We start from the raw sequence: 141,548 nt of genomic DNA on the forward strand, positions 1-141,548 counted from the left end.
TGTGTGTGTTCAGCAGGGATTCGGCAGCAGCGTCTTTGTCCTGTTGCAGCCCTCCAGCAACGCTCCGGCAATACAGTTGAAAATATAATAAGTCTCCGCAGCTAAGAAAAGAAACCGAGGCAAAGCTCCCTCGCAACAGCGGGTCTTTTGAATAACAGTGTTATTTCTTTTATAATCAAATCAAAGACAAATATAGAGTGAAGGTTTTGTGCCTTACTTTTTCCACAGCTCCAAGGTTCAAGTAGAGCTGATATGAGTGAGGCTGAAATGATTCGCTTCATTAAGCAACCGAGGGAAAAAAGTTCAGTCATTTATCAATTTTGTTTGTTTTTTGCTAATCGAATATGACTCTGGGCTTTGGTGAGGGATATTCTATACGAGCTGCACTGACAGTGACCATGAGCGTATGTGCCTCCTTCCTCTCCGTGTATGTGTGCGTGTTTTCTATCTTTATAAACCGAGTTTTCAGCTGTCATTCGAACAAATCAATAAATAATAAATTCTACAGAAAATTATTTGTTGAGTGTAAAATTACCTACACTAGATCCTACTATCGCTGCAAGTTTAAAAAAAAAAAAAAGGGGTAGCTGAGTGATGCTGTTTCATTTATACCAAACTAACAAATGAGCTGCAATACATAATACAGGATAAGAACCTCTCCAGCTGAGTCTGGCATATTTCACTAATCAAAACCCTGTCCCCATGCAACAGGACACAAAGATTTATTTGCTGCTTGTAAATAACGCTCCCACCATTTATGATTTTACATGAAAGCAGCGCTCGCATCTTTTGGGGAAACAACAATGAGCAAATTCTGCGCTCAAAAGACTGTTTGAAAGGCATTCTACTGATCTGACTGTACATGCTGTACAATAGATTTTTCAGTGTACACACAGGCGGGCATGTCAGCATTGTGTTAAAAGGGAAAACGTGAAGGAACTCTTTATGTAAAAGCCTTTCAGTGGTAATGGTTTAAAGAAGTGAATCGGCGCCATTCATGTGTCAGCTTGAAAAGATTTGCATAAAGTCTGTGCAAGTAAACAAAGGAGTTGAGAAAATGGTGATTATATATCCGTGTGGAAAATTACATTTTTCAGACAGTGATTGTTATGAAATAGAAGCCGAGCTGACAGTTGATGAAACAAGCGTGCTAATGCAAAAGATATGACCTCATAAATGTGGCCTTATAGGACAAAAAAAACATAACACCTGGAACCCCTTCGGGTGTAATTATAATAGATTTGCATTTGCATCCCCCACACTGAATCACTCGTCTCATTTCCATCATCAATACAGGTCTTGTCAGTCTCTCGCTACTCAAGCCCTCAAGTTCAACTTTACCAACTCTGTTTTTCTGACAGCGAGCTGAGCGACTCCATCGGGACCCACTATGAGAATCCCAACAATGCAAGTGGTTGCTAATGGCCTGTAATGGGAGGGGTGCGTGGGCGGTTTATTGTTGCTTTGATAAGCTGTCGATGACGTGCGTGGTGTGAGGACAGTCAGAATGCAAAACAACAGAATGCTGAGAAAAAATGACTGATGATGATGGCGATAAGGGGAGGGGGGAAAAATCTGTGGGAAAATGAAAGAGAGATGAGGCCATCTGTCGTCCTCCATCGCACATTTAAACACTTTCAAGGAGGACAGGGTAAAAGGTGAAGGTGCTGTTATCTGAAGGTGAGCTAAACGTACACTCCCTCTCTTGTTTGCGTCACTGCTGTAATAAGTCATCCGAGCCCTTCTCAGTGACCTCTACAGTAGGGCTTTCCCCATCAGTAAGCCTCCAGAGGGGGATTTACATGACGTGGTTTACAGTGGTCACGAGATGTTTATGGTTTCGTAAGATACAGTTAACTGGCTTTTCTCTTGAACAACAGTCATTAAATTGGTGTCGCTGGGTTTCATGTCCAGGCTTTTTAATAGTGATAACTATGACAGACCAGCGACCTGCCCAGAGTGAACCCCACCCCTCGCCCTGTGACACCTTTTGCAAGCCCCTTTCTTGCAAAACGAGGGATGGATAGACCCTACAGATAGTGTTCCATGATTTTTCTGTACCTTCCAAGACATAAAGAAATGTTTTAATTCTTTACAAGTCCGCAGCAATGGTTCAATATGTTTAGATGCAAAATCATCTTTTTATTGTGGGTTCAATACCTGACAATATAAAACCTCTTGAGGTTACTCAAGTTGTTGTGATTTTCTGCCATATAAATAAAACTGAATTGAACTGAACTGATATGAACTGAAGTGAAAAAACAGTAAGAGAGTATGTGTATTCTTAGTGTTTTGAAGGGTACGCCCCTAATAGAGTGCTGTAGGCCAACTCACAAGTTAGCATTGCCCTGAGATCCCTCAACAAAAACCTGATGTGATATTTCAAAAATGCTTTTTTCATTAAGTCTGCAAAAAATAAGTCTACAGCATACATGTTAATCTTTAGAAACTGATGTATTTTTGAATTCTGAAGTGTAAATGCAACTGCCAAAGCTAAATTAATGTTGTGCCATAAACAAACAACACCATGGTCATAGTTTTTTAGCGTCACCACCACAAAACTTTGGACCATGGTTTTTAGCAAATGCCTTGTCTGAGACATGGAAAAACATCAAAATTTAGAAGTGAAGTATTTATCGATATTTTTATACGCTGTAAATGAATGAATATCTTTATTCGAGCAACCAAATAATAATAAAGTTATTGTAATGTACAATTGTGATATACAATTACACACACAATAAAAAAACAAACAAAAAAAAAACAAGTTTAGCTCGAAAAGGAGTGGGATGAAGACAAGCTTTTTAACTCCCACCCCTACAATCTTATCTGAGTTTTAAATTTTGTAGTTACGCAGTACATTTAAATATTTGTGACATACAATTACAATTATAAAATTATCACATTGTCATAATTACAACATACAGTAGTGTAAATATTAAGCATCAGTAATACAGTCTTTGTTACCACCGTTGAGTGTCACAGTCATCACCATCATGGTCATTACATCCTCTCCATATATTATTTATATTTTAGCTATGAAAATATCAATGAAGTTTGCTTCCATTGTATAGTAGTAACTTTATCAATTTTACTTTTGAGAATTAATTCTGGTCTACTGTTTCCTAATAATGGAGATAGCAGTAATAACAACAGCATAAGACAATATCAACAGTGTCCATTTCAACTCTACAAGATAATTGTTTATATAAGTATTTGTTGTTAACATTCTATATATAAACAAGGAAGAAAGAAAGAGAAAGAAAAAAAAAATCATACAAGGAATATATTGTTATTTACTATCCTGGATAAACAATCACACACTCGATTCCTCTTTGTACCTTGACAATATACATTTTTTGTACCTCAATTTAAACAGATGAATATTTGGACATTGCTTGAGCTCTACATCCAATCTGTTCCAAAGTTTCACTCCACACACAGACACACACAAACTTTTCCTGGTGGTTCTAACTATCTGCCTTTTAAAGTTACTACATCCCCTCAAATTATAACCTCCTTCTTTATGTGTAAAGAGCTTTTGGATATTTTCTGGCAGTATACCCTTATTTGCCTTATATAGTAGTTGAGCAGTCGAGAATTCAACTAAATCAATCAATTTTAATAGTTTTGACTGCAAAAACAAAATATTAGTGTGACTATAATATCCTACCTTATACATTATTCTTATAGCACATTTTTGTAGTATAACCAGGTGATGCAGAGAACTTTTGTAATTATTGCCCCACACCTCTACACAATAAGTCAAGTATGGTAGGACTAGTACACAGTATAGCAAAAACATTGCATGGCAATTTAAGAAGAACTTGGCTCTATTTATGATTGAGATACTTTTGGACACTTTATTTTTGTATATGTCTGATGTGTGATTTCCAGCATAATTTGCTATCAATCATTACTCCCAAGAATTTTATTTCTGATACTACATCTATGACTACACCATCTATTTTAATTGCAGTATCTACATTTACATTGTAATTCCCAAAGAACATTACCTTGGTTTTGCTCAAATTTATAGATAATTTGTTAACATCCATCCATATTTTTAATTTCCTTAACTCATTGTTAATGTTAAGTACTAGGTCACTATGGTCGTCGTTAGAATAAAAAATATTGGTGTCGTCAGCAAATATGACTAATTTTAATAACTTTGATACATTAAATATGTCGTTTATATAAAGGTTAAATAGAGTTGGTCCCAGAACTGATCCTTGTGGCACTCCACAGCTAATGCCCAAATACCCCGATTCAAACTCGCCCATCTTCACATACTGCTGTCTCTCAGTCAAATAACTTTGGATCCATTTCAAAGCCACTCCCCTAATACCATATCTGTCTAATTTTTTAAATAATCTGCTATGATTAATCGTATCAAATGCTGTAGAAAAGAAAGCAAACATGCTTAAAACTTGTGCTAATCACAGACCTTATTGCAGACATCTAATGAACACCCATTCAAAAAAAGAAACACTGAGACAAGTGAACTGGTGGTGCAAAATGCTACATCATTTCTGGGTTTTAGGACTCATTGCTGCAGCATTCTAGATAAAACAACAGTCAATAAGAAGAGTCTCGATTGGTTGGTTTGTACCAGGAAAGTCAGTCAGTTATGGACAGACGTTATCACTTACAAATGTCCCTGCAGCCAATAGATAGTAATAACATATGTTATGAAGAACAGTCCAAGTTCATTTTAGGGTTTCAAAGGAGCTTCTTATTACAAAAATGTACTCCTTAATGGTTATTGTGTAACAGTTATGGGATCTTCACTAACAAAAAGTTTGTATCTAATGTGTGGTAACCCATCTTACCACCTGACCTTCTGTACTGTTGTTTTGTTGAGTGGACACCATGTCACAGTGGCACACTTTGGTTCTTTGTTATGTACAATGAATGAAACACCTGTTGACATTGTGCATGTGAGTTTCACTTCAATTAAAAAAAAACAGTGGCCTAAAGAGAGGTGAAGTGAAAATAAAACTTCTGGATTCTGTTCCAGAAGTGAGAAAACTTCATTCAAAATGCCACTGACAGGTTTAACAATGCAAATGGAACAGAGCCTTTCTGAGCACTACGTCACGAAACTCACTGTATGTGTTTGAAAAATTATCTTATATTGTTTAGTAACCAAGCATCATTTTCTATAAGCCACAGACATTCACAGAGTTGATTTTGAGGTTTGACAAAGAAGAGTCTGTAGTTAATTCAGACTAACTGGGAAAACAGGGGTCTGAACACTCTTACCAGAGATTATCCGGTTATGAGTTTAAAGAATATAAATGAATTTAAGCTGAAATGAACTAAGTTCTTAAAGGAGGTCTTGTTTTTTTCTTTTTTCTACTCACAAAGATATTGTTTTATTTAAGATGACAAAGGTTTCATTACCTTAGAGAGAAAGCCTTTTAGTGGATGTGAATATGTACAGTACATGATTTATTTATTTTTCCAGAAAGACTGATGACAGAAATTCAGAAGCTCGTGGAATAGGGCTTACCCGGGAATTGGCAGCTAGTAGCTGGAAATGGGGTTCACATTCAAAAGTTTATTTTGTTATTTGTGATCAAGGTGAATGGCTATGATCCAGGAAACTGGAAAGATAAGAGGAAGCAGAAGAAGAACTAAAGCAAATTGTTCTATAAGTGGATTTTTGTCAGATAGAGGTGACAGTTTGAGATATAAACTCATAACCTCATGCACATCCCTGGAAAAGCGCTGTCCCTGCACTGAACTTTAGAGACGGAGGTAATTCTAGAAACACTTCTCGTATATTTAAGAGGTCAATTTCCTTCGAACATGCATTCCAGCAAAGTCATTTCCAGTGCCGCAGAGTCAACACTCCACTTGAACTGTGTCACAGTGGCTGGCAGAGGTAGGACCCAAACGCAGGACGCGCAAAAACGAGGATTAAACTGAAAGCTGGTTTAATAAAGCTAAACAGGGAACAGAGGGAAACTGAGGAGATAAATACACACAAGGGGTAATGAGAGAACAGATGACACTAATCTAGGCAATTGAGATAAAGGAAGCAAAAGTGAATATGTTACACACGAGGCAGGAAACTATCAAAGTAAAACAGGAAGTAAGATAACTGCGGAGACAAAGACTAAAACACACAGGCTTTGCACTAGGGAGAAACAGACATGGGGACAAGACAGACTGGGGAGACAAAGAAATGAAACCGAGAGAACAGAGAAACTAGGAATAAAGAACACAAACAAATGACTGACACTCAATCACAAAACTCATGGTAACCTAGAAAATAGCATTCAGCAACCAGACATTATTATCTCCTCCTTTCAAGTCCAGACAAAAACTCAAAACCACGATAGAGCTGAATTTTTGTAAATGTTACAGGATCAGGAGGCACTTCAGTTCACCACCTCTCAGTAGAACAGAGTTACTTCTTTGTATGTCTGGTAGAGGGTCTGTAAAATTGCTTATTATCCAATTATCCAATTGGTTTTATAAAGATATTCAATAAAAATACAGAAAAACATGTAGAAAAATTAACATTTTGCATTCCATTTGAGCAGTTATAGGACACAGAGCTTCTGGACTTTTACTCAAGCTTTCCTGACTTAAGTAAAATATTAAATGACAGCCTTAATGAAGAATGAAGAAATGAATGCCTTAATGAAGAAACACGAAAAATGACCACATAATCAAAGTAAGTGGCTATGTCCTCATTGCCAGTTAAAGTTGCTAGTTAATCAGATTCAGATTCAGAAGAACCTAAACTGGCTCCTTAACATATAGCTGCAGTGTTCATACACTGAGCTCTCACAGAGGTCCTCACCCAGTATTCAAGGGTCTGTCCAGCCACCAAATAATTAGTAAATAATTAATTGGAGCAATTCATCTCTGTTTGTGCCCTAAAACAAGCAACAAATTTTGCTTGTTTCAGGGAACAAACAAGCAACAAAGCGCACATATTTCTAAAATTATTCATAAAACATGCGTCTGTGAAAGAGGTTATTATAAAAGAATTTGCAAACACAGAAAAGGCATGTGAACAAGGACAGGAATCTCATTATCCTTCACAGCTATTCAAGAAAAAAAATTCTCTGCTTGTTTCAGTCGATGGTTGATTAACAACAAAAGGGAAAAATACACCAAAATACACAGGAAACATAAACTAGTTATAAATGATGGACTGCCACTTCTGAAAAAGTGAAGCTAGGTATCAGGACATTTGATCTGTGACCCAATTAAACACCTTTCTGATGAGTTCATGATCTCGATCATTAGATTCAGTCATATGGAAGACGCGTGTATTCATTTTGTAATTTATGGTTCCCATCGGAACCAAAAAGATGATGAAACAGAGTGTGCTTTTCACCATCATTTGTGCAAATGAATTGTATATAAATAACATGAATTTGAAATAACATGTGCTTTTTGAGAGGGTTATAGTAATTGGCAGCCTTGGAGTCATATGGATGAGTTCAGTAAAGGTAACAGTTTATGTGATATAATCCTGAACACCACAAAAAAAAAATAACAAATGTGACAAGAAAATAGCTTGATGTACAGACAGAAATGGAGGCTTAAAGTCAAATATGAAAATAACTCATGGTCTGCCACATCTGCATCTAAATACCTATCTTACATACACTTAGACAACCACTACAACAGGTCAGTGTCTTTGATTGTGTTTCCTAATGACGCACACTGAATCATGACATTTACGTAAAACCTTAACCAAACCTGTGACTAACCATCACTTGCAACATGATAGTCCAGGTCATGGGCTGACGAGACCAGTAATTACAGCAGCGTAATGTAGGCTTTACATAATGTGCCATTCGCTACGTTGGTTTGACCACAGCTCACCAGAATTTCAAAAGGTGGGTGAGTAAGGCAAACAACTACATGTTCACCGCTCTGTTATCAAATATCAAACTTGGTGAGTCAGGCTGATGAGAATCCTACCACTGAGTCTGGCGTGAAAGCATCTCAGCAGACTTAACCCAGACACAGGACACAGAACAGCCGCATCTTCACACACAAAAAATCTGCACACAAAATCATACAAGTAGCTGTTGTGTTGCTGCTGTCTTGTTATCCCTAATAGAAGATCTTATGTTTGCACTTCTTTAGATTAAAGACCATCAAGAAGCTTGATGAATGATATTTTCTTCTGTTCTGACTACATATTTTTTGAAAGGGCATAAAGCTGGAAAGTTATGTGAAGAATCATCCACTTTGATTTGTGTGCCAATGTGAATGCTAGAGAAAAGAATCTGGAAATCCTGTGTTTATGACATTATTACGACTTTGCAGTGTGTATAAAAAATATCCACATCACTTGCAGTTTTACAAAGCAATTATAAAATAGAAACATACTGTAGTCAGTCAGCAACATATAGGATTTCAGGGCTGTCATCTCTCCTGTACATTATGGGATCCTCCAGAAATAAAGTAAAAAAAAATTACTCAATGAATACACTACATTAATTATTTCAGTTTGTTCTGCTAGTACTGCACGATGATGGTATCTTCCAAACTAAGCCTAAATGTGCTTTTGATCAACGAGGAAGACAAATGAGGCTGATTTTTATACTCTTAGCATATCATAGTTTGCACAGTAAAACTCCAACTTTTGATTGTGACTCTTGGAATGGTTGAAAATTTAATTTAGTTGCAGTTTTGAAACAGGTGTCACAGTCTTCCCCAGACTGCGTGGGAGTGAGAAGGAGGACCCAAATGCAGAACGCAAGAGAAGAAGGAACTACGTTTAAACAAAAAGTGAGTCGTTTGTTGTTCGAAAAACATGAATACAAAGAAAAGGCCAAAAGGCGAAAACAGACGTCCTGACGAAGACTGAATGAAACACACAGCCTAAATACACATGGGAGGTGTGGAAACTCAGGGGAAGTGGAAACACATGGAGAAACAGCTGACACAAATGAGCATAACGATGTCACAGGGGAAGAGTAAACTAAACACGCCGAACAAAGAAGCACGAGACTTTCAAAATAAAACAGGCTTGACAACAAGAAAAACGCAGACAAGATATAATGACAGGTAACACAGAACACCTAGGTGATACATAGACTAAACTAAAATTCAAAGCCAACTAATTATAATCCAAGAATTGTACATTATCTTAAAAATATAACAAAAGAGATCAAAACCAACTGAAAGTGCTGGGTCACAGATCCAGCCCCTGACAACAGCTTTCATTTCATGTCCAAATCTCTCTATTTAAGAAGTTATGAGGGCTCAACAATGCTTCTAAAATAAGGTGACTTAAAAAGCATCAAATTTAAACCCACTTCTATGTACTTTCATGAGCTGTAACTGTAATTTATTGCTTTACTTTTTTCTTAAAATAGTTTAAAATGGTACATTTTCATTTTCTCTGTTTAAAGATTTGGTATGTTTTCTGTGTTGTATTGTGAATAAAATATGGATTTCTAAGATTTGCATATTGTTGCATTCTGATTTTATTTACATTTTGCACTGTGTTCCAGCTTTTTCGGAATTGGGGTTGTATATCATATTTCATAGAAAACGCCACACTTTTGAAGAGAAAAAGCCTCGACAGAACCAAAGACAGAAAATCTGGAAACTTTATAGGATTTTATATTGTACAGTTTTCCTCTTCCAGGGCAACTGTGTATATAGAAATGTGGAATGAGTGTGTTTTGTATATAAAACAACAGAATATAGAATTTTTCTTCACTTGAAATTAAAATAGCACCAGGGAAAAAGTTACTTACTCGCGGCTCTGGTTCTACTGTACCTCTGATTCACACGTCGTGCCTCAAACCAACCAATCATCATTTCTCATGACTCATATGTCAACCTAATCCCCTAAAGACAACTCAGTTGGAGTTACTGCAGGGAAGGACATAACTTCGTAGAATTCCTGTTTAGTCTTTTCAAAGTAAAAGCCTCCTAGAGCATCACACATGTAGTCATGTCATTTTACTATCTTGTCTGTGGTTCAGACCTCTGTGCCCTCATAGCTGGTTACTACTATACAAAGAGCCATTGGTAAAAGAGAAAATATGCAGTGAGTGGCAGTTTTCTGGCTAAAAATCCCTTGTTGATGGCAGCGGTCAGAGAAGAATGGCCAGACTCCTTCAGGCTGATAGGAAGGCAACAGTAACTCAAATTATTTGCTACAAGTAAGGTACGCAGAAGGCCATCTCTGAATGCACAACACACTGAACTTTGAAGCAGATGGGCTACAGTAGCTGGATACCACAGGTAAAGGCTAATGCCACTACAGGGCAAGAATAGGAAACTGAGGCTAAGTCAGTCATGTGTTTAGTTATTGCATTAGCTGTGGTTCACTGAAGTCTTCTTAAAGATTGGAGTCCCTTCATCAGTCTTCATCATGCAGGTGACACAACGGCAAACACAGTAGCCTCAGTAGGTGACCTTTAGGTGTTTGTGGGTGTGACAAGTCACAGGTGGAGAGTCAGTGAATAACATTCTGTCAGAAGCCTTTATATCTCTCGCATCAAATCCCTAAGGAAATGTGTGATAGCATTCTGGTTAGTTTTCATCTTGCGGGAAACCCTGACCTTGCAAATCATGTGGCACACTCCCTGTCATGTCAGACAGATGGACAGGCAGGCAGCTGACCTCGCACCATCACAGTATGTGACGTTATGGGCTAGAGGATCAGCTAGTGTCAGGGGGAGACCTGACAGCAAGGGGACAGCATTGTCAAATAAGGGTGTGAATTCTCCAACGATCAATCTTTTGGCTAAAGGTCTGCTTTTCACAGCACGAGAGACAAGTAAAGATCAGGCAGCTGAGAATATGCAAACACTAAAGGGGGAGTGAGTAGAGCAGAGCAGCTGAAATGGTATGATAGACATTGAAAGTGTCTTTCTCTCTCATTGTGTGTATGTGTGTGCAAGCTGACATGCAGAAGTTGTTGTTCAGGTAATGACATTGTAAGTATGGACAGCCACTATGATTGACACATAGTAACAGATTTTAGTGCTGAGAGGGTTCAAGGTGCTGTTGTTTACTATCCTTTTTTTTTAACTCCTTAATTGCATTCCAGTTAATACTTTACAAGCTTTTACGCTGCATACTTTCAGTCATCCTAGCAGTTTGCAGGCCTAGACTTATCACTGGAGGTGTCGGGAGAACCTTTCTGAAGGGTTAAATATCAAAAATAAGAAATGTTAATAATCAAAAGAGAGAACTCAGACTGTTGACCCTTACCTACTTTTAATTGAAATATACAGCTTTCAGTCAGTGCCCACCTGATCTAATGTGATCTATGTGAAATAGAAACAAAAAAGTCAAAAATCTGTTTCTACACAGACATGACCGTCCTGTCTTGTTTTGTTTTCATTACAGTCGACGTGACTTTAAATCTGTTGCATTTCAAATGGAAATTTTTTTGTGCATGCACTATGTTGTCGAGACTTCTTTGGAGCTTTAACCTAACCAAACAAAGAATGGCAACAAAAATAGCTAAACACACACATATCAGGAGTCAAAGAAAGAAAAATCACTAGATCATAGGTACACAGCAAAATCTCCAGTGTTAAATTAACACTAGAGAGTGTCTATATGGGTCCACTCCTCTGAGTGTTAAATACAACACTGTTGAGTGTTAAATTAACACTTTTGACAGTGTTATATGTTTAAAAGTAACCTAGTCAGTTTTGAAGATTAACAAAGACTAACACTGAGCAGTGCTGATTTTCTAACACTGGAAAATAACTCAAAATGTTAGAAATATTCCAGTGGTCCTGAATTCAATTCCACCATCAGGCTGGGGTCTTTCTGTGTGAAGTTTGCATGTTTTCCCCATATCTGGCTTCCTCTTACAGTCCAAAGACATGCAGTTAGTGGGTATAGGTTAATTGGAAACTCTAAATTGCCCATAGGTGGCAGAAAGGTTCAGGAAATCTATCACTGTCATCATACAGAAGTGAGCTTCACTGACTCATCACATCCTGCAGTTAGAAAGCCTTGCAATGAAGGGATTTAAAAAAAAAACTTGCAACTGATGGAGCAGTTGCTGCAGCCACACTCCATTGTAAAAAGACCAACCCGAAGCAGATTCTTATTCAATGCATGATTCACACACTAGTCATGGTCCATGATGCATAAAACACATCAGACATATTCATTTACTCTCAAAAGTCTGCTGCCAGTCTCAGTAAATGCAATAGCAGAAATTTGCATACTGGAGAGTTATTGTAATTTTGTGTTTTCTAATTGTTTTTTATTCTAATTTCATTTTGACTTTTAGATTTCAATTCATTTTAATTTTGGTTAGTTTTGGTAGATTTAGTTTTACGTTTAGTTTTAGTTTAGTTTTATAAGTTTCAGTGTTAGTGTAACTCTTTTGCAAAATTTGGGAAAAATCAGTACAGGTATTAAAAAAACTGAACTTTTGGAAAGCAACAACTCAGAGTCTCAATAAACATGTCAATCAGTGTTTCAAGTCAAACTAATAAATACTAAAACTAAAAATATTGCCTCTATTTTTTATTTAATTTTTAACATTTATCTTAGTTTTACAAGTTCACAAAATCTTTTCAGTTAGCTTTAGGTTGGTTTTTTTTTTTTTTTAGAAGTGTTGTTTTTATTTTTATTTTAACTAAAATGTTTTTTAGAATCTAGTTTTAGTTTTTACTTTAGTTTTATTTACCTATAATAATCCTACTGGGAATGACACTGCAGGAAAGCAGGAAAAGTCAGTCCAAGCAAACTGTTTCATACAGAATTTGTGGTAATGGAATATTTACTTTTTCTTTTTTAAATATGACAACATTTTGTGCTGCTGCTTTGCAGCACAGCTGGACAAGTAGCGCTAAATGGAAGAGGGATTTCTCCCTGACACATTAAAATAGCATAATTTACTGTTCGCAGTAGTAGTTATGTTTGATTGGATCATCTGCATGAAGAAAAATATCCATGCTCCCTTGTTTATGTGTCGTTTTCTGTTTCCTTGTCCTCTATGTATGATTTTTAGTTATGTCTGTGCCTTGTTCCCCTTATCTGTTTCCATGTTCCTCCCCTTGCGTATCATTCAGTCTCCCCAGTCTGTTATGTGTTTCATGTCTGCGTTTTCCATGTCGTATTGCCACAGTCTTCTTCTCATTGTTTCCTGTTTTATTTTGATAGTCTCGTGTTTCCTTGTTCAGTGTGTTTGGTTTTACTTGCCCTGTGGCCAGGGCTGGACTGGGACAAAAAATCAGCCCGGGCATTTTGACTAGAGACTGGCCCACAGGTATTATAGGAAAAGCCATAAAGCCTTTGAATGAAAACAAACGCTGTTATGACAGTGATGTACACTGTCTTGTTGCCATATGTATGATTTCTATACATTTTACATCAGATAAAAAATTTGGTTGTAAGATTCAGATAATTATTTAATAAAAGATAGATATTTTAAATGAGAAGAACAAAGAAAAGTATTTCTTTGTGCCCCCCTTTCCCTGTTAATGCCCTACCTGCCCCCCTGGCAAAACTTTGCTAGATCTGCCCCTGCACAGTTACCAGCTGTCAGCTACATAAAAAAAGGATCCTGGTGTTATTTGTCTCTCAGAAACAGTTCATAACTTCCCTTCAACTCATTCATGTCACCTAAAAGGTAAACCTGTTTCTCCATCACCTGTTCAGCTCTGATGATTCAGTAAGGACATCTCCTGGTTTCATCTTCATGTTTCCCTCTCACCACATATCCAAACCGATATCATGACCAGCAGCTTTTACAGCTGTGGCTCCAGCAAACATCAGCTGATACTAGAAATTAATATTAAATAAATTCTAACAACAGCTGATCAAGCTTAAACGTGCTGCTGTTGTTTAGCGCGACATCCGCTGGTTTCCTCTTTCTGGCGCAAAGTGGGCAATAAACAAACAAGAGAGAAAAGCCGATCAGCTGATCATTGATCAGTTTCATGATTGAAGTAGCAACAGGAGAGGGAGGGGGAGAGAATGACAGAAGAAGCAGCAGCTGTGTGGCATAAACACAGAATAACTCCAGCTTTGTGTCTTTTTCCATTCTAGCTGAAGTACGAGACAAACTGTGCTCCTTTTCAGCTCAATACGAAACGCGTAATATTTTCTCTGAATGCGGGACGATTCCGTTTTATACGGGACGGTTGGCAACTCTACTAACTAACCTTATGAATAAAATAAAGTTCACTCTCAGTAACATCATAGCACCCACCCAGCTGTATAGAAACTCCGTCATGCATAGTTATTGCAACTGACGGTAAAAAGTCACCACAACGAAAATAAACTCCACCTAAACTTGGTTTATATCTGACCCAGATAGACTGCAGGTCATAACTTCTTACCTGAAGTTCAGTTCACCTGACGCTCGGACCGGCGGCCGCCTCGGGTCTCTCCTCCTCCTGCCTCCCATTTCCCTCATCTATCTGCTGGCCTCTGTTGAAGCTCCGCCAAGGCCACCACCAAACAACTGAGTTATTTTTACACATCGACCAGCATCTGGCCAATCCACCACCTTTCATTGTTTATGCCGTTACAAAATAAAAAAAAATAATAATAATCGGCCCATAAAAACGAAAAATCACCATCGGCCCACCAGGCAACTGCCCGATGGCCAGTCCAGCTATGCCTTTGGCATCATGTTCATTTGTGTTAGCTGTGTTCCCCTTGTGTTCTCAATTCCCTCATAACCCTTCTGTGTATTTAAGTTCTCTGTCTTCCTTTATTCACTGTCTGGTCATCTATTGTTTAATGCCATGTTTCCAGGTTTGTTCATGTCCATGTCAGGGTTTTTCATGTTCTATTTTAGTTTCCCCAGTTTAGGTTAATGTTTAGTTTTGCATCAGTTTGCCTTGCCCTTTGTTTGTGCATTTTCATCGGCTTTATTAAACTGCTCGCCTTTTGTTAATTCAAGTTACGTTCCAGGTTCCATTGTGTCTGCATTTGGGTCCACTATTCACACCCCACACAATCTGCTTCAGAAAATATGAGAATGAGGATACTCCACATATGGATTTTATTTCTTAAAATAACATTCTTTAAAAAAATATTCTTGTATTTATGCTTGTATTTTAAGCTAAGCAAAAAAAATTGTTTCACCCAGGAACATGAATGAATATCTGGCATTTATACAGTTTTGAAATTATGGCTTTTTCCTCTCAACCAGTATATGAACCTTAGTAAAGCTATAGCCATTTCAAACGGATGGTGGGATTTAATACAATGGTTTAGGTTTGAGTTCTATCCTGAGACATGGATTTCAAAATACAACAGACCCCAATTACATTTTCTTCTATGAATCCTAAAAGTCTTTTTGGTCGCAGCTGTCACTCTCATGTTCCTCCTTAGAAATAGTTTCATTTTGAAAAGGTGAAGAATAGTACTGCAGAGCCATTTTGCACCAACGATACTGTGGATGCGTATCGCCATTCCCTGTAGGATCTTTTGAGAAGCGGAGTTGATGTCAAAGCAAGAGACTGATGAGTCTGTGGACTTCTTCCTGCTGAGAGCGAAAGCTTTTGTGCGTGGGAGACTTGCTTTCTTGTCTCTTAGAGCCCCCATTCTTCATCCCCATCCCTCTTTGCCCCTTTCCTTCACTCTCCCTTTTCTCTCCCGACATACCGGCTTAGAAATGAGGAGTAAGTCCCTCTGTTTCAAGAGGTTTGGAATTTGTCTCCTAGCAACAACCCGTACAATACAACATGGTTTTGTGTGAGACAGAGACACAGTGTGAGAGTAATGTGTGTGTGTATGTGTTTGTAAGAAGTGTGAGAGAGTTTGGGAACCATCTGAGCTGTGTGTGTGTGTGTGTGTGTGTGTGTGTGTGTGTGTGTGTGTGTGTGTGTGTGTGTGTGTGTCTGTGCACTAATCAGCTGAGCACACTTTTTCCACTGTCATACATGTTTGGAGGCTTTTTCTGTCATGTGGAAACTCGTTCCACTCCACGCGTCGTCTTGCTCTTTCAGCACAAACACACACACGGATACATTCTTCATTCACAGCGGACAGCACTTCCTCCCTGGGTTGACGTTACATAAGGACTGAGAAGCTGAATGGAAACTGGTGATAAGCTAGCGTTTTATCACGAGGACGGGGGCAGTGACCATGAGAGTCTGGGTGGGACAGACTGTCCATGGGTGTATAAATGGGGGAAGACATCCTATAAACAACTACCTCTTTCCCCTTCACCACCACCGCCACCCACATGGCCACCATGATATCATCAACCTTGGCTTTGAACTGAAATATAGGTCACAACCTGGAAAACCTCAGCTGAGTGACACCAAAGTTCGAACTCGATTGGAACAAACGTAGACTGACGTATTAGTGGCACAATTAAGCAAGCTTTCAGCCTTTCTCTGTGCCAGACCTTCACTTCCTCCTTCTGAGTGACTTACAGCACTTGGATGTAGCTGAAACTGAAGGCTTTTTTTTACTGGAACAGAAGGAGTTAAATTGCTATAGCGGGAACTGTGAAATCTGAGAAGTGATGGGAGAGGGAAGGGGAGATTTCTGGGGAGCAAAGAAAAAGAGGAAGACCCAGAGCGCTACCCTTTGCCCTCCTCTTCTCTGACAGCTCTTTGCCGCTCTCCCTGTTGATACAGTCTTTCTTCTCCTTTCTGTTGTCTGTGTTAAATCTATTTTGAGTGGCAGCCACCTCCTTCGAACTTGTAAGCAATGAGTCAGTCATTTCCGTGCACAAAATATTACGCGTGTGTGTTCTCAATTTTTTTCCTTTTTTTTTTTTTTTTACTGGGGACAATTTTTACAGTTACACCGCTCCAGACGAGGTTCTTTCCCTCCTGGTGTTAAAGCCCAGCAGTAAGCATTTCCCACTTCCTGTACAGCGCTGAATCAGCCTTGAAGAATGTACAACAACTGACTCACACTTCCTCCTGGATATGACAGAGCTTCCTCTCCTCGGCCAACTGATTTAGCCTTTCTGTCGTCCCTCCCTCCACCCGTCTTCCTTTCACTCCCCCACAACCCCCGCCATCCCATACCACCAACCTCCTTCCTCTAACACTTGAAGGTTTGAGAGGTGACCCGGAGTGGAATAAGTGACTCCGGGCTTGCATGTTTGCTCAAAGGCAGGCACTGCACTGACTGACTGAAGCAGGGCACTGAGGAGGAATAAGTCACTCGTCTCAGTCATCAAGCATCTGAGTCATTTGAATTTAATTTGGCCCTTCTATATTTAGATGCTTCAGCCTGGCCTTATGATCATTCAGGAGCAGAACAGATGGGCCTCTGTTGCATCGTCCAGGCTAACAACAGGTCCACCATTAGGGTCTCCTGGGCAAGTCAACTGCAGTTCAACTCTTATTAAAACAATTAACTGCTGGAGTGTGGAGGATTATTATCAACAGGATAAGGGGAATTCAATTTGATGTCACTGTCTCAACTGAACAGTTTAGGTTTTATTTTCTAAGATTGTGAGACTGTCATTGCCTAGAATTTTATTTTGTTATTTACACCATTTAAATATATGATCCACTAGACCAGTAGTTTTGACTTTTTTGTGGCAAATCTCATCAAAGGAAAGAGCATTTCATGCCATACCTGGGTTTTTATCTGCACAGAGTAGCTTCATTGTCAGTGTTTTTTCAAGGGGTTACCAAGCCCAAGCAGGACAACTGGAATATGTTTTTAAGCTAGCATCACCACTCATCTAGCATGAAACGTGGCACTTTGGCCAACATGGTCTTGCTGGCTCTGGTTTAGATCCAGTGCTCTTTCGAAATAGGCAAAGTTTCTTTAAGAAAAGACATTTGGTTTTTTAGTTCCTCCTTAGCTTGTGGCACCATGTTAGTCAGCTTCTCCTGACAGATGACGCCCTCAGATTGAGGATTGAGGACTGTTGATGTGTCTAATGAAGGCGAAGCCAAAAGACAAGTACCTTTTGCAACACATTTGCTCTTTTCGTTTGGTCGCTAGTGATGGGTAGTTGTGGTCGAAAAGTGGTCCATTTCCCCCCTTTTTAGCCTCCTTACTGTTATAAATGATAGTTTTTTGATTACCACCAGCAAGTGCATTCATAGACTGGGCTTACCTTTGACTACATTTTTTAAAGAATTTATTTATTTACTTATTTTAGAAGAAAGGAGTTCGTACAAAGTATTGATATAGTTGGTTGAAAGTTCATACAGAACGTTTTTTAATTTTTAGGGACACTTTTACTTGTCTCAAAGGACACCATTGAGCCTCAGCACACTGTCTGAAAACCACACCCAGCAATCATGGTTGAAACATTAGACTACTATTGCCACAATCAGATGCAGATATGCTACAATGGCAAAAAAGTGCACCACGCATGGCACATGCGTACATACATAGATATAGGAACAGTTGGTAGTGCTCCTGTCAGAGTCCTTTCATATTACTGCAATTGGGAAAACACATTCCGAGATAAAAGTCATATATTCAATTCTCACTCTGAAGAAAGCTTTTCATTCATTTCATAGTCTTCTTTTCCACAAATGTTTTGCTTATGCCATTTATTTCTAACTGAAAAAATGATCATATTTCTTGTACACAAACTTCCCCTTGCTAGAAAGTCAAGGATGGATATCAAATATGATGACCAAGCTATGTTCAAGAGGAATATCCAGGCTATTCGACATCATGTGACAGCACTAGACACTGAAAACAGATGGGTCAGCATTTCTTCGGTGTTGATACTTTTTAAGAGCAAATACTTTTCAGGTCTTTTCAATACAACAAGCAAAATCCCATTGAGAAAGCAGCAGAACTTACAAAGGAGGATTTATCAAAACCTCTTCAAGTAAAACCAAAAAAAATCTCCTTAGGATGATACCACTTTGCATGAAATGACCATTAAGTTAAAAGAGGCTTTATGAAAAGGGGTTTGACAAGAGCTCTCATTTGCCATCATTAGAATTTAAAGTGTATATCCTTGACTTCAGGATATTAGAAATAAATCATCCCTTCAGTTTCATTTTAGCACATTAAGGTCAGAGCCAGCAATTTCTGTCAGAACATTAGCAATGTTTTGCGAAAGCACCACCCAACAGTGCCACTCACAGGGTAACACGATAGCTGGCATCCAAAGTTTTTAAAAATTCTCATTGAGAAAATTAGCATTTGGCAAACAGAATAGTTTAATTTTAAACTTCATGCTCATTTTGCAGCTAGCACTTAAAAAAATCACATTATTAGAGCTTCAGTAATTCTTTTTTAAATAGTCGGTTAAAAAAAAGTTCCTTGAGTTTATTATTTATTTATAAATATACTTATTTATTCTTTGTTTTTATTTTCTAATTGAACATTCATTTATAGCTCAAGAAAGTAAAGCCAAAGTCAAACCCAAGTAAGTCATACAGAAATAGAAAAAAGCATGATTTGCAGTATTTGCAAAGGAAATCATGTGTATTCATGTAAAGTGTGTTGATTTCTATTTCCTGTCTCAAGTTTACTTTACTTGACTCACTATAAATACTAGCTAAAAAGAGTCCAGATCACAGCTGGTGCGGCATCCAGGAATCATTTCAACATTAACATGCCCGGCCAATACGTCACTGTTCTATGATTTGTTTGACGTTCAAAGAAAAATCCTTAAAGCAATTTGTATTGTGTGTCTGTAGTTTGATATTTAGCTGCCACAAACAGATTCTTGGGCAGGACCACTTGGCGTTACATTTTAATGTGCTGGCTACCCTTTCACAAGTCCTACAGTCTAAAATAGACACCATGACACCATGTTGACGTGGCACTTGGAATGGACTGCTCATTGTGGCAAGCAGAGGGGAGCTTGTTGTTGGTGGGTAAAGTTTGCTTTCTATCATGTGGTTAACACTGTGAAACATCCCATTCTCTATCTCAGGACATCAAACGCTCATTTGGCCAAAAATGCTGACATCTTCCAGTTGTACACAAGGCATCCGAAGGTGTTGGTTATGGCACTTGTCAGACAGGTCTTACTCAAAACTTGTCATATATGGATGCATGTTCCAGACTTCCTCACATCAGATTTAAATGTAGTTTCTATTTTCAAGCAGGACAATTAGCTGGCAGTATTCAGTAATCACATAGTCAGTGTGTCAAGGCAGCGCAAGCATAAAATACTTTACGTGTAACTCTGCTACCTTGGCTTCTCACAAAATTACCCATAATATCCTGAGAGGAGATGAGATTTTTCTAAATCTAACCAAGTAGTTTTGTTGCATAATTCTAGCTAAACAGCAACTGAAAATGAACACACACACAAAAAAATTCAAAAATTAACATGATTTCATGAGAGGTGAACTGCAAATGTTTTATGCAATCACCGCCTCTGTGTTCCTCCTAATACAGACTTTTGGCTTTATAGTTAATTCTTTCATATTGAAATTATTTTAAATGTAATTACTTTGAAGGTTAATCGTGGGTATGAAAAGGTGATGGGAAGTAATAGGATCCTAACCAAGCATGAAATGTTCCACTTTATGTTTCTGTCCTTAAAGTATGGCTGCAACCAAATATTACGATTTGTAGCTTAGCACAAGTACTAAAAACAGAGAGAAAACAGTTGATAAGTTTACTTTACTTGTGTCAATTAGTACATAATTAAAGTTCTTTCCATCTATTTTCTTCAGTTCATGGTCTTTGGGGCACTGGAGCCTATGCTAGCAGTCACTAGGTAAGTTGGTTCCATAGACAAAAGCTATGCTAACTACATGTTTCTATAGACTTCATCTAAATCTCAGCAAGAAAGAAAATACATGTATTTCCTTGATGAAATTTTTATTACAAACAACTAACTTGTAGATTTTCAACATGAAATGATGGATTTATCTGGTTTTAGGCTTAGTATCGAATGGGACTCACTCAAATATTAGCCAGCTAATAAGCCAAGCTAAGTAGTGGGATCAGTTTGCTACATCCTAAGAGAGGGCAGTGATTCCATGATCCCAGCTTACTGTAATGCATCACAACCATGTCAGAGCATTGGTCCAAATATACGGTGGAAAGAATTATGGACACAATATTACTGGTCTATTGATATAAATGGTTCCCAGCACATTGGTGCAGTGGTTAGCACTGCATCAAAGTGAGAAAATCCACCAGCTGGCTAGTGTCTTTATGTATGGAGTTTGCATGTCTGTCCAGGTACTCTGCTTCCAATGATCCAAAGACATGAATGTTAGTTTGCTAAATTGGCCATAGGTGTAAATGTGAGTGTGAATATTTGCCTGTCCCTCTATATTAGCCCAGCAATAGATCAGTCTCCCTGCCTTTCGCCCTATGATACTCCAGCTGGAGAGTCCCAGTTTAAGAACTACTGCTGTAATACAGTGAAAAAGTACTCTTAAAGTTCTCTTAAAGTAACAATAAGTCCTTTACTCACTGCATATACAAAGAGCATGTACAGTCAGACCCTCCCAGCTCTCTTTGTGACCTTTTACCTCCTTTTTACCTCCTTTCTCTGAAAGTAGGCCATTCCCGGACTACTCAAGTGTGAAAAAGTGTCTTTTTTTCTGACACAGTGGAAAGTTTACCTTGTGACCAAGGTGTGCTGCTGTGCTGATTATGCAAACATCCCACAGCCAGTAGGAGCCTGTACTCACACCCATATGCATGCATGGATGCATTCACCTGACTCACACGTGACGTCATGTACGACAGGTGCCTCTGTAGATACAGCAGGACCTGAGGCAGCGAAGGTCTATGTGTGTATGCATGCGCTCTTTGAGTTGTTTGTGGTGTTTACACATAACAGTGCAATCGTTTGAGTGTGTGTCACACGTCAGGGCAACTGGGAAAGTGAGGATTAATAGGAGCTGGTGATGTCACACAGTCATAACCAAGGAAAATGTTGTGCAATACCTGCGTCATTCTGCACCAGGACAACAGCAGGTCATAGCTGGGAGCCGGCTGGCCAACTTCTAAACAACATCTGTCATGTGGAGCCTGCAGGCGGCACAGAGGCATCGCTGTAGTGCTTCTGGTTAGTCAAGGGCCAGTGACTTATACTGCATTAGTAGGTGGAAAGCACCGTACTATCTGGCAAAGCCAGATAATCTGATGACTTTTGGAGGCACTTCAGATGACCAAACATTGTGGTCTGTTTTTACAGGAAGTAACTCAATCCCAACTTCAGCTGTTTCTCCTGTTTCTGGTTGTTACACACAAGCATGTGGACTATTTCACATACACACGTATTTGTCATACATTAAAAAAAACACAATGACTTCTCTCTAAATTAAAAATAAAAGCCGTTCTGTTCGAAGCAGTGCCAGAATTTTGACAAGACAGAAGAACTGGATTAAGTTATGTCAACATAGCAGATAAAGAGGAGTCTCTTATTCCCATCCGTTGGAACTGTGGAGTTTCCCTTGCTGCCCAGGTAGCGGAGCACCTGTCTACGAGAGCGTTGCTTTATGATTTAAACAAACAGAACACTGATGCTTTTCTTCCTGCCGTTAACAAAATATTTTTTATACATTTTATTATTGCATCTGCTTTACAATCAAGTCATCATTACTCATCGCCGTTATCACTCATATTCAGGCTGCTGATCTTTCCCTCGGTTTATTTTGTTTAATGTTCCAGATATTCTTGGCAACAAAATGCAATAAAAAATGACTAAAAGCCACCGCTGTGGGAGGATTTAACCACTGTTTCGAATTAGCAATGTGAACCATTAAATAGCTGTTCAAGTGACCTCTCTGCTGATTGATGATTGTCAGAAGAGTCACGGTGACTCAAGCATAACAGCGGAAGGAATTTCAAAATTTCTGGAAAACTGGCCAGGTGCCAGTTGGGTTGCCATCTGTATTTTGCAGAGATCGCTCCTGTTTTAAATTTTGTCACAGCGGACATGGCTTGTTAGCTGGAGGTGCAATCACCTTGTAAACAGGAAAGCCACAAGCAAGAGTTGTTTTCATGTGGACACTGGAGACAAGCTGACAGCATTTGTGGACACTGCCACCATGTGGCTCCTTCCATTCTACTGAGGTTCATCACAGCAAAGGATCAAACTCAAATATCGGCAACATATAGTGCAAATAATGAGTAAATAGTAGCAATATTAGCAGGTGAAAAAAAAATACAGGTTTCAATTCAGATAAGTAGCATTGAGTGCTGGTATTCAATTCAAACACTAACTGTGCACACACAAATGATTTTTATTATAGATCCAGTTATATTTGCCACAGCTGAGATTAAATGGACAGTGCATATTCTTGTAATTCCTTTTGACATAGTTGAAATATCAGTTCATTCACATTTATTTACGGACAGGCAGTATTGACACAGTCAAACTGCTGTGAAAACAGATCAGGTTTTTCATGTCATGCATCAAACCCACGACAATTTACTGGCATTAATATTAAGACTAATTGATTAATTACTATTCAAGAATGCCAGTTTTAGTTTTGTAATTGCTCTCCATTTCAATCCTAAAATCAACCTATTAATGAATTAATATTGAGATTAGCCTGTGCAGCTAACACAGTTTAATGAGAAAATCACCTCCAACCAGCAGTGTTACTGAATGAGCAGATAAATATTTTTCCCCTGCACATTTTAAAAGTATGAATCAGTCCCGAGGTCAACACCCACTGATTCATGTTATAATGGTTAATAATTTACAACAGGAAAAAGCATTCCACAAAAATGTGCCGTGTACTTTTGCAGTAGCTTGATGAGTGACAGCAGTAATATATTGTCTGCCACATCGCTGGATGACAAATCTAAGAACTATCTTTGCAGTTCCTGGTGATGAGCTTCTGGAAGTGAAAACACAGGACTGCTTTCATAACAAATATATCAAGATGGTCAAACTGTGCTTATACCTCTGCACAGCGTAAAAGTGCTGGAAGTTAATAAAAAGTACAACTGCAAATACCTTTTAAAAAAAGTGTGATACATTCTGCAGAATACAGTGCGGCAGGAAATAGTACTGAAAACCAGAAATGATTTTGGATTTTGCACTAGCAGTCATCTTATCCATCCATCAATCTGTCCTTGAGCAATCTCAGAAATCCATAAATATAGATGTAGCTCACAAATTTTGAAGTGTTTGTGTATCTCAGTGAAGGTTTTAGCTAACAAATGGCTAAGACATAGCTAGAGGCATCCAACATTATCAAAGCAAATCCCAGGAGTTTAGAGGTAGTGACTCTGAACTCAAACCGAGAACCAAAGAAGACCTGTAAAAAAAATACCAGTTAAGGGAACCAAGGTGAAACTAAAGACCAAAATGGCCTAAAATATATGTAATCCCTGCAGTTTTTTAAATAAGACTGTCATCTTATCATGGTGCTCAATACAACATTCCTGACCATTTCAAATTGTATGGGTTATGATTCCTCACATTCCAGTGTCCCCTACCTTCTTTCTTCCTCTTGTCTTTCTCTCCCTTTCTCTCTCGCTACTTGTTCTCCCACCGGGTATGAGTATATGGGAGGGCGTACCAGCCTGTCAGGACCCTCTGAAGGTCCTCAAAACAGACCTGGCTAGATTCTGGCAGACACACCTGCTTCTCATCCACTCATCAACCTCCTGCACATCAAAGGACAGCTCATCGCCCGCTTACTGCCAGATTGTTATAGCTATCAAAGTGGTGACTAGTTCAGGCTGAGTTGTGTTTCTGTGAAGTTTTTCCAGTTACTTACCTTCCTCACTCTCTGCAAGGAACCCTGCTGCTCACTTGCTCTCTACCACCTTCCAACTTAAGAAATGAGCAAGCCAAAACCCAGAATCCTTACTGGCTATTCCCAGCACCCAGTCTCAGTGAAAGCCACAGGGTGATTGGAACAGTTATTTTAAGTACAGATTTTTAAACTGTTAGGTTGTGTTGTAAAGGGTTTTTCTAAAACCTAATGATTTTAAGATTCTATTGATTGAAAATCTGCAGAACAACACAATTTTTTAAATACAAAGAAGGTGGATCTGTTGTATTCCAGCATCTGCAAAGTGGATGTTCATACCATTTGGCTAAACAAATTTCTGTTATAGGTAATGATTTCTTTGACACACTGCTGACAAATGGAAAGGTCCAGAGTTTCAGGAAAATTTGGATTAAAATATGAGTATTGTGAGACATTTCTTAGAAAGATCTATACAGCACCTGTAGGAGCCAGAATAGGAGAATAACTCATAATAATGATCTATTACTGATCAAATTAATTAGAAATTCCACATTTAGGTGTGTGCTATGTAAACTAAAGTTACCTTGACTTTTTTTTTTTCTTCTTTCAACTGCTCCACAGCAGATCGTCTGCCTCCATCCCATCCTATCTTCTTCTGTCAGACCATCTGTTATGCATGTCGTCTATCACTACATCAGTGAATTCTCCTTGTCTTCCTGTATTGCGCGCATCGGTGGCTCAGGCGGGTGGTCTACTTATTGGAAGGTCCATCCTCCAGTCTGCATGTCAGAGTGTCCCTGGGCAAAATCCTGAAGCACAAATTGCCCCTAATGCATCCGTTGGAGTGTGAGCATGTGCGTAGTAGTTAGAAAGTGTTTAAAGGCAAGAAATATAGCTGTATGTGTATGGGTGAATGTGACTTGTAGTGAAAAGCACTTTGAGTGCTCAGTTAAAGTACAAGAGTACACCAGTCCATTTACAACTGCTCTTGCCTGGCAGCTCTAGGCTCCTTGTTCTGCACATGTCCAAACCATCTCAGACTTAGCTGTCTTTGTCTATAAAGTTAACCTAAGTAAAAGAAAAAAAAACCTTTGTGGGATAACAGATTACTAGATGATAAGTATGACAATTTTTCTTCTAAACCAACAGAAACATTGCTCTGTTGGCTAAAATAGCTGGATTCTATTTGTGCTTGTTACACAGAACATCCTCTGGCTATGCAGAAGTTTTTCTTTCACCACCTGGACCTACAGTGCTGTTCTAGCATCAAAACACTTTGCAAGGTGGTGAGTCACTGTAATGAGTACTTTTACTATGCATGCACATTTAATTCACTATGTATGTGTGTGTGCACAAAATCACAAGAAGCTCATCAAGTTAACCCGATGCATCCTGTGACTCAGCTCCAAAATACTCCAGCTCTTACCAGCGGAATCTGGGGGACTTCTACCACGTGGAGACCTTGTTGTTGCTTTGGCACATGTGGGAAAATGGATACTTTCTGAAAACATAATGGCGAGCTTGCTCAACGCTGAACGGTCTGCACACTTGGCAGGCAAAGCGGCTGAGCTTCCTGCGTCCCCTCCAGTGATACAGGAGGAGTGTGATATGTGTGTACATCCAGTCCACCTGTTTACTGAGACAGGAATTGCAGGGTTTGTGGACCTTCAGTTTTGGTGCCATTTTGTGTTTAATTACTACTGTGCATAATTACCCGAATTACATGTTCAGTATGCTACTGTATTAGATGGTATGGTTATTCCACAGACACCATACATGGAGACATGTGGCAGTTAAAGAATTCTACTAGAAAATTCTGAAAAGATGGCAAAAGTTGTCTCCACCTCCAGAAGAGCTAGTTAACAGCTAGTTCAGGTAGTAACAGGAAATGTATTAGCAGTGTTGGGGAGTAACAGAATACATGTACCGGCGTTACATATTTAAAATACAAAATATGGGTAACCGTATTCCATCTGGGGGCAGGGATAGCTCAGTAGGTAGAGTGGTGGCCCCATGGTCGGTGGTTCGAATCCACTGAATGGCTACCCTGAGGTACCCCTGAGCAAGGTACCGTCCCTACACACTGCTCTCCGGGCGCCCAATGGCTGCCCACTGAGTGAATGGGTTAAATGCAGAGAGTAATTTCCCCATGGGGATCAATAAAGTATACTTTCTTTATTCTGTTACAGTTTAAAAATATGGTATTCAGAATACAGTCTTTTCCTGTTTCATATGTTAGGCTATGCCCTCTCTGTTTTTGCTAATTCCATGCCGGTGGCAACCCAAAAAAAACACACATTAAGAGGCTCTAATGCCTGTGTGTGTCAGTCTCGCGGCCCGTGTCACCTCTAATGATGTGAAGAAATATTTTCAAAAATTATTATTCAAAAAAATGATTTAATATGAAGGCAACAGGCAGAGTGTTACAGGCATAGCCTTAAAGAATGTAGCCTCATGGGCAGTGTAGTCCGTGCTGCAGGGAGAATAGACTGCCATACCCATTATGTGTCTGTGAGTGCGAGGGAGGGAGAAAAAGGTGAGTGGAAAACTACGAGTTGTAACTGACCAGAAACGGGAGCTGGAAGCATGTAAATATAATAATAACCACTGCAGCCAAGAAGAGTGCCTGACGAGCCCATTTGTAAGTAAGCTATTAAGACTTGACTGTACACTGTGTTGGTGTTTTCCTCCGAAACAATAAGTTCCGTTGGAGCAGCCTTTCAATGCCTCTCTCTGTCTCTCGCTAGCAAAGTTGACCCAGACAGCAAAGTAAAGCTAGTTTTCGCCTACGAGCCTGACACAGAATCCGACGTATTAGCCAGAGGAATAGTTTTAATATGAGATCGCTGCAAAAATGGTGAGTAACCTTCAGTAATAGTAATAAATCACACAGCTATAGTACATTCATGTAGCTGTAAAAAGCATGATAATATATTAAGTAATCCAAAGTATTCAGAAACGTATTCTGTAGTGGAATACATTTTAAAAGTAACCTTCCCAACACTGTGTATTAGCCATTGTATTAGCCAATGTTGCTGCGCTGATGCACAGTAGAGTCCAACGGTTTCAAATGTGTGGTAGCAGGCTATTCTCTCTCCTCATCCCTTATGTTTTCCTCATATTCCTTTAATTTTTTTCTTGTTGTCTCTTGCATTCTAAATTGTTCTCCTTGAGTATGACCTTTGGGCTATGTTTTTTTCTTTGTGTCTATTACAGGATTTGACTGATGACTGTATATACATGAGGTTTTTATAACCCAGTGACAAAATAATGAATTTGTTCCAAAGTGGCTGTGGAGTTTGGAGACGTGCTTGCAAGGTCTTTGATTATGGTTTCTCTTGGTGCTAATCCTGACTCTTTTGATCAGCTCTTGTGGTAATGCTAGCCTTGTTGACACTTGATGCTACAAATTTTCTGCAACTGCAACTGAGTCACTGTATCATGAACCAATTAGATTTTGATGTAGTGTAGTGTTTACATGCTCGTCTGAGTACAACTTTGACTATGTGATCGGGAAGTATAGTTGCCTGTAGCTACTTCCAATCTTGTTGCCAATCTACTTTAAGGACCTTTTTTTAGGTATATGAAAGAGCGAGAGCAAGAAAGAGAGACTGTTAGAGCAGTGGATTTACTAAGGTCAGAAGTTCAAGTCCCATTGGTGGATGGATGAAGCCTCTCTACCAAAGAGCTTGAATTTCTCCAACCCTTTTACTCTGGCAGCCAATAGAATCAAACAAGAAATCAGTCAATGTATTTTGCAGGCCATGTTTACTTTTCATCAGTCAAGGTCCACTGAATAGCACTGGTTTTACCCTTACCAAGACACACTTCCAAGCATCAACTCAAGGTAAAGGTACATTTGAAGAAAACTGCTGAAATATATGTAAAATAGAGGTTTATTTTTTATAATATACTAGATAATTCTGTAGTAGCTGTAGTACTTTAAATGTTGGACAGCTATGATTGAAAAGCAAAGTTAGTGGCTTGGGGCTTTGAAGAAGCTGCCGTAATGACATGCACTGGAGAACTGGCATCAAGGCTCAATCCCCCTCAATCCTCTTAATGCACTGCTATACACTTATATTCATTCTGATGTGACATGATCTCTGATTTCCCAAGGAGCATGAAAATTTAAAGACTGTAAGATTTTTTGTGAATGTGGGAGGGCTGTGAGATGCATTTATTCACTGAGTTTATATTGTGAGAATAAGGCTGCCAAGAGTCTCTGATGGAAAGTGGAAAATCAGCTTGACTATGCTGAGGACTTTGAACATGAAGGAGTACGTTGCGCACCATGACAGCTGTTACAGTTGAGAGCCTTTGATTTCATTCATCTTAGATTTTAGGGGTTGGGGGAAAAAATGACACACCATAGTTTCATGGCATGTTGCGTGGCGATATTATATTGATATAGGAATACCAAACCTGATATTTTATTAAATAAATTAAATAGTCTAGGAATACAAACAACAGGCCTTATCTCGTTCACCAATACTCTGCAATAAGTCAGTATCTTTAAATGGCAGATTGTCTTGATATTGACATGGCATCCCTGTGAAGGTGTATACTGTCGATATAAACTCCAATTATCCTGTGGAAACATGAATTGTCCTTCTAAGAAAATTCTGAAGTCATTGAAAGAGTTGTTCAAAAATGAAAATTCAGAGGGCTTTTACTTTGAAATGCACAAGAAGATGGCCTTGATAGTGACAGGGTGCTACAAGAGTACAAGGGTCTAATCAGTTGGATTTAACATTAGAGTGTGGAAACAAGACTAAATGATATTTATTATTATGTTCTTAACGTGTCTGTTAATGTGAAAGCTAAATTCACTCGAAGTTGGCTATTATTTTGAAATAAGGTTTCAAATGCTTTTGTTTTGAAATCAGATTTCAAGAGCTTTTTTTTTTTTTTTTTTTTTTTTAGGTTTCTGCGTCTCTTGCCGCAATACTTAGAATACATAGTAGCGCAAAACAAAGTGGAGGCTGGCTTGACACAGGTTTTTCACTGCAGGGAACAGCTGCTTTTGCTGAAAGTGTTATTTTTTTTCCTTCCCATTTTTTGTACTTTAATCATAAGATTTAACTCTTCCATTTTTGTCTTTATCACATTGACTACATAAACAGCTAACTAACAACTTCCATAGGAAATGAGTCATGAGTTATGGCTGCCGGAGGTGTAGGGACTTTTCCCACCCAAATAAAGAAGGCTTGTGAATGGATGACTTACAGTTTGTTGGCCTGTTGCCAGTCACCCTGCGCCTCGTTTTAAGCGTTTTTCCTGTCACTATCTTGTGTTTGCATTATCAGGAGAGTTTGCGGTTCTGTTGCCTTGTGAGGTCGCGTGAAGTTTGCGGTTGTTTGTTCGTCCCAGCCCTGTACTTTGCGGTTTCCTCGCGCCCCGGGAGACGCACGCGACCCACCGCGGCGGCTCTGACACTCGGCTGAGTCACTGGACCGCACCACACCGACCCTCCGCCTCCGCCTGTCTCGCTCCTGTATATAAAGAAACCGAACAGAGCTGATGCCGAGCACCTCGGCTCGCAGTTCTCAATACAGAGTGTACGTGTGAAACAGCCGAGACGAGGAAGAGTTCAAAAGCGACAGTGAATAACCGACCAAGAGTGCGGTTACTTTCTTTACGAAACAGCTGTACAAATAGCATAACATGCTTGTATAATTATTAACTACTACAATATTATTTTAATGAAAAATACTTCTTTTATTCAAATAAAGTTTGTGGGTGGTATGTCCTGTGTATTTTAGCGTGCCTTTGAGTAAATAAAAGCAATAAAAAGCAATAAAAAAAAATGCCCAGTCTTCCCTGTATAAGAGCTGTGGATGGTCGTCACGGTGCTTCTACGTCTATCTTTTCAAAGGTCTTTCTGTGAATTTACTTGGAGTGAAATAACGGAAATGCTACACACATATTACATATTACATACAAACATATTACCCAGCAAATTTACCTTTGCTTTTAAAGCTGAATCCTTTCCAGATTTTTATCCTGCCTTTTATTTCTATGTTAATATCCATTGATATTCACAAGTGAATTCTTTTCTTCTTCTTTGTTTTTTTAACACTATTTTATTAAGACTTTTTCTATAGTGATGCAGATGATAAGACCTATTTTTCTTTCTTACTTGCTAGATTCATGGTGTCTGTTCCATTTAGTTACCAGGTGTGGATACCTCCTTTAGAAAAGTGAGTAATGGAGACAGAAATTACTGGGTTTCCAATGATATGGAAATTCCTTTTCAAGATTATATTTGATGGATATTAAGCTCACGTGGATACGTTTTCATGCATGGATTTATGGATATTGTCTGTGTGTTTTATACAATATTAGAAGATTGTTAACTGTGTGGAAATCACGTTTTAACACCTCATTTCAGACTAAGCTGATGATGGTGCATAACGATGCCTAATAATTAATATTAAGAATAATACTTATTATAAAGACTGAACAACTGATACACTGTTACTTTGTGCTATGCTTCAGCTACATTCAGCCCTTTTCTTCATTGATAAAAGCTAATGCATTACTGCAATTTATTCTGATCCCAGTTTCATACCAAAGTTTAACTGAAGCAGCTGGATGCAAGCTGGAACTTTTGCTATATTTCAATAAATCATCCTTGAACAAGAAGAAGAAAACAATCTTTTGGTGGCATTCTCTACCAGAACGCTATTTTATTTTCTCATCTCAGCCTTGTCAGACTTCAGATGTTTTGCTCTCTGCATTAACGGCAGTCCGTGCTTCTTACAGACACATTCCTCACAAACCCAGCACTTCCACAAATGACTATGATTTCCTCTTGGCTGCTGAAAGTGCTTGATGCACACAGTCCAAGAAATATAATTTCTGCCCTTCTGTACATCCATTTCCTGTTCTAAAATACTTGCATGTGTTTTCTTTGCCAACTTTGGCGTGACTCACTCTGTTTAGGAGTAAACGGAACAAATACAAGTTGACTCACATGAGTGACTAACGCATCTGGAATACACCTTAAGGATTTAGGAACAGCTTTGATCCTGTTTAGTAATGTGTGTGTGTGTGTGTGTGTGTGGTGCTTTCCACACCCTTAAGTTAGTGTCCATTTTTTTCACAATTATAGTGACATCTGCTGGCTTTGTGTTAAACTGGCTCTGATCACAGTTTTAATGGTTTTAATGGCAAGTGGGGTCATCGGTTGATCAGACTGATGTGAAGTGTTAGGCTTTCTCTGCTGCTCAGCAAGACTGCTTTCAAATCCTCTCAGCTCAAAAACCTGATACTTTATCTGGATGTTTCATCTTCACTCTGAGCTGAATTGGTGTGGATACTTGAAACTTACAACTGCGATTCACTGGAAGCAGAACTTTCCCTGGACTGAGAGCCATCTTGTTTCCAAAAGTTACATTTTCTTTGAAATGAAAAATATTGTTAACATCACAGAGCTTGATTTTTAAATGAAGTCAGTGGAGTTTGTGTGATTTGGAGGAAATTTTAATAAGAAAAAAGTTCATCTTTAGAGAGGACCTTTGAGCTTACTGCCAGACAACATCGGCTAATGGCACAGCTGATTTTGTTGTTCATATAGGATGCTCATATGATTTACCCTGACAGTAGCTGCTGCATATCTTCAACCTGCCTCCTACCAGTTATTCCCATGTTCATTTCTTTGACCAATAATTTTTGCTTAGTTTTTATCAACAACCTTTTTTTCCTGACAAAAACAAGACAATCATTATATTTTAAAAACAAAAACTAATGCACAAAAACTAAAACTATGATGAAATGGACTGATACTTTCATTAAAGAATAAAAATGTGTCCTGGAGATATGAGATCCAATCAGAACTAATTAAGTTGTGTAGAAAGGCAGTACGACTTTGTAAGTGATCCAATGAAATGTAAACTACTAGTACAGTAAGGTTAGACCAATCTGACTGTTGAAAACAGTACAGCACAGAACATTTCTTTCAGTGGGGGGCAACTAGCACTGCAAACCATGTGGTGCAACTCTCACCAGTAAAAACACAACAAACTTGTAAACTTTAAATGGGGGTGAGTTAGCAAAATCGTGGGTAGTGTACTTCATTTATGCTATTCAAAACAAACCATATAAGCATTCCTGAAATGACATGTAGGTCTGCACACTAGAAAAGACCATAAATCTTTTTTTTTTTTTTTAATTCATCAAACTCTGTAGATATCAGTCTTTCACTTGCTTTTCTTTTTGCTCACTGTTTGGTTAATTTTAAGCAGCAAACATTGAGGTTTCACTTCAAGTACAGCTTAGCTATCACTCACCATGACGCTGAGATCTGTGATGACATACATTTTACAAGCATTTTGACACACTGACAGCTTGATGTCATCCATATACAGGATGTCTGATGGTCATTCCACTCCACATCTCTTGAGCCAAGTGATCAGAGCCGTGAACCCTTGTTTCTTAATTTCTACCTCAGTAGCATCTTAGTTAACTGACTAACATCCTTCTGGTCTTCCCTGACTTTGGCTTCTAACCTTCTTTTCCACAGGGGGCTTCCTCTACAAGCATCCTTGATTTTATAGTCAAGTGCTTTAGGATTGCTTTGACATTGGTTTCAGTGATACTGGTAGCAGGGATGGTGAATAGAGTACTGTTCACATCTGCAAGCATCTCATCCGATGGAAGAGCCAGGAGAGCTGTTGCGTGACTGCCTTCAGCCTGGTCACACTCTTTATCCTCAGCTCAGTAGCTGTAGCTGTAGTAGTAGTAGTAGTAGTAGTAATAGTAGTTGGTCATCTGTCATTATCAGTGGCTACATTGGACTACCAGGGATGGCTCATTATTTCCATTCTACTCACTATTGTTTCCACTCTACTGTAGGATCTGGATTGTCAGCTTCCATAGTAGCTGTCTTTTACTGATGTTACTGTTAAAACATCCCTACTTGCCCTGTGGGCAGTCTTTATCCTTCAAGCTTCGGTACTCTACCAGAGGCCTGGGAGCTTGAGGGTCCTGCACAATATTTCCTAGGACTACACTCTTTTGGATGGAGATCTCAGATGCCGTTCCTGGGATCTGCTGGAGCAACTCGCCCAGTTTGCGGTCACTGCCCCAGTCCTTCGATTAGCATAGGGAACACTGTTTTCTTACCCCTCCACATCTTATGTACCTTCTTTCTGATGTTGCTATCATGTGGTACAGCTATACACTACGGCATTCCTTCTCTGCTCATCCATCCCTACTATGTCTGGTTGGTTAGCCATCACTAGTTTGTCTGTCTGTATCTGGAAGTCCCACAGGATCTTAGTTTGGTCATGTTTGGCGTTTTTTTTTTCTTTCTTTTTTTTCAGTTTTGACCTCGGGACTTCCAGGCTTTAGTCAGCACAGATGTTCCTGTATAATATGCGAGCCACTTGGTTATGGCATTCCACTCATCCCCTGCCTCTCTCTTCCTGCACCCTGCTGGATTGTCTCAGGGGCATCTTTGCACAGCCAGCACCTGGGACCATGGTGTGATAGACCCCAGCCTCCACTGATCTTGTGCTCAGCCATTGCCCGTGGTGCATGCTGTGCACGAGCTTGTCCATCCATAATATGTGTGTGCACAGACCCACGAATCCACTTTGTTACTGAACCTCATAATTGTAATTATAAAGTGCATAACTGCACTTATAAATGTGTATAACTGCCTTTTATACCTGACAGAGCAAAAACAGAAATCTCTACAAAACCAGACTTCAGCTTCCATCTTTGATATTTTCTAAAATGTCAGCCTCCACCCCATCCTCACTCTGAAGGTAAGTGAAGAGTGGAGAAAAAAACATAGCCTGCCAGTACAGTTTTTAAAAAAAACAAAACGTAAAATTTAAAAGGGATCATGAATAAATTAAAAGTGTTTTGGTTGAAGCGGTTGTCAGTCCATCGGTTCAACACAGCCACCTGTGGTTGTGATAATGAAGTAACTGTCAAGCACAGTGCCTACAGACCTTGTTACAGATGAATGAACTCGCGCTTATGACTCATTTTATTACAGTAGCACAATGAATGTCATCCAGTGAGCACAATGAATGTCCCCCATCACATGCTTTCTAAAGATTTTCAAAGATTTAGGTAAGGAACATATTGTTTAAAGATTCAGGTACCATAAAGGACCAAAAAGTCAAATTTTAGTGTTATTATAAGCCTTGTATTCATATGTTTCACACCGACTGTTCATGTAAAAGGTTGTCAGAGTAATTCAGTGAGCACCTGCCTTCGCCAGATTTTTGAATACTTCGATCCTTTTTACCCATAAGCCAAGACAAAAAGGAAAGTGGTGCCCACTCAGAGGCCAAACAAACCAACCAACACTATGGCAGTATCACAGAGGGATGTTAATGCATTCTGCTGTCGTTGTTGTTCAAATCAACAAATTTTCAACGTTGCATTAGTCCGTCTCTCAGCACTTTGCAACTTCCATTGTTTTTTGTTTTTATATTTGAAATCTTTCTAAAGCAGCATTTTAATGAGCTTTTAACCAGCAGGATAGGGTCACTTACAATGATCCATAATAAACTGAATGCCCATTTTGTCAGAATGGTCACCAGTGGAGGGCACCAGTATGTATTGATGGGTCCATGTAGTACAAAATGTATTAAACTCCTGTTGGACTAACTGAAAAACTAATGGACAAAATAAGCTGTAACCGGAATGATCTGAATACACAGTGACAGCAGTGACAGCTTTTGCCAAGAATGAACTGAATCCAGCCATCAGGTGTTGAAGAAAGCGAAGAAATATGTTTGATTTGAAGTTAGGACAAAGCACTTTCCTCCTGCTGAGTTGAATGATGGGTGTAACACATTAATAGCTTTAATGGAAAGCACTTTTCGCACATAGATAAATAATAATACATTTATCTTAGCCTCACTTTTTGTACTTTGTAGAGTAGTTATACAAAGCTTCACAAATAAAAAAGTAAAACAGCAGGTGTAGGTTGTCTCCAGCTGGTCTGGTTTATTCCCTAAAGTCCAACGACAGCTGCGGGCGTGTAAGTTGTGTCTGTCTGTCTGTGTCAGCCTTGCTGTGCAGCGGGTGATCTGTTTAGTTTGATAAGTGTTTGATAACCTCTAGCACAGAAAAGAAGATATGGCAACAAATAGAACAGAAACAGCATGGAAAGGAGGAGTTTGGGTGGAGGTGGATTGCAATGCAGCTTGCCGATAAGCAGCAATAGTGGGCAGGCTGAAGCAGCTTTTAAATACTGTACCCTATTTGAGATTTGCCAGTTTGTCAAGATTGCTGGTTGAGCTTGATCTTATTGCCTGCATGAACTGATGCTATACTCACACTACCAGGATATTTCTTTTTACTGATAAAAAAGAGCGATCGTGGCTCAAGAGTTGGCAGTTCGTCTTGTAATCGGAAGGTTGCCAGTACGAGCCCTGGCTCCAACAGTCTCGGTTGTTGTGTCCTTGGGCAAGACACTTTGCCTTTGCCTACTGGTGGTGGTCAGAGGGCCTGTTGGCGCCAGTGTCCGGCAGCCTCGTCTCTGTCAGTGCACCCCAGGGCAGCTGTGGCTACGATGTAGCTTGCCATCACCAGTGTGTGAATGGGTAGATGACTGAATGTAGTGGGGTCCATAGGGACTAAGTAAAGAACTATACAAATACAGGCCATTTACCATTTAAAAAGGACTGGCGAGATAAAAGACAGAAAGATAATATAGAGGCTTTTTTTTCACAAGTCATGAATTTCTGACTATAGAAAATAAGTTTTAACAACATGCTCCCAAACTATTCAAATGTCCCAGTGATTAATCACAGCGTGTCAGTGAAACATCATGTACAGTTTCAGGAGCCTGAAATTAAAGCAACTAAGTTGAATGCAGCCATTCAGCCAACTATTCATTACACCTGTCCAACTCCCAGTGTCACATGCCAGAAAAACGTCTGTGAAAAGCGCCTCTTCAACATTGACTTGAAACTTAGCGTCAAGCCATTTCATAGTCATATATGTGCTGCCAAATTATTCAAATGCGCCAAACTTTATCAAATCTAGTTGAGATCCAATGATTTCCAGTGATGATCCTCAGTGCAAATTACATTTTGGTGAAACCACAGAACAAGTATGATATTTGTTATTAAATGAGTAGCTCTGATGAAGGTTTCTTTTCCTCGCAGGTTCTTTTTTAGTGCCAAAGCCATACTTTTTGTTTGACACTCCTGCTGCAGCTTAGCAGAGATGGATTTTGGTTTTTTTTGTCCTATACTAGCAGCAGTTTACACATTCAGTACTGAGGTCGCTGGAGTTTTGGTGGTAAATAGCTGCTGCTGCATTCTTTTCCTTGAAAAATTAAAATAGTAGCTAGCCAACTTTAACATTTTATTTTAATTTGTTGAAGCTTCTATGTGGATCAAATCCAGAAAATCCAGGGTATTTGTTATTTTGGGGGGTTGAATAAGAGACCAAAGCTTCTACTGCTATCTAGTGGTAAAAACTAATATCACCGTACAACTACTTTAAGTTAAAGCGGGTGATATTTTAAGCTGAAAAATAAATAAAAAGCTATACAATAGGAATTCTACAAAACTTGGTAACACTTCAAATGTAGCAACGCTCTGTTATGACAGCCATTCTTTGCTGGTTATTAACAACCTCTGTTTTTACTTTAAGGTATGTTTAACAGGCAACAAAGCACGCTACCAATGTGGAGAGATGACTCCACTCATATGTGCAAAAAAACAACTGGATCAAGCTTTTGAAGTGTTCGCCCTGAAATTTGGATCGTGCAACAGGACAATGATTCCAATCACAGCAGCAAATTTACAACATAAAGACTTTACAAGAAAAGAATCGAGGTGTTGCAATGGCCAAGTCAAAACCCAGACCTGATTAAAATGCCCTGTAGCTGGACCTGAAGACAGCAGTGCACAAATGAGTACCTTAAAAAATTAACTAAACCAGCACTATAAAAAATGACGTGAGAGAATGATGAGGTCAGTTGCCAGGTTTATGCACTTTACTGTGCAATACTGCAAATTGTGATATTGATATGATACCAAGTAAATAGAGGGCCGTTATTGCCAATACCAATGCCAATATTGATGCTTTTAACTTATAAAGGAAGCATATGCAGCGGAGAGCAGTGTGTCATGATTTATGAGAGTTTTACTTTCCACAGTAACCAGGTAACACAGTAAAAAAAAACTTTCAGTATTTCATGTACATTTACATTCCGGGTTTTTTGGAAACCTGGAATGTAAATGTGCCTGTCTCAAAAGCACTTTGCATCAGTTCTGTCTTAAATGTGTCACATAAATAAAACAGACTTGACAATCATGTGTTCAGACATTTTTCACAGTTCATGTTCAAGGTTTTTCTCTTTTGTGCCCTTTCTTGTCTTTACATGAGTTGGTGCAGTACTGAGTTTCTTTCAAACACACATCACTGATTACAATGTTTTCATTTACAGCCACAAAGCAACTCTACGCCATGTTCCTCTTTCTTACTCACGTCAGTCTGCCTGGCTCTGCTCAGTGCTGCTGAGTCACGTGACTGCAGGGAGGAGAGGACGGAGCAAAGAGTACCAGCATGAGAAGAGTGGTGTTTGCACAGACGTGTCTATTTTCTGATGAACAGCAGCTACGTTCTGAACTTAGAAGAGAGAAACAAACTAAAGCGTAGATCCAATCGTGCTTCCATTGATACACCAATACTGAGGTTGGTATCAATACTATCAATATTTGGATTGATCCGGCTTGTGAGGCCCACAAAGAATGGTGGACTGCAGGGTACTGTCACATCTGTTTAAAAATAACCTTTGTAGTTTGAAATAAAAGACATTTGCAGACATACTGCTGGTTCACGTTGCGAACATAACAGGAAATGGATGTGCACAGCAAATTATCTGTCCATTTCTCTCAACAATTTCATTCTAATGAGATGGAAAAGAAAGAGAATCAAACAAGTTTTGGAAAATGTATCAATTTCAATCCATTCAGCTGCAGTGGAAACATCAATCCATTTCCAGCTGTTTATCAAGATGGGTTGAAGGAGGGCTGGAACCTATGATCAGAGGCTGGGTACTGGACCGGTCACTAGCCAATTACGGCACTCATGGCTCAGTCACAGTAGACTCAAAATAAGGCACCAACCTCTGTGTGACAACGAAAAAATGGTGGCTGCTCGGTGATTGCAATAAATTGGTCACCCAGAGGTTGAGAATGGGAAACTACTTTCCATGACAAGTTAATTGCACAGGTCGACTGGTGGGAGGCAACCAGTCTCCAGACAATAGTGGTCAGCGTCAGACTGAGTGTAATCTAAATAACTGCAGACAGATTTATAAATGCACTTTACAGTAAGGTTGTATTTTGGTAAACTTCCTATATATAAAAGCAAAGTTGCCAGATCTCGTGTCCAAGTCAACCTCAACTTATCTAAGGTTAGGGGTATGACTGGGTTTTTTTGTTTTAGCCACAGGGCACATTCATTTAACCCTTTTTCTGTTATGAGCTTTCCCACATGGGAGTTCTAAAAGTAGGTGAAAAAGGAGCGTTCACTGAGCTCAAACTCTAACCCCAGATGGAAGGTCAGTGGCTTGGTTTATGTTGAGACATTAATATAACTGAGTCTGGAGTTATATTGCTATCACATGCCATTTTAAAACACTGTGAATATAACAGATATCTTTATTCTTTCTTTTACTTGAGGTTTGGGCTGTCATTACATAGAGTCAGATTAAATCAAGGCTGTTAAACTGATCATAAATGTAGAAACAGTTTAATCAAATGGAGCCAGTCAGTCATTTCATTATTTATTTAGCTGGTTGTATCATTTCTGAACCATTATTAGCCCGGAGGTGGAAGGCACTTTCTGTTCCTCTTTTACAAACCGACAATTATCAAAGTTCCTCTTTTCCTCAGTTGTAAATCACAGAATCATCTGTTCTTCTCTTAGGGGGAAAATGTAAAGTAGATTTTGCACAGCACCTCTAAAAAAACTACACTGTTTAATTACCAAATGTGACAACCTAGTGGGTAGAGGATAAAGACAGAACTTTATATTGATTGTAGGCAGAACATCAGAAAAGCTTTTGATTTCTCTCAGCTGCTTTGTTCTGGGTCATTATTTTGTTTCCACTTCTGTACTTATAGACTTCATTTGGATTTTATAAAGAAACAGTTCCCCACTGAAACTGGATGCACCATGGGGACATTTAATGAGGCATCATGACTTTGTTATGCCACACAGTCTGACTGTGGCACACTTGCACTGGACTGAATATGGTGGAATAACAGGCTCCCTCGTGAATTCTGTGCACAAAACCAGCGAGCACTGAAGGAGACCTCAGCTGTGTTCAAGAAAACAAGTTACACCAGAAAACAAACAAGAAATTAGGTGGCCAATTTCATATTTTATTTGTTTTTGGGGAAGTGCTTTCACACACATGTTTCAGTGATTCTAAATGTAATATTTTAAGCGCTACCCTAAGCAGTATATCGCACAGCTCAACAACTCTGTGAAATAATTTAAAGAAAACTGAAGCCCTGTGAGCAAAACTATTTTAATTGCTCTCTTACTGATCCACTTGGCAAAGTTAAATTTTTACTGGCAGCCTGCTGTAGAAAAACCAAAGAATGGACAAATAGCAGCCAAGCGTGGACCCAGTTGCTGACGCTGCAGGACTGAAGGCAGGTAGTATTATTAAAGGATCTTTAATATGAAGTTAGGGTTTAACAGGAAGAAATGCACTGAGCTGGCAGAAATCACAAAATCCAAAAGGGTAACTAGAGCCGGGGTATTTCCAGATTTCTTTTTCTTTATGTGTGCTATGAGGAATCTCAACTAAAATACATCATTTTGTATGAGAACCTATGCATTCACCTGTAACAAGAGGCTCATCTATTTTCACTCTCTTGTGTGCATCAGCTACAAAAAGTAGCAGGCCAAGCATGACTTTAGCTTTTTTAAAGGATTCTCTTTTAAAGGGTAGTGTACAGTATTTAAATTGATCGTATTAGTAGGAGGAACAGCAAGGTGAGTGAACAAAACAAAAAGTGCAGGCAGAGATAGAGCCAAAAACTGTTCATTCAAAGACACAGGCGATGGCCATCACAGTGACTCACTTCCTGCTTTGCTCCAGTGAAGGTGGAAATGACCACCCACAGAGCACAGGCCAAACAGCCACAAACACAGGACAGCTGTCTCAACTGCTGTTTGGCACCTTATCAAACTGTTTTCAGCCACCTGTAGTTTTGGTAGTGGGAGGCTGATCTGTACTGTTGCATCAGTCAGGCCCCACCAATCTGATTATGTTTGTCTCTGAACACACCAAGCCGTCTTATAATTGTCAGCATTTTGTGTTCGTAAAAAAGAACATCTGTCATTCTAGTAGCATAAAATATATAACAAACAAAAAATAAAAATGTTTTTTCATTCTATTAGTTGTTCATATGAAATGTGGCCATAGTGTCAAATAATTAGGTTAGCGTGTACAGAAGTTTTCACTATGAGCCAAAAACCCAAAAGTGTTTCAAGACACTTTTTTTCTTCTATGTTTTAGTCTGTGTGATGTCAATATTATGGTGGCCCTGAGGGGTCAGGTACAATGCAACTTAAGAAATCCCAAATAAAAAAATGCTGCAGAAGCACAAAGTGCAGACGTGACCAAAAGAAATGAAAACACGTGAAGGAGACACAGTTAAAAGAACTGGAGGATTCTTTAGCGTTGTGAGGGAGAAAAGGATGCAGGTAATGTGTGTTTATATCACAATTCATGCAATACTGTAGTTGCATGTTTGCCATTAGCTCTTTACTGTAAGCATGTAACTTGTGCAGCTGGTCTTATTGTCACAAAGAAACACTTCATCTGTGTTTTTTTCTTTTTACATTGTGTTTTGTTCTTTTGTAGCCTGTTTTCTTAAGTTGCAGCTTATTTGACCTCTCGGGGCCACAGCTACACCCATCTGCTGTTTCAGAGTTATGATAGTTTGACATTTTCTAATTAGTTTTTATTTTTATTCTAAATTCTGACTTTTTACTTTTAATTCAGTTTAGTTTCAGTTAGCTTCCAGAGTGAGCCTGCACATTTAAGATTTTAGTCTTAGTTTAGTTTTAGTCTTTATTAATTATTACTGTATGGAAAACACATGTCAGAGGCAAAATTTAGGAAAATCATTACTAAATACGTCTGTCAAAGCCTCATCAGGCAAGTTTCAATAACTAAAGACTAAAAGTACAAAGTATATTTCCTCTTTATTGTTATGTTAGTTTAGTTTTTGCTTGTGAGGAGAAGCCAATCAGAAGAAAGGGAGAAGATCCAAAATGGCTTGTTTCAGACAGGAGATGAACTGTGAGGCTGTAGCATGAGATAAATGCTTGTAGCTGACATAGACATTTGGCCTACTTCTTGTTGTAGTGGAAAAGTATTCACGAGGACAATCCAACGACCCTTCCATGAGTATCCTTAAATCTGTCTAAATCTAAAGTTAAGGTTAAGGTGAAGTTAAAACTACAACATCCCAAAGATTATAGCATATTAGACGCATCACCTCATGTCTATACCCTGCTCGTTATGCAGGCTAAATAAACGTGGGCAGGGCGGGGTAAAACCAAGGTTAAAGCAAAATGTTAATCACAAAAGCAACATGAAACAGCTGTATTAAAAGATGTTGCTCACCCTGCTGTTTGATGTACTTCAACACTGCCTTTATTAAAACTTCAGATCTCTGGAGGAAAGGGCTTACCAGGAATCCTCAAGACAAAGCAATGCATACCGGGTCACTCTACAACCTTCTCTTTACTTTGATCATTTCAATACAGCTATTAGGAAACAAATTCATAAGAAGCAGATTTTACTGAAGTGTCCTTGCACAAGATACTGAACCCTGAGTTACTCCCGTTCCTCCAGTTGGACAGAAAGCACTTAGATGTATTTTTTTTAAAAGCACTTGTATGAATGAGACGTTTTTTATTGTAAAGTCCTCAAGTAGAGCAGAAACGGTGTGTTTAAGAACCAGTCTATCTAGCATTAGTTGTCGAGTTACTTACGTTTGTGGACAGTCAGATGGTGTGTGGCTTTAAACTGTGTGATGATATTATCTCCTTTTCTCTTTAGAAAGGATGCTCCAGTATCATCTGATAAAGGAGGTAATAGAGGAAGCACTGAAACACCTTTCATTAGTAAAAGAATTTAACACAGTCTCTTTAAAGCTGCTGTGCAGATACGTCCAGGTCACTTCACTCAGTCATGAAGCTTTCTAAGTAAAACTGCCCGTTAAACCATAACACCAGTATAAGATTAACTAAAGGGTTATTTTGCCCTGTAAATTTCTAACTCTGGACTGAGCATAATAGACCTCCTTTGAACCCATGCTAGTGGACTGGAGCAGGCTGTGAAACCCAAAGGGCAACCTCCAGAGCTGGAAAATGAGGGATTGATAACAACTGCAGTTCCTTTAGGTTTCACTTGAGGCTGTCTGCAAAAAGAAGTCGATCCACACAGAGACTCCAGTGTTAAAAATCTTCAACTTTACAGTGTTCAAGAGCATTTTCACAGCCTGCTACAAAATACAGGCTGGGTGCCGACTAAATTGCATCAGTGCTACTGAATACCGATTCATACCAAAGTTTCCATACCAGAGCACATCTGGGTTAGAGGAACAATGAGCCCAAGGGCATGTAATGACAGTCCTGCCATGACAAACACTCAGGGCAGCTGTGACAGCGGCTAGCTGAAAGCAGTCTCACATGTGGCAACTTGTCAAAACTTGTGGCAACTTGTGATCTCTGCATTTCCATCATTTGTACGATGCAAAGCTGGCTATGGTAACACATCTAATTTGAGAAAATAGCAAATCGAACATAAAATACATCTGAAAGCTGAAGAGCTGTAGAGTATGTGTTAGCCTGAAAGCCAAATTCACCACAGGACATTTAGCATGCTCTTCTCCAACCCATGGGTGATGATGATGAACCTGACTGACCATCTCTGGAGAGGGATTTGAAAATGGGTGTGCACTGAAGCTCCCCATCAAAGAATGGGAGAAAGTGCCCAAAAATATGTGTGCCAAGATTGTAGCATCATACTCAAAAGACTTGAGACTGTAATTGCTGCCAAAGGTAGCAGGTTGGATTCTGGCGCACATTATAATTTTTGCATCTTACATTTAATAAATTGGAGCAGCACTGTGGTGCAGTGGTTCGCGGTATTCCAGCTTCCTCCCAAGAACATTCACGAATTGACCACGAGTGCAAATGGTTGTCTGTCTCATTGTGTTAGCGCTCTGGGATGGGTTCCAGCAGCACTGATAAGGACAGGACGATGGCTAAATTTGAAAGAATTTAAAGCCAACCTTTTTTAGTTTGTTGTTACGGGGTATTGTGTGTAGAAATTTGAGGTGAAAAATAAATTTAATCTTAGAATGACGGTACAGAACAAGTGAATTAATGTTGCATTTTCTGGATGCAATGATAAATTAGCATTCCACCCATCCACATGGAAGCCTTTCAGTAACCGGTCTTTAAATCTTTTTTAAAATAATACATTTTTGTATCTTATCTACATCCTTTGTATTGCAGGCTCTGCACTCGTCTTGTGTTACATAAACATTTAACTGCATTAAATTTTATATTGCTGGATGATGATACTGATAATTCTGGCATGTATGGAATATTTTCACTTTCCACCCAACAAGCAGACAGCACTGTTTACACAGAAACAACACAGCTGCAGATGTAAATAAAGACCGGTTTTGTTTATTGACGCATAAAACATCCTTCAAACAATAAACCCATTTCAATGTAAGGTCTCTGTACAATGCTTACTAAGCAGTTTTATTCATATAGAAAACGTTATGAGGGGCCCTGCTTTAAAAATCACAAGGCTCCTTCAAATTTAATGGCAGGTACTCTGGGAAAAAAAAAGTACAGCATTCCATCAACAAATATTTTTCAGGCAATAAATAGGCATTTATAAATAGTGTAATTTACAACCAAATACAAAAAGAAAACATCACAAATTTAAGTTCACTCTTTCAACTATGTGCAACCCTTTTTCTTTGTGACATGGCCTACAACTCATTTCCTCTCCCTCAACCCAAAGGAACCAAAGTCTCATCATACTTGCAGCATAATCAAAAAAACTTAAGTGATTACAAAAAAATCCAAAACAAACAAACGAAGGGAAATGTCTCAAAGAATCTGTCACTCAACGTTTCGCATTACAAAACAGTTTTTAACTCATGTTCCTGACTGAGGAGGTGTCTAACATACAAAAGACCCGCTATGCTAATGTACTTGTGTCATCGAGGGGAAGGAGGGAACAAAGCTTTTGTGAACTCACAAACAGAAGACAAAAATGGCGAGGAACAGGAAAACTATCGAGTCAGTAGTCTTTGCGTGATGATGTTGCCAGTTTAAACTTAATATGTACAAAATTTGACTTTTTTTCCCCTCCTTTTGTGATTTTGTGTGGTTTTTGGGGTGAAGTCCAGCTGAGCCAGCAGTAGAACAGTCTGGTCGTGATGACAGGTGGAGCTACCGTTCACCCCCTGTAGTCCACTTGTTTGGGTGGGTGGGTGGGTGGGGGGGTTGGGGGTGGCACACCACTCTGGGCAGGTTGCATAGACACACAGCTTTCAGGCAGCTGCCTTATGGGATTAGCTACAGGGTGCAGTTGGGTGACTGCCGGCTTACTTCCTGAATATCAGAAGAAACAAACTTAAGAAAAAAGAAAAGAGCGAGAGAGAGAGAGAGAGAGAGAAAAGAAAAAACAAGGTTTCTGGAGAGTTTCTGATTTGTGGTACTAAAAGTCCTCAGAACGAGAGAATATCACCATCAAGAGGAGGAAGGCAGGGGACTCGCCTGTGGGGACAAAGAAGCACACACTGAAGCATTTCATGGTTCTCTGTGGCCCGCCCTGGTGGATTTGTGCCCGATACTTACAAGTGTGAACTGGTCATAAACCTGCATGAGGTCCTCTATCTTGTACTGCTCCAGCACCACAAAGTTGTCCAGGTTAGCGCTCCCCCTACGGGCACAGTCCTGGCAGTGCACCACGTATGTTTTCCTGCTGTTGCTCTCGCTGGTTACAAACAGCAGGTCAAACACTTCCACCTAGGTGCAAAATAGCAGGTGCACAAGCGTTACCAAAGTAGGAAAAGTGACGATCGAATGGCATGCCTGCAGCAGGAAGGAAAATACAAATGAGCAGGGCTGCGCTTACTTCACAGATGCTGCAGTAGTGTGCTGGCTCGTTCTGGGTCCTCCCATGCCACACCAGTTCCTTCCCGGCAGCCAGCAGCAGCTCCCTCTGCATCTGACACTGCTTCAGAGTGCGCAACAAGCAATACCTAAGAAACAGAAACACACCTGAGGTAAGATCAAGGTAACATGCACACAAAACCAAGAATGAGATGATGAATCTACAGGCATTTACTTGATCATCTCATAAAGCTTGTGGTCTGAGACTTTAATGTTCCTGGCCATGTTCCATGAGAGGTGGATCATGGGAACGATGGATTTGACGCTCTGCAGTTTGTTCCACTCGTAGCGCTCCACCGCCAGCTTGTACTGATGGGCTGAAGAAAAAAGCACATATTTATGTTCATCTGTGCATGATTCAGTCATACAGCTGGCCCCGATGGAGAAGGAGCTTTCCTAACCTGTAAGGGGTCCGACATTCCACGCGATGTTGTTGCACCAGCCGATGGCCTGAACCCAATGAACTGTGCCTGTATTAAGCCACACCAAGTCCCCGGGACGCTGGATGAAGCGGTAAACAGGCACATTGGTCTCGTACAAGTCCTCCAGGTTGGGCCACCAGGAGCCCATCAGGTAGTTAATGTTGTTCCTGTAAAAGGAGGTAAAATAAAGAAATATATCATCAGATACAATGAACCACTTTGAGCTTCACCTAACAGACTTCAAACGATCTTTTCTGTCGACGTACTTTTCACAGAATTCATTGATGACGCCCCAGTATGGCTCAGGCACAGCAAACCACTCGCAGTCCCCAGGACCAATATTAATATTGACGGAGCAGAAATTGTTGTTTTCTTGGTGACCTATGAAAAAGCACGATTACTCAGAGTGAGACAAAAGACTGCACAGACACTTGTGGTCACACTGCGTTGATCTATACCTGGTGTCCTGCTCCCTGGCACCTTCATATAGAGCTGCACAGTATTCATGCCCAGGATTGTGTGACCTACGTGACTGAGCAGGTTACCAGCTGACACCACTCTGGCGAAGGCAGGCAACTTAGTCAGCTCCTGCAGCTGCTGCTTCCACCTGAAAGGGCAGAGGTCAATGAAACGAAGAAAAGGGACTAGTGCTTCATCTTTCTTCAACTGCAAATCGCTCTACACGTTTCATCGACTAAAATGAATGAGTCACTTACTTCTTGTCATCTGAGAGGTCGATGTTGGTGCCAAACTTGATGTGTTTGAACAGACCCTTCCTTCGCCTCACACTAAGAGCAAGAGCGTAAAAAGGTCATTAATAACAGAAACAAGAGCTCGCAAAGCTTTCAAATCTACACAGAAAGACAGAGAAAGTTCACCCGTCTGAGGAACCCGCCTCCGCTTCCACCTCCTTTTTCTTCTCATTTTCTTCCTGTTAAAGAAAACATTTGGATTGGTAGATTTTTATAGGCTGGTAACATACTCAGCAACACGGTGAAAATATTTTCAATGTAACATGGGAGGTGGCTGATTTGTAACATAATACAAGGTCAGAGTTTTGTAGTGAAAATTAACAAACAAAACCAAGCATTTGATCCTGATTATCTTTTTACTTGAAAGCCAAAATAAGAACTTCAATTAAAATCTGACCCGCAGAGACTCCTGGAAGGACGATGCCTGGTACTGGGCGTATTTGATGATGGTGGTGTGTGAGCGGCTGCTCTCACAGCGCCACATCTTCCTGTTGCCGCTGGGATCCCAGTTCTCATCGGTGGGCTGAGCCAGCTGAGTCCGCACCTCCACTAAATGGTCTGGGTTAGCCTCCACCAGTGTCTTAGTGGAGAACAGGCCCAAGTCTGAGAATGAGGAAGCAAGGAAGAGTTTAGAACAGCTTTCATGCATCTTACATCATTTTAAACAAGTGTTAAAATAGATTTTAGCGAACCATCGATATGAACTTGTGACTTAAGGGGAACAGAGTGGAACACGTATGTTACGTGAATTGGTTTCTGTTTTATTTTCTTTATTAATAACCTGAGGACAATCTGTTATATAATAGTTGGGGGGGAAAAAGAGCTGATGGTAGTGATTTTTTTATATTATTTTTTTGGTGCAAATCCAACTAGTTTTCTCCACAGGAAATGTGTGCAGTAACATTTTCAGCTTGCAGGTGGTGCTGTTGTCATACATGTCATACAAAGTCATCCACACAACATGCTCCCTCCTGTGATTTCAGAGACACACCCACAGAGCCATGTGAGACTGGGAAAGAAACATCGAGTCAGCCACGCCAGCCGCACTTGCAACCCTCAACACGGAAAACACCTAATTTACAAAACTGTTGATGCTTACACATTAAAGCACTTTGCAGTGCCATCCCATCCTCTTACCTAGTTTGAGCGCTCCAGCCAGTCCTCTGATGACAGTGACCGGGTTGGTGGGATTGGTGCAGAACTGATGAAGGGGGGGGAAGAAGGCATCCCTCTTGTTTTCTAGCTGTATGTCAGACAGGAAAACGTGAACTGACTCCAGGCTTACTGAGAGTATCAGTGCATTAAAAAGGAGCTTAGAGTGTTTGTACTTGTTAGCTGTAGCTAAGATACTGAGAATCAACAACATGATGAATACTTCTCCTTATATGGCACAGCTGTACTCACATAAATACTGGGTGTTGGGGGATTGAGTTTGTCCTTTGGCAGTGGAGGAGATGGCGCACGAGGGGGTCGTGGTGGGGGACACCTGTCCAAGAGGATGCTGCTGGTCGACAGGCCGTTCTTCCCCAGATTCCTGCAGGTAAAGAACACGAGATCATCACGCTGTGTATCGGCTTAGGTAGAAATCTGAAACATCAGTGCTTAGTGTGCCTCATTTTGTGAACTCTCCCTTCGCTCTCCTTCCCTTTATAATGTCTTGATGCATTCTCAATCATCCAGGAAAGTAAATCGTCACTCATCACTCATCCAAGTGACGAAACGTTTCTCCCACAAAACGCTACGTCCAGATGAACAGAATCAACTTTTTGGAGATTTACTCTCCTGGATGATTGAGAATGCAGCTCACTGAACTAATACAGCCAATCCCTCAACAAGTTTGTGCTCTCTGCTCATATTGCCTTCATGTTAAATGATTTTTTGCTTTTTAAAGAACTTACTTTAACATTGCACTCAACAACAAATAAATCCTCCCTAACAAAAAAAAGTAACTTCTTGGGCCAAATCCCCCACAAGTAGGGGTGATGTGGGCTGCAAGTGGGCCCTGGGCCACAAGTTTGAGACACCTAACATATACTAATATAGTGTTACCATCAACTGCTCATACACCTTTCATTCGTGCTTTGATGTTGCTTCTCTATCTGGAACCACTATTTCTAACTGCCCTGCTTTGTGATAGACACAAATCAATAAGTCAGTAATAAAAAAATAAAAAAAGAAAAACAACTTTTGGTTTACGGTAATTTCACTAGAGGTTCATTGACACTTCACATCACTGCATGTACATCTCTTTATTACAAGTCTGACAGCACATCCCTCTCTCTGTGCCACCAGTTAGCATTAGCTTTTGGGTCTAATGACTTTTGTGCTGGAAACCCTGCAACTTATCTAACTGGAAGGCAAACATGGATGATTTGTCTAAATTAGCTGCTTGTCATTCTGCTCTTAAATAAAACAAAACCCCCAAAAACACGATAAGGAGAGGGACCAACATGAGCGATGGCCTAACTCTGCATGACTTGAAGATTAAAGGCAAAAATGTCCTCCACATTTCTCTAAAGAAGGAAAGAGCGAGAAGAAACAAGTACGTTTCTAGCACTGTGACAGTTACAAATCTATGTGGGTCACACAAACATTTAAGCACATGTACACTTCAGATCTCTGTCTGACATGAGTGCAGAGTGTGAATGATGCTGGGAGGGAGCTAAATGGTGTATAGTACGGGGTCAAAATATCAGGGCATTTTCAAATGTAGCAAAGAATCAAGGCATTCCTCACTTTCACAACATGGTTTCATACATATGAATGTGTCTGCTGCATTAACCGACACGGTTTGTGTCGGTTACCCCAACCCTAACAGATAATGGGCAGGTGCTAGCAGTGAGCTGGAGAGGGCATTGCAGGTGTCTTTAGCTCTCGCAATGTGTTTCAGTTTCAGATGTACACAATAATTTGTACTTATATAAACTTCTGTGACTAATTTATGGCAGGCTGAAAAGTTTGAAAAACTCAGAATTACACTTAAATCCAAAGCGGAGTACAGTAAAATGAATATTAATTTGGGCATGCACTATATTAACTCAGTGAATTCTATATGTGGTCTTAGCTTTACTGACTTCGTACCTGCATGCTTTGAGCATTTCACTGGAGCTGGGGTAGATGGAAACTGAGGACCAGGGAGCCAGGCCAGCAGGGCCAGAATGTCTGTGAGGCCCCCCACAAGGCTCCACCTTCATTGGGCTCTGGGAGTCCTCCAGCCCCTTTCCATTGAGCGTGGGCCCCTGACTGTTTGTACTGGACGGGCTGTTAAGGCAGGGGAGGCTGTTAATGGTGTGAGGGTCTGCTGAACATGGAGAGGGCATCGCAGTGGCAGAAAGTGGCGAGGATGCCACTGAGTGCTCTGAAACTGGCTTGGTGGCGCCATTGAGACCTGGATGGACATTGTTCATTTTCTCTGAGGAAGACCCTCCGTGGTTGCTGTAGTTATTGTTATTGTCGTTACTGGTAGTATTAGCTTTTCCCTTTATCAAGGCTGAGAGAGGATTGTCTGAACTGAGCACGCTGGGGGCAGGAGAGCTGGGCAGAGACGCGCTGGCAGAGCAGTCAGTCACCCGTGGCTGGATGTGATTAGTCAATCCCTGCGCAGGGGTGGTGCTGGGACTATGCGACGTCCCTCCGGAATGCCTGACGGCAGCCTCCTGACCTGATGGCAAAGCGGCAGCTGCAGCACTGCTACCGGTGTTGCCCCCTGAAGGCGTGGTGTCTTTGGTGTGGACCCCTGAGGTAGTAGCGGAGTGGGGAGGTGAGGACAAGTGGTTGGGGGTTGTCTGAGGGGAAGTGGGGGATAAAGACGAGGCAGAGGAAGAGGCAGTGCAGGGCCCAGAGGAATGTCCAACCTGATTCAGAATGCCAGATGATGTGAACGAGGTCTGAGGGGAGGAGGAAGAAGAAAAAGGGGGTTCTCCATTAGGACCTGCCGAATGTGAACCTGGACCTTTTTGAAGCCCCTAGAGAGAGAGTGAGACATACTGATTAATAAATGATGCATTCAATGAGCCAAAATAATTCACATGAAAAACATGCAGAAACAAAATAATGCAGAAGGTGACATGTACAAACGGTCTACAAGTTCACCAATCTAATCAGTCATTCACATGGCAGCAACTCAAAGTATTTAGGTGTGTAGATGTGGTAAAGGTGACCTGTTGATGTTACATCCAACATGGAGCAGAATGTCTGATGAATATTTCTTGCATCTTGCTAAATCTATGCCATTAAGAACTAAGGCAGTTCTAACAGCACAAGGAGGTCAAACCTGGTGCTAGTATGTACTTATTACAGTGGCCAGTGAATGTGAATTGCTGTTGTGCAAAACAAAGCCATTTCAAAGCAGTCAACAGTGTACCTGAGTGGTAGTGTTGCGTTGTTGGCTCCTCCATGTCTCGTCTGCTTGACTGGGACTACTGGTAGTGCTGCTGGTGCTGGGTTGACTGGCGGCTTTGCAGTTGTGAGGTAGAGAGTTCTGCTGCGGGTAAGGCACGTTTCCGTTGCTTGCGCCGCCACCTCCCAGTCCCAGGTTGTGATTTTTGTCCGGGTGTCCAGGCAGCCCCGCTGAAGGACTTGTGGAACAGGATCCATTGGCTGTGGGCTGAGTGACACACGGGGGCCGGGTGGCTGTGTGATTGAGAGGGGAGGTGTGAGAGAAGCCTGCGTGGTGGGGAGAGGGCCCAGCCAATTCGCCGTTGGGAAGGCTGGGCCTCGGTTGGCCACCTGCTGCTGCCTGCTGCCGAATCTGATACAGGGCAGAGAATGAGAAAAGAGTCACACTTAACACAAACTGTTCTGATCAGGAGTTTGCACACACACTTAATGTGAACACGAAGGCTTAGGTTATGTTGAGCTGTCAATTGCTGCTGTAAGCTACTCGTTTTCTTTCACATCATTCACATATAAGAAAAAAAAGACACCTTCTTTCTCAAATGAGTGTGCTCATCAAAATGATGCTCATCAAAATCTAAAAGTGTCTCAACTGCCAAGGCCTGTGCACTTCCCTTTGGTGACCATGAAGGGCTACAGCAGGTAGTATCATGAAAAGGATTTGTTTCACAGCGCTCACTCATACAGTGGACTCAAAGCAGATCTCACAAAGAAGATGGTAGATTTACACAAGCCAATCACTTCTCTTGTAGTCAAATTTTAAATGTAATTAGATAAACCAGTGTTATAAGTACGTGTTACAAGTGTGTGGCCACTCCAACCAGAATTATGCCAAAACTTATTCATGAAGACCAAACTAAGAGGTTGAGAAATCACTGAAAGCCCAACAATGCCTTGACATTCATGTCCATCATAACTCTATGTAAAATATAAACCTCCTATACATTAGCCAGTAGAAACTGACGTCACTAATAACCAAGGTAGCATGTGTGTACCTGCTGATGATGTTGCATGAGAGAGAACTGCTTCTCCAGCTGCTCCAGCATCTGCAACTGGTGGGGGTTGAGGTTTGCTCGGTTGGTCCGCAAGTGTTCCAGGTGCTGTACATTTCACAACAGTGTTGCATTAAAATTAGCAGATCACTTATTAAAGCTTACTACCAAATGCACAGGTAGCATTCCCCACACATATCTATTACTTGAGCAAGACACACATGTAGTTTTAATTAACACCCAAATACATTTGGTTTATTAACTTTAGCATTTTTTGTGTATTATTTTCATCTATTTTGTCATCAATCTTCCTTTTCTTATTTCTAAACTTCAGTCACGATGACAAGCTAGCCCTATCCCTTTCTGTGTTTTTGTGGTGGCAGTCTCTGACACCATTCGACCTTATCTCATTGTATAATCATCAATCCCACCACCTCGGACAACAGGTAGCAACGCCCTCAGCAATGACGCTGAGCAGAATTAATACTACATCTGCAGCTGTAGTTCAAGACAATGGACTCAAAAGTCTATCCAATCAGAGATCCAGCTGATTACATTATGCCAATATAAATTTGTCATTGAGTTTTGGCAATTAAAGTACCTGCAGAGAAACACAACCTAATGGTATTCTTGTCATTTTTACCCATACTATCTGGGGATTCTGAGATTATTATCCTTAACGACAACTAACCTAAAAAGTAAAACAAAAAACACATGTTAAAATTTTAAATGACTGCTTCAGTTATTTTCATATAAAAGTGTTACAATCTTTAAAGAGTTTCTAGGTTTACACTTGAGTTCCATGTAAATAAATAAATAAATGATTAATTGGAATTTATAAATGAAACTGATGTCCAAGTACAATCCATGATCAGCTTTATGAATGTGATACAGATGGGAAGCATGGAGAATATAAAGAAAAATGACAAGACAGGATAAAAATGTTAAACATACAATATCATGAGCTGATATAAGTGGTTCTGTGAAATGCATATAAACCCCCAAAGCGACCTATTTGAGTATGTCTCATTTTAGCTAATAAAAGTCAGATGTCAGATCAGACTTTACATTTTCTTCTACATCAGAATCATGTGTAACAGTAATAAAGTTTGATTTGGCAATTTTTTTTGTTTTGTTTTGTCTGTCTTGCATCCCCTATTGGGCTCCAACCTTGGATCTTTTGAATATTATGCAAATGTAAACCACTAAAATGTGAAGCCTCGGTGAAAAATAGTAATAATTACAAAATTAAGAAATGCATGTTCCTACCTGAAGCTTGATTTGCTGTTGATTGGTGGTGTTTCCCCACGAGTCTGCAGCACCCTGTAAAAGAGACACAAATATGTACCATGCACCATATTTTTAACTCTCCACCATCACACACAGTAGCATCCCTGGCTGTACCTTGGCTGGGCTGGCAGTGCGTTTCTTCTTAGCAGGACTGGCCTGCGGATCTGCATGATTGCTGGCAGACTGGCCTCCCTCCCCTTTACAGGCCTAAAAATGCATCAAAGACAGTTTGTGACTACACACTGGACTATCAACAACAGTAAAGCTGCCCCCCCCCCCAAAAGTGAGCTAAAATTTAAAAAATGAGCCCTTAAACAAAAATATCCAAACTTTCCCCACACTGAGATCAAAGGACAGGGTCCATACTACACATTTACATGCAAAAACATTGAGCATTTAAACAATGCTTGTATGGCAATACTCTGATATCAAATATGGTTTACCTTAATCTAAATAACTGAGATGGATTAAGGTGGTAATCAGAGTATTCATACTGTGATTATTATGTGAAACAATGTGCTATTTGTTGCATTTAGGGCTGTAGCTGGATATTTGATAATGAAACAGTTTTTGTTGGGTTCAGGATTCAGATATGAGGAAATAAAAAGCCTTAGTTTCTGTGCCTGACTTCCCACTCTCTCTCAGCAGTGATGATCATGTTTCACTTAACCCCAATGTTGCCAACACAGCGACTGCCACTAGAGTTCTGTGACTTTCAGATCTCTTTAGCCTTTTCCTTCCAAAAAATGCCTGGCAAACAGTCTATAGCCAGCAGTCGAGTGCTTTGCATCGGCCTCTTGTTCACCTGGCACTGACACAGCTCTCTCTCCCTCTATATCCAAAAAGTAAAGCAAGCTTGAAGTGGCTTAAATCTGCATTCTTTGTAATGGCGACGAGGGGTGATACCTGTGGTTGTGAAATGACTAGTCTATGGATAAACGGCCCTCGATCCTGATAGGTTTAAACGCTTTTCCCACGAGCTTATGGGCTTAGTCACTCATTTCAGGTCACACTGAGTAAAACAATTTTGGTTTGACTAAAATCAGATTGCAGGCACTGTCTTTAATACATGAGAATCCTTGATTATTCACAGTCTGTTACTAAAATCGTATTGAGAGCATCCCTAGTTGCTTTACAGGAAAGTAGTTTGAACATCTCATATTCTGTTTGTTAACTTGATAACACGCTGTAAAGTCACTAATGCAGACAGGATATCACTTGGTTCACTCTGATCAATACTTAGAATCACTAAAAATGACCTCATTATTGTTGTGGCACAGATGAAGCATGATGCAAATATGGTGATTTGAAGCCAAAATGAGGACTTAAGGATTTTACTAACAGACAAACAGAAAAAACAAGAAGGGTTAAAACTGATGTGACAGTGGTGGAGTTGAGCCTCAGTCTTTTTTTCTAAGTCAGTTGTGGCAATCAAAACTCGCATATGCCATTCATGACAAACACAGGTCAAATCCATGCATTCGTACTACTCGATATGCTACGCTCATTAGACATGCATTTTCAGCATTTTCTGTTGCAATGTCTGCATAAGATTTGTGCATTTTTGTAAAAAAGATAAAAGCAGTGTGGCATGATGAGTTCTTTGTAGAAATCCTTAGTAATTCTAACACGTGCCTTTTGATGAGAGAGAGGCTATGAAGGGAAACTGCACTTTAGCAATTAAGATTATTGCAAAATGGGCCTCACTCCAGTTCTTTCATGCTGTTTATCTTTGGATCCATATTGAACACTGATGCAAGCCAGAATTTTGGAAAATGACTATGATGTAGTTAAATCCTCTAAAAGTATGAGGGCAAGGCTTAAACAATCCTCTTCAATTTACAGTTTAACTAGTTTATAAGAGACTGGAGTTTCCTTTATAAGCTGGATCTCACCTGCTGTGTCTGTGCAGTGTTCAGGGTCCCCTGCCTGGACGTGAGCTCAGCAGGAATGGGTAGGCTCCATGCCTCCTCAATACTAGGAAGCATTTTACTCTTATTCTGCAGACTACCTGGTTGTAGGTTACACAACTGAGCCTAGGAGAAATTGTGTAAGACACAAACTTTAGTGCTGAACTTGGGTTGGACAAAAAAAAAAGGTACTAGAAAAGTTACCGCTCGTGTACGTGCTGTGATCAAAAAATCTTCAAAGGAGCCCATTTAAAAAAACAGAAGAAGATAAAAACACTTTGGCTGGTTTTAATTTGGCTGATCTCTGCTTCAAAGTCACCTTTTTGTGGATGTCTGAAAAGCTTGTAGCTATTTGTAGGTAAGTGGAAGTCCCATTTTGACCACTTGCACTTGCTAGTAGATTGTGACTGTTTCTGTAGCCAAAAAAAAGTATTTTAATTTGTATCTGCACACAGCCAGATACATTTCTCTGGTGTTATAGTAGAACTCCACACCGAGAGTCTGACTCTGGTGGCCAAACTCAGGGGAACTTACTCAATACTAAAAAAATCACACGCCCATTCTGGTTTTACCTCTCCTGAGCTTTTGACATGTTGTGAATTTTCAAGTGAAAACTGAAGCTGGCCCAGCACTCAAAACCACAGTTGGATCAGTTTAAAACTTGACTGGTTGATGTTTGCCGTCTTTGCTTGAAGATTGCAGACGTGCAAGTGCAAGACGGGACTTCCAGAGAGCAATATTACAAATGCAGCCATGCTGAAAACATTCTGAACTCCACAAAAAGATGACCTTAAAGGAAAAATTACAAATTTGGTAAAGTTACATTTTCTTGGGGCAATTCTCAGATGTTTTTGATCACACCTTATATAGGTGATATACTAAAATGTTCAATGCCATGAAGGAATGCTTTACAATAAAGTGAGGGGAACACGCCAAAACAAAATACCAATATGAATTATTATTCATATCTCTGTTACCAGAAATCAAAAGGACAAACACGCAGCCTGCAATTCAAAAAGCTGATTGCTTTGGCAATGTTTGGCACTTAACACGTCACTTTAATACACACACACACCAAAATGCACCACACGTAACATAGTGCGTTGGGTTTATGTAAAGGCCAGCTCTACCTGCAGCAGCTTGATACGTTGTGTGAGTGCAGCAGTGTTGAGGCAGGCCTTGCTGCGAGTAGCGTTGATGTAGCACTTGATAGCGTCGTGCGGCTGGCCGCAGGATTCGTAGAGAGTGCCCAGATCCATCCAGGCAGCGGCGTGGCTGTGGTCCAGTTGAACAGCACAGATGTAAGCCTGCAGTGCATCCATAGGCTGGTTCTGCTGCTGGTAAAGCACCCTGGATGCAGAGGCAAAGATAGGAAATTATTCTCTTGCCATCTTCCAGGATTTAGGTCATTATCCTCTTACAAACTCACAGTTCTCAGGAGACATAATCTGTTCTTCATAATTCTAACAATAGATCCTTTCACACTTTTTCCATGTCCTCTATGCAGCTGCTGCTGCTGCTTCTCCACCAGCCATTTTGAGTCAGACCTAAAGATCTTCACCTTCTTCGTTGTGACCTTAATCATACTTCTCAGCATAGCCAACACATGACAAATTTTGCTTTTACCCTATAGAGCACCAGGTGTCAGCACTGGCCTCCGATTTATCAATGGACTGCCGGTAAGAGATGAAGGCATCCTGCACCTTCCCAATACTGGAGTAGCATCTTGAGGAGAGGAGACAAAGAACGAAATAAGGACCAAAGAACAGTTGAACTATAAAAATATGACTGATACCATTCTGGTGACCAATTTCTACCCTAAAGCAGACAATTCAGGGTTTAGTCTGATGTTTGTTTTTAGGAACAAATTGACTGATGTGAAAACATTCAGAAGACAGTTGGGCATCTACTGGTTATGTGTCAGTTTACGCTTACACAGCCTACATACAACAGTTTATGTTGTAGTTTAAAATACAACACAACACTACAAAACTTCAATACAGTACTAATACAGTGGTTTGCAATGCTACCTTACTTTCCATCTCATCCATCTGCAACATTGTATAATGGAGAGGAGGGTTGCTAGACGGGACATGTAAATGCCTTTGTGCATTAAATTTAGTTTAACCAACTAGTTTTTCTGTTGCCAACTAGCAAAGGGAGCAACATTTAGCTATCTAGTAGATGTTGCTGAGGAAAAATCTGCACTGAACTTTGTTCCAAAACATATTCGCTTTCTATCTTTCTTCATGCATCTTAGCCTGCTTTTAAGACACCTTTTTACACCAAGCCCCTTGATGTGCAATCGACCGAGTCAAGTTACTTAAATTAACCAAAAACTGTCCTGTAGAATTTCCTGGGCTGTGAAAACCACACAAAACCGTTTTAATCATTCCTGTTTGCCCATGCATAAATGTAAGAACTCATGACAGAGACAGATACATTTTCCATGCTTTTAGGTACTTTTTAACTAACATGCACACGTCTGTGAAGGTTCTCAGTCATCCAGGTCATCGTAGTCTAAGGTGCTAGGAAAGAAAAGCGTCTGGAATTCTTTATGTTTCCTTGAAGACGTTTCACCTCTCATCTCTGAAAAGTTTTGAGATCCCTTCCCATACACCTTAAAGCCCACTCACATCCTGGGCCATTTGACCTTAATAAATCACATGATAGGGTGGGGCTAGGTTTCATAATGGGTTCACCCGAAACCTTGGCTGATTGTGAAACACACACACACACACACACACACACACACACACACACACCTTGGCTCGTGTGATTAGGCAGAGGATCAATAGGGGGTCCATGACCATCTTGGGGACACTCCCAATAGGGCTTAAATCTGGGACTCTCCACCAATTGCACTTATAACTGAAAAAGCTTCTTGGATGAGAGGTGAAACGTCTTCAAGGAAACTCCAGGCGCTTTTCTTTCCAAGCTCCTTAGACTACCAAGCACATGGTCTCACTCAGATGACTATATCAAGAGCAAGAGCAGCTTTCAGCTTCCAAGCAGTAGAAAAGCTTTTCTACCCAAACAGCTACTTGCCCTAATGAAAGACCAATAATTGGTCACATAGGCTTGTAAGGCTTTTAATACTTGGCAAAATATTAAGAATACCTGCTGTTTGCCCAGATCTGGTGAGTGAAATTCTGGTATTTATTAGTCTGCTGGTTAGCACTAATTACCAGACGTGTGTTGCTAATCTATACAGTTTACACATGCAGCCTGCTAAGCAAGCTGGTAACGCTACACACTGTCCACATATGATCAACTGTTTTAAAGTTGAGGCTTCAAAACACAGAGTCAAAAAACCAGTGCAGATGGTGTTTTATGGTGAAGTGATTTTACAGTGTTGAATGCTGACTATTGTGCAGCAAGTTTCAACTTATTTTCCTGAATAACTAGAAACTCTTTCAGTCGGTGAACTGAACAGCACCCTGATCCAGAGGAAGGTCCATTTATGTGGGTCATCAGGCAAGGCCGATTCTAGTGCACCAACATAGTGACTCAAGTAAAGACTGCTTAGTCTAAAAGGAATATTATGCAAAGACCAATAACCCAGTTAAGGGATGCCTTTTTTTGTTTTTTCCCTGCTTAGGCTGTAACCTCAAGGACAGCATTGGCCCCATGGTCAAGACTGGGCATCTACTACATTCAACCGAAACAGCAGCACAGGAGCATGCATTTTAACATCCTGAAGCATTAGCTAGATTTTAAGGTTGCTAAAAAAACAAACTAATTATCTTGTGATGCCTTCTAACAGTGTTACGTCATGTTTTTGGCAACAAGTGGTTTTTTTGTGATGAAAAGAAGATGACAACTAAATAAAAACTAATGAATTTGAAGAGATGAGATCCAATTAAGTTGTGCAGAAAGGTGGGACGAGTTTGGAAGTGATCCAATCAGAAATAATCTTCATATACAGTAAGGTCAGCCAAAAGACTACGACTAAAACTAAAATCAGAATTTGCCGTCTAATTAAATTTCACAACACAAGACAAGATAATACGCAAACAGCCGCGTCCTTTGCTTTTGTACCTGCCAAGAAAGTACCAAGACTGGCCAGAGTTTGGGTCTGCCTCTAAAGACTTTTGCAGACACTGGATGGCATAGCTGTCCTTGGTGCCTTTATCCCCCAACTGTTCCACTGTGTGATGCATCCAGCCTGAGAAGAGCAATACAAAACATCAGCCTTCACAATTCAACTGTAACACACCTCGTGGCTTTGTTTTTTTATTTAGTGGTGATTACATACCAAAGGAGAATACAAGTGTTATAAATCAAAATCCACATTTTTTTTTTTTAAATGTAATGAAAAAGGTAAGATTTCTGATAAGATTAAGTTCTGTCTGCCAAAGGAGAAAAAAAAAAAAACAGAGATCAAATAAATAAAAACTTGTTACTTCCTGAAACTTTAATGAGAGTAACAGTGGAAAAAAATCAAAGAAGCAGTTATATTCAAAACGCTTAAACATCTGATATGAACCAGCCTTTACAAACAGCTCCTCCCTGCTTTCAAGCACACACACGCACAAGTACGTGTGCGTGCACACACATAAACTTGGCAATTTCAAGCAAACACAGAGGCTCAGGAAGACTGTAATGAGCAATGACAAACCTCCCACAGCCCTTCTCCTATACACTTGCGTAACCACATATGCGTACTTATGTGTACTTGCGTTCCCGTGTACTCGTGATACGTCATCAGTCGGAGACCAAGTACTGTTCCGATTTAAAGTACGCATCAAGTCGAGAACGCAAAAAATTCCCGGATGTGTTCTCACTCCGCCTGTTTTATCAAGCATGCATCGGTGGTGACTTGGTACAGCTAAATATCCCAGAATGCATTTCGTCAAAAACTCAAACGCGGCAATGCGATCCAACTGAGGTGGATCGAGCATCTGATGAGGCAAAGTGGTCCAAGAGCCATGCTAATGACAGCACAGCGCGCTGGAACAGAATGAAACTAAGTCAGGATAGCCATGGCTGTCTAAGATCTCAGAGTTCGTGTGGACTGCTGTGTCTGAAGTTTTTCAATGGAACCAGGTTTCAGTTATCATCAAGACCAAGGAGTCACTGGCATAGTGGTTTCCAGCAATTAGTAATTCTGTGAAATTTTCTGGTCAGTCCAGCATCCCTGCTTCTGCTCTTGCTCTCTATGACATCTGTCAGACTTGACAGTAGGGCTGGGCGATATGGCCTAAAATCCATATCGCGATATAATTTGAAGCACGTGCGGTAACGATATAAATCGCGATATATTCTTTTCTTCTGTATAACGTATTTTCCACACTATAAGGCACACTTAAAATCCTTTAATTTTCTCAAAAATCGAGTGTGCCTTATGTATGAATTCTGGTTGTGCGTACTGACCTCGAACCGATTTTGGTGTGCAGAAATCTGTTAAAAATGTTTTGATGGATTGTCAGAGAATTACGGCTGCCGTAGTGAGGAGCTTCGCGGAGTAATCTGGGTCCAAAACTCCGTCGGCTTCAGGTCCCAAAGTCAAACGAACACTGAGAGTTAAAAACGGTCTAAATTCTTTCATCTTTAATAAAATCATCAGCGTTGCTGCTGTAGCAGGTGTAACAATTAAGTTTAACATCCAGGCATCCATGAAAACAGAATTTATGAAATTTAACGGAGTTAAAAGTTAGCAGGAAGTTAGCTCGCTAGTTTCCACCTAAACATGACATACCATGTTCTGACTGAGAGATTTTTGAAACTAATTAAAACGTACAGCTCTGCTACCACTTCCAACATAAATGAAGACAGAAAACTAAACAGCAGTGACGTTTGCACGGTTACTGAAGTTGGACTACCTGGTATAAGTATTCTGATTCTGATTCTGATATAATGTTGTGCTACGTGATTGCTAGCGACACAGCTATGTTAGCATAACATTAGCACAGTGAAGCTGGAGGATGAACGCCAACCTTTTTTCCACTCAATAAAAGTTAATGTGAGGGATTCTGGTGGTCAGGGACAAATGCAATCGCATAGCAGGATGCTATACACGGGCCAAACTTCAGTCAGGAGAACAACTGAGATTATTCATCCACAATACAAGGTTAGTTATTAATATACTGCTACAACACAGGAACAGAACAGCTGCGAGAGAATTCAACATTAATGAATCAATGTTACGGAAGTGGAGGAAGCGCAGTTTTTGGCTTTCCCCATATTTCAAAATCTCTTCAAATCTCTTTGCCATTACTGTCGCCTGGCATAATTTGCAGATGATAATGGTTGTAGCCGCTGCGATGCTTTCGACCAAAACAGGCGCAGCTTGATGACATCATCAACATGCGCTATCACGATAGAGCGGTATAGTCAAAAAGCGGTATCGTTTCTATCGTATATCGTTTCTATTGCCCACCCCTACTTGACAGCAATCTATGGCAATTCCTAGTGGTCTCACTAGGTTGGCAGGGCTATTGCAAGCATCGTAAATCATCTGTAATGGGAAGTTTTAGCCAAAAAACTATTTCCAGCAAGTCCTGATAGGTACAACAGTGGTTACCACAACTATATACAAACATACTAAGCCAAACACACCAAACAAACTAATCTGTGCGCCTCACTACCTTGGTTATCTTGGTATTTTGGTGAACCTGTGCAAAGTATACTGTCAGTTTCTGCTGTGGTCTTCTGCTGCTGTAGCCCATCTGCTTCAAGGTTCAACATGTTGTGCATTCCTGCCTTGGTTGTAACCGGTGCTTATCCCGAGTTACTGCTGTCTTTCTATTAATTCAAAACATTCTGGCCATTCTTCTCTGACTTCTGGCATGAACATAGATAACTGCTGCTCACTGGATAGTTCCTACCAGACCAGTCCTCCTGGCACCAACAACCATGCCATGTTCAAAATCACTAAAATCATCTTCCTGCCCCATTCTGATGCTCAGTTTGGACTACAATAAGTTATCTTGTTCTTGTCTACATACCCAAATACAACGAGTTGCTATTCTGTGACTCACTGATTAGATATCTGCATTAACAAGCAGTTAAATAGGTATAGGTAATACAGCAAGTGTATATAAAAAATTTACCAACATCATCACAGCGTGTGTGGTCCTTTCAATTTGTTTTTATATAAATGTATGAATTTTTTTGATTAATACTGACACACACACACACACACACACACACACACACACACACACACACACACACACACACACACAGAAACCAATGCCTGAGTAAATAAAGCCAGAATTATTTAATCAAACTAGATAAAAATCCACTTATTACAACATTTGATGTAAAAATACAACGATTATAGCAATCACTGGTTGCAGATGGTTTTTTTCCCCCATTCTTTGCAGGATGGTAAATGGTAAATGAGCATGCAGACTAGGGGAAGCCGGGAATCGAACCACCAACCTTCCGATCAGTAGATGACCTGCTATAACTGAGCCTGAGCTATAGCCAGGAACACTAAAAACACTAATATCTTAAAAAAAAAAAAAATCATTAGTCAAAAAAGTCATTAACTGAATATCCAATTATAGGCAGATGACCAGAACAAGACTGACTCTAGGATTTAATATCTAAAAAAAGGAGTATTAGCCCACAAGATAATGCAAGTCATGACTTAATCAATGTTGATTTGTATGGGGGAAAGTGTGCAGCAAGAACCAATGCCACACAGCGCAATATTTACCAATCTAAGCTCATTTGCAATACATGTCTCTAGCTCTGTCTGAATATGTTATGGGCCTATCTGAAAACCACTTCACTGCATGCAAAGCAGTTTGTGATCTGAGTGCCAAAACCTGAAGATACTTTCAGCCAGTTTAATCCGGTACATTTCACATGTGGACATGAGCATCGGCCTACATCAGCAAAGGTCACTCACCAAGTTGTTGCAGTGTGGTCGCCTTCACTTGTGCAGGAAGATTTTCCGCCTGCAACAGACTTTCATACGCTTCCTTCGCTGCTCTGTATTTCTTCTGCGGGGAGAACAGGAAGAGGAGGACAAGCAAGAGAAGTAGACATGGGGGTTGTTTAGGCCAGATAGGAAAGCCAGTGTTTTATGGTTCTATCTAGACAGACAAAGACTTTAAAGACCTCCTCACACTCATAGTGTCCTTCCATACACAGACAAACACACGGGGGAGGGTCAGTGTGAAAGAGCACACGCCTGCCAGACTCAACAAGTCTGGCAGGTGTGTGTCTGCACTAAAATGTTTGTGTGCTTTAACAAAAAGGAACGGTTTGTATTTTGGGGAAATCTGAGCTGCCTGCTGGTGAACCAAGGGTTTGTTTTAACTTAGTGAGCTTACTGACCTTTTGTCTAGATTATCAGGTAGAGTAATGTCAGTGCATGCACAGAATCTTCTCTTATCAGTTCTAAAATAGCCTTTTAAAAACCAACCCACCAGACTGTATGTGCAGACCTTGTACATACACAGTCTGGCTCTAGACTCTTCCTGTCTGCACACAATATAAACACCTCTGGGCAAACACTGACACTTGGGCACACAAGCGAGAGAGATTCTTTAATGTTCCTTCCTGTGTCGACTAATGATTGTCATTAAGCCTGAAGGCAAATACAACCAAATGAACAGCTGCATTTGGAACTACTACAACTGAAGAATTGCAATGGGGAGGGGGGGGGAATTGTTGGTAATGAAGCCCTGCCATTACCTACAAGATCTGACATTTAGAGTCATTTAGTTTTAGATAATACTTGAACAAAAGACTGTTCTGTAGTTAATTGACACATTTTCCAACAGGTCCTGATCATGTTGTTTCAACATGATAGTAACAGTAATGGTTCTTATATGGCGCTTTTCTACTCTACCTGAGCACCCAAAGCGCTTTGTACAACATGCCTCATTCACCCATTCAAAAAAGCCCTTTTTTTCTATGCCTAAGTGCTTTCTACCTGACATACACACATTTACACTCTGATGGATGCATCAACTTGGGATCTGTGACTGGAGCAGCCAGGGATCGATCCAACAACCTTCCACTTAGTAAATAACCTGCTCTACCCCCAGTGCAGCATATTTTCATAATGGCATACTGAGGAGTGCATTAACATATTCAAACTTGGCCTAAACAAGGCAAAGGGACAGATACATGTAAATAATAACAGTACCTAGATATAGTAACTCATCGACACCAGTGGTCTAGTACAAAGTAGGGGTGTAATGTACCTATATATGCCCTGAATCATTCCCAGCAGCCTTTGAGCCAAACAATAATAGTTAGAAGTTAAAGCTTTATATTACTGGTGTTGTTCATCATAATTTTTTAATAATTGAATTATTTTATACTTATGAATAAACAGTACAGTTGTTCTTATAAGCCACAGTATCTGAGTTCTTAAAAAGGCTGGATTACACTGAAGGTCTTCCCTTGTCAGAGAAATTGTTAAATCGATATAAAGTTATAGCAGGTGCATAGTGCTATATTAATTGAGTACAACATGAAATTGTTTGGCCCACATTTATCGATTGCTTACCTGGATCTCATATAAATGAGCGATGTGGAACTGAACTGTGGGGGTAAAAAAGAAGAGAAATTAGAAATTTGTGAAATAAAACAACAACAAAAAAAACCCAAACAAAGAGAGAAATTAAGCTAGATAATGGATCCATGAAGCTCAGTGGGTACAGACTGCTAGCACTACGGAGCACAGATGGAAGGGGGAGTAGGACACTTTCCCCAGAGTGTACATGTAATCTGAAATCACAGTGTGTATCTGCAATGTGCTTGAAAGCACTTCCAGCTCGCTCTCTCTCCTTGTGCTGTCTCCTAGGCAACCCCAGTCTTGGGCAGAGTCAGCAGGGAAACAGCAACAGAGAGAGAGAGAAAAAAAAATCTGCTCTGTAGAAATATTCCTATGCCCTTTCAATATGTGTTACATACCACTAGCAACACGGCACATCATATGTGATCACACTTTACGCTGTAGCGTGTGACTGGTTGGCTGGAACAATTATAGCACCTATACTTACTTTCAGCTTTGGACAAAGTGCAGAGTTTGGAGTCGATCAAAGCCAGCTGAAAATGCTGCAGAGAGGGAAAAAATGAAATCATTTTAGTGTGAAAGCAAATTCACACAAATCAAACATCTCTGTGACAAGATTAAAAACAAACAAAAACTATTTAACCTATTTTTTTCCGAGAGCACAGAGCACAGGAGTGATACTTTTAAGGAAATCGTGGAGAAATTTCTGTTCTTCTCCAACTAATGTGCATTACCCAAATCCCCAGCATTCCTAATAAACCATAAATGAACTCCTGCCACTGCAACAAGAGAGGACACTGAGAACTGGAAAAGCTAAGGCACAAATCTCACCCCTCCTTTCCCCTGTCCAACTTGTCCTCAAAATGAGACGCTGATATCCAGTGGCAGGCTATTAATGGCATCCAATTCCATCATCTGAACTAGGGTTTCTGGGTAAGGCAGATGTCTGCAGAGGCCAAGGCGCGGCACAGTACCAGGAAATGCCTTCTACATGGGGTCACTGAACTGATTAGCCCAAGTCACACAGCTCTTCTGGCCTTCTCGGACTCCCTTTAGTTCTTCCACAAAATGCCCAGATGTTGCTGACACATTGCTGTAATTTTAACTGTATTCAAGTTCATTATACGAGAAAGTGAAATGTAAATTCCAGCAAGATGTCCTGTCTATAAGTGGCTTCAAGGTGACAGTTTTCATTGCAGTTTATTTCGGTAGTTAACTAATCTGCCAATTGTTCTTCAATTAGTCAACGATCATTTCACTTATGCTTATCTCCACTTCCAGTGGGTAAACCTCCTCTTCTAGGCTCCAGTGTTTCACATAGTCAAGTCTTCCCACCTGTGAATATCACTGTGTTGTCTCGGCCCACAGCAAAATAAAATAATGACCCAGAAACTTGTACTAATTACTATTCAGAATAAACACTAATAATAATGTGAGAAAAAAACAAAAACCAAACAAACTAGCATACAGGAGTAGCTACATTATCACATTTCACTCTTTAGCTAACAAAACTGAAATGGTGTTCGCTTAGCAAGCATCATGCATGAGAAGGTTCCGATAGGTAATCTAACATAAACATTACTGGACAAATTTGAACATAAAGTATTAACGCTATGCACTGAACTCCCTAAAACTGAAGCATTCAGAGCTGACGTCACAGCTCCAGGGTGCCGGCGTTTTAAATGCTCGTGCACAGCAGTAGTCCTGTCGTGGAAGGAAAGTGCCAGTTTGCACACTCTGCAAATAACTTTTGTTTAAAATCTCAGTTTCCATTTTCTTCCGTCCTCCTGTTTTGCCGTTCACGCTACGTTCTTCTTCGTTAGTATTGTCTGCAGTCTTGGCAGACGATATAGGCGATACTGCCCTATAGCTTCCTGTAGTGTATTGCAGTTACAAAAATAAATTTATGATATGATGCATCGACAATAAAATTCCCCCATCAATTAATTTTTATAGTTGATGTCATCGATTATTTGGACGAATCACTGGAGCCCTTTTTCAGTCCCTAGGGTTGCTGCACTGTAACCCTATGCAGTCCCAAATGATGCTTTGTGCATTTAAAAAGGCACCACTAGAATCTGGGTCAGTAAAACCTGTCAGCACCTGAGCACGAGGCAAATCCCAAAACCTTGAACTTCTTTCAATGGCACGCACACTTTTGGAACAAACTGTACTGCTTCTGTTGCTGAACTGGTCGAATCAAAGAGGATTTCTTGCCTTAACCTTAAAACTTAAAGGCAAGCACCGGTATCAGCGGTCCATGCTGGGGAAAAAGACAGCTATAAGCACAGGCACACACATAAAAAAGGAGGCGCCCGCTGTCTTGGAGCGACAGCAGCCGCACAGACGGTCAATGTCAGCCAGATAAAAATCAAGAGCCGTCCAGCTGGATCTTTCTTTGCATGCTTCACCCTGGGCCAGTGGAGCTTCACACACACTTACACATGCATGCGCACACACGCAGACACACACAGAGGACCCTGCTTAGGAAAAACTCCCTTTTAAACAGCGCTACGAGCCACTAAACATCAGACACTCCTACTGCATCCACATGCTTTAATGTCAAGCAACAGAGGCAAAGACAAATGCTTTTACCTAGATCGCTTTCACATCACACTCCTCATGGAACCCCACAGCATCCTCCAGTAGATCTCCGCCTCAGCCTCTTCTATCCTTTCCCTCCTTCCCTTTCACACTTGCTCTACCATCAGGCAGATAATGCAGCAGGATTGTCAGCTTGGCATTCCACCTCCCTCCCCATGTCTCGCTTTCCTCACTCTCTCTCTCTGTCTCTTTGCAATCTTTCTTTTTGTCTCTCTCCCTCCCTCTCTCACGCCACCTCCTTCCCCCTCTTCTATCCTGGTGTCACTGATTACTATTCAGCAGACGGTTGCGGTGGAGAGTGCCGAGAGATGACACACAATACCTCAAAGCTGGAACAGGCAGGGAAACACCACCTCTACATCCCCCCCTCCCTCACCCAACCCAAATCTCACCTCTCTTTCTCAGCTCAAAGCTCTTCTCTATGGCTACGCAGCTCTACAGAAGCAGCCAACTCATATAACCTCAATTTAAAGCACACTGGGGCCAAATCATTTCCTCTTCTCTCATTAACCACATTAGCAGACACTAATGGGATGAAATTGTCTGCGCTGTATGTGAAATCCAAGTTTGGTGCAGTTACATGCAGTGATTCACATTGCAATGTGTTCTTAGAAACTCAAGGCATCTCAGTCACTTGATGCTCTGCGCCTTGAAACATGCATCCTTCATGAAAGTCCATTTCTACATTCCCTCCCTCTCCCTCCTGCACGCATTTACTACAGAAAACAGTTTCTGATTCCTTTCTCATTTCTGTTTCTTACATTTATTCAATCTCAGCTCCTCTGCGTGAGAGACCACCCCTCCCTTTAGATAAGTGGGGCAGTTGTGTGTGTATATGTGTTGGCAGTGAGCCAGAACAAACAGGGAGGGGTGGCCTCCAACACAGAGTGAAGACGTGCAACGCGTGCAGCCTAGTTAGCTCTACAGAGCACCATGTGTATAAACTCTTAAAACCTTTGGTAATAAACTGTAAACTGAAAATGTCAAGCTTTAGGAAACACTTCTTTCACCATTAACCAATACAGAATATTTGCTTGATATAGTTAAGACATGTGTCATGCATCTTAAATTCCGAGTGCATGCACACTTCATTTCTTGCACATATAAAGGACTGTTGGTATTGTTCTGGAAATGTAATTCACCTTGCTGAGTACATGCACATATTTACATCACTTCCTCTTGTGTCATCTTATCTGTTAATCTGATGTCAGTGTGTTGTCTTTGGAGAGAGAATTGTTTAAATGTGTATGTTGCAGCTTTTTTCTATCAATGACAAATTTATTTGAATTCATAGACCTCTGAACCATACAGCTGAAACATGTTTCGGCAGGATTTCTACTCACATTCAAACTAGGTTACTTAGTCTGACTGAAAAAAAAAGTAAGTCAGGGAGATCAGGCAACACTAACTCACAACTTACTTTTAAGACTTTGTTTTTAAGAAAATGTGACCACCTCAACCTTTTTCCTTCTAGATCCTCCATGGACATCAGAGGAGAGGAGGAGCTCCTGTGCTGCTGACTGAGATCACAGCGATATGTTTCTGAGTTTGTGTGTCTGGCACTTATTATACCTTCCCCAAAAGATTTAGTAATGTATGAATAGGGCTGTGCGATATGACCAAAATCTCATATCCCGATATAAAACATCTATCGATATATAAATCACAAAAAATGTTATATTTTCTGTAAATTCTGTGAATCTCGGCTAGGTGAAGTGTTTCCAGCTGGGCGTCATGTACCTGGAGTCGAGTGTTTTAACCGATGCATGAAACTATACATTTTTAGACATAGGTTTTAACGGCCGCCGTTTTCTTTGTGAGCATTTATTACACAGCGTGCTGCGGGGAAAAGCCTGTTCTAACGTTTGAGTCTAAGGTTTATTTTTTAGCACCTGGCGGCTCTTTTTTAATTCTCATCCGTAAATAATCTGCTCTTTCACGTGATTCAGTTTATTTTGAAAAGTCTCAACAGGATCTTGAGCTTTATTGTGAAAGGTTTATGTGGAAAATAAACAAGCGGACATGCGATGGTTTTACTGTCGTTGTTGCTAACAACAACCCATAAAAACAGGCGCTTGTCCGTCCGTAGTGTGGTTATATTAAATATAAGAGAAAGAGAGAACTTTAACAAATTAATATAGCCACTACAGTGACCATCAAAACCATGAACAAATATTGCCGTAAACAGTTTATTTTGCGACACCACGAAACAAACGATAGCGTAAAATGAAACGATAGATGTTTTTATATCGTCATCCGATATATATCGTTATATCGAACAGCCCTATGTATGAACTTCCTATTCTGTAAGTCTGGAAGAATATTACTGCAGTGTTTCCTCTGCTATTTTCTGACCGTGGTCATTCAGAGTGTTAAATACTGATTATACACTGATGTACCTATTGCTGCAATATTGACACTTACTTGTAACTTATTGGAATTTAATCTTTTCTTAGTTAGTTTTCTATTCTCAGTTCTGGTTATTTGAACTTTTATTTCATAAATAATCACCATGAATAAAATCCTCTGCGATGGCAGTGTAATAAATATTACTTTTGTATAACTTGTAATATCCAGTTGGCTTGTCTAAACTTCTGTAGTGCACTGGCATAAGTATGCTAGTGCATACTACTCCTTATTACAAACTCCTGTGACATAACGTCTGAAACAGGACAAAGCCTAGGATCACATAGCAATCAATCCCCAAAGGGATCCCCGACAACAGATCAGGAGCTAAAAGTCAGAATGCCTTTTTCCTTTTGTTACTGTCTCGACAACTCACAAGTGTCCGAGGATTACAGACACACGGGACAGATGATCCTGCAGCCTGTGTTGATCCAAAGGACTAGGGAGGTCAGAATTATCTAAAAAGTTAAAAGGCTCTTATCTGTGACTGTACATCGGAATTCATGAAACTTAAGTGGCATGAATGCAAAATGATTCAATTGTTCCAGCACGCTCATCAGGCAAGGACACTCTGCTGATGACTCGAGTCAAAATGTATATATTTGTTCTAGCTGCACTTCTATCAGCTGTGGGTGCAGAACCTTTAGATGTGCAAGGAACAAAGTAAGACTGTATAATACACTTCATAAACACCCACAATAGCAAATGCTTCCAGTATCCCTCCAATATTAGCTGAAAAGGTTGTTATGACAACATTACAAGATACGATAGCTCGCCTGCTTCCCTATGGCTTTACTTCTGACTACATTTATAAAATCACGTCAGACCACAGCCAGAGTTGTCGCCCCAAGTCCTTTGTGATGGATAGTTCAAGATATTTAGAATATTCCAACTGAAATCAGTATCTTCATTATTAAAATGTGTGAGACAACATCTGTTCAGTAGTCCTCTACAGTGCATCCTATTAAGTTGGACATTGTTCTGCAGCCTCAGTATAGCAACCTCAGATCACCCATTTTATCTGTGCATGCATGCTTCAGTTCAGTCCAACATATTTTACCATCTCAGTGAAAATACATAAGACAAGACAAGGTGGAAGATATGACACCACTGAAATAAAATCCTTAAAACACAGACTGGATTCGGTCTCAAACTTTATATCTATTTAGATTTACAGACACTATCTCTACTTTTAAGATTAGGCTTCAAACATTCCTTTTTGCTAAAGTATATAGTTAGGGCTGGATCAGGTGACCCTGAACCCTCCCTTAGTTATGCTGCAATAGGTATAGGCTGCTGGGGAACTCCCATGATGCATTGAGTTTTTCCTTTTCAGTCACCTTTCTCACTCACTATGTGTTAATAGACCTCTCTGCATTGAATCGTACTTGGTATGAATCTCTGTCTCTCTTCCACAGCATGTCTTTATCCTGTCTTCCTTCTCTCACACCAACCGGTCGCATCAGTTGGGTGCTCCTCCCTGAGCCTAGTTCTGCTGGAGGTTTCTTCCTGTTAAAAGGGAGTTTTTCCTTCCCACTGTCGCCAAAGAGCTTGCTCATAGGGGGTCATATGATTGTTGGGTTTTTCTCTGTATCTTTTATTGTAGGGTGTACCTTACAATATAAAGCACCTTGAGGCGATTGTTGTTGTGATTTGGCGCTACATTAATAAAACTGAATTGAAATTGAATTGAATTTACCTTTAAGCTTGACTCGTAGTCTGTGTTGACTTTAAACATGAATCCCAGTCTCAGATGAATCTCTTTAGCTCTTGAGAAACTGGGATCGATGTAAAGCACCTCCTGGAATGCCTTGATTGCCCTGGAAAAAGACCACGAAAATAGGAGGATTAATAAGAACAGAAATGAATACAAACAGTTAACCTAATAAAATATGCCAATATAGCCCATGTGGACACTTTACTACACTACCAATCAATAATAATAATAATAATAATAATAATAATAATAATAATAATAATAATATGGAGTATAAAAATCTCCAAGGTAACCAGATAAGTGTAAATGCTACTTTGAAAAGAAAAAAGAAAAAAAACTTGGAAAATGAGTGAAATCCCATTTGTAAAACCACCTCGGAAATTCGGTTGAGATAAGGGATGAGGACCTAATATTAGCCATTTAAGGCAGCAAGATGCAACTGTGCAACTTAACCCATACATAACATAACAGCTGCTAAGCTGTAATCTATTCTAGTGTTGTGAAACATTATCCAGGTTGAGGTAGCCCAGATAAGGCTTGATGCTACTTTTACAACAGAAAAAAAAATCGTAATCATTTCACTGTACAAACAGCTGCAGGCAATTTGTTTACTTCAATTAAATAAAATGGCTTCAGCAGTGTATCAGTATATTGTACTGTAGCCTTTATGGTCAGTGGACAGTGTCTTCCCTAGTATCTTCCCATTGTTCTTCTAGGTGCTGCAGACACTACTGTATATTGGTATCTACCAGCCCAAATCTATGATACACATGGTTCCATGTGGGCTTCACGCATGTGTCTTTTCCCAAAAGTAATTTTTTTTCCTCTTTGCTTGCTTGCAAAGTTCACAACATGGTCAACTATGTGGAGGCACTCATCACTACAGTAAAGATGGAGTTATGCGCACTTTGTTAGCTTACTATATTCATAAGATGATTTTTCATGGCAAGTGGTCTGGTGGGAGCCAGAGGCGTCTCACTTGAGCTGTTACATGTTTGCATACATATAGAAGCATAACTTGTAGGTAAAGAAACCATTTCAGGGCTACAACATTTCATTGAGTAATTCCAAGAACTCGATTATTAAAAAAATTTCTCAACACGAACTTTGCTTCGATGCTTCGGTTAACGCATGGCTCTGTATTGCGCCAATGTGTTAAATGATGTAAACATGAGGGTTTCATGCGCATGTGCGACTAAAAATGGACCTTCAGTATAAATGTGTTTAGGAGCAGCGTGTGAATAAAAGGTCTGACAACATTAAGCCCACACAGGCCCCAGTTTTAAACAAAAACACTGATAACATAACAGCAGTAGTGATGATGCTGGCACAGTTTAACGTGGACCCAGAGTATGAAAAACGTGTTTCTAGTGTCGTAAACAGCAGTGCTGTTCCTGTGATCACCATTAATGCCTTTAGTGGAAAAAGGCAAGCGGGAGTCCTTCATCGAAACACCCGATCAAAAACTCTGATGTAAAGAAAAGCAAAACTTTGTAGCTGCTCCATCCACCGCTGTTTGTTTATACACAAATAAGAATCTGCAGTAAATCTGAAGAAATTGTATAAAAATGTGCAGATGAACAGTTAACGTAGTCTGACACCATGTTTAAATTGTACATTGTGGCTTCAAAGTCAGGGACCAGGGTCTGAGACCACTTGTAGTCAACTTGCCCATCTTCAAATCAACACTGGTGTGTCAATATGGCGGTAGAATGGGGATAAAACAGCAATAAGACCGAGTCGGTTGGCTACCACTGTTTTTTGGGGGTGGTTTTTCTCTGAATCAGTTCAGGAACAAGTTGGCACTTATGACATGTGGTTTAACACATTTGTTAAGCACTCTACATGCAATCTGTTTGTGATAATACTGCAATCTCAAATCTGTTCCCGCCTACATCCGACCTGCAGAGCTGTACCCTGGGCCAGGGACAGACTTGCCAGCATTGGACCGTGCAGAATCAACTCCCTCAGGCTGGGCCAGATCTAAACAGGGCAAACTTTGAACTTATTTATTTCTAAACAAGTAAAGACGCAGCGAATTACAAGCATTTCACCAAGAGCAAAAGTCAGGGAGCAGGTAACAAGGCTGAAGAGGAATCGGTAAATATGATACAAGTGTGAACACTTCTGTTTGAAATTGTCGGTAACTGTGTGAAGGCTTGAGGACTGAGACTCGAGTGGAGCGCAGGATTTGACCTTAGAGTTGCTTTATTGCAAACTGTTCCTCCATATAAGCCTGAAATCCATGTGTAACACCTGACATATACGATGTTTAGAAGAACAAAACATTATTTATTGTCAGTTCCAAGCTGTCCGCATGTTAATGAAGATGCTCTTACTGTGCCGGGTGTACAAATATGATTGATCAGGGGTTTTCTACAGTGTGCGAAACCTAACTGATGCTATGCACTGGGGCTGCAGTCTCACATCCTACAGTTAGAAAGCCTTGCTGTGAGAGGATCTCTGATAAAATGTCATGCAAAGTTTATTGGCTTTGCAAATGATGATGCAACTGTTGTGACGGGCCAAGAAGAGCAGCTGAGTGAAAAAAAAACTCAACCCTAACCCAACCATCATTCACTGCACACTTAGAACTTGCAGTCCATGGTGATGGTGTGAAACATGCTACAGATGCAGAGTAATTATACATATTTATTAACTCTCAAGGTAACTGCAGACTTACAAAATAAAATAAATAAATCCTCCATCAAAGTAGAGTGCTTTCTTAGGAATCTACTGCGGTGTAACATTAACTCTTTCTTTCTTTAAACTAACAACATCTTGCCATTACGTCATATTAAACATCGAAGTTGAGTGGCACAGCTGGCTAAGTGGAGAGGGCGTTTAATTCTTACAGATTACACTTTTGTATTGTTGCGTCTGACTTCGAGTGTCTGAAGAGGAAAGCACACGACTTGGAATATTCTGCATATTAATTTAACTAACACTGACCCTTTTGTAACATTCAGACACACTGGAACCTGCTCTGCTCACTATAATTTAAAAAAATAAAATAAAATAAAGAGAGAAAGTAAGCTGAATCCTTGTATATGTCTTGCATTAGAATTCTCCTCCTTCCATTAAGTTGAGTTTACTTCTACTGTTTCAGTAAAATACCAGCATCATTGTGGAGCAGGAACATGTGGGACTCGGCTATAAACACTAAGGAAAGAGCGACAGAAGAGAGCTAAAGCTTTAAGCCATGCAGCCGTGCCAATTACACACTTGTTCTGGTAACATCTTTCCCTCTCATTCCAAATAAACAGTCCAAGAGGCAACTATAACACACATTGGCACAAAATAAGACATGCTTTTCAGTGCCCAAACAGTAACTCAGGTTTGTGCTATTCCATATGTGATTGAGCAAACCACTGATTAAAATTTGTTGGCAACTTGTCTGCATTTATAGATTAGACGGCAATTAACAGCAAACCTTCATCAATCTACTGACTTCCCACCCAGAGGCTGAGCAGTTGCCTTGCGACCAAAGTTGGGTGCCCAGAGCAGAGGGCACTCAGCCTCTGGCCTCCCAGAGGGTAACTGCATTGACTTGCAACTGTTCCCAGACAGAAAAAACAAACAAACACACCCAAAAGCCAAGCTTATTTACCAGTGGTTTTTCCTGGTTGCACAGTTTGCCATCCTACTTTTTTTACTCTAGTCTGAAACAGGTTTCAGTTCACATAAACTTGTGGTATAATGTTCCATTAAAGCTAACAAGAGGACTTCATATCTTGGTCCCTAGTTGCCAGCAAAATGCTGAACTAATTTCTCAGTTCAGCCCAGAAAAAGGCAAACAGACTTTCCGCTGTACTGTTTTGTTTTTATCTGTAAAATAAAAGCAAAGTGCACATGCAAACCCTCCCTCCTTTTTTTAAACAAATCCGTCCTTGTAATGTCAAATATAGCACAGCCAGCAGAAAATGGAGAGCGATTATTTAAGGACGACAGTATGCTCAGCAGTTTGAAAATTCAAGTCCCCAAATTTCTCTTCAACACTTGTCATTTTGCTGCAAGCTAAAAATCTGTCTTTCAGTAACAGTATCTGCAGAGTGGATCTGGTCTATATCGGCGGGTCTGGCTTCACAAGTGTAGTGTATGTCAGAGCAATCGTAAATTTGCTAGCATGACAGCAGCCTTTCAACATTTCAGCACCGATCTCTCAGCAATATTGAAATAAACTAACCTACAGAGACGAGAGCACATTAAAACACAGACAAATACTAGTTTCCAGTTGAAGCCACTCACTGTGTAGCTATGACAACAATAGCAACTGCATATCAGCACGAAGCCCTTCTCCTGTATGGCAGGGCACTCAGCTCACTGCTGACTGTGTGCAACACACAGATACACACACACACAAACGGCAGCCTGACTGAACTCATTGCCCTCATTCCCTCCTCCCTGTTTATCTGGGCCCTCCCTCTCTCCCTCCCCTCTGTGTTCACCCTCCCCTCCCTAAATGGCACAATCCAAAGTGAAGCTGCTCTACCAAATAGGTTGTGACACACAGCATAAGGCAGACTCGAGCCAAAGGATGAACAGAGGGCGACCCAGGCCTTTAGAAAAGACCATTCAACAACAAAAAGGTTCACACCTGAAATATGGCTACTGGTTGGTGACCATTTGAAATTGAATGTCCAACATTATTTCAACATCAAAATTAGCATGGCATTTATGACCTAATATCTTATCCTTCCATTGTGGCTTTCTTTTTATTTATTTATTTTTATTTTTAATAAGCACTAAGAATCACAGGATTGTGATTCATAGGCTAGCATCCCTCTCTGGATATGCAAAACTACAGCGTTGTGAAGTAACATTCACCGTTTGACAGCTCAGCATTCCTTTGGGCCTCCAGCTCAAGTTGACGTAATCTGACCTTGAGGTCCCAACATGACATGCTCCCCTCCCCCATTAACATCCCCCAACACTCACAGCCGTTTTACACAAACAGATTCAAAGACCTGTCAGAACCATGGTTTCATCTTAGTGTGAATGAAACATGACTGTACAGCGCTACAACCACTGTTTGCACTGAGAGACTCAGAAAGCACTTAGGAAAGGAATTACATATGGCGAGCAAGAGGGCAAAGGATGAATATGCAGGCTCTGCAGACAATTTCTCTGCAATTCAGCAAACTCAGACATAGTTTATCACTTGAAACATGCAAGCAGTCTTAGATTAACCATTTAGAACTTCACGTAAAAATCTTTTTCCTCTTTATTGTACACAGACTTTTACTGCGCAGGTCTCTCGGCTACACTAATAGCCCTTTCCAATAGTACCTTACAAGCTCGGCCCGATCCCCCTTTTGGTCGTTTTTCCATTAAAATTGAGTACCACCTAATGCAGGTGAAGCCCTTTCCCTAGTTGCCTGGTGTTAAAAATTATAGTTTTGAATTTTGTGAAAGAGATGTGCTCATGTGACTTATCGTCAGTCTGTTGACGTCACATTTTCAGATCGCTTGGAATCCCAGTACTAAAAAATGGAGTACTGGGTACCAGATACTAGCACCTAATGGAATACCCTCGAGTCGAGCCGAGCTGACCCAAGTTTGTATTAGTAGGAAAATACTGTAACAGCCACCCAATCATATTTTTCTACTCCTGAAACTGATGGAGCACAGACGAGTAGTCATTTCTGATCCTAAAGCCTGACAGGTGCATATGCAGCCGGTGCACTGCAATGTATAACGTAATTTTAAATTTGATAGGAAATATCTGCCTTTGTCTAATGACCAACCAATGATAATACATTGGTTGGTTATTAGACAAAAATGCTGGACATTACTTAAAAGTATTTGATCTTAAATCAAAGTAAAAAAGTTCTACAATGGGGATTCAGTAAAATAGACCCAGGAACAAGGTGGTCCCTTACAGGGCAAAAAGCACTAATGTAGTAAAAGACTTGCTAAAGAAGGTTTTCAAGCTTTAAAAGCTTGGCTTAGGCTAAGGGAAAAAAATAAGATGTTCTGCTGTTGTAGCTTATGAAAGCAATAAAATCAACAGGCCCACAGGTAACAGGCACAGACACAGCAGCAGGTCAGCCTCTACAGCCTGGTATATAAGAAAGCTACACCCCTGGTTTCCATAAGTCTGGTTACAAGATTTGTTTGATGGGACTTCGGTCAGTGCAGCAAAATGACTACACTCACATCACAGACTTATCTACTACATTCTAATGCAATAAGTGTCAACGCTCATCACGTCTTTGCACATCAACACCAGCACAGGCGGCAGCAGAACAAAACAATCTGAATACAGTCTTAGCCTCCAAGATTTTATACAATCATGATACACAAGTGGAAAGTCTGTTGTGCTAGGGCTGTGCGATATGACCAAAATCTCATATCCCGATATAAGAATTCGATCGTCCGATAACGATATAAATCACAAAAATGTAACATTTTCTGTAAATTCTGTGAATCTCGGGCAGCTCGTCTTGCGGGAAGTGTTTCCAGCTGGGCGTCATGTAGCTGGAGTCGAGTGTTTTAACCGATGCATGAAACTATAGACATAAGTTGTAACGGCCACCGTTTTCTTTGTGAGTATTTATTACACGCCGTGCAGCGGGGAAAAGCCTGTTCTAACGTTTGAGTCTAAGGTTTATTTTTTAGCACCTGGCGGCTCTTTTTTAATTCTCATCCGTAAATAATCTGCTCTTTCACGTGATTCAGTTTATTTTGAAAAGTCTCAACAGGATCTTGAGCTTTATTGTGAACGGTTTATGTGGAACATAAACAAGCGGACACGCGATGGTGTTACCGTCGTTGTTGCTAACGACAACGCATAAAAACAGGCGCTTGTCCGTCCGTAGTGTGGTTATATTAAATATAAGAAAAAGAGAGAACTTTAACAAATTAATATAGCCACTACAGTGACCATCAAAACGGTGAAAAAATATTGCCGTAAACAGTTTATTTTGCGACACCACGACACAAACGATAGCGTAAAATGAAACGGTAGACGTTTTTATATCGTTATCTGATATATATCATTATATCGAACAGCCCTAGGTTAAAAGGATTTAAGAAAGCAAAAAAAAAAGAGTCAAGAATATTTTTACCAGCATGTGTAATTTTTAAAAAATTAAATGGCAGAGGTGGTGATAACTTTCACCAATTCCACAACCTTGAGGGTCAGCCAGTGCCTCTTGGCTTACTGGGAATACTTAATGGAATACAAAGACATCATTCATTACACACAAAGTTTCTCTAGTGCAACAGATGTAAACATTTAATGACAAAAAGTGCCTGTTAACAGCATATAAATCACATAAACACAGAAAAGTGTACTTCCAATAGCTGGGAAAGCAATACTTCAACAAACACACACACACTACTAATGCCTGACAATAATATGTCAAGTGCCTATTGAGCACTGGGAATTCAAAAAAGGATTTCTCTTACTCTTATCTGCATATTAGCTTGATACACGAAGGCAGCCTTCAGTCCAGAGGGGAACCTTGCCTTACAACTGTTCTGTCTTTCCCTGAAACCGTTCTGGTTTTATCAAGTTTCTTGGTCCTCACACAAAGTTGGGGTGACATAGCGTGCGTTTATTTACCACAAGGTCAGACCGTTACACAGCAAAGGAAAAGGATTTTTTTTTAAATCCCCACTTGGTTCATGGAGAAACCAATTATAAAACTGGCGGAGTTGGCACATGCAATGAGAAACTTTTTTTTCAAAAGTACTTACCACTGAAATGCATTATAATGGAAGTAAACCATGCCAAGGCCATATAAAAAGGCAGCATTCTGTGGAGAAAACCAAAGGTTGGAAAATTGTTGTTAAGAGCAAAACAGACGTTTTTCAGCTAATTGTTTACTGTACAGAATTTAGCACTAAAGTAAGAGCTAGCAAGGATAACCTTGATGGCACGAAAACATGTTTATACACTGTACATTCAATACTAGTTAAATGTATGACTTTTCAAGGCCTTTAATACCACTTTAAATGAATTCTTCCCTGAGGTGAAACAGAGAGCAAGATAGAAGAGAGAAAGTAGCACCACACTAAACAATAGCCAAAAAAAGAAAAAAAGGTTTCCATTTTCAATTTTGGGGCCCTGAATCCTTCTTCTTATTTGTTTTTTAAATGTCAAAATGCTCTGCTTAGGCTGCTGCCCCCGTGACCCAGCCCCGGATAAAGCGGATGAAGATGGATGGATGACCATTGAAAGAATGCCAACTGAAGTCACTTCTGCCTTGGCTTCACTTCTGAGGTCCACCGTTTTTTTTGTACCATCTATAGCAACCCCATGTTGCTTCTAACTTTCTATCTCAGTGATCCTTTTATATGGAAATCTGGTTCAGGTTTTGTGTTTAACTCATGTCCAAAATCAGTCATGAGTTATTGTCTCCCTTCCCCCATATTAGTGCAGAAATCTATACATGGCACAAAAACGATGCATTGTTACATAAATAAAACACTGTCTTTCTGTTACAGTATTTATTTTTTATTTTTGCTTTGTTAAAGGGAGGCAGTCTCGTTGGGACTGGCACTGAGTGGGGGAAATCGAGACTACGAGCTTACATTATCACTTCACTGTGGTGAGCTGTAAGCAGGGAGCTGTCAGGTCTGATCACAATCGAACTCTCAACACCTCTGTTTAACGGGCGTGCTAAAGCACATGAAGAGCACGGGCTGGAAACTATCATAACATAGATGACTGGACAATTTGACTAAAGTTCAAATAATACTGTAAGGAAAAAAAACTACTGATCTGGGGTTTAAGCTAACAAATTACACAATGGGGGACCATGATTATGGATGAGGTAATTGTGGACGGGTAGACAGAAATAGAGCACTTTTTGTCTCCTTCCCCTGAAGTGCTTTTGTGATCTTCTTTCTCACCATATTAAGTTTGCTTTTCCCCTCACAATATTGTCTGTGATCCTCCTGAACCATACAAATAAGTTAATGTGCTAGTTCATGCCAGGCATGACACACTTGTAATTTAGCAGGACAAGCTACACATTGTCCTGCTAAATTAAGAGGATGCACGACACTTCACTTAACCTTATTGCTTTTAGTTTAGACAGAATACAGGTGCAAACTCTCAGCACAGCCGCTCCACTTTCCAAAAATCTTGGGATTACTAAAAAACTGCACAAAGACAACAAATCATATGACCACAGTGGAGAAAAACAAGCTTAAAACTGTCATGCTATGAACTTGCTTCAAAGCAGTTAGCAACAAAATACTGAAAAAGTTGTGATGATAGGAGAAAACAAAATCATAACAAACATAGTTCATTTGTAGCATAGCAGTGTAAAAAAAATAAAAACAAACGAGCATCCCCAAAAGGGGATTCATTACACAGTGAAAGACTAATGTTCAACTGGGCATGTACCGATCCAGTAGCTGGACTGGATATCAGTCCAATCCGGACTTCAAAAACTGGCTCTGATACCAATCGATCTAAAGTCTATTCATTCAGTTCTACACTGCACATTAGCAACAGAGCAATGGCCGCTAATGGGACCACTAAGATAGCTTGTTTTGCAGGCATATCTTGATGCATGCTCAGTCACCCAGGTAAGTAAATCCCAAAAGGTTGATTCTGTTCATCTGGACTCCAGGAGGAGGCCTAAGGGTACATCTTTCGCCATCTTACACTGCTGTGATTGCAGCCATTCCCCAACTCTCTGAATGGTTCTCATGGCCATTAATCAGTGGTCTTTCATCAATGGTTTTCATATTAATGACCAAGGAACTGACCTCACAGCCCATTCAGTGGGCTGGTTTCAGTTATTGTGCAAATGTACTGTTTATAAGGTTGGGGAACCCTGCAGTCAGCTGAGACTGAAGAAGTCACTTGGATGAGTGACGAAACGTTTCTCCCACTGAAAATGCTACGTCCAGATGAACAGAATCAACCTTTTGGGCTTTAAAGACAGTTTTTCTTTAACCAAAAACTGTGATTAAGTGAGTTGATATGACTTAAGGCTCCAGCGAACATGCTTACACCATCTCTCTCTAGCTCGGTCGCTTTCAGTGCTGAGGTGAAACCAAACACCAGCATCTCTCTCTCTTACTTGTTGTGGTTATAGGAAGTTTGAAACTAGCTAAACGTAAAGTAATCCAGATGATTCCCTGCTAGCCACTGATTCTGCATTACTTTGCTCCGTTAATGAACGGTTTTGTGTAGACTTTGTTAAAAAAAAAAAACCGACATATGAACCAGAACACTAAATAACCACATTGTGGGCACTAATCTACAAGGAAAGAAGGCTGCTAGTGCTACCTGCAGCATCATGTGTTAGGCACAGCACAACGAGAAAGACATTTCAGCAACATTTAAGACAGAATTTCTTTCCTGAATTATGTGACTAATGGTGGCAAAACACACATGCTAGATCTGGGACACTGTTTAACCTCGGTTAAATCAGTTATCTTGTTGATTAAATTGTAACTGTTTTCTAGACTCTACTGACTCCTTTAAAAAGCAGCTGAAGACATTTTTATACAAACGGGCTTTTAATTAATTTTAACTTGTATGTCTGATCTTATTGTAAAGCACTTTGTGATTTTTATCTGTGAAATGTGCTATATAAATAAATTTTACTTACTTACTTATAGACTAGCTGACTAGCCTTATTTCTTTATTTTATTCCATTCAGTAGTAAATTAGTTACTGCTGTAAAGCCATGGTTATTCTTGATGCAAATTGGATGTCACTGGAACTGCAATTTAGGCAGGTTGTCATCCTGCTACAGTCTCTTCCTAAGTAATAAGCGACTACAGTAAAAAATCCCAAGTTAGAGGTGGAACAAAGCCTCCCACCAATGCACATTTAAACCTTTGACACAGCACAGAATAACAAAATCCCCTGACCTCTTAAAGGCTATGGAAAGCGGAATTGCGATAGTTCAAAACAAACAGTAGAAAGGAGCCTTTAACCTTCATGCCACAGCATTTCCAAAGTGACTCTGGTCTCTGCACAGATATAAAAAACACAAACTAGCTGGCAACATTTGGCAAACTTCAGCTTTCAAAACGGTTACATAATACTGCTGACTAAATGACCTGTAATCAAGCCAGTTTATATGAAATCATGTTTGCTGCTGTCTTTGCAAGACTGTTACATTTAGTTAACTGCATGCTTCCATCCATCCACCCCATCTTCCTGGTATTGTATCCAATTCAGAGAATGCACTTCAAGTTTCAGCAGGATAACTAAACAGCAAAAAAGAATATCCACACTATATTCACACTGACATGACTACCAATCTCCAAGCTCTATAAACTAATATCAAACTGTCAATCACAGTATCTACTTCAGCAGTGGCTCTGGACTAGGAGTGAATAATCTAAAGCAGGTTGCTGAGGCGCATTTTACAGGCTAACTGTCAACCAGTCAAGCATTGTTTGGTATGTGCACACTGTTTAAGGACAATGACATGCTGAACATTCTTGCATCTGAGCAGTTGTTAGCCTCTACCGCCCCTCAGTACCTGCAGTGCATTTAAGGCACCGTTTCTGATGCTGACCTGTACCTTTCTGCCAGCTCAAAAACAAAAGCAGTAGAAAAATTGGTAATAGGGGATGTTGTGTATCCCAGAAAAAAATCAGTCCTAGCAAATTAAAAAATAAATAAATGAAAACAGCTTTTTAATGGCTGTGTTACCTATAAGAGTCATGAACGCTTACCTTCCAGTAGTCCGACTGTGAACTGAAGTACCTCTGGTATGCAGATAATGCTAAATATAAGAACATAAAGCAGAGAGAGGGAAAGACTCAACAGGATGTAAACAATTAGTGACAATGTTAAAAGCTAAAGATATTTACTTCTGTTACACTTCAACACTTCCCAGCAGGAAAGCACAAATGACCTAATCTGAATATTTTATCATCAACATTTTTTCAAGCAGAGTAAAGAAACAAGAGTGAAGTCAAATTTTTATTAGGAAAAAAAAAGATGTCTTAGTGGATCCTAAGAAGCAGATTTGACAGGAACAGGGAGCCATCTACACTCTGGTCTCTCACCTTTTGAATAGTCCTCCAGCAGAAGGTTGAAGTGTCCAAGCTGGCAGAAAATGTCAGGGTCCACTTTACCCTCTGCTTTCAGGATGAGGGCATCATAGCAGCTAACAGCCTAAATAAAAGGGTGATAGCAATGAAGAGTTTAAAAGGGTGCGACTGACAACAGTAAGGTAGATGTTCAGTTTGTCCTGTGCATATTACAGAGACGTTATGAGGCTATAAAGGACCGATATGACCAATGCTTAGGTCACCGGATGAGCTTTATTGGAGGTAACGTTCTGACACAGTTGACTCACATACTATCAAAGGGATATCCTTTTCAAACCTTCTAGACCTGTTTTGCATAGTACCAGCTCTGTGCCCAAATATGGACCTGGAAAGTCAGTATTTAAACAATGGATATACAAATTATGCGCTATAGCCCACGCTGCAGTCACTAAGGACAAATGATTGATGAGTATGACTGTGTGCGTACATGAGAGGGTAAAATAAAGGCGGAAAAACAATTGTATCATTTGGAACCGCTGAAATAAATTAAATGTAACTCAACTGACAAAAATAAATGGTAAGTGAACTGAACAGAGTGTACTGTGAATTTGGGCATACAGAATACAGTCTTGTTGAGCTGGTAACAGTCACAGAAAATAAATTGTAACTTGACTGGTGCTTATATAGCGCGTTTCTACTCTGCCTGATTACTCAAAGTGCTTTACAGAACTTGCTTTATACCAGCTACAACTCAACAATAGGGCTGCCACAAACGATTATTTTGATAGTCAACTAGTCACCAATTATTTTTGCGATTAGTCGACTAATCAGATCATCATCCATTGGACGTAAAACGTACAGCTTATTGCACCAGCAGCATCTGCTCTTATATAACTATCATTAGCTTACAGCTTTAAGTGTTTAAGGTGCTAACTAAAAATAAAGACAAGATGATAGTTTATTAAATTTTAATGAAATTTGCAGATTGTTTCGGTGGAGTTTAATAAACTCAGCCGTCTGCTCCATGCTATCTAAAATATAACAGGACACCGGAGTATATTCTCGAGCATCTCACACTTCTGATAATCAGTTGTCTGCTTGACGTTTATTCAGCTGTGTAAAAACTATAACTTTAATCTCAGCCAAACCGATTTACTCAGGAACAAATAAAATACTGAAAAAAGACAAACAATAACATTTTTAAGTTATCTAAGTAACTTATACATGTTTAACCTGAGTAGCGAAAGACGGCGGTGGGTTCGTAAATGATTTGTTGGGAGTCCAGTGTTCTCGTCGGCTCTAGTGAGCCTTGAATCCCGGCTAGCTATTGAGCTGGTGGGTAACAGACGTCTCCGAAAACGTTGGAGCACTTTTGAAAATATGTGGTGTCTTGATAAACCGAGCAGATATTTGAAGTTTACACAGTTACATTCTCGCCTAAAAAATATGTTAAACGTTTATTTTGTGACCCAGAAAGAATAATAAGAGTAAAATTAAAACTAACTAGCTGCCGCCATTGTTGGAAACTGAGCAGGGCCACGCTATGAATTCTGGGATAGGTTAGGCCACGAAGTATACACCCGACCCATCCTTCAAATCTGGGGAAATGAAGGGCGCATTTGTCGGCCGCATTTGTTGGAGTCTTCGAATTTGGACAGTCTTCGTCGTGTCGTTGTAACGTAATCAGCCTACAAATGCGGGCACAGGAGGATGCGGTTCCTGAATTTGGACACAGCTACGATACCGGACACTGCTTCTTCTTCTTCAAGGTTTAATAGCAGCTGGCATCCTTGTACATGCAGTGCTGCCATCTTCTGTTTCAGGCCGTTATTAAACTCATAAATCCTACTACTTATTCCTGCGTCTTTTGGGATCTTACAAAGTTTCAAATGACGTGTCAACTATTAAATTAGTCGTCGACGATTTTAATAGTCGATGTAATCATGACTAGTCGACTAATCATGGCAGCCCTACTCAGCAAAGAACTAACTTTATCACTGTCAGGTTAGGGTCATGTGATGTGACTCAAGAGTAATATTTGAAACACAGCAAAAATATCAGTAGTATTTATCTATTTACAGTTTAAGGCTTTGTCACAGATGCTCCTTTTAGAACCTGTTCTAAAACACTGGCACTATCATATTGATGGAGCTGAAAGCATTGATCTCAGTGGCTATTGGAGAAGTCACTGCAAGAAATATAGGCAGAGCAAACTACAGGTATCTTACCACCTTAGTTTTCTTACATTAGTAGATGACCCAATGTCTGCAAGCAGAGCTACCCAATAACTAGTTCTTAAAACGCTCAAATTGAGTCTAGAGATCTAATGGGAACCAAGGCAGAACTGGCTACACACCAGCACTATGTTGGTGGAAAAGAGGTAGTAGTGGATAATGTTAGTGGAAGAACTGGAAATCAGCCTGGTAGCAACAGCCAACACAGAATGGTTCCTTATTTTTGGTTTTGGTTCTTGTTTTGCAGAACTCGTGAGCAGCACTCCATCCTTCTGAATCCCATGCACGTCGGTCTAGCATAGACACTTTTTTTTCCTGACAGGTGTACTTTGCAAAACAATGATATCCAAGTCACTGTACGGCTATGTTGCGTGCACAATGTTGCTGCACTGTTTTTAGACAGATATAATTAACTAGCTGCACTGATCCTGAAAACCTGCATAGTGTTTATCTGTGATCAGTTCTACTGCTCTGCAAAAAAGGCAACCTTCCATATATGTATACTGCTTGTTTACAGCAGAGGCATGTTTTTCAGAGATTCTGGCAAAGTACTTTTTCAGATAACTGACTCAGTAACTCTTCGTTATTACAAGACCTCATGAAAAAAGAATTTTTTTTTTCTTGTGCACCATGCACCTTATCTAGCGGTCTAGAAGAAAAACATTCCCGCATGATTCGTCACTGCACATACAACTACGCTAACATAAAAAGGGCTGTGATGTATCAGAAACTGGTTAAAAATCCATGCACATTGAAACTATTGTTGTTCTGCTCACGAATTCTGCTTTTGGTGCAGCAGTGAAGTCTGTAGAGACGGTGTCAATCAGCAAGGACCACTTTTGAAACCATTTAAGCAAATTATATACTCTACGACGACAAATCTACTTGTTTTTAATATTCACCATTCACTGAACAGAGCATCGTGCAAAGAATTAGTCACACCAAATTTTAAAATGGTAGGATGCGGAAAGAATATAAGAAGAATTAGGTAAAGCGCAGACTCATTTTGTAAGACACAACTGTATTTAATGGGATACAATCTAAAACACCATCGCCAAGAAAGACTCAACAACCAGACGTTGTAAGTTTAACGTTACGGTGTTGAACGGTCAGGTTGTCCAGCTATCCAGCAGAGTATGAAGGACAGCAACACCACAAATGTGCAAAAAATGAGTGTAATGGCTTGGCCCTAATCTGAAAGTAGACCCTGACAAAACAACGTCCCAAGAAACCGCTTCAACAAGAAACCCAGAAGCCACATGTTGAAGACACATCCAGCACAGGCAGCTCACCTGTAGTAACATTGACTGAATGAGCAGGGTTGTGTTTGCAACAGACACCGTGCAATCAACTGTAAACCCTTCTTTGCACTTTAATCGTGCACCTTTGTTCTAAAACACTGAACGCCACCGTCGTTGTATCTTTTATGCGAATGGTGGTTAGCCTAGCCACCGCTGCTAGTTAGCCAGTCAGCTAGCAAACCTTTGCTAGGTATTTTCTCCCTGTCCCCGCCATCTTGCGCCAAGTTGAGCAGCCATTATTTTTGCAAGCTTAAATTAATACCCAACATTGTGTTTTTCATTCTTAGTGTTCTCCAGGTTATGCCGTAATAGCTAAAAGTGAGAGCAGGAAGGGGGTAGGGGGTGGGTAACCACTGGACAGTTAGCTGCTACATGCTAACAGAGTGAGCTGACGCACAAACCAAACTCTACCTGCCGTTACTGAGGAGGGGACGGACGACATAGTGCGACACTGATATTTCTGTTAACGCCTCTCGGTAAAAGTCAAGAAAGTCGGCGTTTACCGTATTATCAGGCTCGCTGTAATGCTTTTAGATACGAAACACCAAGTTGGCTTGGTAGCAAAGTATTAAATTTGTTAGTCCTGCAGTTTACGACGTGTGCTTGACTATCTAGCAATACTTAACTAGTAATAACCACTGTAATACGTTTTTTCACCCATACACGTGCCTTCCACTTATTGTGAGTTTTGTTAAAAGCAATATTTTTGCTACGCCAAGTATGTTTTCAACACTCCATAAAACGCTATGTACATGGTACCTACTCTCAACTACCGATGACACCACCGATTTGAGCAGGGTGGAGATTCCCATCTCCCTGCAATCGTACTGTAGCCCTGTCGGCTAGTTTGGGCATGTTTAATACTAAACATAGTAATAAACATAGCAGAAATACACTGGAGTTGGCTCGCTGTGTACCTGGCACTGTACGTGTTGTCTTGCGAATGCAATGATGTAAAACTGAGGGCTGGTTTGTACATTCAGCCCGCAGGTTCAGCTTCAAAGTTGGGGAAATTATGGTTTGTGTATGTCGCTGCTAGCCTTATACCAAGAGTGGCGTTGGGAGGTCTGTACCACGTATCTCATATGGGATATGCGCTCGTCTGTGGAGATAACGGAGAGCGGCAACTGTGATCCTATTCTGTGGCATACCTTTAACAGCAAGGCCTTCGTTCTGGCGCCATCTTCTTGAAGCCTATGAAATCCAAACAGTGAACTGCAAGTAGAGGACAGACAACACAGGCGGTTCCGTATTACTTGGAGGGGAGGGGGGGCAATTGTTGTTTCCAACTGCGCGAAGAAAATTTATTAATTGCAAAAAAACTAAGCGAATTAAACTATTCACACAATAGAGCGTCTAACCTGTCAATTCCGACCAAGCTCTCTTTCTCTTGCGCTGTTAGCTTCGGAAAGTCCTCTTCGATTTCAGTCGCTTTTCCCGACGCCATTTTCTCCTCGTCATTACCAGCAACGCCGAGACTCCGGGCAGCAGCAGAGGCAGCGGCGGTGAGCGACACTCCGCACGATTTCATGGAAAAGAACTGGGAAAATCAACGGCACCGAGCAACTCCGCCAAAATGCAGTCACAACGAAAGTGTTGCACACCTATCCAGGATTAAAACGGGGCGTAGTGTAATTCTTGCCAAATCCTCAAGGAAATGATCCCTTCAAGTTATCTTCCACACTCCTCATTGTACATCAAACTCAACGTGTATTCCAGTGCCAATTTATGCATGAAGTTGATGTAATGTTGGGTTTTAGGACTGAGTGTTATTTTATAATATCGCAAACTTCCCCAACCATCGGCTCAAAGTTGTTGTAATTGTGTCACACAGGCAAACGCATGCCGCCACCTTCGACACGCCCTCTGCTCATTGTGCCCAATCAGCACGCGGCATCCGCGGTCACGTGGTGGTCTCCTGTTGACGTGTTGCGAACACGCGAACGAACACGCGCACGTACACATCAAATCTGTTTCCAAGTCCCGCCTCACGTCCTGCGATTGGTTCTTCAGGCTATATTATGATTACGTAACTGTTTTTGTAGGTAACGTATTGGTTAAAATAACTGTCATATGTGCCAAGGGTATTTGTTGCAACGTCGCACATGTACTTTTTGACTGATAGATAGATAGATAGATATTAGCTCAAGAAACTGGGAACTCATTTTCCTCCAAATAACACAAATAAACATGAATTTAAAAAATGAACGACTTAAGAAACTGTGAAATGAACCATAGAAAGTAAACTAAACTGAAACAGTCCAGAAAACTATAACTATTCCCTTTTTGAAGTTTTGTGCCGTGTTATTTATAATATCTGTTTTTTAAGCTTCAGGAGGACGTCAGTTAGCGAATGAACACAATGCCTTGGTGTTCCAAAAAAAAGATATAAACAAATCCCCATAAAAAATAAAAAGCTATATAAAACTTAGTAATAATATTTTAATATATTTACTATCGATTCTTTCTTTTGTTTGTCTGTTTTGTCTTTTTCTACCACAAGGCACACCGGGTTATTACGAAACTCATTCATGGATTAGGTGCATAAACCACGACAGGATTTCTTCTGCTAACTTAATAGTGCAAAAATAACCTAAATAAATGAAACCTGTTATTGTCAGGAATTAGTCAGGAATTGTTTTCCTAATATCAGTTAGGAAAATAGGGGGCTAACCATCTCCACTTGGAATGCACTCATTTAGAGTTATTCTTAAAAAACAAAATAGTCACAACCACCACACCTTTAGCTGCCCATACCAGTGTCCTAACAACCTTCAGTGCACTGAGTGTATTGGAGGTCACGCGAAACCTGGATGGAGTTGCGAGACTGGCAAAATCTCCAAATGTTTCATAAGAAACAAAAACATGTAGTATTATTATTATTATTATTATTACTACGACTACTACTACATAACGTATAACATTGCAGTATATGTAGGCCTGCCCATGTCTCAGTTTCGTTTTTTACCGTCAAATTTATGCAAATGACGCCGGACGTGAAAGCAGCTGAGGACAGACCAGTGCACTCCAAAATGGCGAATAGCAAGGGTAAGGAGGCCTGTAAAGTTATTGCATGTTATTCGGATCCAGGACGGTCTCGACACCGTGGGTGCATTTAGTAACGTTCGCGTTGCTGCTAAGAAGCCTTGAAGATGTTTTCCCGTTTCCTCTGTAGCGCTGACTCTGTCCTGGGCCGCACCATTTACAGCTAACATTAACTTTTCACCTGTTAGCTTTAGTTATGTAGTCATGCTAAGTTATTGTTAGGCCCATGAATTTTAGTAAGTTGTAATGGAGCCCGTAATGAAACTATTGGTATCTGCCTCTGTCATGATAAATCTTAAGTAAAAAAGCAGGAAACTACTACAATTGATCGTTGAGTAATGGATAATAGCGTCCAGAATCGTGTGTTGATTTTGTAGCATTAATATAACTGTGCTTGTAAGGCTTCTCGCTGCTGCATTCATTGTTATTTCATGCTAGCTGTCTTTTATTTTTCCTTGTATGTACACAAGTGGAAGATGAGATTTACGACAAGGTCGTGGATCTGACAGAATACGCTAAACGTCAGCGATGGTGGAACCGCCTTTTCGGAAAGAATTCCGGCCCCATAGCTGAAAAATACTCTGTGGCCACACAGATTGCAATAGGTGGAGTGAGTGGATGGTAAATATTCTCATTAAAATTATGCTGCCTTTAGCGTAGTAAATATGAATGGCTGAGAAACACCCCAACGCAAAATGAGAAAATCTCAAGATTTAGATGGTTATAAATTGCTCTGTGTCTCATCTTGTTTACAGTATATCTTCTGTTGGCTGATTGGACACGGATGTCTTTATTTCTGTACTGTGCAAAAATCTCTAGCCACTCTAGCCATGAATTTATTACTTTTGACAAGTGATTTACAATCCAGTTCTTGTGTCATTTTGCATACCTCAGAACTTGGAAAGGAACGTCCAAAGAAAAACATTAAAAGAGCATCAGAAGGGCTGGAGAGCTACTGCTCAAGGCCGCTTTAAAAAATGACCAGGAGGCCTGGCTCTTTGGAAGCAAAATATAAAGAAATGAGGAGTAGCTCAAAATGTTTTGTACAGTATTGTATTACATATAGTGCATGCTCATCTTGCTGTTCACGTGTTACTGTAGCAGAGAGACAAAATTGTATTTTGCCATCACTTAAGAAAACAAATTTCACACTCCCAACTTTATAACTCTGCAGTTAAGGTATCTTGCAAACAGTGTCTTAGTTACATTTTATCAGTGGAACCTTTCACATCATGCAAACCTTATGACAGTGAATGGCCACCTTACAATGGTCATTGTTAGGCTAACGTGTTATTATTATTGTTAGATCAGCTACTATGCTCTCTTTTCAATTTGCCTTAGGTGTGCAGGTTACCTCTTCCAGAAGGTTGGAAAAGTTGCTGCTACCGCAGTGGGGGGAGGTCTTCTGCTTTTACAGGTATTATTGCATCGCCCTGCATAAATATGTGCAGGTTAAGCTTTTCAACACATTGACATTGTTTTCATGAATCTGTCTTTCTTCAGGTAGCTAACAACAGTGGCTATATCCAAGTGGACTGGAAGCGAGTAGAGAAGGATGTCAACAAAGCTAAGAAGCAGTTAAAGAAGGGAACAGATCAGGCAGTCCCTGAGCTCAACACATTTGTTGAGAAGGTAATTTTTTTGTGAGTTGTCTGGTTGACTGTGAGATCATTTTCACCCTCCCATTACAACAAAAAAGCGACTGTGTCATATGAAATATGGTTTGTGTCTTTCAGTCCAGAGAGTTTGTGAAGAAAAACATTGTCGTCACAAGTGGCTTCATCGGAGGATTCCTGCTCGGCCTGGCATCTTAGGACCTACCGAATGAGAAGAGTTATTGGGGTTTTTTTGTGTTATGTTTCTGATGTTATAAAAAGCTATAGGGGATAATTATAAGTCTTTGCTGAAAAGTTCTCAAGTGTTTTAACAGCAAGTGACCAACAGATACCAGTTTAGCTTGGAGCTCTGTGTTTTTACTTAAGCTGCATTGCAAACCCCTCTGTTTATAACACCATACTTGCAAGTATTGTTGATATAGACATGGGACTTATTTATTAGCCCAGAATGGCCATCTTGAAACACTCCAGTTTTAACGCCAAATAATAATACATATCATGTAAATTAAATCAAAAAAGGAAACCCAGCAGAATGTTTCTGTTATTATGTATTTATTAAAAAAACGGGACAGTGTTCCAGAAGGAAAGATTTCCCATTGTGGTTGTGCACAGTTGGGGCAAATAGATTTCAGTTCACCTACACCTGGCAGGGGATGCATGTCTTTAGGGTATTCCATCAGTGCCACTGTTAATTTTTATATTTTGGTTCAACACATTATAATCAATCATCTTCAAAGTAAAAACTGGGTTACACCAGTCTTTGCGGTCTCTGTTTTTTATGATCTATTATGTTTAGCATTGCTTTGGGTACTGAAGGCTGTGGTCTGACTATTATGTAAGTAAATAAAAATAAAGAAATATGTTTAATTGTGTCTAATTCAATTTACAGTGCAGTTTATTTAACTGTACGGATGAAGAAACCTAGTCTCGGATGCCTTTGAAGTCTGTTAGTATACATTCATCCATGCTTTGGTTTACTTTCACTTGGATTTTGTAAAATATTTTAGTTTGCACATATAATTAGAAACAAAAATGAGCTGCTACTCTGGCCATTTATTTTTGTATGCCCTACAAGCATAATAGTTTACAGTTTATAAGGAAACAGGATGTGTTATAATGTATTCTTAAGTCCAAGTTTAATTTTTGCAGGATGTGTGTGGCATACATTAAATTATAATTTTTTAGGTAGACTCAGAGGGCTTTTAGATGGCGTAAAAGTTCAAGCAAGAATTATTACCAAATCATCAGAATGTACAGTAAACTCTAAACAGCAAGGTATTATTTACAGGGATAATTACTTAATTACCTTAGTAGTGGTGGTTATATTATGCCAACTCTGATACTATTTGTAAACTTTAATATATAAATAGTACATAAGTACACAGTTTACGCTCTGTTGCACTTTTTAACTTGTAGGAAAAATAATGTGTTTATAAATTCTTTTTTATTTAATTGGCTATGTTAGCATCAAAATATACGATGAACAGCAATAATTTGAATATTGTTATGAAAATAAAAATATTTCATTGGTTCTTTTTGTTGCTAAGAGACGTGTCCCCAAAAGACGTTTCCATGGTAACAGACCAATAACATACCGTTGGAACTTCAGGGCCGCTGAGTTTTATGGAGAAAGTAATCCAACAGTTATAAGTATTACCACCATGGCGTTACCGTTTCTGCCAGGGAACTCCCGCAATGAAAGAGTAAGTTTACGACACTTCGTATGTTTCTCGCAAATTACTGAGTTTCGTTAGCAGGCGACTTCCTTAGCTAGAAACTAACCCCAGGTCGCCTGTTAGCTAGAGAGCACTTAAGCTCAGATAAAAGTAGTTGTTCGAGTGGGTGAGTGATGTATGCTGTTTAGAAAGCGCTTTGAGTACTCAGGCATATAAGAACCAGTCTATTTAACATGTTTTTAATAGAAAGTGCTCAGATATACTTTCTCCTTTCTGTACCACAGCTGGGGAAGGAGAGATTCCACAAATCCCAACATTTTGACTATTCCAGTGGAGTCCCTATGCTGGTTGGGTCTGAGAAGCCAGGCATTGGAGGAGAACATTTAGTTGGTCAGGAGATTAAACCAAAGTACTCCGTCTATCCCATAGGAAGTGGTACCGGTTTACCACCATGGGTAACCTTTGACAAACAGGTGAATAATAGAAACTGATTTTAATTCTCCACTCAGACAGACATGGTATAGCTTTATGTTATTTTTTTTTATGTCTGTTATTAAGGTTTAAAGCTTCCAATAGCTTGTGTTACTCATTCAAGTAAAAAAAAAAATTAAAGCCTGTTATTTTTTAAAGCCTGTCATCATTTCGCATTTGTCATTTGAGTAATTTTAGCCACAAAATATCACTTTGTTCTTCTAGGTTCTGTGTTTTGATGCATACTTCCAGGAGACTGTACCTGAGGCTCAGTCTGAGACGTACAGAATCAGAAAGTGTAAGATCTACTTCTTCCTGGAAGACGATACCATACAGGTTGTGGAGCCGGAGTACAAGAACAGTGGCATTCCCCAAGGTGTCTGTGATATAACAGGAAATATCTTGAGAATATTGCTTAAATTCAATTACAGCCTCAATAAATAAATAAACAATGAGACACTATGCAAAATGTAAATGGAAACAGAATAAAATGAGTTGCAAATCTGATAAACTCACATTTTACTCATAATAAAAACTTGTAACATTTTTAAGAAAAAAATAAGGTCACTTTTGAATTTGATGGGAGGAAGATGAAGAAGAAGAGAAGACAGAAGAAAAGCTGTTATAGAATTCTACCAGTGAAAGTTGTTATAGAGGCAGTATTTGGTTTAGCAGTGTTTTGCAAGTATACAAGGCCTTCCCTGAAGACATCATCTGGATGGGTGCATATGTTGCTCTAAAACCTGTATATGCATTTCAGCACTGATTGCACCTTTCCAGATGTACACACTGCCAATTCCATAGTCACTAATGCACCCTCATATCATCAGAGACACAGGTTTCTGAAGTGAGGCTGATCAACCTGTATGGTTCCTCTCATCTTTAGTCCCAAGGACACTGTGAAGAAATAAAAAATCAAATATTGCATTTTAATTCGTCTGACTACAGATGCAGTCTACTTTGCCTCTCTAAATTTTAAATGAGTGTTTGCTCAGAGAAGATGGTGGCGTTGTTCACAAACGGCTTCTTCTCTGCATGATTGAGCTTTAACCGTTTCTGCCAACCATTTGTGGACAGTGAACAGTGATTTCTGGAAGTGTTCCTGAGCTGATGCAGTGATTTCCATGATAAAACCATGCCTGTATTAGATGCCTTCGGGGTGGCGATGATCATGGGCATCCAGCATTGATTTTCAGCTTTGTCTCTTGCAAAAAGACATTTCTCCAGACAAATATGGGTTTATGAGTTTGTCAGTGATTGCATTCTGTTTTAATTTACATTCTATACAGCATCCCAACTCTTTTGGGATTGGGTTTGGATTTTTGTTCATCTTCTGCTTTTTCCCAAGTGGCCCAAAAATCTGCAATATGATGAGAGTTTCCAGACCCATTTGTTACCAATTCTGTGTTGGTGATCCCTGTCATAGGAACACTCATTCGTCGCCACCGTATTCCACTGCCTCCTCCAAATGAAGGCCAGTTCTACAACCTGTTCCATTTCAACATCAACCAGCAGATGAAGCTGTACTGTCGCACATTCACTGTGACTGACTGTGACTCTTTCACAAGGAACTTTCTGACAAAACTTGGGGTGCACGTAAATAACCCTAAAACTGTACCTGAGGACCCCTACAGCAGCCTCCGGGAACAGGTGGGCATCCGAAATACATTTTTTGTTGTTTGTATTTTATTTTAACTTATATAACTCTGTCGAAATATATTTTAATCCTCCTTTATTTATTTTTTTTAAAGAAAGTTATAGCGAATAATCTATTTGTTTCACGCTCTCAGCTCAAAAAGAGTATGCAGCCACTTCGGCCATATGAGAGACATGATACGCTGAAGCAGTTCTTGGACCATGACCGCAAAGTCCTGCGCTTCTACTGCTTCTGGGATGACTCACAGAGCATTTATGTTGACTTGCGGGAGCTCATACTGCACTACTTCCTGGTTGATGACACCATAGAGATCCGGGAGGTGATCCCCCCAAATTCTGGCAGAGACAAAGTGAACAAATTTCTTCGTCGCTGCAGACTACCTAAGGTAGGTAAGGCAGCGTGATAAGAGCGCGATAACAGCTGTCGAGAAATGAGAGAGTAAGGAAAAAAAGCACAGGCAGGGTTATACAAAAGGATAAATAAGGGCTTTTTTGAGCTTGAAGTTTTGCTATTTCTTTGTTTTTGTTAACATTTAAAGATGGTTATTGCTAACCTAAAGGCTTGCAGTGTCCCTCTTTCTGGTTGTGTTGCTTCTTTTCATCTTCCTGCTTTCACGGAGACCTCATTCACTCTGACAGGACTGCTTTAGCACCCAGTTTCCCCCAAGCATGTAGGCTTTCTCCTCCAGTTACTGACTGACCAAGCTTAATTCATCCTGAAGGATATCCAGGCATCAATCATGTCAGTGTATAACTATGTGTTTTCAGTCCAGTAACGTTGTTTGCTCCGATGCCTTTTTATTAAATGTCAGCCTTAAAGGTTGAGCGGACTTTGCCATCCAGTGGGAAATCACCGTGTCCTTAACGACAGATCTCGTTTCCTTCTTCAGTCTTATTTTGTTGATCTGCTTCTCCCTCTCTCTTTCAGTCTTTTATCCGTCTTTTTATTTCTCTTACCAGTTGTGTGCATGCAGAATGGTATTTACTTATAAAGAATAATTTTTGTTTAACAGTTTCTGTATTTTTCCTGTCCGCACTTGTTTCCCTTTTGCAGCATGTTCCAGCCAAAGTCAAGCAGCCTGGAGAGATAACAGACCGCACGGTGCTCAACGTGCTCACCTCCAGTACTATGGGAAACCGCTACATACTGGACAGCCTCAAAGTATGTCCTGTCTCAGCCACGCTCACACTACACACATGCTAACGGGATGTTATTTGAGAGGTCACCGAGAGGCTAGGCAGTTAGCGAGATTTTCGTGAATCTCAGAGGTTAAACCTAAAACGAGCTATTAAGACACTTGATTAGAGTTAGAGGATAAAATATGCGTCAAATTACAATCCAGTAATCCAGTCTAGGGGAAGGCCGCTTCCTTTTTCAGTTAATACAATACTGTGCAAACCTCTTGTGTCACTCCTCATTTCCTCCATATTGGGAAATAGGGGCAATTTATTGAAACATGTGTGTACATATGTGGAAATACAATATATAAGGCAAAAACAGAGGTTGTACAAGACCTTGAAAGTCAAAGTATGACCACCTTTATACTTCACAGTCTGAACTCTCTTAGGTGGGTTTTCTTCTAATTTCTTTAACTATCCTTTAGGAATAGCTCTCAAAGACTTTCAAAGTTCTTCTTTGGATGTTGGCTGCTTTTTGTTCTGTTCTCTGTGAAGATGATGCCACACTGCTAAAATGATTCTGCTGAGGCCAGTCCATGACTGATAATGTTCCATTGTGTGTTTCTCTATTCAGATATGCTTTTACTGCATTGGCAGTGTCATGCTGAAAAAGAAGCTGTTGCTAATCAAACACAGATTATGTTTGACCACACTTTTCTGTATTAAATAATAATTCCATCAATTTTCAGTTTTGCCTGTATGCAACCATCAGTCTAATCAGAAATAAAAGGTTTCCTGAGTTTGACCCAAAATAAGGTTTTAAAATGCTTCCACAGAGCGTTAATCTTATTCCACCATTTTTGCTGACATAATTTCTGCTGTGGATTTTAATTCAGGATTCTTCGATCATCATGTCCCACTCCCTGTATCCACTCAGCACCAGGCCCTTAATAGATATAACCATCCAATTCATGTGTGTTTAAGTAATTCAATTCAACAAGTAAGATTCTATATAAGTTTTTGTTTTGTTTACTCATGTCATTATCTCTATTCTCACCTGCAGACCGGAGCTGTCCACGAGGAATTCTACAAGGACTGTGATTTAATCATAGGTGGGGGAGTGAATGTGTGGGGCAGGAGAGTAATCCTCGCGGACTGTGATGACTTCACCAAACACTACTACCGCGCCAAATATGGCATAGGTACGGTAAACACTAATGAAGTGCTGTTGATTTCTTTATTTCAGTATTGCTAAAAATGTTTGCATTGTTTCTTTGGACAGGATTGTCAACTGAAAAAAATTTTAATTGCATTAAGTATACACCTATGGAATAACTGATGTAAGAAAATGCTTACAGTGACATATTTTTTCCTGGGGATTTTCACTCGTGTCTTGCATTGCATTAATCTGAACACTTGGGGGCAGTAAGAGCAAGCATCTGCCAAAGCCGTCTTTCTTGTGGAGGTGATTCCTGAATCCAATGGTACAGGATAGATTTGCTTGGATAATGAAATCTTTCTGTCTATAGAGAGCGCTTATTGCTTGACGCTTATTAGAAAAACAGAAAGTGTTCAACACCACTGATGAACTGACAAAAGACACCTGGGCCTCCAGTTAAAGTTAAAGGCACTTACTCCTCAGCACGGAAAAACCTTATAGTGTATCCTTGCTCACTGCCACCCTGGGCAGGTTTTGGGGGCTTGCTGCATTAGTCACAGTAGGAAACAAGACAGAGGCCCCGCTGACAGGTCACTGTGATGGAAGTGTCCCTTCTTGCTCTGAGTAGTCAGGGGTCAGCTCAGGGATAGATTACCTGTTTTGTTGTGATCATTTAAGCTCTCCTCCTGGGTTTATTTTCTTCTTTTAAATGTTTTGTCTCTTCTTTCTTCCGCTTCCTCTTAGAGGACTTCACCCCGTTGCAGTACAAAGCTCCGCCAGCCCCTAAGCCCCCGAGACCTGTGCCCCCCTACAACGGCTTTGGCTCAGAGGAGGACTCGCTGAGCTTCTGCCAGCGCCTCCTGCCCAAGCCACCACGGAAAGACTTCCAGAAATTTATGGAGAAAGACAGGTTCGATGAGTTTAAGTCACAGTCACAATCAAATTAGTGAAAGGTTTTTATCTCTACTCTATCTCTCACTCTATGTGTGTTAGTGCTAGCCCCGAACTCTACTGTGAGCCTGTCTCCACAGGTATGGCTTGGACAGTAAAGTGCTGAATTTCCAAGCTAAGATGATTACAGCTGATCCAGTTGACAGAGAGCGGGTCTTCATCATCTCCTTCTACCTCTCCAATGACACCATCAGTGTGTTTGAACGCCCACAGAAGAACTCAGGTAAAAACTTTCCGTCCTCATTTGCAACAGAGACACTCGTAGGACCTGAGATACAAATCGATGACCCTCATGGTTCGGATACATGTAGTTAAGTATTACCGATGCTTTCTTTCTACACTCTGTCCCATGTTGTAGGTGTTCTTGGTGGTAAGTTTCTGGAGCGTGGTCGTGTAAAGAAGCCAGGCCAGGAGCTGTTTAAGAGTCAGCTGTCTCAGTACTTTACAGCTCAGGATCTGTATGTGGGAGCTACCCTCTGCCTTAACAGCATCAACTTCCAGCTTCTGGATGCTGATGAATACACATTCAAGTACATGGAGCAGCATGCTGAGGAGGTAAGGAGGAAAAATAAGAAATCAGCACAAGCTGGTTTTAGTTTTTTGTCTCGGGGGCATGAAACAGTCCGCTTTTCCTTAAGTGCCATTAAGCATGTTTTCTGTGTTACCCTTTAAAGTTTCCCAGAGCCAACATGGGCATCATCATTAGCAAACTAAGGTCCCTTCCGGAGGAGAAACAGTGTGAGATCAGGAAGTTTCTGACTCTCAGTGACCCCAGCAACACTGGCTTCATCCCTTTTGAGTCGATAAGGTACAGTAATGAAGCAAAAACACTTGCAGTTTAATCTCTAGCCCGCAAGTGTTGAAGTACGTGATCAATGTATTCAGTTCTCCAAGGTGAAATTACTGCCAGCACCTCCTGTTAGCAGAGTGTGGTAACTTGGACGAGACCGAGAGAAGGGTTCTAGTTCCCAACCATAAAGTGATGAAAAGGACAGTTAATCACTACATATGTGGAGTTTAAATAGTGATTTACTGGAGACTAATTTGTTCCTGTCCAATTCTAGGGATGTAAATATAATAAGTGACACATGAAAGCAAAGAGAAATCCTGTGCACAGTATATTAAGGGTGTTTTCACATCTGCAGGGTTTAGTCAGTTTAAATCAAATTCTAAGTCGAACTCTCTTCGTTTTATGGAAAATGGAGAATAAAACAGTTAGTATGGGCCAGCTATAAATTGAATGTAAGTTCTCCATGTTATCCACTCAGCGAGAACATAACCTCAACCTCTTTCCTCTATTTACTTTTGTTGCTCCAGACACATCTGACCAATAAGCATACTACACGTTCTCACTTATTTTGTAGCGACACATTTTGGTTCACTTGGAGTTCCCCTTCGAGTTTTATCTGGTAACCAGAAACCAAATCTTCAAGTTTACAGACTCATGAGCTGATTTGGACCAGAGTAAGTGAACTGTAGGTGTGAAAACAACCTTAAAGGATTGTGAGATGTGGGTTAGTTCATTTGTCATCAGTTTTTGTGTATTATTTTCTCCCCACATAGGAGCCTGCTGCTGGGACTGGACTGCAATCTGTCTGAGCACGAGGTGCTGGTGCTGGGCCGGTGTTTCTCAGAGCGCGAGCAGACCCAGGTGGACGTGGGCTTGATGCTGGCTGTGGCCCAGGACTTCCTCAAGAAGAAGGCCTTTGAAGAATTCCCTAAAATGGCCAGAGCATTCACGGATCACGATAGACACAAGTAAGGCAAAATACTATTGCAACATAAACACAGACACACACAGAAAAACACACAGGCAGATAGCGTCACAACAAGGCATCAATCGTGCAGCCTGTGGCCCCCATACCTCAGAGCAACGATTAGTTCCAGCAATGCGATAGCGGAGCATGGGAACCAGATGGATCCTTAAGACCTGTTTAGCCCAGTGCGCACGCACGCACGCACACACACACACACACACACACACACACACACACAGTCTCCTGAGTCTATTATGTGTGTTTCTCATTGTCTGTCACCTTCATTTTGTTTTTGTGCATAAAATCACATATTTAATGCGCACACACTGTTCATCCATTTGATAGGACCTTTAACCCACTTTTGCTGATTTGTTTATGTGACACAAGTGTAGACACCCTTGATAGGCATCAACTTGTTCATCAGCGTCCCTGTAATAAGGAAGGCATGACAAGAACGGCGCCTCTGGACTCGCAGTCATTACTGTGGAGAATGAGTGTTCTTGCAGGACAGACATCCTCTGTTTTACACACATTGTCCAAATACGATATCACTTTAAAACGTTTTCCACTAGCACTGAATTTATGCCAGTCCTATGGGAATTACATGTACTTTATGTTAAACTAACAACAAAGGCCAGCTCATGTTGCTGCTGATGGCACATTGTCTCTGATGTAATGTACTGGCCTCTAACCAACATGTTTTGTTTTGTTTTTTTTCTTTGAGCCTTTCTCAAATGTCTCTACAAACAGCAGGCTCACAGCCAATGCGAGTCTGAACTGTAGCTGCAGCTTTTGGCTCTACCATATGTTGGATATGTTGTGCGCTTGTTTTTTTTTTTCTTTAGGACACAACGTCTCTCCACAAAAGCGATAAGGACCATTTGTAAAGCTTTCCACCTTCCCGTGCCCAACAGCCTGCTCGAAGGTCTTCTCAGCAAGTAAGAGCCCACAAATCAGTTTAGAGTAGAGCAGTTCAAGGTCCCCTCAAAAATGTCAGAACATTTTCAGAAGGCTTTTCAGAAAGATTTATTTTCACCGAGGTGAAGTGCAGCCCGCAGTCTGTGCCCAGGATTGTTCTTGTCATACAAAAAAAAATCTCTACCGAACTGAAAACCACAAAAATTAAGAAATGGTGCCTTGTTACAATCTTTTCAGGGACATATCTTATAAATATTTAAAGGTGTGTTCTGACCAGAGTTGTTTTTTTTAATTGAACTTGAAATTTTGGTTTCTATTTTCAGTTGGTTTCCAGTGTGCGTTTGATTTTTTTGTTTCAGCTTGATTTTTTTAGTTTCAGTGTTTAGACTCAGTTTAGTTTTTATTTGTTTCATTTGTTATTATTTGTGTTGGGGGTATTTGACTGGGTAAGAAATATAAGACATCAAGTAGACATCCCAATCACGATCTGCACTAACATCTCCTGATGGTTGAGAAAACTACATTTTAAAAATCTTAAAGACAATTTCTACATATTTTGGCTGCTTTTGTCAGCCCAGAATATAGTTGGTAGTTTCTGTTTTCTCTGAAATCTATATTGTTTATTTTTATTCCACATTAAAAAGAAAATCATACTTGGCTTTACAGTTGTGGTTACAAGTTGCGAAGAAAAGTTTTGAAGTAGTGCAGATACAGTGCAGAAATATGGGTTAAACTTGGCCCAGGTGCTGTGAATACAGTCCAATATGCATCCATGCAAACTGAAAATATTTCACCTTTCAACAAAAAATGTATGAAAGCCACAGAGATTCTGACTCAGACTGGATTTTCCAGAAGCCACAGACAAACAGAAAGTACATGATTATTGTAGCACCTTTGGGGCAGCTGGAACTGGAAGAATAAGCAAAAATTGCAGGGGTCTGATAATTAATGTGTAATTCCATCTGTGACTTATTTTTGAAAAGGAAGCAATTCTTAAATTTTAGTTTGCAAAATGGTTCAATAAGCTCCAGCGACTGTGACCATGAAGCACATAAAAAACTGTTTCTCAAGTGGATGGCATCTTTTATTCAGGTTTGCAGATGGAGATGAGATTGACTACTATGCCTTCCTTGCTGGTATTAACTGGTTAGAGCACCCTGCTCCACCCGTGATGCCTGAAGACACCTTAAAGGTGAGAAAAAGCAGTAACTATAAAGCAAATAAAGCAAGAAGAAAGAGTCAATTCAGTGAGAGACAGTAAGTGATTTCACAGCATGTGCACAGATTTTTTTAAATAGGGGTAACTGAAAATGAGTTTACGTTCTCCTCTAACCTGCAATCACTCAGTGGATGAGTGAGCCAAAGGCAGAATCAAGTGAGCGGAAAGGAACAGTCATCAGATAAGAAGACAATCTGTGTGTGTGTGTGTGTGTGTGTGTGTGTGTGTGTGTGTGTGTGTGTGTGTGTGTGTGTGTGTGTGTGAGGCAAATGTCTTGAGAGAGACATACATACAGAGGTGGTCAAAAAGAAGTAGCTCTTCTCTTCTTCTCTCTTTTACTTGTATCTTTCCTGTGTAATACAAATTCGGCATGCTACGCTACAGCCAAATCTAAGCAGAAACAGGTGAGCAGGAGAGATATTCACCAGACTTGCGTGAATAGAACAAGAGTGAAGGAATCTGTGTATGTGCTCACGGTGTGTGTGTGTGTGTGTGTGTATGTGTGTATGTGTATACTGACACTGTGCTTAATTTATTCTCCATTTTCCTCTGCCATGGTTTCCAGCTGCTTTTTTCCTCGCCGGCTTCTAAGCCCAAACTCATTGCTCAGTCTCTGCTCAACTACTCTGCCGTCCTAAAAAAGCTCCAAGGTAAACCCTCGAAGAGACCAAAAATGGCCACTGCACCTTTTTAACATTTTTTAAGGTGTCAAGAACAACAGGAATGTCACGTTGGCAGGTCCAGACAAACTAACTTCTCCTTGGGTGCCTTTTTGGTATTTGCTACATTCCAACTCGCTGTTTAGCATTGCTGATTTTCTTATTGCCTCTGCTGTTATCATTCTTTTGTTCTGTTCATTTTACTTTATCTTGGAAACAATTTAAAAAAAAAGTGGAAAGTGCTAAATGGCACTTTTGTAAGCAGGATTTTCCTTTGTTTCCTAGGGTTTAATCAGTATAATGGAGGTAAAAGACAGCCCTCAGTTTTGTTAACGTTTGAAAAAGCAGTGCTATTTTAAATAGCCCTTTTGCTACACTCTGAAATGTTTCATTTGTGCAAAAGTGCATAGTCAAGTCATAGTGCAGAGTCAAGCAAATAAAAGAACAATAAAGGAGAGCTTTATCACAGAGAAGCACAAACAGTCACAGAGGAGAGAAAGAAATAGTAAAATAAAGCTGGACACCAGAATTATCAATTATTTACAACACTAAGTATTTGAATCTGCTCAAAGTGACGTGTGTGTTCCTGTTCCTGTTTCCAGTTTGAAGTCGATGTGGGGTTTGATGGTGGCCGAGCAGCCGTGAACATCAACTACTCTGCCTTCCTGCAGGATGCATTCAGCTTGCCCTCAAACAGCAGTGACACCTCAGCATAGACACATACCCTTACCTCATGGACACAAACACACACACTGCTCATTCCTCAATTAAAGGACATGGTACATCACATAACCAGCCTTTTGTGTTTTCATCATGGGTCACAGTGAAGATGTGTAAAACCACAGGAGAGGTGGTATGCACATGTGTGTGTGTGTGTGTGTGTGTGTGTGTGTGTGTGTACAGTTTGGCAGCAGTGGTTAAAGCGCAAAGCTAAAACAATTGAGTTAACTGGAAAATTGGTGCTTTAGGGGAGAGAAGTTGTGAGAACACAGATGTTTTTTTATGTACTTGCATGTGTTAGTGTGTGTTTGCAATTTGGTTTGAACTTAGCCAAGATATGGTTGAAAAACACATGCTGGCCAGAGCTCTGCTCACAAATATATTGATGAAACGGTATTACCTTTACAAGAAAAAGCTGACATTTGGCAGTCATTTTGTTAATGATACCATGTTGTGTCTGCCTTGCCAAATGATTAAACTAAAGAACAAGGACATAAAAATTTTAGGTACTAAACTTTATGTTTTAACAACTAAATAAGGTTGTAAAGGTAAACATGCTACACGTTGTTCAAAGTCATCAGTGATACTCCTAAACCTAACCCTGGGAATTCAGAACATGTAGTTAATGTTTTTGTGAAATTCCTTTCCCAAATCTTGGCAATGATGGAATTTAGAAAACAGTCTGACACACATCAGAAACTATTCACATTTTTACAGGGTTATGGTAGGGTTAGGCTGATGACTAAGCCCTCAGAGGTTTAAGCTGCTTTAACCCTTTGAGGGCTAAGGTTAAGCCTAATTACAGCTGCCGCAGCCTCTGCAAGCTGCTTTGCAACCCTACCTCTACTCCAGCTTTTCCATTTCATACTATTTATGTTGTTTCTGACTTAATCAGTGTCATGCTTGTTGTCACTAATGCCTGCCAAAGATAAATTACTGCAGACACATTAATGGTTAACACATTTGCCTTGCAGCAAGAAAGTCCTGTATTTGAATCCACCAGCTGGCTGACGGCTTTCTGTGTGGAGGTTGCACATTCTCCCTGCATGGGTTCTCTCCAAATACTCTGGCTTCACCGGCCATTGCTCCACCCAAGTCAGATTAACTGGTGTTCAAAACTGGCCACAGGTAGGAAAGTGAGTGTGAATGGTTGTCTTTCTGTTGGTTTTGTTGACAGACTGGCAACCTTAATTCATAAGAAGTGAACTGAAGTGAATGACCTCAACCATACAGCTCTTTACTTGAAGAAACATGATTATTTAACAAAAAAGCAAAACTAGCAGCTTGCAGTCATTTGTTGTAGTTTTCAATAAGTCCAACACTTGTCTCCTGACCAATCACAGCTCACTCTTCTTTGGCAGATCTCAAGCTCCTCCAGATTTGATGGTCGTGTGGCTTGGACCTTGGCCTTCCGTTCAGTTCAGTTCAGGCCAGGCCACAGACTTTTTGATGGGATTCAAATCAGGGCTTTGGGGAGTCCAATCAGTAACATGTCGTTGGAAGATAAAGCGACAACCTGCTGACTGCAGTTTTCTTTCAAAATCTACAAATATCCTTCTTTCTTCATTATTCCTTGCACCTTGACGAGATTCTCAGTTCCAGACATACTGAAGCACCCTCACAGCATAATACTCCCACCACCATGCTTTACTGTTCTATTGGTTGTACGCCTCAATCTTCTTTCTCTAAATATAAGCAGTGTCTTTGTTGTCGCTCTAGTTTCATCTCATCTGACTAAAGGATGAACTTCCAGTAAATGTAATCTTTCTCCAGGTTGTATTTAGCATAGCTCAGTGTGGCTTGAAGGTCTCTCTTTTGTAGAAATGGAGCTTTTCTTGGTCTGTAGCCTCACAGTCCATTCCTCTGGGGTTCTTGTAATTATTGTCTTTGACACTAAAGTTCCCAACTTGGCTAAGTCATTCACTCGTGTCTTGGCAGTTGTTCTGGGTACTGGACACAAAATTATCAGCCGTCCTGTTAAATCAAAAGTTTTCACAGGGGGCTGATAATTTTGTCCTAATCTGTAGATGGGTTGTAATGATCCAAAATCCAGAAAATATATCCAGGCCATGTATGTTTATGATCAAGGCAAAAATTTTCAAAGTAGAAATGTAAATAGAGAAAACAAAATGGATGTTGTTGTTTTTTGTTGTCTCTCTTTGGCTTCAGTTATAAATTCCCTGAGGCTCATTCCGGCATCAGTGACTTATTGTCAGTGATAGTTGTGGGAATTCTTTTTTCATACTAAATGGATGAAAACATCGCAATGGATATTGGCAACACATAGAAGTGAGGAGTAAGTTCTTCATAGGTCAGAATTACATGGAACTACACTCTCATGTTTGCCTGTCTGTATGTGGCACTGTTGGAATATGAAAAAGCACAGGTTGTTCAGGTTGAGGCGCCGTTGTAATGGGAGCCGGCGTTGCAAATTATAGTAAGGGGATAAGTCAAACATTGGGTAATCAAACACCCAATCCCCTTTGTGTAACCACACACACACACACATATGTCTGTGAAGGTTCTCAGTAACCACACACACATGCAAACACGCACCATATGTACCGCCTCACCCCTTTCACACTGAGCACAGAAACAGTGCATTACATCACTCAGGGCATTATCAGGTCCTGTCCGCCTGCTTTCACACGTACTAAAATATTAACCTCCACAGTCACCCGCCACCAAAACACAACGAGTGACGGTGATGCGGTCAGCGGTGGCGGGGAGCTTCCTGGGCACATGCTTGGCTTTTTTTTGCTTTCTGAAACATGAGGTGAGAGAGAGAGGATAATGAGGGAGGAATTTCAACGCCTCCACCACCCACACATCGTCCAACACTCCTCTTCCTCCTGTCAGTTGCTATGCACCCACACATCCCATTTTCTGCCCTGTCACGGTCTGTGGCACAGCAACAGCAGATTGAATGGGTTGCGTCATCATCATTGGGCTTAGAAATATGGATGTGACATATGAGGTGCACAACGTCCTTCAGGAGTAGGCTGGGTTTTTAAAAATATAGAATATTATAGTTTCAGCTGAAGTATACAAAGTACTTGCTGATCAATGATTTTTGATTGTCTTTGGATGTATTCAGAAAATAAATTACGCTTTGCGACAAACAATAAGTTTGTTAGTAGGATGCCTCTGTTATTTAAAGTGGGGAGGAAGTACTCAGAGACTTACTGACATGTGGGGAACGTCATGCAGTGAAAATATCAAAGGAAGTTATTATATTCAGGACAATGTATTACTACTTTAAAAAAGTGCCCCAGGCAGAGTAATGGTCACTGTGACTGTTATGTGTACTGTATATTAGATTATAAATATGCATTCAGTTAAAAACAAGCAACTAATGATTGTGTTCTTTACAGATTAATCACTAATCATTTCCCAAATGAATCCATTAAATGTAGAGTAGAAAGTAGTGGAAGACACTCATCTAGTTATGAACCAAATTTCCACTTACTGACTGCTGCTTTTTTTGCAGATAATCAGAACATCCTGAACTTTAATATATATATATATGTGAAAGAACATATATAAATGTGCGGATTTATATACATCCAGACCAGTTACACAAGAGAATCAAAAACTATGAAAAGGAGAGAACAGCTTATTGATCTCAGATCTTTTGCTTCTGTGTCTGACACAAAAGACAGATGTCTGTCAGGTTTCAAAAGCAGTTAGGTTGATCCTTCAGAAAAGGAGTTTTCAGGAGTCCTTCCATTTGTGTAGGATGGGCCTTCTTGGCACAAGTCGACAAAAGGCAGTAATGTCAGCTTGGATTCTGTTCAGGTTCACATTTGGAGGGTTTACCCCAAATATTGCTGTAATAGCAAAAAATCTTGACATCAGAAATGTTTTAAATTTGGGTACAAGCAAAGACAGTTTACAACGATCACATGTAGTCTTAAAGTCACAGTAAATTTCTGTTAATTAAATAATCTGACTTTGGCCCAGTGAAGTCTGTGTACGGTCTTAAATTCGATTATTTCATGTTGAAGGCAGACAGAGGATCGTTGTATTAGCTCAACAACTTTGTGCCACTCCCATCTTTGTTTTGGAAGAGTTTAAAGTTACAAGGCATTGAGCATTTAGTAATTTATTACATTGTTTCAAATGCGTGATACACTTTGAGGACAGCATCTAAGAGAGAACTGAGGGAAGGGGGGAACACAGGTAAAAGAAAATTTGACCTAAAAAAATTTCTTTCTCCTTCATCTGTTCTCATCTGTACTGAACTCAAATCTATGTGAGAATTGTGCAAAAGAAAAAGATTTTTTTTTAAAAGGTGCAAAGCCCTCCTTTACGCTGCTTTTAACAGATTTCAAGGTGGCTGTACATTTTTATAGCATTTTTAAGCAAAAGCGGTTACACAGACCTCACCCTGAATTTATTTTAGATTCTTCTAGGCTATGTCTATGGACACATTTTAATGTTTAAACCACACTTTTGAATGATTGTTTCAGATCTCAACGACCACTCACTATGCAATGGACTAGAGTTCCTCATTCTGTAGTGCTGTCCAAATGTATTGTGAGTATTATCACAATATCAACAGTATTTGTGCTTATTAATTTGAGAAAATGCACATCTGTATTTATTTGTTTAGCAGATGCTGAGTCACTTTTTAACAATCCAACAGAAATTAATGTAAATAACAATGTTGCAAAAATAGCTGCTTCATAGTGTAGTGCTTTAAACATTCAGCTAGCATACGAGATGGTTAAAGACTGCCCATGGGATTGCATCTGGTGTAAAAATCAAATCAAATATGTGGAGCTGTCTGCTGTGAGGACCCCTTCTGTATAAGTTGGCAGCCAACAGAAGCTCATTTTGGCTGCTGAGAGAATGACAGAAGTAGTTTTTGAAAGTGTTTTTAAGGTGGTACATGAATTTATTGTATAGTCATCCGTATCCCAAAGAACAAAAGTCCTTCTAGAAGTGAGTCTAGCTGTTGCCACTTATTTGCGCAGTTGCTTTAAAGCATTATCAGACCTGGGGAGGTGAACCTGCAGCTCCACAGCCACATGCTGCCCTTTTGCTCATCTCACATGAGACAAATTTAGCAAACACCAAAAACAGTTATAAGCTAAATAATTTCAAGAAAAATCAGGATATTGCTGTATTTACAGGTCCCACAGTTGATGATTGTCTACATGTAGCTGGAGAAAAATGAAAAGGAATCTCGCATATTGAACTAGACTGTCTACTGCAGATTAGATAACTGGAATAAAATGGATCGATGGAGTCCACAGTTGAGCAGAGTAGTCAGATGTGTTAATAGGTTTTGATTTACATGAGTTAGAACTTCATAGAGATTTGGGGGGTCAAAAGTTGCTCTTTTGGATAGTAAATGTACTTTATTTTCAGCGCAACTGCATGCGCAGAATCATAGCAGTGAAAACAAAACACAACTACTGATATAAGTTTGCTGTCTTTGTCCTGAAACATGGCAGCTGAATATTGTGCCATGTGTCTCTCTTGCATTAGGGAGTAGGTAGTCCTGAATAAGTAAATGATAAGATTCATCAGTTGATAACAAAAAAAGGAAGTTTCTCAAGAAAAGAAAATTACAAATTAAAAGGAAAAAAATTTTGTTTAGCTGCAGTTGTCCACACAGAAAACAAAAGCTAACAGGCATTAGCTTCCATAATTGTAATGGACCCTACCATGGAGTATGGTTAACTCCATAAAATTCTAATCGTTGTGATGAGCTTTCATAAATGTATTTATTTATTAACGTCACAATTTTAAAAAGGACTTTTATGTGAATTGATATTTGTCTGCATGCTGTATAGAAGGTTAATGTTGCTGTTAACGTTTAAGAAAGCGTTTTATCAAACAGCACAACGATGAACATGTGACTCAAACTTTGCAGAAAACACGGAGGGCAACAGTGAATCACCCTCTGCGATTCACTGTTTAGTTCATGTGGTTTGTGTTCTGTTGCCTCTACTCAGCACAAACAGGACACGGAGGCTTGTTTTAAAGAGTCTGCTCCCTTTTTTCGTTTCTTTTTTTTGTCCTCATTCTACTTTACTGCTGTTCTGCTCAGGACCATTGTACTGTAAAAACCGATACGCAGGAAATCCATAAATGTCTCCTGGGTGAAGAGGATCTGAGTGTGCAGCGCACGTCCAAATATGCGGGTATGTTTGCGTGCACGCACTGTATGTGCGTGATTGGCCTAATGCAAGTCTGATGGAGTCATGGCTAATCTATGAAGTCTAAACAGATATCTGAGAACAAGCGGGGGGAGTTTCTGTTTACTGGCTGGGTGCCTTTCTTTTCTCATGACAACAAATCTTAAACCTTGAACAACACACTCACACACACATCACAAAGCACCTGTGTTCAGATGTTGTTTTCTCAGAACTCTTCCCCCAAAGCAGCAGTTTTTGGCCCTGCACTTAACTCGGAACAATCTGCCAGTAATTGGTATAATCTTTTAATCCGCCCTGCTAATGATTTTCTACACATCTTAAGACTGTAGTTGTGGAAAATTATCAAGTTTGTTTAGCTAAAGTCATTACCTACACAACATTAAAAAAAAGATACAGGCAGGGCATCAGACTTACGCCATCTCACGCTATCCCCAGCACCGCCCTGCTCTGTCACACCAACCCTCTGCATGTTGTCCTTCAGTGCGTCCATAAATCTTCTCTGTGGTCTTCCTCTTGCCTTTTTCTTGGCAGCTCCAAATTCAACATCCTTTGTTCAAAATATCCAGTATTCCTCCTGCATCCAAACCAGCTTTTTGTCCAAACGCTCAACCTCAACTGTCCCTCTGATATACTCATTTTACTTCAATTTCAAAATATGTGTATATTTAATTTATTTGTATTTTTTATTTTATTTTATTTTTTTAATGGTCCGTTGGCCCACTTTCAGGCCTTTTTGTCACATATTGTAATCTGAGGCAAAGGATAAACATGCATATCTGAAAGACTGTTAAAGATAAAAGCCTGAATTTTTCATTGCCCTGACATACATCAAAGTACGTGTACGTACTGGCTAGGTAAAATATGAAAGAAAAAAAATTCAAGCCAACCTGTAAAGTCTCACGTTGTGAAAGACAATTCACAAAACTGTGAAATAAAGCATGCAGAAAAGCTTTTAACATGAAATACTTCATCACGAAAGATTGAGCAAATATGACAAAAACTAAAGTATCAGTAGATTGTCGCGTCTAAATAAATCAAAAGTATGACATTTACAGGTGGGACTTTAATTACAACTCAGAAAATAATTTTGTTAAATATGTATGTATGTTTTTTCCATTTTCTTCTTAAATCATCACATTTTTAAAAACATTTTCTGCATTTAAAAAAATGCCTAGAAAGTTTATGTTTCAAAGGTTGAACATATGTTCTGATTGCTGTGAAATTGTAGCTTTATGTATCAAATACTTTCAAGATATATTTTGGGAGAAATGGTCCATTTATCCATTTTCAGGTCTTTTTTTTTTTGCACATTGAAATCTCAGACCATGTTTGAACACGATTATCTCAAAAGTGATTAAAGATAAAAGCCTAAAATTTTCATTTGTATTCAAATATCTGAATATTTACTAGTTAAAATATATTTATTTAGAATTATGGGACTATAAATAAGTCCTATAATTAAGAATCCACAAATAAAAAAAACTTTACATTGCAAAAGACAATTAGTGACAATGTCTGAATAGTTATATTTTCCAAAAATGCAAAAGAAAACGTAGAATATTTTTGAACATGAAATTGTTATTCACAAAAATAAAGAAAATGCTGTTTTTGTTCAACTTTCATGCTGGATTGGGGAAATATAACAAGTTTTACCACAAAAACAAAATATGAGCAGATAGTTTAATCCAAATAGAACAAATCTCTGTTTTGAGTTCTTGATCATCTGATTTGAGATGGAATGACGATGTTGTGATGAAAACTTTGCAAAACCTTTGGAAATGAGAGCTAGATGGTATCTTGTTTGTTGGCTGGTTTTAGTTTTTGCCTTTTGAACACAGGTAGAGTGTTTTTGTAGCACAATTCAAACTACCTTCACTAAACGTGATGCCTTTCCACCTGTTGATTCTGACTCAGAAGTCCCAAGTGGGCTGCAGAGGTAGAGCAGCTACTTTAATGTCCACTGTAATGGTACTTCTATGGGAATGAAGTGAGTTTAGTAGATTGTTTTTTGCAGCTCTCCCTCATTTCGGTGATTGCTCAGTGCCTATGGCCATTGGTATAGAGAGAGGGTGGAGGTAGAAAGGGCTAAGCCTTGGACCCCACTTTACAGGGTCAGACCCTGCCCCAGGTGCACATGGGAAAGCACTTATTTGCTCTTTGTTTTGTTCCATATCTCAGAATCTTTTCACTTTCTCTCTTATATCCCTTTATTTGTTCTGATTTCCCATGCAATGTCATGCACACAGCTATGTGTTTTGGGTTTAAATGAGTGTTAAGATCATTAGCTACGGTGTGGTCTGCACTCACTGCGCCCTCATCGCCATTTGAGCCGTGCAGTTTCTCTTTGATACCAGAGTTTTATTGCTGTACTAGACAATATCCCTTGATTCTGAGCTAACTGTGTTTCTCCCTGAGCTCCATAGGCAGACCTGGTACGCTCATCAAACACCAAGTTGTCTTTGGCAGCTGCTGTGACATTACTCTACCTGGTCAAGAACAGAGAAAGTTATTCTACACCAGCTTTAAATTACAACTATGGGACTATTTTTGTCAGGCATTTGGCTCCCAGTGGAGACCACTTTTGAGGCAAACACGCCTGTTTTTCTGTTGCACACTGGTCTGCATAAATCTCCAAAAATAATAGCCCACTTCTATTTTTTTTCATCCAGCTTCAAATAATACTGAAAGTCAAGCTTCCAAATGAAGACTGAATACATGTGCGTTCACCATCAGTCAGTCTGCTGTTTTATGTGTCTTGCAGACGATATGAAGTGGCTCGAAATAAGCTGCTCCGAAGGAAACGAGTTAAAAACTGACAGATATCAATGTTTACATCTTTGGACAGGGCATCAGAGCTTCATCACCACCATAAATTCTTGGCTGGTGTTAGGATACCATGCCCAAAGGCCAAAAAACGTGTGCCCCAGGTGATACGATGTGACCCTGCCCTGTTAATCCTGTTGAAGACCAGCTCGAGTGCTCACAGGGACAGCAGGATCAGAGTGCCTACAGCCAAGGTGGGACTTAATAAAGACATGGACCGCTGTCACATGCAACTGAAGCAAAAAAAATCTTAAGGCGTGACATATCACTAAAATGGAGCCGAACAAAGAGAGAAACAAGGTGTAATTTTAAAAAGTAAGTTACCTGCCAGCAGCTGTCACATTATTTTTGCTTTTTATTACCGCCCGTTTACCAGCTAAAAGTGCAGAGAGTGAGAGGGTTTGTCCAAGTTGTCAGGAGGCTGCTTTTGCAGTGGTATGTCAGCTCAGTGCATCCCTCTTCAGCTCAATATGTCTTCTGGCCTTTCTCCTCCGCTCTCTGCCTCCCACCCCACCCTCTTCTCCCCGCATATGGGATTCACATTTGGCTCCACTGACCGTTTTCTTAATGTGATATTATGATACATTATCTGAAGCCATTTACTCCCTGTCACCACCTCTCGTGTGGACACAAGCCGAGTTAAGCCAAGGAGAGGCTGAGTCCAGGTGAGTTATGACCATTTAATTTGACACCATTCACAGCCGGCCCGATCTTTTACAATGCCTGAAAGTGCAATCAAAACACAAACACAAGACACTTACGTGTGCTTCTCGCTCTCACTCTCTAGGAGCCCATTGGTGGCATATAAGTTTTCACCCCCACCTCCTGCTGCTGGTTGTAAATCGCCTCTGTCGAAGGTGTATTTGTGCGAGAGAGAGAGGGAACAGAAGGTGAGAAATTTGGGGGTCAGCCGAGGCCTTCCAGGTAATTGTGCTTCTTAAACTTTTGACCCTGTAAGCCCTGCTTAGTGTGGTGCAGCTCGCTCCCCTTATTTCCCCTGAGAATTTTTACTCCCTGTACCAAGGACATGTTCGTGTACGATACAATGACAATCTGAGCATATGCTGTCACCAAACACGTGTTATTCTTTTACACCTTTTTTGGGGGGCCATGAACTCGTTACTTATTTCATGAGGCGATGAAAAATGGCACGAGCTTGTCCCTTAATAGGCTCTGCCTCCCTGTGCCTGTGTAAAAACTGTGAAATACCCTTTTCCCTCTGTATCCCAGTACCACAAACACATCAGTTAGTTGTCATATTTTTGATATTTCTCTATCCAGAAATGCTGAAAAGGAAGTGAGGTCACTGACGTAATCGACTGCAATAATCAGGCGACTGTTGTGCGCGCAGCCTCAGAGAATATATAACTTTCAGGGCAAGCCTCATTATTTGCCTTCTCTTCACAGCAGTGTGCCCCTTTAATATTTCCAGGGTCTGTCTGTCTTCATATTGAGCCGCTTGAGAATGATGGATGAGGTTATTACAGTTGGATCCACTCGGGGCTCTCCTATATTGCAGTTTGTTTTCATCATTTCTAAACATACAACTGGCTTTAGGTTTGTGCTCATATTTCCCCTCCCCTCCGGGTTGTGTGTCTGTGTTTTAAACACAGAGTGATTTTTGGCAAATAAGTCCTTCTTTCAGTTATGATTTGGCGCTTTTCATAATGTCTCCTTTTTCAATATATTCAGCGTATGTGTAGCTTTGCTTTTCTAATAGAAGTAAATGGTATCTCAGAGTTGCAATCCCAAATATGCTTCTCTCCTTCCCCTTCCTTCCTCCCCTCCAAACCACCACCACACCTGCGAACCCCTCCGCCCCTACCCCCTGTGTCACGGGGGGGGGACGCCGCGTGAAGAGGAAGGGCCGCAGGGGCCAGTTGTTTTTAAATAAACTAAATCTGCTAACAGTTTTATAACCCTGACCTCGTAAAAAACTGGCTGCAGCTTTTGGTCAGCTCTCTCCTGATGGGGCAAGCAGAGTCGTTCCAAGCCTGGAATTCCCATTTGCCGCTGCGGAGCATGTCGGTGCGTCAGCTGGTGTGCCTGCGAGAGAGAGGGAAGAGGTAAAAGGGCGTATGATATACGATTGCTGTGTCACGATCCACATGTGATGAGCGTCCTCACAGGCGGGGAGCATCCAGGCTGCTCCCTCTGTCTGGTGATTTCCCTGTTAAAGAAAAGTAAGGGAGAGGGGGGCAAGGGAGGGAGAAAGAGAGAGAAAGCAGAGGTGAGAGAGAGAGAGAGGGAGGAGAGAGGAGCGCTCAGACAATCAGTGTGTGTCTGTGTGTGTGTAAGTGAGAGAGAGAGAGAGAGAGAGAGGTAGAAACAAGAGGAGAGAGGAGCTGGCTGGGAAACAACAGTTGAACAACAAATCCAGTGTTGCATGCAGCCTCTCCGGATACCTCTGCTGTCTTTCTGCTGCCGGTCACTGAAGGTAAGACCATCAGGCTGGGTGTCACACCTCTGAATCTGCACTCCTGCAGATTTGGGTGCATCCTGTTGTCTTTTTTTATAACTCTGTGAGCTGCAAATTTAGTTAATCAAACTCTGTATCAGGCATGCCATCGAGGATCCAAGTATTCACTGCTATGGATGTGTTTCACGTGTGTGCATTTTTACGTAGCTGTACGTGCATCACACATGGGCTTGCTCAAAGAGAGTTTGAGTGACACTCCTGCTCACTTTTTTTTTCTCCCCCCCTACTCCTCCCTTCCTCTGTTGCACATCACTAAGCTCAGGTGTGCATTCCTGTTTTACTGCAGGGCGGTTCTACACTGTGTGAGTCCATAAACTGCAAGTGGTTGTGATTAGGATGCAGTGTGACATGATTTGTAATAAGAGGAAACATGTTTGTGTTGGCGCCGGTGGATTTGCTAATCAGGCACTGACAGCGAGGCTGGAAGGATAGTGGGAGCCCGCGTGGCTTGCGGGACATTAATAGTGCGTTAATAGTGAACATCTCCGGAGATGCATGAATATGTGTTTTACAGGTGTGTGCGTTCATGGCTGTAAGTGTATGATTGACTTGGCCTGTTATGTTGGACCCCGAGGCTGCTGGCTTATGTTAGAAGTACATGATGACAGATACAATAGACTCTGTGGTAGGTAGGAGGAGGAGGAGGAGGCGAGCTACCACTTTAATTTGACTGAGGAGGAGAGGCGTGTGTGTGAGAATGATAAAGGGAGAAGGTGTTTAAATGAAAAATGAAGTGGCTACAAAAGAGTGTGGGATAATGTGAGTGGGGTAGGAGAAGAAGCCCAAGTAGGAGGAAAGGGAAAAAAAACATCTGAGAAAGAAAGAGACGGGCAGAGCCAGGAGGAGGACACAATAAATAGGAGAAACAGAATGAAACTGAGATGTGTGAGAGAGGCTGAGAAAAGAAGGGCTGGAGGAGGTGAGAGTGAGAGAGCATGACACAAGACGGGGCAGAAAAAAGAAAGCGATTGAGACCGTGTGATGCAAACAGCCCTCCAGACATCTCCGTCCACTTCCGGTGACACCAGATGAGAAACAGTTTGCGCGGCAATGAAAGAAGCTCCGCAGACTCTGAGAATCACCTCTGAACTGTTTGGGGAAGAGAAAAAGGCGAAGACGAGGAGTAGGAGGTGTGTTTGAAACACTGCACATTCAGCCAGGTGCAGATAGACAGCAATACTCTGGCAGAGCAGCACACACTTGGTTTTGTGTCTCATGTTTCATATTCTCTCTCACACACACACACACGCGCACACACACACACACACTGGGGCCCATTGTAAGTATATTTATTTGGACAGTGCTGAAGCTCCGATAGGCAGTTCACAATGTCTCACTGCCACAGGAATGTGCTTCTGACAAATGGATGCTCTACACGAACCTGAGGCCATCAAGGGGATCCTTAACACCAACCACCCAGACGAGCATGTGGCAGATATCTGCTGCCCAAAGAAACCCGGTCCAGAGCGATAAAACAAATGCGTCCACGACTCCTTTCGCTCCCTCTTTTTCAAAAACGCCTTAGGCCTGGAGCTGCATTGAGGATTGATCTAGTTACATGCGCAGCTTTTTTAGCCCACAGCTCACCACAGCTTTTCTTTCCCCCCACTTCTTTCTGACACGGATGGAGAGAACAGCAGAGGAGATGGAGTTGGGATTTGAGGTGCATGCATGTTGACTCAGGAAGATTAGGGGGTTCTGTTTTTATCAAAGCGGTCAACAAACAGCTCCCACACTCTGGTTAAATGAGAAGAAAAAGAAACTGGAGAATATTTACACAAATGCTTTCCCTGTGTATTCTCCAATCTTAGTGCCTCTTATTTCCCACTGTTTCTGAGAAGCCTAAATTGTAAAGCTAACACAAGATTAGCTCCAGCTCACACGGCCGCCTGTCATTGGCTGTACAGTGCTCTCAAATCCACACTGTTTGTCTTATCTTTACTTGGGGGGAGGGGGGGGGGGGATATATATTTAGTGAGGAGCTTAGCTTTTAGGAGAGTGGCGCATGGGGAGGGTAAGAGAGGGTGAATGTGTGTGTGTTTTAGACAGAGAGGAAGAGTAAGTTTGTGTGTGCGTTTTGAGAGCTGGCGTCAGTAGACAGTGGAAGAGCTTGGCACTCTGCATGCCAAACTGTGTGTGTGTGTGTGTTTGTGTGAGTGTGGTTGGACAGGTCTTTGGTTCTGTACACCCCCACCCCCCCTCACTTCACTGCAGTCAGGAATCTGCCCTTTAGTTTATTAAAAGCTGGTGAAACAATGGAGGGGGTGAGGTTGGGGATGAGGGCAGGTGGTGGTGAATAGAAAATCATGACGTAAACTCTGGGCATGATACAGAGCAGGGGCAGATCAGCAGCGAGGGTGATGATGTAGCAGTAAATGTAGGAGAGAAGGCAAGATTGAGTTATTCATGATAGATCATAAAACAACCTTTTCCCCCGCTCTACCTGTCACCTCGCCCTCACTCCATCTCCTCCATCGTCCTGTGATGCACCTGTTTTTCTCAGCAGGGCAGTGGGGGCTTAATACCCGAGCTCCCCATTGTGACTGCAGACAGGCCCATCACTGGACAACAACTGTGTACTCAGCTGCCGCCAGGCATAGGTGATAAAGCAGAGGATCCCTCAGAAGATCCGACTCCTCTACCCAGGCCATGTGCCGTCACACACCAACATCCCAGCAATGTTCAGAGCCCCAGAGCAGGAGCATAATAACACCCACGAGAATACCACATGACACAGCCCTTATGTACATATGTGAGGGTTTGTGTGTGTGAGATGAAAACCCATAAGTAAGGTGGGCAGGGGATATTTATACTTGCACCCCACTGCTAAGAAGAAAACATGGTAACAAGTATTGTGCAATTCTGTTCTACACAACATACACTGGGGCGTCAGCGCAGTGTCACTTTTCATAACAGATTTTTGAGATAACGTAATTGTTTCACTTGTACCTCTTGAACAAAAGTTTTCATTATGACTTGTGTTTGTGTATCTTAGAGCAGTGGAAAACAGGGAAATCGGTTTTTGCTGTCACTGATCTGTCTGTGTGAACTGATCGATTGCTTGGTTTTATAAATGGTAAGAAAATAATGAAAACTGTTCACCACAGATACTCCAAAAGTAGTCAAAAACCTGAAGCTTTTCACAGATCTGGCCTGCCTGTATTTCAGACCCGTCATGATCGGTCTCTGTATCCCAGGTGAGCGTGGGGAGGCATCTTTCCCACAGTAGCCTCTAAGAGAGGCATCACAGTGTCTGCACTTCTTAAGCTTGGAATTATCTTCTCATAACTAGCTGAAGCCAAAACCTTCAGACCACACAAACTGTGGTGTGTAAGGAGGGGCTGTGTTTGTAGTAATGTGGTTTGGATTCCCACATATTATATATTTAACCCAGTTTGGATCTCTTTGCAGGTACAGAGCCCTTTTTTAAATTAGCCACCCTTTGGCTATGCTGCTAAAGTTATATAAAAATGAAGGAGAGTTTGTTTAATTTGATTTGTTCTATGACAGATGATATGTCTTTTTATAAGCAATAAGCACAGATCTAGATGTAGGCCTGGAGTTACAGTGCAAATAATACATGCTGTGTAATAATTTCGTCTGCCTCTGGGCCTCCAGCTTTGGCACTCTTATTAGTTTCTGAGTACTGGGAATTTCACGTTGGTCAGTTAAAGAGGAAAAGAGATTGCTTTAGATTTGGAGGCCTTTGTGCTAAATTACTTAAGTTCCAATTTGTTTAAGTAAGACCTGAAGCAGTGGATGCACTCTACCGATATGTTCAATTCACTTCCATTTTATTTATACAGCGCCAAATCACAACAACAGGTGCTTTATATTGTAAGGTACACCCTACAATAATACATACAGAGAAAAACCCAACAATCATATGACACCCCCCCCCCCCCCCCCCCCCCCCCCCACCTATGAGCGACAGTGGGAAGGAAAAACTCCCTTTGGTGGACATCTGCCGCAACCGGTTGGGGTAAGTTAGGTAAAGGATAAATAAAGGTAATGGATAAATGCCATTTACCTGGTATAGGCCAAAGAAACGGGATGTTCACGAAGAATCTAAAGCTAAAACTATTAGCTTTTTGCTAAATGATTTTACAATCATTTCTTAGTAACTCACTGTCATCTCAGGTCTGTCAAGCTCTGAATTTCTTCACGTGAATGATGTGAATGAATTTGTAAAAAGAATGTCATGTTTCAATAAAAGAGTTTAGAGTGTGCTTCCTTACTTCACAAGTCAAAGCGTACATTCATGACGCTGCATTTTCACCTGACTCTAAGTACACCCCATGAACTCAGTAGCTCGTAGAACCACCTTTAGCAGCAATAACGTGAAGTAATCCATTTCTACATAGCTTTATCAGACTCTCACATTGAATTCTGGCACACTCTTCTTTTCAATGTTGCTTCAGTTCATTGAGGTTTGTGTGCCTTTGTTTATACACAAGTCTCTTAAAGTCCCGCCACAGCATTTCATTTGGGTTGAGGCGTATACACAGGCGTTCATGGTTTACTCAGTGACTGTAAGGTGCCCAGGTCACGTGGCTGTAGAAGAAACTCAAACCATCACCCCTCCACCACCATGCTTGGCATTTGGTATGAGATGTTTGTGCAGATATGCTTCACCAAACGTGGTGCTGTGTATCACGGCCAAACATCTCCACTTTTGTCTCGTCTGTCCAAAGAACATTGTTCCAGAAGTCTCGTTTTTCATTCAGGTACAGCTTTGCAAACCTAAGCTGTGGTGCCATGTTCTCTACAGAGAGAAAAGAGGCTTTCTTCAGGCAACATTTCCAAGTAAGCAATACACAAAAAGGCTTTTTATAATCGTAATTTTTGTAACTACTAACGTTGGTAGTATAATATAAACTAAGTAGCCATTAAGTTTATATTTAAGACCCTTTTTACGCACCAGCTGTACACATTAAAGAGTTACTTCTAAGCAGTGTATTCAACTTACTTGTGTAACCATCTTAATTAAGGTAACATATTAAACATTTTAATATGTTGTAACTGTACTTAGTTGAAAGTTCTGTCTTTATTAGTGGTGGTCTTAACTCAATATATACATAAAAAAATCACCCCACAACTCTATCGTTCTCCTCTTGTAATAATGCTACTCTGGACTACTTGTTTTTGCCTTAGACTTGGCAATATTGTGATAGCTAATTCAGCATATCTCCCCCATGTCCCTGGCTTCTGTAGAACACAACATACTTTCTCCTTCTTTGCTAGAACAGTACAAGTCTAACACTCTGAAGCAGCGGTCCAGCTGCTGCTTCCTGTAGTGTTACCTCATGCAGTATTCCTATTCTACTAAGCTCTGAACATGGATTCCTGTCACGGATATCAGGACACAGGCTTTCAGTTAACAGAACTAAGAACCTGGATTTGTTAAAGTAAAATCAATTCGAGTGATGTATGTGATACACCAAATGGAAGTTATCCATGTGATGAGGATGAGGGATGAGGTGGTTTTTTTGCTGGAGGTTATGGGATTGGACCTGGTCTTGCAGCAATTTTTCTACAACGATCATCAAAGGAGGTTGTTTACGTTAACTGAGGTGAAATTTCATGGGTAATTCAGAATTAATGACTTGTTGTATTGCTCACATAGCAGCACATTATAATGAAAGCAGTAAGGACCCAAGGTGACATAATGAGGTTGTATCCAGCATTCCTCCCAGAAATAATCATTTCTATCAGACATCAGACGGTACCGGTGCAACTGCTTGGTCTTGGGGATTAAAGAGAAAGATGTGATGGGAAAGGAACGATAGAGGGACTGTTTTTGGGAAAAGGAAAAGGTTCAGGTTTAAGTGGAACACCATGGGGATTTGTTTTTGTAATTATATCAGAAAGACAAGCTTGGTTGGACTTGATGATGGGGTTGATTCCAAACAATAGATCCAGGAAAGATATGGACCGTAACGGTCTCGGGTTTGCTGGTCATTCTACTTGGATCGGTTGGGTGAATGGGGTGGAAGGGGCAATAGAGCTTGTTTTTCTAAACTCTAAGATCTCTATAAATATGAATTGGATAGGTGAGAGTATAAGGTACCTGGCATTTCACACATTAATAAGTTCTCAGTTTGTACATTCACAGTGCAGTAATGAACTCACTCAGCCAGATACAATCTCCATATATTATCTTGAAAGCCCCCATTATCTGAGTCAGCTGCCATTCGTAGCTCTGTATTGATACGACCAGCTTTCAGAGTTTAAGCATGAGTTGCCAAAAGAGACAGTAATAATGATGTGTGGTCACCTTGCAGTAAGGGCACGTCCCTGCTTGCATAGCAATGATGTTAGAGGGAAGCTGCCTCAGATGGATACATAACAAGCAGACGACAGTCATAGAAAGTCATCTCCCTGGTGCACATAAAAAGGTGGAAATGTCTGGCTAGCTCAACTAATTAGTAATCAGAGAGCGCAGAGCTGGCTGGAGACCAAAATTATGAGATTTAGGGTAAAATAAAGTTTGCTTGACTTGTCCTGGTATTTACTAGGCGGTTCACTCCTGTCATTATCTTTGATTGTTTTGCTTCATGGTAAGGCCTGTTGTCTAACAAAAACACATGTTCTGAGCAGAAATTTTGATTTATGAGGAAACACTGCGGATGTTTTTCCTGTGAAAACACCTAAATACAGTTACATTGTCATGTTTGATCTGAACTGATTAAACACATTTCCCTTAAAAAGTGGGTTAGGAGATGCTGCAATTACATATGATTTCTGTTCTTTCCTCCAAAACCAGACTGTCGTCCAGCTAAGGCAGCATCCAGCTGTCACTGAGCGCCAAAACTACAGGAGCCAGAAAATTCACAGATTGACTGCATGTGTACTTTTAATAGGCAATTTGAAAGGGAAAATCAGTTGAATCGTCAATAATTCATTGTTTAGTCAGTTGAGAGCAGGGAAACCATATTATCATAATTGAAGTTGATAATGACCATTTTATCCAGACATCTGTGTGTTTGAATACAGTAGATATTAAGCAGTATTCCAGTTCATTGTAAATATGTCTCTCAGGCCATGCTGAATGTAGGTCTGTAGTGTAAAGTCCTCTTAAGTCGTTGTCTCCACTGAATTTTTAGGAAGGTATCTGACTTTTTAACTGCTATATGCACAAATTTGTTTGCCACCTGCTCACTAAGTTGCTATGCTTCTTTGAGCAAACTCTTTCCTGTTGCATTGATCATTTCAAGTGTTTTAGAAATATTGATTATGGAGGCTGGAAGAAAGGTCTAGTTAATTTTTTGAGTCCACATTGCTTAGATTTTATAGGGTAGTAAGATCACATTCACTGGAAAATAAACCTGTTGACCACATATTCAGCTGACATGCAGAAAACCTAAGAACTGTTTTACCACTTGAGTATTGGTTGTTTTCTGGGTCTCTGGGGACGTAATGAAGCTGTCATGTGTACTCTGTAGTGCGCACTGCACTGAAAGGGAATTTGGAGGCCACAGGGCATGCAAGGTGTGCACAGAGGCATAAGTGAGGGTAGTCTCGGGTCAAAAGGAGCCCGACAGCAAATTTTTGTCTCACTGCCCCATTGCTGCTTAATCTGGTCTTTAAATGGATCAGTTATCATAGTTTTGTATTTTCGAATTAGCTTTTATTTTGTATTATTTTCAGTTAGTTTTCTGAGTGGATTTTCTTGTTTCAGATTAGTTTATAAAATGTTTACTTTTAGTTTTTAATTAGCATCAGAGTTTAAGTCTATTTTAACTGTTACTGTATAAAAGGGAATTATCAGAGGCAAGTTTTAGGAAAATCTGTACAATTATTACAATAAAAACAGAACTTTTTGAAAGCAGTTGACTCTTGTGGACAGTCTCGATAAACATGTCCCTCAGTGTCATCAGGCAAGCTGTAATTAAAGTTTTACCAGACACTAAAGGATATTTCCTCTATATTTCTATTTTATTTTCGTTTTCAAAGTTCACAAAATCATTACAGTTAGTGTTAGTGTAGTGTAATTTTTATTTTTTTTCATAATAGATTTTTTTTTTTTCATGTCTAGTTTTATTCTACTTTTTGTAAGCTATATTCACATGGGTGCACGTAAATATGTAGATCATGTCAATCTAGTAAAAACAAGCCAACATCTGCTTCAATGTCCACTTTGGCTGATGCCTCTATTTTCCTCGTTTACTCTGTCTTACATGGGAACTGAATTGATTCCACTGTACGATTATCAATGACTTGACTGTGTAATTTCTAAGACATGCACACTAATGATGCTGATAGCGATACCTGCAGCAGAGACGGGGATAGCAGTGTTTGTTCTAATGGTATGGCTGGCAAAGCTGGAAGTGCTGATGGGTGCTGGCTGTCTAAAGCAGCCTGTTGCATGAGCCAACTGCAATGTAAACCCTGCAGCACATGTTCGACAAGCCAACGAAACATCTCGGGGAATATTTATTTTAACAGGCCAAATGATACTTCTATTTCTCTCAAGAGGAATGTTAAGGTTAAATGATTCCCCCTTAGAAAGAAAAACACTGGGGTTGAACTAAAGGGGAGCTGAAGATGGAGAGATGGGGTAAAGGTTTCGCCCGAACTAGTTGCTTGGTTTTAGTTCAGATGAAGAAGTGAGTGCAAGATGGTGCAGTGTTGAAAAGGGATGTAATAAAAATGATAATAATAACAGAATTTCATGTATTCGTGTTTTGTGAAAGTATTTTCTCTGTTCATATTATAACACATTTAGTGCAACTGACCTGTTTGGGAAGTTATTTTGAAATGTAGTAGGTCACAAATTGCTAGACATAGCTTTAAAACGCAAGACTATAAGTAATTCAGTCATGTGCCAAATGCATTCCTTGTAAGTAATAAAACAGGACAGTTCTCTACAGACTGAAGACGTTCCCTTAGGTTTGATCATTTTAGTAGCAGTACCAGCCACTTGCTGCAAATTATTGTAAATTGTTTCTGGTGATTAAGGACCCTGGAATGTACTTTATTCCATTCTTGGTCAATAGCGACTTCTTGGCTTTCAATATATTACCTCCCCTGCTGGTACTGCAGCTTCTGCATGCATGTCCTTTTCATGCTTTGGAGAGGCAAAGCGTGAAATGGACACGGTGGATGTCTGTTACACGTTTTTCCATGATATCGGGTGGAACTGTGACTAGGATAAAGCAACTAAAATAGTGCATATTGCATGAGAAAGGCAACTGGATGCATAGAAGGCTTAGGTGGGTGATTAGCAGATGTTTGAACACACACTCACAAAAACACTAATGCATTTAAGTTACATTTTCATTTTCTAATGTAATGTAACTCCACTTCTTGCCTAGGTATGTAACTAAAAGCAATTGACTGAAGAGTTAGTTACAACTTGTCTTGAGTTAAAATTTCAATAATTTCCGAGTATTATCAAAGTACTATTCAAATAGGTTACATTTCACAAACTTTTTAAGTAGACATTATCACTTAATAACTACTTGTACTCATCATATTTTAAGAGGTGTCCACACAGGAAGCAACAACCAGCAACATGGCAACCTCAGACCATAGAGAGCAATTAGGTCATCTTACCATTTACACATTTACACTGTCACAAGTGACGGTGAGGGAAACAAATTTCAGCAGCATGAAGTAGGCTAGTCATTTATGCTCAAACGTTAAACTTTTCTCAACTTCAAGGATTAAAGCACTTACCGGTGACAATGAATAACATATGATTGACATATGACAGAGTGGAAAATACATCAGTGGGGTTATATAGTTGTCCCTGAAATTAAATACATATTCATTTAGTTGAGGAGTAATAAGGAACAGAATATTCATCTGACCTACCACTTTATATAACCTGGAATTTTTCTAACTATTGTACAATCAACATCAGACTACTGATCTCCAAAAGTTGATTCTGTTCATCTGGACGTAGCGTTTTCAGTGGGAGAAACGTTTCGTCACTCATCCAAGTGACTTCTTCAGTCTCAGCTGACTGCAGGTTTCCCCAATCTTATAAACAGTACATTTGCATAATGACTGAAACCAGCCCAGTGAAGGAACAATGGGCTGGGAGGTCAGTTCCTTCATCAAAATTATAACTTTCTTCTCATCCCAAAGCAACTGTGTAAAAGACATATTTTTCCACAGCAACACTAATGAGCACCTACATTTACAAAGCCACGATTTACACTTGACTTTAATTGTACGTGTTTAAAAAAAAAAACACTTAAGCATAAATACAGCTCCTGCGACTCCATGTGTAACCACTTCTTCGTAAACCTCTAGCACACAAGTATAAATTGGGTCAAAGTATTTAAAATTATCACAAAGCATGAATTTATGGGTAGCTCGTGAAAATAGATAGATAATAATAGTTAATAAACTTTAACATGGCTATTTTGCTCCTTTCGCCATCTCTCACCCTACCATGCACTTAATTCACAACACATTTCAACATACCTGCTGCAGCCAGAACCAGGCTCACTTTTAACACAAACCCTATTGTCAGAAGGACTATAAAACTATGAAGTCGAAAAAAGAATTACCTAAATAAATGTGAAAATATGCAGAGGGCTTGCAGTCATGAGAGGGCTTGTTGGGAAAGTGAATTATTTTAATGAAAAAGTCATTCCTGGGGAGAGGAAAAGGCCCGGCTGCGGGCTGTTTGTGCATGGCTTAAGTTTCTCTTCTGTAATAAAAGCACAAGGACTTATGTGTCCACATGTGTGTGCCGTGTGTGGGTGTACTGGGTTGAGCGTGGAATAAAGGAGACAAAGTAGACGGCCAGTTTCTTGAGACACACACACTCAAATAATTAATCTCAAAAACTGGCAGAAAAAAAACTATGTCTGGAGATAGCTTCATCCACTACACACGAATTGTAGCATTTGGAACAGTTTGTCTACTTTGACTTGTGGAGAAAACATAGAACGGCCACACGCAATATTGCTGCTTTTTCTGGTCTTTATCTCTTCATGTTTCCATTGATGCAGTTATGTTTGTCTTCTGCTTCCAGACCCTGATGGATTAAGGCAGCGGGGGATGGAGCAGCCTGCCCAAGAAACCCTCCTACTACCTAAAGCTTGCTGAATTTGAACCTACAGTGAGCTGACAGGAACAAAGCAGAGTCAAAGATAATCTCCTTTTGTGCAGCCTTGTGACAGAACAGACTCTGTAAGGAGGAGGAAGAAAAGCAACTACGTTACACATTGGACATCCCGTGAGGATCAAGAGCCTCAGGGTGGCCCGATCATGAAACCTTCCATCTCTGGGGGCTCCCCCTCTGGTCTTCTGCTGGTTCTAATGTGCTGCCCCCTCCTGGGCTTGGTCCATTCTGCCAGCAGCAGCAACAAGGCCAGCGATAACGGACACGCACACCTGGGAGATGCTGACCCAGACCGCTGCATGAGGCATCACTTTGTGGAGACCATCACACACCCAATTTATAAATGCAACTCCAAGGTAAGTACACCTACCAACACACTAAAAGTCAACCTTTCATATGAAATCTAGATAGTTGTCAATGTTTGTTATGTGACTTTTACTTTGTTTGATGTATTAAATGTTTATTGTTGCCAGTGTTTAAATGGAGTGCAATGTAACTTCAAAAATGAGACCATCCCCGAGTCTCTCAGTTCCCTCTGTCAGCCGGTGGTGTGATTTCTGTGTGAACGATGTGATTGAACTTTTCCACAAAAACCCAAAGGATGTGACAATTATTCTACACCCCGCATAGCTCAGTGCCTGCCTTCTAGTGCAAGTGTCAAGAGCAGAAAACAACAGCTTAGAACATAAGTCAACTAATAAGCCCTGTCATACACTGCAGGATGAAACATAAGGTTAGCTAGCTACCTGGTGTTGGTATCAAGTTGTCCATGTTAGCTGATGAGCTGAAATTAGCCAGAACACAGTTTTATTTAAGTTGGATGGTCTGGAGATAGAAGTGGAAATTTGACTATCAGGGGAAACTGTGGTGGACTTCAGGATGTTTGGTTTTCAGAGTCACAGACAAACTGCAAACAGCAGGGTCTGCTAATTAATCTAATAACTTAGCTGGACATTTTAAAACGACTTTATCTGCTAATGTTACCAAAACTGAGTATGGCTAATCACATCTTGCTTGTCAGTGAAAATCATATCTGAATGAAAATGCTAGTTGGTTAGCTTGCCCAGCTAAAGTGATCATTGATTATAAAGTGTCACATGGTACTGATTTTAGTAAATCATGCAATGGCAAAGATATCTATGAGAAATATTTACTTTATACAAAATATGGTTTTCTTTTCAACATGGAGGTGGTTAGCAAGCTATCTGCAATTTAGCTTTGATGTCTTTATGTTGATACCCAGTGTTTATACCGGTCTCCTGGTTTCTGTTCAAGATACAAGAAATACAGCACATACAACAGGACAGTGTTGACTGGCGAAAGTACAAGCTGAGCATGAACCTGAGCTATAGCCTACTGATCACCTGGGTGGAGGTGTCAGCAATAACAGTGGTTTTCTAAGGTTGCACAGAGCTCCTTAAGGTAATGGGCCATTTGCTTCAAATCAAGCCCCTGAGCCTAAGAATAATACCCAGCAATGACTTAAGAGACATTTTTTCTCACAAATTCCTTCCTTTCTACTAGTATTGCTCATTTCCCCTTGAAAGCCTTTCTCCATTTGACCATTCTAGTGTATCATTCTTTCCTTTGCTCTCTTAATCTCCATCTCTCTTTTAGAAGAGTCACATAGGAGTGTGTGTATGTGTGTGTGTTGGTGGTTCTGGAGATGGGCCACGCTGCAGACATATTCTGCACCTCAGCTGGGGCTCAGATTTGGCTGAAGCTATCGTGTCGCTGTTAGCCTGCTCGCTCGTGCACTGCCAGGTGCTAAAGAGGGGGAGAGAGAGAGATGGGGTGAGGAAAGAAGAAGAAAAGTGGAGAGGCAGTGATTAAACAATGGTGTGGTGTGTATCCTGACAACTTAAAGACAGCCACTTGACGTAAAGAGACTGATGATCCCATTGAGTAGCACCAAACATGTGAATGCTATTGTGGGAAGGTGCTGTCGATTTTCCCTCTTTCCTTTTGTTGTGCACCAGTGCAGTTGCTTGTCTAGCGTGAGTGATCTGTTCTTTGGTCTTTTTTTAATATTCTGACTCTGAGTGCATCAAGCAGGTGGCCAAACCGCAACTCGGCTCAGGCGAGGCAGGGCTGAACACACACTCAGCATGAGCTTGGCTTTCTATTACAGCGCACAGAGAGCCGAGTGGAAGCCTAACTGAGCAACTGTTTTACACCTCAGGCCTGATTTAGACTTCTGTGGTGAATCTTTGTAGCGCCTACAATGTAACCTACGTAAGTGGCCGACTTCTTGCCGGCATTTATGCTTGTGCTGGTGCGTTATGTGCTAGTTAGCATGTGGTCGTGTCCTTTGTTTTATATGCGGTGCCAGCGGATAGAAACCAATAAAATGATGGGCCCTCACGCTTTGTTGTGTTCTTTTTTGTTGTTTGCTTCTTTTCTGGGGTAAACTATATTGGTTCCTCGAGTCTTTCCACTTTCATATTTTGGCTGTGTACAGTACTGTGCAAAAAGTTTGAGTCAGCTGTCATTTCTTTATATTTTGATTCTGCAAAGCCAAACTTCCCTGTCCTTTTAACCTCTTAAGCCCCAAGCCTAACTGATCTCCTGCCTTTTGCCCCCGTGTCAGGGGGCGTTGGGGCTTAAGAGGTTGTCTTGAGTGATGGGTCCTCAGGTTGTCTGAAGGTGTTTTAAAGCTTTTCTTTGAACATTTTCATTCCAGTCCTTGTACCATTTTCAGAGGATTTTCATTTTTAATTCATGTGTTTTAAATCCCTTAATGCTGAATTAGTATCACAAAAGTCATTTAACAAAGGGATGAGCCAGCGTTGTGTCTACACAGACAATTTAGCAAATAAACAATTTTAAAAGTATCTTCTGTCACTTTATTTTGTCTTTTGTCAAATAGTTTGATAGACATAAAATAGCAGTAGTAGGCGATTTGGAAAGAGCTGTTAGCTGAAAACTTGTTGCCATATCTCATCATGTTGTGCATTGTGCCCTGAAATATTTAGAGGAAACTGGGGGACAAAAGAAGAAGTGGCATATGGGCTCAAAATGTGGTCATAAATATGTTGTACTTGTAAAAAAGATTTGTATGTGTAAAAAAGATTTGTATGTGTAAAAAAGATTTGTGTGTGCGTAAAAAAGATTTGTATGTGTAAAAAAGATTTGTGTGTGCGTAAAAAAGATTTGTATGTGTAAAAAAGATTTGTGTGTGCGTAAAAAAGATTTGTGTGTGGACTTAGAAAAAAAAACCCTGCAAGTTACAAGTACGAATTTTGACCCTATTTTTCTTCCTTTCATCTGATTGGTCAATGTCATGTCAATCACAAATGTAACAATCCAATCAGAGAACAGATGGGTTTGGCTGTCGGAGGGGCGCTTTTTTTGAACTGCAGGTCTTTGAAGGGAATAAATGCCCTTTTACATGCCAACCCAGCGTTTTCCTTCATCACCACGAAGGAAAACAGTCTGTGGTCGTCCGAGTTTGGTGATTTTTGTGTCACAGGTCTACGTGTTTAATATAGGGACTTCCACAGCCTTTTCAACAGCGCTGCGGACCGCGGGGTGGGGGCGGGCAGTGTTTTGGAAATGACAGTCTTCATTACAAAGCTTTCTTCGTTATGAATTAGCATACATGTTTTTATTGAACATTTGAAGAACCAGCAAAAAAAACAGAAACTCTTGTAGAGGACATAAAGTCAGAGATAGAAAAGACAAGGAGCAGGTGCATCTAGTACAGGTAGAGCTGCTGCAAAAACCCACAGAGCCCAGCAGCCAGCGCAACAAATTCTGGATCCTTTGCTTTTAGTTAGCAGTTAGCATTAGCAGCACATCCTGCGTCCGATGTGAAAGGACTTTTATGCTGCGCACTGTGACTCACAGCAATGGTCCCGGGTCAGCCCTGACTTTGTGTTAAACTAATCCTAAAGTAATAATGGTATTTCTAACCACTGATATAGCACAACTTTATCCTTTCAACAGCTGCTGAAAGTTAGGGGACCTAGCTGCTATCGGATATTTATATAGAGATCCTCCAGCTTCAAACTGTATTACCCTTCAAAGACCTGCAGTTCAAAAAAGCGCCCCTCCGACAGCCAAACCCATCTGTTCTCTGATTGGATTGTTACATTTGTGATTGACATGACATTGACCAATCAGATGAAAGGAAGAAAAATAGGGTCAAAATTCGTACTTGTAACTTGCAGGGTTTTTTTTGGGCTAAGTCCACACACAAATCTTTTTTACGCATACAAATCTTTTTTACGCACACACAAATTCTTTTTACACATACAAATCTTTTTTACGCACACACAAATCTTTTTTACACAGACAAATCTTTTTTACACACACACAAATCTTTTTTACAAGTACAAAATATTTATGACCACATTTTGAGCCCATAGTGGCAGGCTTAAAAATATACATCAGGTAAACAGTATCTGAAAGGCCCTTTCTTAAGGAACAGGAAAAAGTCCAGTAAAAAAAAAAACTGACACAAGACCTGAGCAATGCATCTGGCACTCCAGTTGATCCAACTTCAGTTTGATGACCATCAGAAATGGTCTCAAGAAGGCAAGAAGGAAGAGAAACAGGGAAACTGTACTTATAATAACTTTATTTATATAGAACTTTTTAAAACACAGTTACAAAGGGCTTCATAGTTTGGATAAAAATGCATTAAAGTTAAGTGCACATGTTCAACCATGCAAGCACACAGTCGCTTTCATTCCTGCATACACAGTCCTATACACGCATAGCAGAAGAACAAAAGGCCACAAATAGACAGCAAAAGATTAAGAAGAAGCTAAACTATAGAAATGAGATTGCAGCAGATGTTTAAAACAAACCCCAGATTCAGCCAACCTGAGCTACAACCACAAAATCGTGATTACCTTTAAAATAAGAGCAACAGTTAGGAGACCCCGATCAGATGAGGTTAGCTGCAGTTATGATGTCTCAGTAGCTCTGCTTTATACGCAGGAGCCCGGTCATGAAGGGCTTTATATGTTGTTAGTAACATTCTTAAATGGATTCTGAATGCCGGCTGTTTTTGTTTTGTTGCATTATGTACCAACTGAAGACGGGCTGAGGAGGCTGAGAAATGCATGTGAAAAGTGAGCAGCAATAATCAAGACAGAAGAAAATTGTGTGTGTACAAGAAGTTCCACATTATTTGGAGGCAATTAAGGTTTGATTTTTCAAATGAATCTTAAATGAAAGAAACAAGACTGGATGAGGTATGCCAGATTACACAGTGAACTGGACTAAAAAAATCAGTGGCACCAGGTCTTATAGAGATGGATCATCAGAGGATATGAACAAGAGAGGGGAACAACAGCGAATGTCTACAGCCATCTGTAAAACATGGCTTGGGGCCAGTAGTGTTGGGGATCTTGTCAACAGTGATGGAATTATGAACGCAGAGCCCAGGCCTCAACATTATTGAAGCAGTGTGGGATCACCTTGACAGAAAACAGAACAAAAGGCAGAAACATCCAAAGAACAGCGTTGACTGACCTTCAAAAAGCTGAAAATAAGAAATAACGAAAGCTTTAAAGGTGGTCATAAAAGTGGTCATACAAAACACTGACTTTGTGTGTTTTTGCCTTCTATACTCTGTGTATTGTTACACATTTTTCCTGTTTTCCTAGGAACAAAGAAATATGGGGCAGCTCAAGCAGTGCTGTATGACTAGAAAAAAAAAGCTCTCTCTGCTGTCTGCAGCCCAGGTGTTGAGTAATATTCTGGTAGCAAACTCCTCCATTGTAAATTTGAACTTACACCATCACTATGCTAATTCCACAAATAAAGTTGAGTTTACAGGGTGCGAAGAGCACAACTCAGCCAGTGGAAGCAGTTGTATAATGTCCTCTGTGGATCTGAGGGGAGAAGAAAAATAAACCTGGGGATTTCATTATGGTTATCTTGGCACTGTGCAGCGTGCAAAGAAATAGGATTGGGTTTGTTTTTGAATGACTTTCCTGCTTAGATGCTAACGCAACTCTTGTCTGAGCATCTGTCTCAACTTATTAGCAAAGAACATGATGAAAACAAACACGTGTTAGATCCACAGTGTGTGGTTTCCTGCCAGTGCTGAACTGCTGCTTTCTCGGGTTAATGTAAGTAACATCAGCAGTTGTGACCTGTTTCACCTGAGCTAAAGAAAATTTCTTCCTTAATTGTGAAGGAAAAAAACAATATTTCATACACTGATGTGGTTATTTATTGTACTTTTTTGTGCACAAACATAAAAATTGTACTGTTTTGTTTTTTTGCAGTGCAGTAAAAATGAGTGAAAAATTGTTCAAGATGTTGATTTTTTTTTCTTCCCTCTTTGTTCTCTGCTTATTTTCACCCCTGCTGGGTTTTTGGTGTTGATGTGTGAGTATACTGTACATTGTCATTTATGTGACACTAAACCAACTATAGGGTTCAGTTATTCAAAGAAATGTAGAAAGCCATCTGATAAATGGATTTATCAGAAATTGCCTTTGATTTGTGTTCAAAAACACAGAACACACTTACCAGTTATTACCAGTGTAAAACTAGTTCTTCACCTTGAGTTTTATTTAAGCCTGTAAAGCCTGAAAATTTCCAGAAAATTCCTTTCTTTCAAACTAGTGTTTGTCGACCCTTCTGACGAATTTGCACGTACAAGATTTAATTTGTATCATTTTTGCTACGTCCAGGATTTTTGTGCAATTTATTTTTCATAGTTTGTTTATCTTAAACCAAAAAAACATATTAGAGGGTTATAGTTCTTAAAAACTGATGCATCAAATCTGATATACTTGGCATTACAGGGTTAATTATAATTTAAATACATTAAAAAAATAAAAATAAATTCCAAGGTTAAAAACAAATTTTTTATAATTAGGGTTCCAACTAACTATTACTTCCACTGCTGATTAATCAATGTGTTGTTCAGTAAATAAAATATCAGAGCACAGGAGAGTCTGAGGTGACCTAAGGCTATAAAATCAAGCTTTCATATGAGAAACTGAACTGAACGTGTTATTCCTCTTAAGTATTACTGCCCTCACAACCCAAGCACAATGGGGCAGATGAGAATGTGGAGACCACACATGATTTTCACCAAGTGTTTCACCAAAACGTTTAACATGGAGTGAGTTCTTCGGTTATGTGTCTTGTGTGAACAAGTGCTGTGCAAGTAAACCAAAAAAATAATGGTGACAACGTTCAGTCAAAACAAAAAATCTGGAGGTCAGCAAGCAGCTGAGTCCGTAGGCCCAAATTGTATATCTGCAGATGAGCAACCCAGGTGTCAGCCATTACTCCCAGGGAGCCATTCCACACATCCAAGCAATGACAAAAAACAGGAAGTGGATCTAGAGACCTTCTAAAGGCCAAGATGACACTTCAGCCTCTAAAACATTAAAACAAACTCTATAACATATTAAATGCATGAAAAAAATATTCCTGCTGTAAGAGACTACAGTAAGCAAACAAAATGCCTTAGCCCCCCCCAAAAAATATTTCACATGCCCCATGCATCTGAATGGATCAGTCACACAAGCTATCCATTTGACGACAGCACAGATTACTGTGTCGACTCTCTGGATTTTGTCTTTAGGACATATGGGACTTCCTCATGGGAATCACAAATATTTCAGTGCAGGGTTGCAGAAAACTCATCCTTCATTTCTGATTATCTTAGTTCTTAACATAATTACATCTGTCTAAACTTGGACACCAACACTGTTGCGGACATGCTAGTTGATGACAAAGTTTTGATGCTTTTATTTTGAAATTTTGGTTATTAATTACTTTTATTTTAAAAGACAAATGCTTACATTCTTTATGTCACACTGTAATTACATTGTTACCTAACAGATCCACATGCATTTAGCAACCCCGGCTCAAATAAAGTCCAATGCTGCTCAGTTTTAGTCTGAAAATCCAAGCAGTGACTTTTTTAAGTAAAACAGCAGCTGTTGTTGTAATTTCAGCCAAAATAAGCACCATTATTCCTAATTACAAAAGTACTTGAGTTTAGAGCATAAAACCTCAAATTCAAATTAAAAACTGCCAATAAAAAAAACAAAGTAGGAAAAAGTAACCACAGCGCCTGTCACTAAAACACAACAGACCGATGAATGCAAGGTTTTGGAGTTTTCATGATTAATCATAGCTAACTTTTCATCGTGAGAATTCAAGAATTTAACATAATTCTTTTAAAAATTATTACACAACTAACACACATCCAGCTCCAGTACTTTTGCACTCCACCTTCAGTTTTTTACTGTCGTGTCCTATTTAATTTTATTCCGTTTTATTTTATTTCTTTATATAGCACCAAATTACAACAACAGTCAGTTCGATGTGCTTTATATTTGCACTGCTGACATTTCTCCTATATGTATAGAATTACATGTATATAACACCCATCGGACCAGGGGCACGTCCAGAGGGGGCCACAAGGTGGTACAAGCCCTTTTGAAAATATATAATACTTGTATATTATATAATTTTAAATAATTATATAAATAATAAATACAAAGCTAGTCTTGTATTTAGTAATATTTAATCATTTACAATGTAGTTCAAAGGAAATTTACAGTTTGTTGCAAAATTACATACTACTACCGCAAATGAAATTACAATGATGATAATAATAATAATAATAATAATAATAATCATAATAATAATAATAATCATAATAGGGAAAATGAGCCTGACATGTTGCATCTAAAATAATAATTTTTTTTCTGTATTAAAAGAACGATCCCTCCGACAGCAGTATATTGTCACTAGATTCTGTTATTAGTGATGTTTTATTTTCCACTATAATAAAACATAATCATACATAAAATTAGAAAAAACTGATAAAGGTACAAATTAATAAAAAATGTATACTGTACATCTTGAAAATTTGCAATATAAATTAACTAACTTTTTAAATAAGTTTCCTTTGGGAAAGTTTTGAGTCTCCTCCAATAACCTTTTCTTGAAATTGAGCCTCTAAATGTTCCTCAAGGAACCTCCAAAGTGAACAAAGTTGCTTGAATGAGCCCATGATGACTGCTTAGTAATGGTTTATATCACTTTATATCACTTTTAACAGATAGAAACCTCCAAAATAACCAGGCTCAGAGAGGGGTGGCCATCAACCGATGAGAATGGAAATATACAGAAGTACAAACTGAGTCGTTTAAAATGGTGTACGTTCACCCGATAGTAGTTCATTATGGCACTTGAACAGTGCTGTGTCAGTACTGAAGCTTGCATAGGTTTGTTTAATGTAGCGGCTCATGAGTAAAAGGAGGAAAGGTGCAGACAGAGAGGAGGCCAAAGTTTGATAGCCTGATCCTTTGCCAGGACAAAGACAAATGGTCTTAAAGTGGCGACAACACTCTTCATATGTGTGTGTGTGTGTGTGTGTGTGTGTGTGTGTCACCCATACATGGCCCCAGACAGGCCTTTATCAAAGTGGGTACACGGGTGGCGACACACAGCAGCTGGCAGAAGGACATGACACAGGAGTCAGTTTAGAGAGGCGACAGGAATTCAGTGACCTACAGAGGAATGCCGGTCGGACAGTCACAACACTAATCAGGCTGGTAATGTGTATGTGCATGTGAGTGTGTGTGTGCTGATTGGTTAAACTGGGGAAAGGTTTCATATGCTGGCTTTGTTCCCTCTAAACAGCACAGAAAAAAAGTGGCCAACCACGCACACATAAACAGACACAGAGCCCAAACATCTTTTTACTCCCCTTAAAGAGCCTGAAAGTCAACGAAAAATGCTTATCTGTATTTTTCATAACATTGCCTTTTCGCCTACTTCTTTCTTCCAGATGGTGTTGCTGGCGCGCTGCGAGGGCCACTGCAGCCACACGACCCGCTCCGACCCCCTCATCTCATTCAGCTCAGTGCTCAAACAGCCCTTCAAGAGCACCTGCTCCTGCTGCCGGCCGCACACCTCCAAGCTGAAGGCAGTGAGGCTGCGCTGCACTGGCGGGACTCGCATCACGGCCACTTACAGATACATCCTCGCCTGCAACTGCGAGGAGTGCAGCTGAGCAGACAGCAGCACCCTCCCAGAGCCTCAAGACTCTCAAGAGCCGGCATTTTTCTTGGCCACAGACCTTCCTCTCAAGCTGTCCAAAGCATTTTGGTTGATTATTGGATCAGAAAACGGCCCCAGAGATACTGGTTGTTAACTTGTGAGTGATAGTTTGGAGCAGTCAGATCAGCCTCACGTGGGCCTTAAAATTGACCTACAGCCCTTGGGACTCAGACAGAACATACTATACCCTTTCTATTATGTGCATTCAATCAGTACAAACAATGCAAAGCATATTTCTTCAGCTCACAAGGCCAGACACCACAAACTGCAGCTCCCAGGAGCCCGCTGGAGACCCTCCTCGCTGCAGAGACACACTGCACTCATTATAAGCCTCCGTAATTCATAACACACACGCTCAAGAACCACAGAATGAGAGCTCATTGCAAATATCTGTAACAGCCTTCTCCCTGCTCCATAAAAAAAAGAAAAAAAAGAAAGAAAAGAAGCGTTTGACGACTAAACAAAATGCCTTGTTAAAAAGCAGCATGGGAAAGGACAAGCGGGTCCGCGTGAGCCCTGACATGTGCTGGATCTACAGTGGAGCACCTGCGCCGTGCTTACTCACCCAGTAACATTTTACACACTCCCTGCAGACTTTCATCTAGCTGTGTAAAACATGACTGATGCTGACAGGAGAGCTCATCGAATGAACAGTAGAAAAAAAAGAAGAAGAAAAAAAAAGAGTAGCGTAAGAGGAGCCCAGAGGATGCAAGAAGACCACTGATGAAGGTTTTAGCAGCCTCTGGGTCAGCAGCGTGGACTGTCAATAGACTGCCAAGGGTATCAGTGCTCATTTAAAGTATAACCTGTTCTACTTGGATCTTTGTGATGTTCATGTTGACGTTATTGTAACTGCCGCTACTATCACGCCGGATTGATTAAACTTGCCGCTATTGCCTGTAACGTATTGTTAGTAATGACATGTCCTGTGTCCAACATGATGAATACAGAACTTCACACTCACTATTCATACTCTATGTGTGCATTTGTGTATGCGTGTGTGTGCCGCAGGCTCATTTGCAAAACTTGTGGTTACTTTATTTGAATTGGAAAAACTGTGTTCAAATTGAGCTTTTTCCATCATTAAGGCTTCAGTTTTTTTTCAAACCACAAAGAATCGAGAGCTCACTTTTAGGATTTGAGCTGAAATAATGGGTGGTTGGAAGCAAAGAAAGGCCATGGTAGCTTGAATTTTAAATGTTTCTTTCTAAATGCACAGCAGTTATCTTCACTGCTTTGGAGTATGCTAATTTATGTCATACATGTTAATTTAAATCCTGTGTGTCTGGCATATACAGCAGGACGTCCTTTCTTTCTTCTTGTTTTGGCTGCGCCCTTTAGAGGGTCACTCCAGCACATCATCTGCCTTCATTCTATCCCTGCATCCTCCTCTGTCACACCAACCCTCTGCATGTCCTCCTTCTTTACGACCATCTCCTCCATCTTCAACATCCTTTGTCCAATATAAAGTATCTACCATCCCTTCTCTGCACATGTCCAAACCATTTCAATCTCACCCGTCTAACTCTGCCTCCTGAGTTGTCCCTCCGATGTACTCATTTCTAATCTTGTCTATCTTGATCATTCCTAATAAAAATCACAACATCTTCACCTGCTCCACCTGCAACTGTGGCTATCCAAAATCCAAATCTCCAAATCATACATCATAGCAGGTCTCATTACAATCTTGTAAACCTTCCTTTTCACTCTTGCTGCTATGCTTCTGTCACATATCACCCCTGACACTCGTCTACACCCACTCCACCCTGCCTGCACTCTCTTCTTCACCTCGCAGCTACTTCTTGTAGCTTCACCGTTACTCTCGTCTCCCTCTCATTCACACACATGTATTCTGTCTTGACTTCTTTTCTCTTTGCTGCATACCTCCACCCCTCCAGGCTCTCTTCCACTGGCTCCCTGCTCTCACCACAGATCACGATGCTGTCTGCAAACGTCATAGTCAGAGAAGGCTTCTGTCCGCCTCTCCATCACCACTGCAAATAAGAAGGGTCTCAGAGCCAATCCTTTATGTAATCCCACCCAACCTTGAATTACACCTTAAAGCTGCTCCTCCCGACTGGTTGAGGAGCAGGTGCTGATTGTTGCTGGGTGAAACTGATCGAAGAGGGTGTTGCTCCAAAAACCTCTGTGTGATCACTTTGGTCACTGGCAAAAGTTTGCAAGTGTCTGCAAACAAACACTCTTCCATACAAACTAAAGGTGACTGTAGTCATCTGCTTGCAGCCACAGCAATCACAATGAGGTTTTCAGTGCAGCACCGTATGACCAGCTTCACCTAGCAACTCCTGCAGCCATGAGCTACCTGGACTTACCTTGGGGTCACTGACTGTTTTAAGCCCTGCATGAACGATCATCAGCAATCAGTTTCACAGTGACTGCCAGCAACCACATGCAACCAGTCTGGGAGTACTTATTCTTCCCCAGTGACTGGCGGCCATCCCATCTGCAGGCCTGTGTGACTGGTGCCTTAACAGATCACTTATCAGTTTGTGCAGTTCACTGCAGAACGACTAAAATGGGTAAAAAATAAAAGCCAGTCTTAGGAAATGGAATCGTTGTTTGATGTTCTGCTATTAATTAAACCTCTACATGTCATTAAACGTCTTATCAGAAAATTTAACACTTCAAAAATAAATCAATGAAGAGAAAGACAAACTTAATGTGGGATAAATAATATGTTTTGTGTGAATTTCTTTCACTTAAAATGAGAAGGAAAAGTTTACAAAATGAACTTTTATTGATGATGAACTGAAGCAAGTACAAGTTTTATTATGATTTTTTTTACTGAGATACAAAGGAGCAGATGTCTTCTCAAAAACATCCATACAGCCAGAAGTCCCTTTTGCAAACACATCTAATCCACTAAGATGGAAGTGGTGGAGTTTAACACAGACACTGGAAGCTAGTCACCTAGAGGTGATGTAGATATCTGTGGGGATTTTTGCCTCTTAATACATTTCCTTATTTACCCCATGCAAATCAGTCTGCTGAGAACAATATGAGGAAACTGATCTGACTTCTTGTTCTGTCAGCTCTAATCTAAGTCACATAAACCCAGACAGAGAGGTGACTGCTGATCCTATGGTCACTGGAATCCCACTTTGTAAGCTAAAACATTTCAGTGCAGTCAGTGGTAGCTTAGCAATGACATGTGCTGCTTGTAATATGAACTTCATCCAGCCCTGAAACAGCTGGAGAAGAGAAGCTGATCTTAAAGGGAAATTAAAAACAGTAACAGTGGATTATATGCAGAGATGGGCGATTACTTTTTTCAAGTAACGAGTAAAGTAAGGGATTACTATTGCAAAAACGGTAATTAGATTACCGTTACTTTCCCGTAGGAACGCTGCGTTACTGCGTTACTAAAACCGTGATTTTCTTGCGAGTGTCTCATGACAGTGACGTAAGCGAGTGCGACGTGCCTGACAACAGCTGTGTGCAGATCAACAATGGATCATATATCGAGAGAGAGTATGAGCGTGCAGCGTTTAAAGCGTGGAAGTACTGACCTTACTTTAAGTTTGATTCCATAAAAAGTGACAAAAACATTAGCATCCGTTGTGCGTGGGAAGAAAACTTCTTTTTACAGCGAAAAAACCCCCCTAAACTTCCAAGCAAGCACGAGTGCGCTACAACGTAATGGGAAATTCACGGAGAAACTCGCGGATTCTTCCACTGACCGCTGCGGCACACCTGCACCAGGGTAAACCTCCGCCTACCCTGCTCCTGCTTTACAGGTGAAAATAGAGCAAAAGGACCACAAGTCTTTGACTTTATTTATTTTCTGCTGTGTTTTACTTGCATCTATTTGAAAGACTGAGTGTAAACACACACACAAAAAAATTATGTGCTGGAATGTGCAGAAAATAGGTTTAAATATTAAACAAATTTCTTCCAGTCAGAGAATGTTGCATATAATTAAATTTTTGCTTGATGCATAAAGTTAAAAGATTAAAACTAATAAAACAAGTTTTAAAAAGAGTCTTTTCCATTTGATTACATTTTGTATGATGGATTATGCAGAAAAAGTAGAATTGGGCTGAAAGATCTATCGCTTTATCACCTACTCAGGTTGTAAATCGTGTTTTTAAAAGGTAACTAAGTAACTAAGTAATTAATTACTTTTGAAAATAAGTAATCAGTAAAGTAACGGGATTACTTTTTTGGGGAAGTAATCAGTAATTAGTTACTGATTACTTTTTTCAAGTAACTTGACCAACACTGATTATATGTGTGCATCATCCTTTGTGCATCCCTAGTGCTCATAGCAGACATTCAAATCCAGAGCAGGAACCATAAAAGTCAGCTGCATGCAGATGAATTCATAGAACTGAAAAAGGAAATGAAATACAAAAAAGCTTTAGGATTGTGACTGCAGGTATTTAATGGTTTGCTTCTATACAGTTCTGCATCATAACGCATAGAGAAGACAAATATGAAGTTACCAACGGGTAGATCCATTTCTGATTTAGGTTTTGATAAAATTGCCAACATATACATTTTGATGAAACTCAGATTGCTCCTTCCCAGGTTGTGGCACAACAAAGCTAAAGAAAAAGAAAACACATGCAAATGAAATGCAAAAGAAATGCAAATGATGGAAAACTGAAGGATGGATCCTTTCCCTCACACACCCAAAGCCCACTGTGTGGATTCACCGAGTATCCTGT

The 141,548-nt window shown here is 40.2% G+C and overlaps 4 protein-coding genes across 10 annotated transcripts; 3 read left to right on the forward strand and 1 right to left on the reverse strand.

The window, feature by feature from the left end:
- Window positions 1-44,262: 44,262 nt before the first annotated feature.
- Window positions 44,263-89,125, reverse strand: kdm6a (lysine (K)-specific demethylase 6A). 3 transcript variants are annotated; one of them, XM_084908852.1, is made up of 30 exons: window positions 88,642-89,125; window positions 88,432-88,495; window positions 83,761-83,869; window positions 83,425-83,474; window positions 79,468-79,526; window positions 71,746-71,866; window positions 65,524-65,578; window positions 65,028-65,062; window positions 63,414-63,507; window positions 59,591-59,717; window positions 57,176-57,274; window positions 56,680-56,899; window positions 55,535-55,675; window positions 53,754-53,846; window positions 53,619-53,672; window positions 52,353-52,457; window positions 51,326-51,712; window positions 50,044-50,927; window positions 48,367-48,496; window positions 48,100-48,205; window positions 47,360-47,565; window positions 47,089-47,141; window positions 46,927-46,998; window positions 46,669-46,817; window positions 46,477-46,591; window positions 46,190-46,377; window positions 45,964-46,105; window positions 45,751-45,877; window positions 45,471-45,641; window positions 44,263-45,389 (listed from the first exon to the last, which is right to left on the reverse strand). In XM_084908852.1, the coding sequence occupies exons 1-30, from the start codon at window positions 88,809-88,811 to the stop codon at window positions 45,363-45,365; spliced, it is 4,353 nt and encodes a 1,450-aa protein (XP_084764978.1). In that variant the 5' UTR covers window positions 88,812-89,125; the 3' UTR covers window positions 44,263-45,362. The 3 variants fall into 3 exon arrangements, with proteins under 3 accessions (XP_084764978.1, XP_084764977.1, XP_084764979.1); XM_084908851.1 differs by having other exon boundaries at window positions 44,263-45,641; XM_084908853.1 differs by lacking the exon at window positions 55,535-55,675 and having other exon boundaries at window positions 44,263-45,641.
- Window positions 89,126-90,219: 1,094 nt separating this feature from the next.
- On the forward strand, window positions 90,220-92,808 carry fundc1 (FUN14 domain containing 1). The gene is made up of 5 exons (XM_084908859.1): window positions 90,220-90,328; window positions 90,796-90,946; window positions 91,667-91,742; window positions 91,829-91,957; window positions 92,062-92,808. Exons 1-5 carry the CDS (start codon window positions 90,259-90,261, stop codon window positions 92,137-92,139), a joined length of 504 nt encoding a protein of 167 aa, XP_084764985.1. The 5' UTR covers window positions 90,220-90,258; the 3' UTR covers window positions 92,140-92,808.
- Window positions 92,809-92,918: 110 nt separating this feature from the next.
- efhc2 (EF-hand domain (C-terminal) containing 2) lies at window positions 92,919-107,530 on the forward strand. 5 transcript variants are annotated; one of them, XM_084908857.1, is made up of 15 exons: window positions 92,919-93,644; window positions 93,902-94,090; window positions 94,314-94,464; window positions 95,515-95,738; window positions 95,879-96,130; window positions 96,799-96,906; window positions 97,927-98,065; window positions 98,767-98,932; window positions 99,054-99,196; window positions 99,332-99,528; window positions 99,648-99,781; window positions 100,537-100,731; window positions 101,576-101,668; window positions 102,741-102,840; window positions 104,129-107,528. In XM_084908857.1, the coding sequence occupies exons 1-15, from the start codon at window positions 93,603-93,605 to the stop codon at window positions 104,240-104,242; spliced, it is 2,247 nt and encodes a 748-aa protein (XP_084764983.1). In that variant the 5' UTR covers window positions 92,919-93,602; the 3' UTR covers window positions 104,243-107,528. The 5 variants fall into 5 exon arrangements, with proteins under 5 accessions (XP_084764983.1, XP_084764981.1, XP_084764984.1 ...); XM_084908855.1 differs by having other exon boundaries at window positions 103,433-104,243; XM_084908858.1 differs by lacking the exon at window positions 92,919-93,644 and adding an exon at window positions 103,433-103,517 and having other exon boundaries at window positions 93,651-94,090; window positions 104,129-104,217.
- A 7,634-nt stretch (window positions 107,531-115,164) lies between these two features.
- Window positions 115,165-139,538, forward strand: ndp (norrin cystine knot growth factor NDP). Its single transcript, XM_084908514.1, has 3 exons — window positions 115,165-115,676; window positions 126,712-127,157; window positions 136,586-139,538. The coding sequence occupies exons 2-3, from the start codon at window positions 126,948-126,950 to the stop codon at window positions 136,808-136,810; spliced, it is 435 nt and encodes a 144-aa protein (XP_084764640.1). The 5' UTR covers window positions 115,165-115,676; window positions 126,712-126,947; the 3' UTR covers window positions 136,811-139,538.
- Window positions 139,539-141,548: the final 2,010 nt, after the last annotated feature.

This window comes from Perissodus microlepis, chromosome 16 (assembly GCF_051167445.1).
Source record: "Perissodus microlepis isolate ML-2025 ecotype Zambia chromosome 16, ASM5116744v1, whole genome shotgun sequence".
Taxonomy (NCBI): domain Eukaryota; kingdom Metazoa; phylum Chordata; class Actinopteri; order Cichliformes; family Cichlidae; genus Perissodus; species Perissodus microlepis.

Coding starts and splice junctions, on each gene's coding strand:
- ndp (XM_084908514.1), top strand. CDS start 126,948: ATGAAACCTTCCATCTCTGGGGGCTCCCCCTCTGGTCTTCTGCTGGTT. Junction 127,158..136,585: donor TTTATAAATGCAACTCCAAG/GTAAGTACACCT, acceptor TCTTTCTTCCAG/ATGGTGTTGCTGGCGCGCTG.
- efhc2 (XM_084908854.1), top strand. CDS start 93,851: ATGTTTTTAATAGAAAGTGCTCAGATATACTTTCTCCTTTCTGTACCA. Junction 98,933..99,053: donor AAATTTATGGAGAAAGACAG/GTTCGATGAGTT, acceptor CTGTCTCCACAG/GTATGGCTTGGACAGTAAAG. Junction 100,732..101,575: donor ACGGATCACGATAGACACAA/GTAAGGCAAAAT, acceptor TTTTTTCTTTAG/GACACAACGTCTCTCCACAA.
- fundc1 (XM_084908859.1), top strand. CDS start 90,259: ATGCAAATGACGCCGGACGTGAAAGCAGCTGAGGACAGACCAGTGCAC. Junction 90,329..90,795: donor CAAAATGGCGAATAGCAAGG/GTAAGGAGGCCT, acceptor TATGTACACAAG/TGGAAGATGAGATTTACGAC. Junction 91,958..92,061: donor TCAACACATTTGTTGAGAAG/GTAATTTTTTTG, acceptor TGTGTCTTTCAG/TCCAGAGAGTTTGTGAAGAA.
- kdm6a (XM_084908851.1), bottom strand. CDS start 88,811: ATGAAATCGTGCGGAGTGTCGCTCACCGCCGCTGCCTCTGCTGCTGCC. Junction 65,063..65,523: donor CACTTTGTCCAAAGCTGAAA/GTAAGTATAGGT, acceptor TTACCCCCACAG/TTCAGTTCCACATCGCTCAT. Junction 63,508..65,027: donor CTCATTTATATGAGATCCAG/GTAAGCAATCGA, acceptor TTCTCCCCGCAG/AAGAAATACAGAGCAGCGAA.